The sequence below is a fragment of the Vanellus vanellus genome, assembly GCF_965231255.1.
Source record: "Vanellus vanellus genome assembly, chromosome: 15".
Classification (NCBI taxonomy): Eukaryota; Metazoa; Chordata; class Aves; order Charadriiformes; family Charadriidae; genus Vanellus; species Vanellus vanellus.
The window spans coordinates 396,500-518,395 of NC_138920.1; the positions used below are offsets into that span (position 1 = coordinate 396,500).

The 121,896-nt window shown below is 48.6% G+C and overlaps 2 protein-coding genes across 2 annotated transcripts in view; both read right to left on the reverse strand.

The window, feature by feature from the left end:
- Window positions 1-25,031, reverse strand: part of CHD6 (chromodomain helicase DNA binding protein 6) — a gene marked incomplete at its 5' end in the record, with an annotated part of 92,211 nt that extends 67,180 nt beyond the window's left edge. The window contains 2 exon segments of the mRNA XM_082490873.1: window positions 24,917-24,968; window positions 24,972-25,031. Coding sequence (XP_082346999.1) covers window positions 24,917-24,968; window positions 24,972-25,031 — 112 coding nt within the window.
- A 21,374-nt stretch (window positions 25,032-46,405) lies between these two features.
- Window positions 46,406-107,387, reverse strand: RALGAPB (Ral GTPase activating protein non-catalytic subunit beta; the record flags this gene model as incomplete). The annotated part of the gene is made up of 28 exons (XM_082491356.1): window positions 46,406-50,592; window positions 52,067-52,215; window positions 52,789-52,867; window positions 54,947-55,055; window positions 55,847-55,983; window positions 56,643-56,765; window positions 59,947-60,112; window positions 62,871-63,029; window positions 63,981-64,190; window positions 64,816-64,968; window positions 66,599-66,705; window positions 68,870-69,057; window positions 70,710-70,861; window positions 72,937-73,119; window positions 78,351-78,472; window positions 80,494-80,626; window positions 80,822-80,886; window positions 83,537-83,684; window positions 83,922-84,036; window positions 85,193-85,360; window positions 86,884-87,085; window positions 93,202-93,418; window positions 93,529-93,677; window positions 96,938-97,116; window positions 98,228-98,359; window positions 101,898-102,084; window positions 102,753-102,916; window positions 107,197-107,387. 28 exons carry the CDS (start codon window positions 107,385-107,387, stop codon window positions 50,399-50,401), a joined length of 4,281 nt encoding a protein of 1,426 aa, XP_082347482.1. The 3' UTR covers window positions 46,406-50,398.
- Between the last annotated feature and the right edge of the window lie 14,509 nt (window positions 107,388-121,896).

The window sequence follows — 121,896 nt, forward strand, 5'->3', positions numbered from 1 at the left end:
GCAGAGAGCCACCGAGGGGAATGGAGAAGCACCTGGGGAAAGCAGAGCCAGGAGATATTCTGGAGCAGCAGGTACACCCTTCTGTACACGGTGGGAGCAGGTACCAAGTCTCCAGCACCCAAGGAGTCCTAGATTCATCCCTGAGCACAGAAGAAAATGCAAACCCCAAGCTAATGCAAACCCCAAGTGCAGGATCCTGGCAAGCAAGACTCACAGCTGGTAGGACCAGCTTGCTCAAGAGAGCCAGCCACAGCAGATCCTCCAGGTCCCACTCTGCCCAGCTGCCTGCAGTACCTTCCTATTACTGTTCTGGGTACCCCACAGGTCCCCCCCAGCACCCCAGGGCAGAGTGCACTTCTGCAAACACAATGGCGAGCTGAGGGTGTCCAGGGCACCCTCTGCAGTCTCCCACATGCCAGGCAAGGATTTTACAGCTACGCAGGCAACACATCTTCCTGGCTCGTAAAAAGCTCTGAAGCATGGAAATGAAGTGGTAGGTGGTCAGACAATACCTTGACAGGATCAAACCACCTCAGGGAGGCAAATTCACATGGGCTGCAGTTCTCCCCACATCTTCCTCTGCTGTTTTAAACCACCACATTCCCTTGAAACTCACTGCCCAGCTGCCGTTCCAGCCTGGGTGCGCATTCCCTCTCCCCAGACATCTTCCGACAGCCAAGCCATGGCATCGTTTAACATCAAAACTCCTGTTGGGGCCATCCATATGTCACACAGCATGTCCCTGCTTCTCTGTGCTTTGGAGAGCCTCCTATTGCAGCCCTCTCCTGAGCTCCCATGAGGGCCTGTGCTGGAACTGGAAGCTTGGCTTTCTCCATCTATCTTGCTTCTCTCTTCATATTATATTATATTTATATCCTGTGTAGGGGGCTAAAAAGAGCAGGCAGGCTCTGGAAAACCAGGAGGAATGCCGCATGCAGCTGGACCCCAGCTCTCTGCCGCTGCCCTGCATGCCTAGGGCTGTGCTTTGAGGAAGCCCGGCCTGAAGTCAGAGGACTGAAGCTGAAAATAATACGGCACTCATCCTTTCCGTACTCAACCCCCAGCAAAATCCAAGACAAAACTCTGCTTGGGGTGATCAGCAATTTCACGGCACATCCGATGCTTGCAAGAGTTGGCAGGACTGAGAGCAAATGGGGCAAATTCAGGAGGCTGGGGAAGGCTCAGGGAATTCTGTACCAGTTCAGCAAGGAAGAGCTCCTCTCCAGATCTGTCTGTCCAGCACACGGGACACTGGGACCCTGACCAGCACGTCACTGCAGCTTGCTTCAGAGCACATTGCCCAGAGCAGGTCATCAGCCAGTCCCCAGCAGCCATCCCCACCAGGAATAGCTTCCAGCCTTTTTTCTCCAACCGTGCTGAGCCATCCCCCAGTGAGAAACTGTCCCTGGCTCTTTTACTAAGCCTCCGGAACCGCATCGCTGGCCACGCTGTCCGCCCAGAGCAGGGGCCAGCCCCAGAGAACATTTCACAGCCCCTCTGCGAGTCTGACCCACCTGGAGGAGCTACTGCAAGGTCAGGCTGACCCACAGACTTTGTTCTCAGGCCGACATCCACCTCAAGAACTCAACATGTCCTAAATATCACTTGAAGTGATATTTATGACGGGATACCAGTGATGTTGAAGTCCCCAAGCCAACAGCAGGGCTGGGTGACAAGCATCTGTGGCAGAACCCTCCGAGCGTATCCCAGTGTCCCCACGGGCACCCACCCACAGCATCTCCTGTGCAGCCATTGCGACGGCGTGTGAGGCCCATAGAGAAACCCTGCAACGCCGCTGCGACCACAAGGCTATAAGAAATGTTGCAAGTCACAGTGCTGGAAGCAGGAAATCTAGAAGACAAACTGCCACAGGACACCAAAGAATTCTTAGCATGTGGTTTTCAAAAATACTTACAATACTAACTCGCCTGCAACTGGTAAACAGTGTTAAAACAAGCAGCCCTTCAGGGTCCCCCTTTACCCACCAAATAGATCTCAGATAACCTCAGACATATCCCAGAGCAGTCTCAAAGTCACGACCCAAAGAAGTCCCCCAATTTAATGGGATAAGCATATTTTTGGCTGGGTTTTGAAACTCTGAAGACAACAAAGTCTCAATGTTCTCTAACATTAATTTCATTTACATACTGCATAGCTAGTGGTCTGTAACCGCAGCAAGCAGCATTGTTCTGCTGCTTCAGTCTGTCTGGGAAGATGTTTACTGCAACACACACCTCCCAGCCTGCAGGCTACAAGCAACCAGGAGGGAAATCCTGATGCAGCGGCTAGGGGTGCACGAAGCTCCCAGACAGATACTAGCCATGTGTCAGCACCTTGCTTCCAAAAGGGATGGTGTTTAATATTACCGCAGGAGAATAAATTATTTCTAATACTCATCACCTTGTGTGATGGCGACAGCGAGCTCTGCGTGAAGGTCGCTCATACATCCAGCTCATTTTGGGAACTGCAGGTCTTCGGGCAGCGTGGAGGAGCCTGCACATGTGGGAACATGCTCCGCAGGAGCAAGCCCCACCATGGGAAGCCCAGCACTGAGGGCTGTCAACGGGGCACCGCTGGAGCCGACTGCTCACCAGGCGACAGCTCACAGTCTGGGATATTGTGTGCTCCTTCCAGAATCCAGCCTGGGTTTCAGGGGCGCACAGCCCCCAACCCAGGTCCCTGCCCAGGCCAGCTGTTAGCTCCAAGAATAGCTCAGATCAGCTGCAGAGGATCAAATAATTGCCCCAGGGATGGGGAGCACCAACTATTTTCAGCTTTCTGGCAGCATTGCTGGGCAAGGGGAGAGCAATCCCGGGGGGACGCAGAGTGCTAGCCCCCAGCCCAGCAGGATGAAGAGCCTGCTGTTTGTTACGCTCTTCCACGGTCTTGTTGTTTCCAAGAAAAAGAAAGGGTTTCAAAGAGGGTTAAACCTCAGACTTGCTTTTTTGAAACAATTTTCCAGACTCAGAGGCTGCAGTTTCACACCAGGAAAATATAAAATATGCAGATTTTCCACCAGAGGCACAATCCTGACATCTACCTGCCCTCCCAGAGCGGCAGAGAGCGGCTTCTCCGCAGGCTGCTGCGCGCCAGCCCCGGCGCAAGGGACACGCAGCACTGCTGACCATGCTCCGAGGGGCAGCCTGGGCCAGAGCTGGTCAGTGTTCATACCCCTCATCACAGGCACTCTGCAATCTCTGCTTGGCTCCTTTTCTGTGAAATCTTTGCAGGTCACCTTTAAAAGCCACATGAGAGCCCTTTACAGGCTGCAAAATTAGTTGTGCCCATAAAGACGTTTATGGCAGCATGTGATGCCAGCTCTGGGGCACTACTGCCTCCAGGCCTGGGCAGCAGCAACAGCACCTACTCCCCACCCCACAGACCAGCACCTCTCCCCCCACCCAGGAGTCTGCGGTCTGGGGTGCACTTCCACCACACTACCTCATATCTGAAGAGGATATTTAAAGGACACTGAGAGAAGCACTCAAAAGCCTGAAAATCCTACAATGAAGGTTGCACAAGAACTATTAATTCAACTTCTGTAGGCGGCTGTTCCACGGGAAAAGCCTTGCCCACCAATGCTGCATGCTAGCAGCAGTGCCAGAATCCAAATCCAAAGCCTGAATCCAGAACTGGGAAGGAGCAGCCAGTCTGTGCTAGCATCCGCATCCTTCATCGGCCCCGCAGGCAGGAGAAGGCTCGGCTGCTGCCATCGCCCAAGAGCGAATGAGGAGGAAGGGGAGAAGGGAAGCGAGCTAATGTTGCACAATCTCTGTCCGACCACTCAACTTTGAAATAGCAGTTTTCTGACTAAATAAAAAAAAAAAAAAAATCCACAAATTTTCACATAAAACGTTAAGGTACCAGGAAAGGAACCCCAGTGAACATCAACTCTGCTCTGTGTTACCAGCAAGCCTGAGGAACAGGACCTCCAGGTGCACAGGCCAGCCACGGGGAGTGGGGCTGGAAAATCACTGCCAAAGCCAAGTGGGAACTGCCAAAACACCTGGCCTGGGAGAAGACTCATCTGGCAGCCCTTGTCTGGGGTTCAGATGTAAAATTGAGGTTAGGGTTGAGAGAAAGACAAAAGCTGCAGTTCAAGACGGGCTGGAAAGGGCCCACTAGAAGGAAGTGGGGGCTGCCAGAAGACCTGGGCTTACAGAAACCTTCCACAAGGATGACCTTGTCCAGTATTTAGCCATAAGATTAAGGTTGGGATAACGCTGAGACAAATTCAGAGCTGCAGCTAGAGTGGGGCTGCAAAGGGGCTGCAAAAGTACCCAGCAGCTGCCAAGAGACCTGGGCTGGGAGAAATCACTGGTCCAGGTAATCAGTAGGAGACTTCTCTACGGCTTCCCAGGAAAATCAGGGTTATGGCAAAGAAAAAGAAAACGCAGAGGTCCAGCAGCAGCAGGGCAAGGGAGGGCTCGCCCGAGCAAAGCAGGGGCTGCAAGAGGCCTCACCTGGGAGAAAACCTTCATCGAGGAAATAGCTGGGGGGCTTAGCTAAGGCTCAGCTGGAAAACTGGGGTTAGGGTTCAGAGAAAATCTAGAGCTCACATGGGGCTGGGAAGGGACTGCCAAAAGGAAGAGGGGCTGCCAAGAGGGCTGGGCTGGGAAATGGCTTGGAGGAATCCCCTACAGCTCAGCTGGAAAATAGCTCCTCGGGTAGGGGTCTGGGCGGAAAGGAAAGGTTACGCTCGCTGTTGGGGTGGGGCTGGAAAAGCGCTGCCGAGAGACCTGCAGTGGGAGACACCTTTGCTCGGGATATGGCTGGGGGGCCCCTTCCTGACGGCCCAGCAGGCAAACGAGGGCTCGGGCTGAGAAGCAGAAAGGCTGGTGTTACTGCTGGAGCAAAGCTGGAAAGGTGCTGTCAAAGGTAAGCGAGGGCTGTCCAGAGTCCCAGGCTGAGAGAAAGCTTTGGTATGAGCAGTGCGTTAGGGGTCTTCCCTACAGTTCTTCCCTAAGAGTTAGGGTTGATGGGAAGAGAGAGCTTACAGCTGAGTCTGGGCCGGGTCAAAGTTTTCACCCGGGCAATTGCTGTTGGGCCTTTTCTATTGCTCTGTGGGAAGATAAGAGCTCGAGCCAGGGTTAGGTTTAGGGCTGAGAGAAAGCCTAGAGCTGCAGCTGGACGGGGGCTGGAAAGGGGCTGCCAAGAGACCTGGGCTGGGAGAACACTTTCATCTGGGTTTCCACGTCTAAGGCTCAGATGGAAAGTGGGAAGTAGGGTTAAGGCTGACAGAAAGCAAAAGCCTAGGGTTTCAGTTGGAACAGGGTTAGAAATGGGCTGCCAGGGATTATTTTAGGTTGCCAAGAGACCTTGGCTGGGAATCATCTTTTGTACGGCAGGTCTTGTCAAAAGGTTCAGCTATAAAATTAGGGTTAGGGTAACACTGATGGAAAGAGAAAGCCTAGAGATGCAATTAGAGCACAGATGGAAACAGGCTGCCAAAGCAAAGCGGGGGCCTGCAAAGACAGTGGGGCTTAGAGAAACCGTTGGTCTGGAACATGGCTCAACAGCCTTCTCTACAGGTTCCCCCGAAAAGGGGGAGTCAGGGTTGAGAGAAAGCCTGGAGCTGCAGACAGAGCGGGGCTGAAAAGCGGCTGCCAAAAGGAAACGGCCAGGAGATCTGCACTAGAAGTCTCTGGTCTGCAACACGGCTTCAGGGCCACGTCTACCCATTCTCAAGCAAATGAAGGCTAGGGATAGGTCTGAAGCTGGTGCTGTTGGAGCGGGGCTAGAAGGTGGCTGCCAAGAGACTTGGAATGGGAGAAACTTTTACCCGTGCAATGCCTGTGGGTCCTTGTCTAAGGCTCAGCATGAGAATAAGGACTAGGTTTGAGAGAAAGACAACTTCTCCATTTAAGGTAACACAAAGACAGTTGCGGCAACAGGCTTCTGCCCTCCTCCATTCAGGTGCAAAGGGAATAGCACTCAGTGACAAACAGCATTTTTTTTTAAATCAAATGTTTGTTTTCAGAGGCTGGTGCTTCGCTGAGGCTGGCTGAATTTTTACAAGGACAGGTAAAAGATCAAATTTTGCCTTTTTCTGTAACCTCTTCCTCAAAAACAACATCCATTCTTGTTGAAACCTTACAAAAAAAGCCAGCCTGAGGCACTGCAAAGATTTGCACTGCAAAACAGGGAGAACTAGGCAAGGATTATTCCGACTGTGCAGAGGAGCTTCATCACAGAGAGCACCAACACCACCTAAGATTGAATTACATTAAAACATATCTTGCGGGAACGAGCTGTAATTAGACTGGCCCACAAGTCTGACGGTCTCCACAGCCAACGAGCTGCGAACGTAGCATGTGTTAACAAGCAGAAGAGGACTATGCCCACAGGTTACGTATTCCAAGAGCAGGCAACTGGATGAGCCTGCACCATCCAAGCTGCCCTCAGTTGACGTCCTACTTGCCTTGTAGGAGACTCTGCTGGTGGGCCCTCACATCTGAAACTCCAGATGATTTTGCAGTGCATCCCCCCAAAAAGGCTAGGCTAATATAAGCTCATTGATCACTGAGATACCGGGCAAAAAGGTGTCCTCCATGTAGTAAAATACACACACAGGTGAGGATCAGCCAAACAGGGCCACTGCTCGGGGTCCCAAGAGGACAAGCGCTTTGGTGGAAGGGTGCAGGGGATGAAGTTTTGGTTCAGTTCTGGGCCCCTCCCTACAAAAAGACATCAAGGTGCTTGGAGTGCACCCAAAGAAGAGCAATGAAGCTGGTGAGGGGTCTGGAGCACAAGTCCCATGAGGAACAGCTGAGGGAACAGGGGTTGTTTAGCCTGGAGAAAAGGAGGCTGAGGGGAGACCTTATCGCTCTCTACAGCTTCCTGAAAGGAGGGGGTAGCGGGGGGGGGTCATTCTCTTTTCCCAAGTAACAAGTAATAGGACAAGAGGAAACAGCCTCAAATTGTGCCAGGGGAGGTTTAGATTGGGTATTTGGAAAAAATTATTCACAGTGTTGTCAAGCATTGGAACAGGCTGCCCAGGGAAGGAGTTGAGCCACCATCCCCGGAAGTATTTAAAAGACATGTAGATGTGGGGTTTAGGGACATGGTTTAGTGGTGGACTTGGTAGTGTTAGGTTTACAATTGGAGTCAATGATCTTTTCCGACCTAAATGATTCTATGGTTCACAAAAACTGGGAACAGTCCCCAAAACCAGTAAGGCACATGGCACCGTCAGGGGCTGCCCCATCTTTCCCTTGGGGACACATCCAGCCTTGCCTCGGCCCTTCCCTCTCCCCAGCTCCTGCGCCTGCTCCCAAGATACCCACACAGCAAGGATGGGCCCCACAGATGACTTCAGACATACAAGGCAGAATCCCTGAGTGCAGGCTGGCATTCCCCTATTGCAGACTTCCACCAATATCCCTTCTGCGTCCCAACAGGAGCAGATGCTCCAACAGCCCCTCAGTCACGGACACACCAAGGCACTCCAGAAAGAAAGTTTTATTCAGAGCCTTTATCCAAAGAGCAACTTTCATTTCCTGCAGGGAAACCACATCTGCAGCACGGTGAGGATGGTGGGAGCCAGCGGCTCTGAACGCAGTCCTGCTTTTGCTTTGCCGTCACTTCCCAGCTCCATTCCCCTGAATACTATCTTCACTCCCTGCCCTCCCCTCTCCGCCTGACCACCCCCGTGCACCCAGGCCCCTCGCCCCATGGCACTGCTGTACCTGCCACAGCTGCAGCTCAGAAGGTCCCCCCGAGGCCAGCTCAGCCCCAGCCTGCCAGCAGCAGAGAGGCACCGGAGCTGCCTCGGGGCAGGCCTGAGCACAGCCCTGCCCGTTCCCGCAGGCTTGTCAGCAACAGTCAAAAGGGCTACAAACACAGGCAAAGCAGAGGCCTAAGCATCTGCAGAAACTAATGGCATTTGCCCAAGAAAGCTCCTTATTCAGCATGGCAGCACGGATGAGAATTTTTTTACTTTATTAGAGCACATCCCTGCAGTACAGTGCCATGTTCAGCTGCCTGAGAGAAGCAGGTGGATTCCTTCTTCAAAGGGGAAAAAGAACAGATTTTATCTGTAGAAATAAGCTGCAGCCAGAAAACAATGTGTGCTGTTAAAACAAAAATCAACACCCAACTGTTAGGTCCTTAGAGATTGTCGATCCTCTGCAGAAGGATGAACAAAAGGGGCATGTGGCTTTCTCCACGGGAAGAACGAAGCACAACAGGAGCTGGGATTCAAAGAGTAATCAGTGCTCACAAGCCACCTCTCCAAGGACAAGGGGCACCCACAGGTGCACGCAGACATCTCCACCTATATGCCAGAAACACTGCTGATAATACACTCGGAAAACCTGTGCTCTTTCTTTTCACTTTCTTAGTAGGAATTCTGCACCAAAGCACCTCCAAAGCTGCCGCAGCAAAGAGCAGAAACAGGCAGCAGCCTTGGGCTGCAGCCACAGGCACCATGAACGGTCACTTGTAAGTTGACATGTGCCACTACACGATACATTTCGATTCTGATTTTCAGACCACAGGTGTGGCAAACAGTCACTGACACAACCAAGCCACTCAGCACCCCGCGCATGCACACCACATCTCAATGAAGTGATAAAAATCCAGCAAAGAGTTTGCTTCTCAGCAGGTCTCTGGGACACTTGGGTCCCAGGCCAGGAGCGAGAGACCCTGACACCTGCGCTTGAAGCAAAGCAAGCTGGGTCCAGCGGGAGCATGGTCTGCCTCGCACCACAGCTGAGGTGAGGAACCACTCCAGCAACTACTTTTGGTCCAAGGTGACGGCACACTGCCAACCAGGAGCACAGAGTGACACTGAAGGCTCACAAAGCTCTTGAAACACTCTGAAAACACAACTTGGGGTCCATGCCTCAGCTGTCCACCCTCACCAGGAGCTAAAAGCCAGCATTTAGAGATTAGCAGTTTTCCCAGTCGCTTTACCTACATAGCGGACTGGAAGATGAACTCATTCTGTGGTTCAAAGACATTCAAGGGGAATAGGAGTGCCATACTTCAGGCTGGAGTCCCCTCTGCTTCTTACAAACCAGAGAAGTCCTCTAGAACAGTATACCTGGCTCCACACACTCTCACTCATCCCTCAAACCAGCTGGCACTGGCCCCACTAGAGATGCACACTCTCCGGGCTGACATGGTCTGCCAGCCGTGCTCCCCGCAGCCCCAGGGACCCCTTCCAGGCACAGGGGCAGCACCAGGCACAGCACAGCAGGCGCGGGCCCCGGGGAGGTGCCAAGGACAGGGTCTCACCGCAAGCACCTCCTTTGAGATAGAGGCATCAAGAAGTGTCAGACCTCCATCTGTCAGCAGACTTTTGGTGACGCTTCCTTCCAGATGAGGGGTGCAAGCCTCGCTCACATCCTCAACATCACGTGGCCTTTCTCTCTCCTCCCTCATACAGTTTTGATTACAGAAAGGATCCCTTGAAAATACAGATCCCAAACAGGCACAGCACTTAGCATGCAGCCCCAAAGGACAAGGAGGAAGGTGGGGAGATAAAGAAGAGAGGAGAACTGCACAGCCATGGCATGAAATTACTGATTTTCAGACAAGCAGGTCTGCTCTGCTGAAGCACCTCAGGAAGTGCTGCATTTCCACAGTGTTTGGGCACAGCTTGAAGGAAAAGAGATCAGTCAGGGGTGCTGGGCCCAAACCTGCTGCCCAGGCCTGCAGGCCAGCAGCGAGCCAGGCTCATGGACCACAGCTAGCCCAGGTGGAGCCAGTGAGGCTCAGCACACCCTTGCTGTTCTGGTACCAGAAGATGTGCTAACCTGCCCTGAGAAAGGCTGGCAGAGGTCAAAGTACAGCCTGATGAGAAGATTCAGATCTCTCTAGAGTGGGATCCAGCGCTCCCAGCAGCACAGAGCTGCAGGCAGCTCCCACAGCCGCAGCACGTGGACCCTGCTCAGCCCTTCCAAACACAAGGCAGCAACAAAGGGCAGCAGTCAGTGGGCAACCAAGAGCTTTCAGAAGGCTGTCTCACAAGTAAAGGGCCCTGGTCTTGCTTTTCGCCCCATACCACCAACCCCTATCCCAGTCCCAGCAGCTCTCCTTGCGTGCACACACCATTTCAGGGTGGCAGGGACATGCCCACTGCCTCACACAAGCTGCAGAAGCAGCTCTTTGCAGGGAAGTGGTGCTGCTCCAGCCCTGGCAGCTTGAGAGCTGCTCTGCTCCCCACCGCCTGCTGTCCTCGTGGCAACAGCCCTTGGCTCAAACATGGAGGAGCAGTGTCTCATGCCTGACAACAAACCTTGCGGCCTTGAGGAATAGGGAGACTAGTCAGTAGCCGTTCCCTACCATGCAGGGATGACATCGAGCCACATCATTTTGGTATCAGGGTCAGGCATCACGTGAAACCCTTCAGGCCTTTGCAGAGCTGAGGCATTAATACTGCTGCTCCAGCAGGAACTCACACAGCCCTGGTACTTCGCACTGGTCAGAGGCACAGGAATAGCATCAGCACCTCACGGTGTACCCCATCCCACAGCCTGGAGAGCCTCCTGCATCAGCACACTGACAGGAGCATGTCGGGCCAAGCTGGATCAGTGTGCTGGGGGTAAGGGACGAGCCTGGCAAGCAAACACAGACTGTTCCCAAAGGAGCAAGGGTGCCTGTGTCTGCTTGAAGACAGCTGGGGGAAATAAGTACTGGCGATTGCTTGCCAAGAGGTTTACTGCATTGCCCTGCTTCTCCTGCCCTGATCACTAACAGCACTATGGAATAGTAGACAATAGGCCAGGACTGATGGGCTCTGGCAGGCTCTCCCAGGCAAGCCGGAGCAGAGGGCCTGGCAGCACCTGCCCATCAGAGGGGCCTCGAGAGCACTCTCCACCCTCAGAAGCTTTGCTGCTGGCAAGGCAGACAGCAAGCCCATGGACAAACACGCATGGCCCAGGCATCAGCCACCCTCCCTACCTGATGCATCCACACCACAGGTGAGCAGCAGGAGAGGACCTACAGGTCCGGCTGGGACAGACTGAGAGCAGAACTTGGAGCCTGCACTGTCCCTCATCCACTTGGCTCAACCAACACCCTTTTCCAAGGCACCAAACAGCAGAAAGAGACATCTGCAGTCCCCTGGTGCTGTTTGGTTCTTGCTACCTTATCAATTCCTGTTTCCAGGCAGGGCTGCGCAGACACGTCTCAGCCAGCAGAGCTACCAGAGCTTGAAGCCTGAGTATCTGTGGTGCAATCCAGAGGGACTCAGGCAACTACATTCCTGTGGGCTGCACAGAGAAGGGGCTCTGCAGAGACATTGCTCTGCCACCGGGCTTAGAGAGGTACTCCTGCTCATTCGGGGAGATCCAGGCAGGGGAGACGAGCACTGACAAGACAACTGCCTGCAAAACACTGAAGGGACAGAGCTAGGGGAGGGAGAAAGAGAAATACAGTGCAAGAGTGACACTTCTCTCCCTGGCTCCTCCCAACCAGCTCTCAGCAAGCTGAATTAGGGAGGGCTGCGTGGCCCAGCAAAGCCAGGATCCTCCGCTGGGCAACCCAGCCGGCTGCTCCTCCACAACACGCTCAGTCACCCGAGAGCTTCTCTGTGGGATACTCGTTGAAAGAGGTCTCCAGCCCCCGTCAGAAGCCACCCGTCTGCAGGCTGTCACGCAAGCAGCCCGGCAGCTCAGAGCCCGGCTGTCTCCGCACAGCCTGCTGCAGCAGGATTTGTTTATGTGTCTGCAGCTGCTCCGTGCATTCGCCATGGGAATCCAAGCTGAAACTCCAGCCGCGTTGAGCGGAGAAGCAGCCTCCCCTCTGCGCAGCCTCACAGCTCGGCGAGCATGCAGAGCCCGGCAGGCAGAGTGCTGCAGGGGGCACGAGCCCCTGGAAACAGGCCTGCCGGAGCGGTGAGCCGCATTCCCAGCCCTCCGCAGTGCCTCCCCCACATCCTGCCTCCAGCCCTCCGCTGGGGGTAGAGAATGCAAATCTTGGGTTGTAATTTTTCCAAGTTAAAAATAACCCGGTAGTTTAGTAAGAGAAGCAGCAGCAGCAGCGAGGCAGGGGGCTGGGGAGCCTGTGAGCTTGCTGCGAGGCAGCTATGGCATACATTTTTCCTTCCCAAGCAGAGGCTATGGAGAGGCAGCCTCCCAGCTCTGCGCACACAGCTACGGACAGCAAGACCCCTTCAGCATCCCAACTGCAGTGGCTCCAGCATACGAAGAGGTCCGAATAATCCAAAGTCAGAGAGCAAAACACCCCTCAGGCAGGTGCACATGTCCCAGGCAGGCAAGGCAGAGCATCACAACGGCCAGCCCCAGGGGAGGCACAGCTGTGCTCCCAGCAATTTTCTGTTCTTAAAATATTTTAATCTTTACAAAAAGAAGGGGGGGAATTAACTGTGTTTTCCATGGGGCCAGGGAGCCAAGAGATCTGCTGATGAGGACATCCAAGTGTACATGCCAGCCAAGACATGCAGCGCCTTCCCAGGACACCCAACTCCACCACCCCACAGGGGAACAGGCAACAAGACTTTGATGGCCAGGCAAGAAATAGCCACAACCTCCTTGCCACTTGCTCCATGGGACAAAGAACATGGCAATACTGCACAGCATTCCCCCTCCAAAAAGCCCGCTCAGCACCAACACTTCTGCTCCCAAGCCCTCCCAGGCAGGCCCTCAGCCCTAAAGCAACAGCCACGTACGTCAGAGAGCCCAGGGAGATACTTGGGACAGTGCCACTGCCTGTGCACAGAGGATGCTCTGTTGGCACCCAACAAGCAAGAGGGCGCACACAGGCTGGATGCAGCCCCCAGTAATGCAGCTTCAGTCAGCTGCACTTCATGACTCTCATGACAAGCTCACGTGGCAAAAACAGCAATAGCTCCTTTTTGGAGAGTTTTCAAATGCAGCTCCTAACCCAAAACCATAACCACAATGACCTTCAGCAGTCATTTCAAAGCCGCCTGGTGCCACAGGGCTGAGAACTGAGGGCTTGCTCAGAGTCCAGCAAGCACAGCAGCAAGCAGCGACCAACAGCAGAAGGGGAGAGAAAGCCACAGAACGGCTGGAAACACCTTCTGTTTTGTTCAGCAACAGCACATCACGAAATGCAAAGGCATGCCTGGCCAGCCAGCATGCGCACAAAGACACAGCACTCCAGCTTGTTGCTAAAGAGAAGGAAACCAGCTCCAAGCTCACCCTAAAATGTATTTCTCTCATCATGTTCCTGGACAACTCAAAATGAGGGGACACACCGCTTCCAAGTGGCACTGGGGGTTGAGAGGTGGCTGTCTGCAGAGTGGGGATGCACCCAAGCATCAGCTGCACCCCCTTCCCCACCATGGGGATGCACCCAGTGTCAGCTACACCCCCTTCCCCACACCATCACCCCGCTGCCCTGACGGGTAGGAGCTGCCAGGAGCAAGATAGGTTTTTCAAGCTTATGTCTGTTGTCTTCTGATCAGCAGGGCAAGAGTCTCACTTGAAACAGTTGCTCACTAGCCTAAGGCAGTGGATTTTAATCCTCGTTATCAGCAAGGCAAAAACCAGCAGAAAAATGAACCAAATCTCTACAGCTCAGTACCTATGCAGACAAGGAAGAGAGAGGGGAGGCAGGCCAAGCCTGCCCGGCCTTGCAGCTGGCACCCAGCAGGCTGGGCTCCCACAGGCGGCCGGCCCACAACCACCCTCAGCAGTGCCGAGGGCCAGGATTTCATGGGTGAGGATGCACCAGTGTGCACAAACACGTGCGGCACTCCTGCTCACGCCGGGGGCCTGCAGCAGCTCCCTGCAGGGCAGCACCCCACCAGCACAATTTGTGTGCCCCGGCAAAAGCATCACTAGCTCAAGCTCCTGTCACATCAGCAAAGCCCGTCACACTGACCTGGCATTTTCCAGACCTCTGCTCCCCATTAAACACAAACGTGCTCTGGTGTGGCATTCAACCCAGGCCACCACCCAGGCCAAATTAACTGCCCTGTCTGCCAAATCTTAACAAGCCATTTCTCCATCACCAGTTTTCCTTCCAAGTTTTCCTTACACTTATTCACCAGCCCCAGCACGTTGACCAGTAAGCCAACAAGGAAGGACATGAATGGGTTGTCCAGGGAACAGACTGTGCCAGTCTGAAGGCCATAAAGCCTTCCTACTTCTCCCATCACACTCCCAGGACTTAACTTCCTACTTTAAATCAAGGGAAAACCCAGTATCTGTATCCATGTGCTGCAGGAGAGTTCCGAGTTGTGCAGGCCTACAGCAGACTGCCACTTCCACAGCTTCCTGCACAGCTCTCCGGCCCCGCTGGTACCCCACTGCGGGCAGGGGCAGACAGCTCGCAGCCTCTCTCCTTGCCTGCTGGCAGCCAGGAGCACACTCAATGGCAGTTCACAAGGACCAGCTTGCCAGCAACTGAAAAGATGCCTGATGGGCAACTCCTCTGCCTTAGCCCGGGACTGTACACCCAATCTGCTCCTCCACAAGGCAGGGAGCCTTGCGTACCAAAGGGAGCATGTGCGAGGGCTGCCAAGGAGACTGTGCAAAGCCTCAGGTCAGAGTGACAACACAACCCTAGCTACGTTTTAGAAGGAAATGGGCAAAGTAGCCTTGAGGACACACTCTCGGTGCTAGAAGCAGGTTCTCTTCTCTGAAGTGCCTGGCTGTTATCCCTGGGCAGAGATGGGATCATGGACTCAGCTGCTACTGGTTTCCTGGACCACTGGTTATGAGGAGCCAGACTTCCCAGTAGCATAAGAAAAGCTTCCTCTGAATTACTGGGCCCGTGGGAGCACAGGGGTTATTGCCAGCTGCTTCAGAGGCTTCTTGCAATAGGGCAAACCACCCAGCTGCTCTCCAGCTATCAGGAGGGATATAGAGGTTTCAGCAGAAACCAGTGCCCTGCGCACTCTGCACATTTCCTGCTGCCTTTTATTTCTCACACACAAGCACTCAGAACTTCACTTAGCTGCCCAAGTCCATTCTCAAGGTCACCGGCCCTGTAAAGATGCCACCAGGCACATAATTTAGCCCACAGCACCTTTATTAGTATGAAAGGTGTACAAAAGCCAGCTCAACCGGTAGACCTTGACAGTTGGCCAATTCAAAGAACCTTTTATAAGGTTACTGCTTGAGAGCTACACACTGAAGAGCACCGAACTCAAGCTATCCCAAGGCAGACAGCCAAAAAACGAGACGGCATTCCTGAAAGCACAGATCTTCCCCTCTTGCTGTTGTTAATATCCTGCACAGCAAACTCAAGCTGTCAGAAAACAGCTTTGCCACACTGCAGACAGATCCTCAAAGGCAATCAGAGCCCTTTGTGCCTCTATTTTCCAACTGTAGAATGGGGATAAAAATCAGCCTTCACAGCAGGGCTACCAAGAGGATGAACAAGCACTTGCAACACACCTCAAGACTTGGCTGTAGACACATACGAGAAGCACATCTGACATCCAGAGCAGATTTCCCGCTGGGATGGCACAGCAACACCAGCCACAGCTCCAAATGGTGAGCGAGACCCCACTGCAGAGTCCAGTCCTGCAAAAAATTATTCCTTCAGGTGTTTCTGTCAGTCTTCTTCAGTTGAAATTCCCTGCTGCAGACCTCCACGGTCGATCATATTTACCCCTGCCTGCCATCCAGCATCCCCACACCCCGTTTTGCTGCTGTTATCTGACGGCTTTAAGTTATTCCCTATTGCCCTCTTGCTAAAACCACAGTAAAGTAAAAAGGTGAACCAGGCTTTGCGCCCTCCTGCCAACCTGCCTCTGCTTCATCTAGTGAACAGCCCATGGGAACGTGCCCTAAGAAACATCCAAGCCAGGAGCCGAATGAAACGTAGCCAAGCCACCAGCAGCTGGGCCACAAGAGCACAGTCAGCGTTTCAAGCATTTCCAGGGCCTCGCAAGCAGGATGGACACCACTGCTTTGGCAAATGCCTTGTCTGTGTACAAGCGGTGGGGCGGGGAGGGGTGTATGGTGCAGGAAGTGAGCTCAGGGCAAGCCTTGCTTTGCCCACCATGGCCACATCTCACACCTCAGTTCCTGAGTGCAGGCACTGAAGGTTGATCCCAAACTACATCTTAATGTGTGATGAGTGAGCAGCTCTCCTTCGGGCTAGGCAACATTGCTATCCTGGTCCTAAGGGGTCTCAAAACCCAGGTGACAAAGGAAGCTCAGCTTGGTCTGTGCTGTCACACACAGTGAAGGTTGGAGAGGGAGTAGAAGGGACCTCCAGGGGCAAAAGGACATTTTGCTATACTGCTTCCACCCCAAGTACAGGACATCTCCACCACCATCTTAAAGAGGTCGCTTGCTTGATGCTGCCCTATTGGAGAGGAGCTCCTGCCCCTGCCCCGTCAGCACTGCAAGCCCAGGCCAACCCACGCTGGGAGAGGGCAGAAAGGTTGGCTGGCTGGACCCCCACCTGTGGCATCACCTCAAAGCTATTCCTCAGCACCCAGGAAGGCAATATCCAAACAACCAAAGCCCGAGAGTTTACTGCATGCTGGGGTGAGGTCCCAGGGCCCATGGCATCTGCCTGTATATCCTAAGAGAAACTAGCAAACCTTGGCCCAAAATAGCAACAGACAGAAATCTGCTGTTCTCCAGGCCTGAGAATTTGCATACTGAAGCATCAGACCTGTTTCCCAAGCGTCTAAAGAACAGGGAGAGAAAGTGAAACATAGGAAACTCTCCTGATGCAACACAGAGCAAGAGCACCCTTCACAAGCTGTGCCACTACCCCACAGTCCTCAGGTCCAAATCCTTACACCACCCCCCCACTTCAACTGCTCTGCCCTGCAAGGACTGTACCTCCCTGACGTTTACCTCCAAGGGCTTCCAGTTTATTTTCAATTTAAGTCTCTGGGAGACAAGTTCTCCACAATCCCAGCTGAAGCTACTTTGAAGAACAGTCTCCAGAGTTCCGATGCCATCTGTAAGGAGATGTTCCTCTCAAACATCTCAGTGCTTCCTTGCATTTGTGTCTCTTACAGCATCCCAAGAAACACAGAGAAGTGCCACAAAGAAATTCATCCATTCCTCATCTGCAAATGCTTGGAGCTCAGCAACGCCAGGTGTGGTTCCTTCCTCAGCTACAGGCAACTTTTTAGTGCATTTGGGTAGGCTTTTTAAACAGCAAGCACCCACAGTTCTGCCCAGGCATGCTGCCAGTAAAACGCTACCGAAAGCACATATGGAGAGGTAGCCCCTTCTTGTCCCAGCTCATAAAGCCCTCCAGTCAGAAGTCAGCTCAGGGTGCAGTGGGGAGAGCATCAGCCTTGCCAGGCTGGAGGTCTGCACTTGCACAGGGAGGGAGCACACCCCTCCTGTCAGAGCACGCCCATGCTGCCATCACTAACACTGACTGCAGAGCACCATCTTCATGGAGTCCCTTCTTCTCAGAAGAGCTGGGACTTCAGAGCACACCGAGCCCCTTCAAACAGTGCACAGGCAGAGCTGTTAATGGGTCTCCCCTGGAATCAAGCTGTGTTCATTCTGGGCACAGACACAAAAGACACGCACCATGTCCAGGACTCTCCTGGCCAACTAGCACCATCTTCATGGGGTCAGCTAGCCAGCGGGCAAGCACATGGCATCAGCTGCACCAAACCACCAAGATACTCTTGTCCCTACCTGCCTGGTACAGACACCAGTCTCCTTTGTCATATAGCAACACGAAGGCCAGGCAAGCAAACTCTGGACACAACAGCAGAGCATGGGTCCCACAGACCTGTGTCCTAGCCCACTCCTACTGCACTTACCCATCAGAAGTACATGCCAACATGGTTTCCACACCTCCTCTCCCTCCATACCCGGATGAGGCACTCATTTTCTGACCCCTTCCTCCAGCAGATGTCTCTGGAGGAACCACCATGCAACAAGGTCTAGAAATCCACTTCTGCCCTGTGTCAGACACCTCTCTCTCCCAGCTCAGGGTGGCAGAAAGAGCAGGAGGTAGAGCTGGATCCAGGAAAGGGTTTAGGAGCACTGTCCAGAACTTCTCAGCCCTAATGTCATGCTCTGCTCTGCAGAGCAGCCAGTGGAGAGTCTGTCTAGAAACTAGAGAGCAGCATCTGCAGAGAACCACGTCTCCGCACACAGTGGACTATGCCCTGTCAGCTGGGGGCGTAGCTGTATCTATTCAAACACACACAGTCTGCAAGCCTGGGGAGTCACACCACGCTACAGAGCTCCTGGAGACAGCACTCTCCTTGAAATTACGACTACTAAAGCTTCAAAGAGCCTGTGCCCATTGTGACCCACTCCTTCCTTTGCCTTCCAAATTCAGGACCCTGGTCCTCACTCTCAAAGCACAATGTGGGACTGGCCCAACTCCAAAACAGCAATGTTATTCTCAGACACGAATTCTCACCCTCCGGAGCAAGGAGGTGGAGCAGTCACTGCGACTGGCCCACAAATCTGTAACCACTTCTCTGAAGAAATCAGGGTAACCACAAACCTCAGCACCTTCACAGTAAACGCAAGCCTTGCTTCAGTCAGCTTCCCCAAAACATCACCGCACAGCGAACAAACAGAGCACAGTCTCTGCTGTCTGCAGTGGAGGAGAGAAACCTGCCTTTATGTATGCACAAAAGTGCATGCCGGGAAAAGCTCAGATACCCTGGTGAGGGGCACCCTACGGGGACTGCAAAAGATCACTGAGAAACAGGGCTTTGCTTGCCCTAAAGCAACAAGCAGAGAAGCATACAAATAAGAGCAATACGTTGTGCACTCCCACGCCCCACTGCTCTCCTTCCCGGGCTAAGCGAGCACAGGGCACAGCTAGGATGCACCATGCACATATATAGAAGTCACCAAGAGAGAATGGCTTTCTCTTCTCTGATACTCAATTAACAGACACCTAACACTTAAGCTTCATTTTATCTTAAGCATGTTTTCAGTTCAACCAAAGCAGATGAAACGTTTAGGGTTAAAGGTGCTCTGCACACAAGACCTAGAGAACTCAAGGCAGCAGCTCACACAAAAATAGCAGCTTTCACAGCATGTCTATAGCGAAGCCCTATGTTTATTCTTGTATCTAGGACTAACTTTAATTCTGCCTCGATGCACATATATAACAAGGCATTAATGTTTCTTAAAGAACCAATACTTCACCTACCTCTACATCAAAAAAGTGGAAGTCCCCCATAACTTTGCATCACCCTTGTTCCTGTGCATAGCGCACTAGCACATTGCTAATGCTGGAATTCGCCTCCAAAGGTAGCCATTGAGTGTAAGTTAAAGCACAAAATGAAAACCAGAAAGCACACAGAACAACTTAGTTATCCAATTACCTTCATGGCTTCTAAGAGGCTTAACTGGAAGTTTTTTGAAGGAAACTCTACTATGTCCACAACACAAATGTCTATTTCTAGTGCAATACAGAGGGACCAAAATTCTCAGCAGTGACTGCTGACTGGGAGGGCATGGTAACTGAAATCCTTCAATTAGCCGAAGTCCTTCGTCCGCCTTCAAAGAAATGCAAATGAGACACCTCCTGGGGGAAGGGGTGGGTGTCTTACACCCTGGGGCAGTTCCCATCCCCCGGCACACTGTCACAGGCCAGCCACAGGGACTGGCAGCACAGCCAGCTCTGCCTCCCCTGCCGCCTTGGGCCTGGGGTCTCTCGCAGCATGCTTGTGCCCTTCCCACCTACTTTCCTCTGCAAGAGCTCCCAGGCTGCAATTTAAACACATGCTTTAGGACCACATAAGATACTGAACAGAACAACCTTGCCCCTCCACTGCCTGCCTGTCCCTCCCTTGCAACAACATGCCCATTAGTAGGGACATGAAGCCAGTTCACAGGGCTGTGTTAACACCAGCTCGGCCCCAGGTACTGCCTCCTTATACGCCAATGCAAAGCAGGGCTCCATAGATCCCACACTTTTATGGAAACATTTAGGAAACACAAATACTCTGCAAATTAACACTGACAAGTGTAATTTTCCCCTGCTTTTGTCAGAGTCACCCCAAAAGGAAGCAATGAGTTACCTGCATTTCAACACAGACTTGCCATAACAACTGAGCCAAACGGCAGAAAGAGCCAGACAAGCCTCAGAAAGCTTCACCAGAAGAGATCTAAACTTAATCTCACCAGTTAAAACACAATTAAAAAAACCAACAAACAAAACCCCAAAACAACCAACCAGCACTACCTATACTACTGCAACATTAGGGATGCATAAAGTTAAGGCCAAGGCAGGACTGCAGAAGACATGCGGTACCACCTAGGATAGCTGTTCATAAAATCACCATCAGACCGCTACTGAGCGGCATCCCTCACAGGGAACCCAGGGCTGGAAAATATGTGCACGCCATGGCCAAGCCAACATCTCGTCACCATGATAACACCCACACTCCTTGATCCAGACCCAAGGCACCCTCTGCAAGCACATTTCCAGCGCCCACATGAAAAACAAAGAGGGACTGGGACTCGGTTCCCACACTGCTCACTGTCTTTTCTGGACTGAAAAGAGTGTTTTACTCCTGCAGGATTTATACTCACGACAGGCTGGGAATCCCCTCGAGGCAACAGCCTGCAGCGTGGAAACAGCATGCACCCCTTAACCTCAAGGCAGCATTTCCTCCGCAGGGGGAAGGTCCTTGCACAAGGGATGGGTCAAGAGCTCCACTGACCCCCTTGGAGCCAACACGACCAAGGCTCCCAACTCATCTCGGAGCACTGGGCCCAAGGGCAGCGTAGGGCAGGAGCCTACAGCCAGGCACCAAACTCCCCCAGCTTTTCACTGACTTCCCAAGGAGCCAAGTGCGCTCAGGCATTCCCCAGAGCACAGCTGCAACCTCTCCCCAGATATCTGTCAGGGACCTGCCTCAGACATTAAGACCCGGCCACACGTCCCAGGTATTTCCAACTTTTTAGGCTGACTGGACACATCCAACATAACAATGCTAAAAATTAATAGCCACATATTGGCAGATTGCTAGGCTGCATACCAGATTTTCCCATATAAGGGAAAGTTGAAGGCATTGTCCTATCACACGGAAAACATATTGCACCAGCCTGAGATATTAGAAAGCAAAATCAGTCTCCTCGTGTCACAAGCTGACACCCACGGCACCACGTTTTTCCCCTTTTGCTTTCCCCAGCTCAGTCATTTCCAAGCAGGGGCTCGTACCGGAGGCTCGCTGGAGGCTGGCTGGGACAGGCACTGCCCAGCGCAGTGTGTGCAGCACACCACTACGCAGGGCCCCGTGCTTTCTTAGAGGGTTTTGGTCCCCACCATACAGGCACTGACACTGACACCGTCCTCAGGGTGAAGTGTAACTCTCTTTCCCTGGGTTTTTTAGGGTGCAGAGAACCCACCATACACACCTCGCGCACTGTCACCAACACTCTGCCCGCAACATTGCTACTCAAGTACATAGAGACCATTCACCCTGACCATCTCCTCTCCCCATTCCACAGCTTGTTAGCCCCCAACAACAGCCCTGTCTCTGGTTCCAGAGAGCAGGGTGAAGTCACCACCACCAGAGGTTGGCTCCATTGTCCCAAGCAGGAATCTGGGGACGAGAAAGGAGAACTGCTTTCACTGCTACTTATAGGAGCAATGAAAACAAGCCCTCTCGGCTCCCCTGAAGCCCAGTAAGACATCCCACCACTGTGCTTGCCAGTGTCTCTTTAAGACGATTTCAGAGAAGCCTCCCTACGCATGCCTGCTTTCCAGACCCAACACACCACATCCACATTCCTGCACCAAAGGCTCGCTCGCAGTGCAAGGCTGATCAACCCTCTCCCCTCCTTCGCACGGGCAAGCTTCGCCTGCACGCTGATGTGCACGATACCAGCTCTTATCTCTGCAAACCTGAGACGGGCCAGGACACTGCAGCTTCATGCAAAAAACAAAGGCCTGCTCTGGCAGGCTCTCCACCTTGCCATTTCATATACATTTCATATGCAGTGAAATACTTTATATTATCCACCTGTAGAAGTTTACATCTTTGGAGAAGCTCTTGAGAAAAATATTAAAGATAGCTCATGGAATCTTAAAAATTATTGAGATTATGGGAGGGAGTGGGGGGGTGGGGAGAGGCAGAGATTTGCTTCCTGTTAAAGAAATATGGTAAAAACAGTCAGGAAAACAAGACATTCCTCTGAGACATTCCTCTTCCACCAAGCCACCAGAAAGCAACAGACCCTGAAAATACCCACTGCACTGACCATCAGGGCACATCCAGGGCCAGATGCTCAAAGACCAGCAGCTTAGACTGAGCCACTCTCCCCTAATGCCAACACGCAGGACAATGGTGAGGGGTAAACGCAAGCCATTAAAAAGGCACATGCTACCAAACCAGACAGCAGAGCTCAGAACAAGGTAACAAGGGACCCTGACAGCACCTTCTGCAAGAGATGTGCATTATTCATATGCTGCAAGCATTGAGAAACGGCACAAGAGCTGCCTTAGTTTCACAGATTTGCACTGGATAGTTTTTAACACAGCTGCACTAGCCTGCAGCAAGGGGCTGCAACTGCATTCTCAGCAACAGCGCAACCAATGTTTCTGCTTGGAGGAGTAAGACAACAAGCAGAAATAAACAGCCACAGCTGCGGGATGAGCTTCAAACTTCACGAAAGTGAAAACAAACCAAGATAAATCTTTCTTCACATCCTCTCATTGACTTTGGCTTTTATTTGAAGAATAATAATGCATATGTTCAATTCTGCTGCCCAAGGTACGCACAGACATTTTGACAGGATGCAACTCTACCAGCTACCATGCTTTACAGCTGGAAGCACTCGAGGGGCAACATTAAATCAGCTTCACCCCACTGCTGCTGCACACTTCCCATCTTTGCAGCGAAGGAAACTCAGCAGCACGTCCAACGCTCCTGGAGGACCTGCAAGTTTAGGCAACTGTACCGATTCAGAGACGACGGGCAGAATTAGCTTTCCAAAAGCAAACAGACAACAACAGTAAGCTTTGTAGTGGAAGAGGAATCAATTTTCCCCTAAACAAGTGGGAAAGGAACCCAGTGGCAGCCCTGAACAAAACCAACCCAGTTGGAGGCCAGAAGCCTTGAGAGAAACAACCTATTTACTCCAGGAAGAATTTACTCCCAGAGCAAAAATATGCTGTTATTGCCTCATACTTCAACAGCTGGACCAAACAACAATTTCTCTACAAAGCAGCGCAGCAGAGCTCCCACGTGAATGAGGTAAATAAAGCGTGCGGAGAGGTAAGGTGGCACCTATTCCTGTACCATCACCCCAACAGCAAAAGCAACAGCAACACTTCACGGCAGGAAAAATACTCGCAGAGCTCAGCGTTCTCTCTCCTCTGGCAACCCCCTAATCCAACTGACACCACACCAGTTAAAAAGATATAGGCAGCACGAGCTGCCAAATATCTGTAGACCTGCAAATGAAGGAATCAGGGATAAACACCCAACAACTGCAACCACATCTCTCTGCCCATGAGGAGCCCTCCGCCAGGGACTGCAGAGGGGTGCTGGAGACTTCTGCACCTACAGCACACTTTGCTCAACCACAGCAAACCATCTCCACCCCTCTCCCCTCATTCTCCAACCCCAAAAGCATTTGCTGCATTTCCCAAGCAGGAGGTAAACAACAAAAAAAACTGAGCTTTTGGCTAAAAGCATCCCAGCACACTGAAGAAATAAACCAAGCCCTCTTCATAGCAAAATTACTGAAAAGCTCTACCACATCAAAGGCCGGCAGCTGACCCAGCAGAAGCACCTCTCCAGGTGCCGAAGCAGCCCGCCTGGCCTCCGCGGTCCCCGACTTTACTGTGAGTTTAGCGTAGTTGTCAGGAAGACAAATCAATAAACAGAGAAAACGTTAGCTGCTCCAAGACGGGTGTGCACACCAGGCAACAACACCAGCAGATGGTTTCTCTTCATCTTTCCATATTCTGTTTGCGTGCATCTCGCTCACAGCGTTTACCCTACAAACCTCATTGATCACGACTAAAATCCACCTCAATCGCCAGTAAAAGTCACTGGTAAGAACAGGGAGAATCCCACAACGCAGCCACCGAAACGCAACGGACGCAAGGCTGCGCGGGGCGACGATGGCGAGATGACTGCAGCGCCAACCAGACGCGACTCCAACGTGACTGTGATGCCTCTCTGTTGTGACATGGCTGCAATGTCACAACAGATCCTCCGCTGCTCCGCGCACAGCGGGAAAAGCGGGACGGATCCACCGCCGCCAGGGTCGAGCCCGGAGCCCTTTAACCGATCCCACCCTCTCCCATCGCCCCGGGTGCCCTTGCTCGGCAGGGGCCGGGCAGCGGGAAACCCGTGCCCCGGGGGCTCCAGCCTGCACCGGCACCCGCTTTTCCCCCGCCCGCCAAGTTTAAAGACTCAATTATCGATTTTCTTGAGCACTGCGGCCGGAATGCTGCGCCCCGCGGGCAGGCTCCCGGCACCCCGCATCCCCCCCGCCGCGCCGGCCGCGCAGCTCGGTGCGGGCCCGGGGGGCCTCGCTCCCCCCTTCCTGGTCGGGAGGAGCCTCCGCGCAGCGCCGGGGGGACCCCGCCCCGCCTCCGCCCCCGGACCCCCACCCGCCCCGGGGCCGCCGCGCCTGCGGGGGGGCGCCGGGCCCCGAGCAGCCGGCCCGGCGCCGGCTAGGCCCGGCCTCCCCCGCGTCCAGCGGGCCGGGGGCGAGCGTCAGGCAGGGCCGGCGACAGCGGCCGCGGGCCCCCTCCGCGCTGCCGCCGGCCCCACGCCCCGGGGGGGGGGAGGGCCGCGGGGAGGAACCGGCGGAGGCGCTGCCGCTGCCGCTGCCGCTGCCGCACCCCCCCCCCGCCGCGGCCGGAGCCATGACAGGGCCGGCGGCTGCCCCGGCCCCGCCGCTCGCCCGCCCCGCGGCCCGCGCCGCTGCCGCCGCCGAGTTCATTCATAGCGCCGCCCCGGCGCGGCCCCGCCGCCGCCCCCCGCCCCGCCGCCGCCCCCGGCCGCGCCGAGCGGACAAACCCAAAAGTTCGGGGCAGAACTTACCTAAAATGGCTCCTCGGCCGCCCAAATACAAACAGCTATTATTTGGTGAAGTTTAGCCCAGCACCCTGCAAGGACACCCTAACCTCGCCCGGGCACGCCCCCGCCCCGCACCCATTGGCTGCCCGCTGCTGCGCGCCGGTGCCTATTGGCAGGCCGGCCCGTCAGCCGCGCGGCGCCCGCGCCAAGCTTGGCTGCAGCGCGCCCGCCGCTCGCTCCATTGTGCTCCTGTTTGCACCGATGAGAGCGCGGCGCCGATTGGCCGCGCCGCCGCCCCCGCGCACCGCCCCCCGCCCCCCGCCGCCCCGCCCGCGCCCTCCACGTCCGCGCCCGCCGCCCGTTCCCCGGATGTGGACCGGGCCCCCCGCCGCAGCGCTGAGCGGGGCCCGTTGCTGCCGCCGCCGCGCCTGAGGCCTCGAGAGGTGCGAAGGCCCCCGGGGGCGGCCCCGCGTAGACAGGGCCGGGAGAGCGCGGGGGCGGCGTGGGGAGGCCGTCGGCTTGAGGGGAGCGAGTGCCGCTGCCGGGGGTGCTCCCGGGGAACAAGCCCGACGACCGGCTGTGTACACCGCCTGCCTGGGGAGCACCTCGGCAGGGAGCCCACCGGGCCAGGCCCGGGTCCAGCGCCGGCTGAGGCTAAGACGGGCCTGCCGCGGTGGGTTTCCCTAAGGAGTTCCTCACGGCCAGGCCTCAGTGGGGCGCCGGTGCCAGCTCGCAGCGGGGGGGCTTTGTGCAGCACCCCGGCAGCCAGAGCAGCAGCACCCTTGCCTTGGTGACGGCCTTTTCTTCTGGAGGAGCGGGAGCTGCTTGCCTGCTTGGGGGGAGGACCAGGGCTGGCGGTGTGCGGTCACTGCACCCTCCCAGCTGATGCAAAGGTGCTCGGAGCAAGTTAGTGCCGGCAGCATGAGGAAACTGTGCTAGGGCTGATTAGCTCTGCTGAGACTCAGGAGTGCAGCGCAGTCCTCGTGCAGCCATCCCGCTTGCTGGGCCCCGGGGGGATGCTGGCACAGCACTGCACTGCACCTTCTGAAGTCCTGGGTTGTTCAGCACCCGCTGGCACCGATTCCTGTGCTGTCCGGCTGGCACGTTCCCGTTTACACCTCCCAGCTTTCCCCAGATGCTGTCCTCTTGGCTATAGAGCTCTTCTGGTCACGGAGGGCTTCTGGGCAGGGAGCAGGCAGTGCTGGTGTGCTCTGGAGTTACGTGTCACTGCATGTGTAGATCAAACACAGAGAACACAGCCAAGGGACACAGATCTACCATGGAGCTACACGCACCCCGTTCCATGCCTTGCTTAGGTGCCCTGCACAGACCAGTATACCACTGTGCTCTTCTCAGTGAGGCAGGACTTCCTTCTCTGCAGCATCCTCCTGATCCTTTCTCACTTGCTGCAACCCACACCTTCATGTTCCACCTTTCTCTTCCCTCAGCCCATGGATGGCACTGGTGGAAACTGCTGAGATCTCACATGTATGTTTTCTCTTTCCTGTCCCCCAGGTTGGGATTCTTTTTCTGCTTATAGAAGGTCAACACATGTGAAATATTCCTCTCCAGTGCCTTCCCCTTTCCTTAGTCCTGCTTACTCCTTCTCTGCCCACCAGGCATGCCTGTACCTGATCTTTTCGTTTTCATCCTGCACTGGCCGACCTTTGGCCAACCAACACCATCCTTTGCTATATCCTTCCTCTCTCTCCAGAGCAGCACCTTGGCCTCTATATGAAGAATGCCTGCAAAGGTGGAATTAATTGGTACTTTTTGACCAGAAAACCAAAGCAGCTTGTTTTCAGATTAAGCACTTTTTGGTCAGTTGGTCTCAATGCCAATGGGTGGTTAAGCAACTCATTGCTGTACATACAAAATAGGCAGGCCAGTTGATAGGAAATGGTAAAGCAAGACACAAACAAATCCCCACCCGGATGAGAATTCATCTGGCAGATAGCATTTGGGAAGACATTTTAACACCTTCATTATAGAATTGCAGAAGTGTTGGTGGGAAGGGACCACAGGAGGTAGTGTTAGGGATTTCCAGAGGTCCCTCTCCAGCACCACATTGGTAACCAACACAAGATGAGCTCAGCCGTGGCTCTGCCTACATGAGCCTTGACAACCTCCGCAGCCAGAGATTCCCTCACCTTTCTGGTGACCTGTGCCGTGGCTGCACCATCCTCCCAAAGAAAGGGATGTTTCCTAACTTCCCACCTGAACCTTTCAGGACTCACTTTGTGGTTATTGCTCCTTAATGTATCACCAGGCACTGCAAAGAAGGATTTAACTCCATCATCTTTGTAACTGCCCTTCCAGTACTTGTAGACTGCTGTTAGATCAGCTCCTGGGTACCTCGTCACCAGAAAAAACTGGCCCAGCTCCTCCATCTGTATTCATGGGCCCTGTCACTGATGCCTCTCTGGCTTATCAATTGTGTGAGCCCCAAAATCGGACACAGTAAACACATAATGTATGTTAATGTATGTATACTGAATGTATGTATAATGGAAACTCATCTAACAATCCAGTCTTAATCCAGACCACATCTGTTTTATTATTTATGGCGTGGGATTGCTGTGTTTTGGACAGGTGATTTAGAGAACTGTCCCAGTGTTGGTATTTCGCTGTGCTAGTGACTCCCAAACAGGACTGAATGGTGCACCCGGACTGGGACCATTCCCACCTGGTCCCCTCACAGACTAGCATGAGCTCTGTTGTTGGGTGGTCCCAGCACCCTTTGACGCCAGTACTGGAACCCCTCTCAGCCCCTCCGGAAAGCAGGATGAAGTCCTGAGCTCACCGATTCCCAAATCCTCCTGGGTTCAGGATGTAACCTCTGTGAGTGCAGGACGCTCAGCTGAACAGAGCTGGGGTCAAGCATCACCTGGAGCACAAGCAGCTATCGTTGGGCACAGTCTTTGGGATCACCACCTTCTGATCTGATTTGAAATAATAACAATAGTAATAATAATAATAGAAAGTTTTTGCCTCTATAGAGAGGGATTGTGACAGTCTCTCTGGGCAAACTCCTTTGGGCTCAGGACACCCCCATACCTCACTGCCCACTGCCGGGGAGCAGGGACAGCTCTGCATCGGGATGCATAGAGGGCTATCGTTACCTGCGATGTGCCGGGTTGAGGCTACTGTGCTGTCCACTGCACACATCAACATCCACCACGGCCGTCGTTTACAGATGTGCCCCACCCCGAAGGAGAAACGTGTTACTGTGACGTACTTACCTTGAAACCGATGTTAACTGGAATCAGGAAAAGCAAAATGCAAATGAAGGCTGCTTACTCACCGCATCTCACTAGGCAACAGCAAGAAATGCAAAAGAAAGCAATGGGAAAATTAAAGAAATAATACGTTTCGTTGTGTTTCACAGAACGTCAGTGGGAAAGGCAGAGGCTGATCTGCAGCCGACTCACCTGCCAGGACGTCAGCTCTTTGGGTGCCTTTCTCCTGGCCAGTGTCCTTGAAGTGGGAGAAGAAGCATCATTTGGGGCCTGGTGGTACCCAGGATGTGCTCCTTACGGAGAGGTCCTGAGGACTCCTGAGGTCCGCAGGGAGTTGGGCACAGGCTCCTGGGCTGTGTCCCAAAGTTGGTGGTTGTGACGTGAATCATGTCCCCTGTGCGACTGAGGCAGTGACTTTGCTCTAGCAGCTGCTGCACACCAGCACCCAACACCACGCGACCGCCTGCAGGCCACCGCGGGCAGCTCTGTGCCTGGGTGTGTGAAGAGCAGCGAGGTCTGAGCTCGCTACCAGGGATGGAGACCTCCCATGTCGCATGCCACTCTTGCAAATGTCACTGATTTATCCAAGATGCAGATTTTGCAGCAGAAGGTGCAGCCTCCCCACCCAGGAGCACCCGGGCTGAGCGGCGGCGCAGTGCTGTGCCATGCCTGCAGGCTAGTGCCGACTGTGCTGCTTCTCCTGGACGGGAGCCTCGGAGATTTCCAATACCTGCTTAATATTCAGTGGCAGTACCGATTACCCAGACACACCTCAGTGCCGCAGCGCGTTCGGCCGGGCGGGTGTGTGTGCCCGGGCCGGCACACCGCAGGTCTGTGCAACCCTCGGGCAGCCACGCATGCCACGCTGGCCGTTCTGTCACCGCAGGGACAGGCACTGGCTGCTGCGGGGACAGCTTCGGCAGCCGGAAGGAAGGAGTCCCCCAAGGCTGAAGAAATGCCAAGTGTTTCCAGGCTAAACTTGTCCTCTTGCAGAGAGGGATGCTCCGGTGCTGCCTGTGGGAAATGTGCCTGCCTGGGCGCTGCTGAGCTCAGGGCGCTGGGGCTTCTGCCCGTCTCGTGGGCAGGGGCAGGCAGAGTGAGCGTGGTGGTGGTTCCAGGGTGGCAGCCCTCACCCAGGAACAGGGCAGCCACTCCACAGGTTTGGGAAGCAGTCTGAAGAGATCATTAAAGGAGTAATTAACTGCTGTTAGCCATGGGGTTTTTTTGGGTACAGGGACGCAGGGGCTTAGTAAACTAGTCTCTGCTGCTGACATAGCAGCTGTGTGGTTGTTGTGGCACACAGTTGTGTTGTGCACACAGAGGGGTCCTTCACTTGCCCGGTCCTGGGGAGGCTGGTGTGTCTCCGATGGTTATCTGTGGCCTCCTTACAAGCAGGTGGCTTTGCTGTGGTCCTGGAGCTTTTACTCACAGAATAGTCTTCCCGGACTGTCGTGGACATTCATCCCAGCACAAGGTGACTGAAGGATCCTTCAGCTCCTTTCTACCATTCACCTTCCCGTGCCGGGGGCTTGCCACACAGCGCCAGGTCCAGGCTGGAGGGGAAGCTTCGCTCTCATCGCCACCAAGTTGCTCTGTCCGACCTCCATCTAGGCTCTCCAGATGGAGGTTGTCATGAACTGAGGAGCCTCAGTTCAGCCGTCCCTCTTTGATGATCCATTTGTAAAGCAAGGCAGAGGGGTACATTTGTCTAGAAGCTGTCCTGCATATTTTATAGTGGACACATGAGATTATTTCCAAATCTGGACCTTAGACTCTGGGATACAGAAAGCTCCTGCACGTCAGCAGACAGTTCTGGTGTTACTGCATCCTTTTTCTCTAGAAGCAAATTTCAAGACAGATTGCTCGTGCTGATACAAACCTGGACAAAACCACCAGGGTTATTGCACTCGAGCCCTTGGCATGAACGGACCGCGTTCTGGCCATAGCGAGGGGTTGCAGCCAGCCTGGGCATGCTGCACATGGCAGTCAGGACAGTTTGAGCATCATCTCCCCATACACACCACAAGCATGACCAGAGAGTGCCAATCTGTCACGTCAGACCAGAGTTTGAGTGTGATGGGGCTGTTGGGCTGCTCAGCCTCTGCTCTTCGTCTACCGCCAGTGGTTCAGACATTGACAGAAAGCTGAATGCGAGCTGTGGGGTTTGCACACATACTCCAGTACATAAGCCCTGTGTCCATGAACCGGACGCCATGCAGAACCATCTCAGGGGGCTGGAGACCCACTTGGCCTCTGGCCTGGGGTTTGGAGTGGGGTCTGAGGAGCAATTGCCAGAGGTCATATAAAATCACATCCTTTGGAGCAAAACTTAATGCGTCTGTCTCTCCCTCAGAATAAACTCCCTTAAGCTGATTCAGGAATGTCACAAAAGTGATTTTGATTTTGCAAAGATCTGCACTGCCTGAATCAAAGATCAATCACTTTGGGAAACGTTTTGGCTAAACCCATTTCTGCCTGCATCAACCATCTCATGCCCTAGAAGGAGATATTCTCTGATGCTGAGCATCCGAAGGCTGGAGCTGTGGGAAGGGTGCTCCAAAGTTTGCTCTGGCACAGGGGGTGACATCCATGGGACTGTGACCCAGTGCAAGGTGCAGAGAGAACTGCCGGGGACTCACCACCCGGCGAGGCTCGACCAGGGCTCTGCAGACAGGCCGCAGGAAGATCTGCCAGCCTTCGTTGCCAGTGCTGTTGCATCCCCAGAGCAAATGCGTGCTTCTCCCTTGTGCTGGTGGCCCTCCCTGTGCGCAGTCCATCAGCTGCAGCCCCGGGCCCTCTTCAGCAGCTGGGGAGCGGGGGCCACGTCAGAGACAGGAGCTGGGAAGGGGAGATGGGGACTGTAGAGTCACACCGGCAGTAAAAGCTCACAAAGTTATGCTCACAAAGGTCTTTTGGGAGGATTTTGCATGGGAGCACTTGATGGTGGGCAGCGACACCCAAGCGACCTGGGCAAGGGGGACATGCAGGTCCAGCCCCCAGGTCCGGCTGGGGACGGGGGTGGCAGCCTGGCCCCTGCTGCACTGCGGAGTGGGCGAGAAGCAGAGCTCAACAGCCAAGTGCCTCTGGCGAGGCAGCAAACCGCAACGGGGCTGGAGCTGCCCCGGGGAGCTGCCAGCGGTGCGTGGGGCCAGTGGGCAGGGAACCCCCTTTCCACCAGCTGCAGCCATGGTCAGGCCCCAGCCGGATCCGGCGCAGCAGGACGGAGAGGGAGTTACTCCACGCAGCAACACGCACCCTTCCCTTCCCCACTGTGGAAGCACATCTATGCCCTTGCGAAATACAAAGCCTGCAGGCAGGCGGAGGGGGAAGGAACAGACTTTTAAAGACCCTGTGCAGCCTGTAAACATGCGTGAGTTATTAACCAGCGTGAGCATCGAGGCAGAGGTCAGAATCTTAAAGACCGGTGTGGAGGTCAGGTCAAAGCAGGCTGACTTTCCAGGGCAAGGTCTGAAGAGTGGCTCTGAGCCCAGGTGAGGTACTTGGACCTGCTCAGGCCCATGGGCACCGCAGGACCCCCCAGCTCCAAGAGTCACCCGGGGCTGACCCTTGTTGAAACTCCCGTACGTCGGGCGCCCTTCGCTAGAGCCGACAGCAAGGAGGTGACGGGCTCGTCCATAGGTAGCTGAAGCAGGGGCCAGACCCTGCGTGGGATCGGAGACACCCCAGCCCAGACGCCTCTCGGCCCCAGCTTTGCTGTCACCTGCAGGGTTATCCTGCCTATGCTCCCCGCTGCCGAGCTGTGGCAGCAGCGGTCGACCTCCAGCCTATGCAGGTGACCCCAGGGATCCCACGGCCCGGTGTTTCCTTAGCCTTGGTTTTGGGATTCTGGAAGGCAGGCTTCATCTAGAAACTCCCTGTTCAAGGATGGAGGTTTCCTTGGATGTGGTTATTTGAGGGAATTTCCCTGCCCTCAGGAGCTTCTATCGGATAAATTACATGATTGCTGTTGTAAATTTTCCTGTGGGATTATTTGGGATTATTAAGCGGTTTCCTGGGCTTTGCTGCCACAGGTGATTGATGGCAGAGAAGATGGGGTGCTGCCAGGAACTGGGAATTTCCTGGCCAGTCCCCTGCACCACCGTGGTTCCCTGGCACTGAGCTGCTGTGCACAGGGCTGTTGCTCACCCTGGCCCTGCGGTGCGCCCTCTGCTTTGTCGTTGCTGTAAACCTGGGGACTGTCCTGCTTGTGAGGCAGGTGAGAGTTTGCGATGGATCACGCAGCGAGGACCTGGGAGCTTCCTTCCCCACAGGGCCCCACACGCCCTAAGGGATGCCATCCCACGAGTCACAAGGCTGTTCCTGGGACGCAGTATCACAGCCCACCTTATCCCACAGACATGTATGGGGCACAAATTACACGCAAAACTTCGTGTCTATGTAGAACTTAGCCCTAGTCTTCTACTGCTGCTCTACAGACAGCTGCAGCCCCAGGCTGGGAAGAAAAGGACTGAGCAGGCAGCCGCAATGTGCTGCACCCTTCTGCCCCACGCCTGCGTCAGCACCCGTGACCCTCGCCACGCGGACCCCACACGGCACTGCTGCGGCGAGCGATGGTGGCAGGAGCTGTCGTCTTCATCTGGTCAAACCTAACCCCAGGGCCACCCTGTGTGCAGCAGCTTCAGCTGGGATGGGAAAGATTTGCCACCAGCAGTTTCCCAGGGCTCTCAGTGAAACTCCTGGGACTTACTTTCTGCCCAAGTTTTGTGGCTCCTATTGCTTCAGAGCTGCCTACTCACAGGTGCTTCTAATCACACCCAATTAACAAGAGCAGAAGGTGCTTAACATGCTGCTCATCATTAGCCAGGCCCCTGAACATCCATCACCCGCCTCCTGCGTGAGTTCTGCTCATCCTGCGCATGCAACTAAAGCAGAGCCACCGGCCATGACCGCCCCAGGACAGTGACAACAGACAATTTCACAAATTCAGATTACACAGCCCTCAACTCTTTAAATACTGTTTCTCTCTCAGCACTTTTTCCTCTCGCTGACTCCCATTGATGTTGCTCCCAGGCAGGTGTCCTCACTAGGCTCCTCTTTTCCCAGGCTCCTGGTGAGCACCCAGTGTGACGTGGGGGCTGCTGCCCACATGAGCTTCACCTGCTTTGCTTTACCCCAAAAGTTCATTCCTGTGACTCCTCCAGCCCTGACTTCACTGTCAGCTCCCAGGGGAAGCTGGTTTGATATCCGAACCCCAGCACCTCCCTTTGTGGCTCTGTGGGACGATGCTGGTGGTGTCCCCAGCATCCCTGGGGGACCCTTTCATCCCTTCGGGTCTCTAGGGGTTATTCTCAGTGCTTGCCCAGTTGTTCTGCCTTTCCTTCTTTGCAGGCCATGAAGCCAGCCTGGCCTCTGCTTTAAGGGTTTTCCATATGCTTGTACCCAGGAAGGGTAAAATCCTAGAAATGAGAGAACCTTTGGGACAACCTAATGCCAGCTAATGCCACGCTGCCTGGAGCCCGGCTCTCCCAGAAACCCTGGCAATGGAGACTCCAGCCCCTCTCTGTTCATGACTGGGAAGATTTTTCCCAGTGCCCACCTTGAATTTCCCTGTGATAATTTAAGCCTGCTTCTCCTCACGTTATCTAGCACGGGCGGATTAATCCTTTCCTCATTGCAGGAATCATTTACATTCCTGCAGACTACTGCCGCTGCCCCCTCTGCTCTCTCCTACCAATTACGCAGTCCCACGACTTGCCGGTTTTTCTTGCTGGTCATGTTTTCCAGGTCTCTGACATCCTTCCCTGGATCATCTCCAAACGGCCCAAAGGGCAATGTCCAGACATAGCTGCTTGCTCCGGTCGCTGCTTCCCGGTGCCGTGGAGAAAGGCAGAGCTGTCTCCAGCATCTCCGAAGCCCTCCTGGTTATGCATCCCAGTGTCGTGTTTGCCCCTTTTTTGCTGTTAAACCCTGCTCTGCTGTGATTTATTAGAATGGCAGGTCTTTCTCCCCAAAATTGCTTCAAAACTTGCTTCTTGCTCCCCATTTCTTGTTTAGGCGATGGCCTGGTTGTGCTGGGATGCTGCCGGCGTTGGGCTGTGCTGCGTGGTGTCCTGCTCCCCAAGCCTGTTTATCTAATTTGTCAGTGAGGGTGGTGTGGACTGAGAGTTTGGGGTTAGGAATCTGCCTTCCAACATAATTCCCACTCTTTCTGTCTTCCTATTTTGTCTGCAAGTCCTGTATCCTGTTATCTCATCTGCTGGCAGCTGCAGCCCGGAGGCGGTTATCCAAGCTGGGACCAGCACTCATTTTATAGCAGGGTTAGGCTGAATATGATCTGCAGCTCACTTCTGAGCTTCTTTTATAAACCTCTGTCGAAAGCCTTACAAACATCAAGATACACACAATGCATTTCCCATTCTTCCGTCACAGGAGAAAATCAGGTTGGGTTTGCCACGGTTTGCGCATGAGAAGTTGGTGTCAGCGGCTGCTCCTCTGTGTGCTGTCCTGCGGGGTCCTGGGGCTGCTTGTCCTGGTGTTTCCCAGGGGACCAAAGCTGCGCTGACCGCTCTGTGGCTTCCTTTTCTTTTTAATGAGCCGCACAGCATTGCCCTTCTGCTGCCCGAGCCCTCCGATTTCGGCTACACCCCTCCTGCTTCGGGCTCTCCTGCTGCCGGTTCTGCGGGCATCCTCAGAGAGGGCTGCCAGGCCTGGCCAGCCCGCGCCGCTCGGTCTTCCCAGGCTCCCCAGCCCTGTTCCCAGCAGAGTCGTTACTGTTTCGCTGGTACTAACTGCACACCCCGGCCGATCCAGGCTGATGCGCTCAGGCAGTCAATGCCCCCAGCGCCGCAGTATCCCCGTTGAGAGCTCCCCTTTCCCACCCTGCAGCATCAGCCCCGGCTTTGCCTGTCCCCTTCCTCCCCGCGCGCCCTTGTTGCTGTGCTTGCTGAATCCCTTTTCTTTTCCCTTCGGCCTTCTCGATTTTGCATTCTGGGCTGATGCGTTTACATTCACACCTGCCCGCCTGCTTCCCAGCCGCTCCCCGGCCACCTGGGCCACGGCTCGTTGTTTGCAGAGAGCACGGGATGCTCTCCATCCCGCCATGGCCTTTGCCGTGGCCTCTGGCATGGTTTCCCGCAGCCCCTTGCAGCCAGGCTGGTGAGATGCAGATGGCAGAAATGGCCAATAACGGGGGGTGGGAGAGGGCTGGAGCATGGGACGCTTGGGGTGCACAGGGGCAGGACAAGACCCAGCGGGCTCGGGGACCTTGATATAAGGACAAGCCTTCCCCCATGAGGATGGTCAGCCCCTGGCGCAGGGCTCACAGAGGTTTGGTTTCTCTGTTTTTGAAGATATTTGGACCATACCTGAGCAAAGCCCCGAGCGCCCCGGTCTGACTGGCCCTGCTCGGACCGGTGTGTGGGACCAGGCATACCCTTTTCTCAGTCCCAAGCTCACACTCTCTCCGCAAGACAAGGAGCTCCTTCACATCTTGGCCACATTTATCCCACTTATTTCCCCCTGCCCTCTGCATCCACACCCTGGAGGTCAGAAGCAAAGCCAGAGCTTTTCTCTTCTATTTGCCTCTTCCTGGAAAAAAAATCATGTGTCACGCCTTGGGAGTGTTTGCTGGTCAGTCTGTCCCTGCTGTCCTGATTCCACACTGGCCACTTGGGGAGGGACATTCTCCATCACCACCATGTCCTGCGCTTTGAGGAAGTGTGGCAATTGCGCACCGAAAGCCCCTCGGCGTGCGGTGCAGCCGCCACGGCAGGACGGCAGCCAGGTTCTCCCTGGATTGCAAACCAAATGTATCCAGCCTTGATATACAAAGCAACGCATTCCTCCTTAATCCCCTGCCTGCCTTCCCAGAACAAGCTGCATCCTTCCTTATTAATATTCCAGTCATGTGGCTGAGCCCACCAAGCCTTTGTTATGCCAATTAAATCATAATCTTGATCACGCATTAAGACTTCCAGCTCCTTTTGTTTATCCCTCCCGAGCGCCCCGTCGGGGCAGACGTGCGGTGGGCTGACCCCCTGTCCTCCTCTGTGCCCAAGGGCTGTGCTGGAAGTGCCCCCTCCCCGGGTCACCTGCGGCTCCTTCGGGCTGCAGACATGGGGCTGTGAACCCATCCGTGCACCAGAGCCAGCATCGGGCTGATCCCGGGGGAGACGGGCAGCGCCGGGGCTGGTGGGGCCGGCACCCCTTCTCCTTCCACCGCTGGTGCCAGGGGGTGGCCTGAGGGTGGCCAGGGAGGAAAGCAGAAGGCGGGTGAGCATTGTCTGCCTCCGTGGAGCCGCCCCAGTGCTGCTGGAGGCAGCTGGCGGGCAGGGGGGATGCTGCACAGGACCACCCGTCCCCGCGCAGGCAGAGCGGCAAGGGGCCAGCGGGGGGAACGGGACCCTCTGGACCCCTTTGTGCTGGCTGCAGAGTCGGTAACGGTGCAAGAAAGGGCCTTGTGTGTGTGTGTGTGTGTGTACACGTGTGCGTGACAGCAGCATCCAGCTCGGTCTGCAACAGACTCCCAGCGCAGCATCGGAGCCGGGAAATCCAGGTCTGGGTTACTCCAGCTGCAAAGCAGTACTTGGGCATTTTAGTATCTGGTGTAAATCCAAGCTCTGTACACGCTTCCCCAGGGCTCGAGCCCTCTCCCGGAGCTTTGTGCTTGGCCATCAGCACCAGCGGGAAACACGAGCCCCCCCAGCCCTGCCCTGCCAGCCCCGAGCAGTGGGATGCTCCCTGCCTGCGCCGCCCCAGCGCGTCCGGGGGGTTTGAGGCAGGGCCCCGCTCAGAGCGGCCGCGTCTTCCTCACCGAGAGGCAAAGCATCTCGCAGCAGAGCCCAGGGAAATCAATAGTGTGAAGGAAAATTAGCTCATTAAACAGCCATCAACGCAAATGCGAGGAGCACTCATATCCGCCCGCTGCATCCGTATGATTATTTGCTGGATTCGACCAGCGACAAACCCAGGTGCGGGGCAGGCAGCAGCAGGGGACGCATTTGCTGGGCTCCCCGCTGTGCCCGGCACCTCTGCAGGTGATGGACATCCCCGGGCTGGCGGTGGGTGAGTGGAGATCCTTTTGGGAGCCGCTCGGCTGGAGGGGCATGTGCCAACCGGCCCTGCCAGCCCCCCGGCACGAGCAGGGCCTTCCCTCTGTGGGGACCCCCCCGCACTGCCCACACCTCCCTTTTGTCACAGCACCTTGCAGGGACGCAAAAAGCCGTTGGGACATGCTGGCACTTTGGGAGAAGAGCTTGGTCCCCCTAGCACAACCCCAAGCCAGGCTGTTTCCACGATTTTCCAGGGAGGATTTTTTCCCTGTGGTCCCAGGGGACGTGAGCCAGGTGTGGGCCAGTGGGGTGGCCTGGCCGCGGGGGAGTGACAGCACCCAGGGCTGCAGGAGCGGAGCCAGAGCCGGGCTCTTCGCTGTGAGGTGAGGGGACGGGGGACTATGGGCAGATACTGGGACAAGAGAGGCTCAGGCTGGTGCTGGAGACCTCCAGAGGTCCTGTGAGTCACCCTGCGATCCTCCGAGCACCGGTCTCTGCTGAAGGTGGACAGGGAAGAAAATTATAAGGGAATTTTTTAAGGTCTCGTATTTTAGGGCAGCGACGCTGTGCTGGAGCTAAATGCTGGGTGATGGGGATGGTTCCTCTCTGAAAGCAAAACTCATTTTCCTTTTTCTTGACACAATGAAATAATTTACTTCTTTTGGAGATGTCATAGCAATTCTTAGGGAATTAAAGCAATTTGATTCCTTATCATTTTTGTTATGAACCCTGGTGAACCAGCACAATTATTTAGTGGAAATAAATGGCACTGAATATTTCCAGGTCTCCACGTGGGCAGGGGATGAGCTGTAAATCCCCTGCCGCGTGCCCCTCGCCTGCCTAAACGCTGCCTTTCCCGCAGCTGCCTGTCCCCACCGCCTGGCGAGGGGCTGGTTTGGCGCCTGTGGTCACCGATGCCTGGCCCGGTGCGGGACCTGGTGTGTCCCGCTGCAGGCAGTGCCCTGGAATGGCACCCCAGGACCCCTCGGGCACCCCCCGCGCAGCCCCGGCGGGTGCGTGGCATGGCCCTGGGGCATCAGCTCAGCGCTACTGATGGGGAAACGGAGTCAGGGAGCAGCGGGGCCATCAGCCGCTGCCCAAGGCGCCTGTCAAGGGGCCGAGGCTGCCGGCAGCATCTCCTTCCCCTGCCAGAGAGGGCTCTGAGTGGGGGGCTTGGAAAAACGAGCCCCCCCCAGGCCCAGCCCTGTGCTCTGTGCCGGGAGAACACAGACACCGCCACGCTGAGGGCATGGCCATGCTGAGGGCTCGTTAAGCACCAGGCACTGAAGTGAACAAAACCCAGAGCCACGAGGGTGTCAATTAGCACCGGGTCATTACCAAGCCCCATGCGGGCACAAAGGAAGGGCCTCACTCACCCTGTTTCGCCCCTGTCAGGGGGACTTCTCACCAGGGGACAGTGATGCGGTGCCGTCACCGGCAGCACCGTCCCGGTGGAGGGAGAGCAGGAGGACAGGATTTATTGCGGCTTAAAGCAGATAAGTTGTGGGGGAGGAGGAAACCAGGGACAGGGCAAGGCAAAAGCAAACAAGAAAAACTTCAGACATATTTTTGGGGCAAAAGTGCGGGTTTCTAGCAGGACCGGTCAGGCAGGTGGGAAGGAATAGGGGCATGAGGAGAAGCCACCTCCAGCAAGTTTCCAGCAAGGGCAGACTCCAGGGGAGCGGGAGAGGGGACCTGGGGCTGCTTTGGGGAGCTGCTTTCAGGCTGAGGCACCCTGAAGGATGTCCAAACCTGTGCCCAAAGTCGCAGCACATGCAGGACCTCACCGTGCAGGGAGGTGGCCACACTCCCGTGCATCTCCAGCGTCCCCAGCCGTCACCCTGCCCCACCACTCACCAAAGGTGACCCCGTGTTCCCTGTCCCCCTGATCCTGGGTGACCCTGGCTCCTGCCACTGTGCAGGAAGGGGCTGGCGTGTGGCACCCAGTGAGCCAAAATTAGCTCGTCAACTGCTCCCCCCTCCCAAACACTGACGGCTTTTATAGCCAGCGTCTGGCTGCAGGCTGGGGCTCTGACTGCCATGAGAGCAGTCATGCTGGTGCGTCAGCAGCTTGCAGCCACTGCTCCCCCTGCATCCTCTCTGTCAGCACCATCCCCGTGAGCACCATCCCTGTGCGGTCATGGTCGATGGCAGCGCAGAGGTGGCGATGTGCTGTGGCAGTTTTATTGCCATCTGAGCCGCCACGAGGAGCCCGTGTGCAGGAGGAGGCGCATGGCTGGACTGGCAGCACCTTGCTGTCCCGCTCCGGGAAGCCCTGGGTTTGTAACACAAAGGGCCGTGCTGGGCCACCAGCATGATGGTCTCCTCACCACCCATGATCTCTGTCTGCCACCCTGGAGGGGAGACCTCTCCCATGAGGACAGGCTGAGAGAGCTGGGGTTGTTCAGCCTGGAGAAGGGAAGGCTCCAGGGAGATGTTAGAGCCCCTTCCTGTATTGAAGGGCGCCTACAAGAAGGCTGGGGAAAGATTTTTTCCCAAGGGCATGTAGTGACAGGACAAGGGGAAATGGCTTTAAACTGAAAGAGGGGAGATTTAGATGAGATATCAGGAAGAATTTTTTCTCTTTGAGGGCGGTGAGCCTCTGGCGCAGGTTGCCCAGAGAAGCTGTGGCTGCCCCATCCCTGGAGGTGTTCAAGGCCGGGTTGGACGGGGCTTGGAGCAGCCTGGGCTGGGGGAAGGTGTCCCTGCCCAGGGCAGGGGGGTGGGACTAGATGATCTTCAAGGTCCCTTCCAACTCGAACCATTCTATGTTTCCATGATTCTATGATATTCATCAAGAATTGGGAGCACAGATGTCTGCATCAAGTGGTGAGTCAATCTTTGCTAAGCCTGGGGTGACTTTCTGCACCTCTCATTGCGCCCTCTTCCCTGGGAAGACCTTCAGGCTGCCCAAGGTTCAGCCTAAACCAATCCCTCTGAGATGTCCTCTGCTCTGACACTGGGATGGTTGCCTTTATTCCTACTGGCACAAAACACTGCTCAGGTCAATGCTGCCTGCCCACGTTCGTAGAACTGCAGTTTGGGGTTCATAGCCAAAAATCTTGAAGCCCAACATCCTAAAAATGCTTCAGTGAAAGCGAATCTGTGTCCGGAGGTGCCTTCCAGCAGCAGCACGTCCCCCAGCGCGGGGCTTCATCCCGCACTGCGGCCATGCTGCGGTGCCCCAGAGGTGCGTGGCCCGGCTGACTGCACAGCCCTCGCAGAGTCGCTCACTCTCCTAATTAGAGGCGGTAATTAGGGTGCTCCTCTCGGCCCCGTGCTGTGGGAGACTGGAGCTGAGGCTGCTGCTTGCAGGCAACGCAGGCAGCACGGGCAGCTCATGGTCTCTGGTGTTGCCCCCCCCATTTCCCTCCTCCATCCCCAGGCGTGGTGCTGCCGGCGGTGCCCAGCGTGGTGCAGCTCCTGGGGCCCCCCAGTTGTCATCTCCAGGGTCCTGGGGCACCCCCAGTGTCCCCTCTGGTCCACCACTGCCGTCCCCACTGTGGGAGAGCCCCGAGCGAGGCAACGCTCCACTCCGTCCTCCCCTCTTGTGGCAATCGCCAGCCATAAATATTGCTTAGCATCTGAACGGCTAAGCAACTGCTTAGGAAGTGAATTATTACTTAATTACACAAAATTACAAATAAATTTATTTTCAGAGCAATAGCAGGTCTGGTCTGATGTGAATTCCTAACAACGTGACATTATTGTCCCTGGGAAAGGGAGCTGCTGCCATGCCGGGGTTTGTGCTGGCACTGGGACACAGTTCAGCAGAGTTTTGCTGCAACAGGTTTCTGTAGAATAAAGACGGGGCTGTGGGTTGCAAACAGCCACGCTGGGGTGTCCCCAGTGTCCTCAGGAACATGCAGGGGATGGACGTGCATGAGGGCTCTGGACCAAATAGCAAATCCCATCCCCAGCCTGTAATTATCGTTGGTGTTTCAGAAACAGCAGTACCAGCTATCGCTGCGGTGGATGTGAAATTTAAGGCAGAAAAGCTCTAGTATTCCCAAGGGAAAGGCTGCTGGCAGGCAATATGTGCACACAGCCCAGCGAGCCCCCGGCACCCCGGGCTGCACCCCAGCAGCACGGCCAGCAGGGCCAGGGGGGGTACTGTGCCCCTCTGCTGCGCTCTGCTCTGGGGAGACCCCCCCGCAGTGCTGCCTCTGGTTTGGGGGCCTCAGCACAGGAGAGACATGGACCTGGTGGAGCGGGGCCAGAGGGGGTCACCGAGATGCTGGGAGGGCTGGAGCCCCTCTGCTGGGAGGACAGGCTGGGAGAGGTGGGGGGGTTCAGCCTGGAGAAGAGAAGGCTCCGGGGAGACCTTCGAGCCCCTTCCAGTGCCTAAAGGGGCTCCAGGAGAGCTGGGGAGGGACTCTGGATGAGGGAGGGGAGCCATGGGACGAGGGGGAAGGGTTTTAAATTGAAAGAGGGGAGATTGAGATGAGATATCAGGAAGAAATTTTTCCCTGTGCGGGCGGTGAGCCCCTGGCGCAGGGTGCCCCGAGAAGCTGTGGCTGCCCCATCCCTGGAGGTGCTCAAGGCCGGGTTGGACGGGGCTTGGAGCAGCCTGGGCTGGGGGGAGGTGGCCCTGCCCAGGGCAGGGGGGTTGGACCAGATGACCTTTAAAGGTCCCTTCCAACCCAAACCATTCTGTGATTCTATAATCCCTATGACCAGTCCTCAAATCTTTATCCCTCTGGGTTGTTATAGGGCTGTGAAAAGCCACCTACCCAGAGACCTGTTTCCCCCACCCCAAATTCCCCACTGGTATAAATTATAGTTGTTATTTATGAGCAAAAGGCTGGGGGGAGCAAAATGCATCCCCTGCCCCATCCTGCCTGTGCTGAGGAAGGGACTGGGGTGCCAAAGTCGAGGCCGGGGACGGAGAACCCAGCAGATGCCCCACAGGGGTGCTGGGGAGCAACAGGGGGGTCTCAACATCCTGCGCTGGATCCTGCCAACCAGCTTGGCGCTTGGAGCAGGAAACCTCTGATGCAAGCAGGGGGACACGAGGCTCCTCACTGCACTGCTGCTGCTGCCCCGAAGCGCCCACAGCCGTGGGGACGGTGTCCGATCGGAAGGGTTTCTTCCCAGCACTGTGCACGGCACCCACCCTGTGCGCCCCCCACTGCTCCCAGACTCCTGTGAGGTGCCAGGAGCTGCTCCGGGATGGCCGGACTGGAGCTTGGGATCACGGGGCATATCCTGGGCAAGGAGGACCCCTGGGGAAGAGGCGTCTGTGGCCAGCACCCCTGCCTGCCCCCTCCCCCTGCCCGGGAGCCCCCGACCTTCAGCAGGAGCACTCGGTGCTCCCGGCTCTCCTGCCATCTCCGACACCCTCCCGCCTGCCGGCCGTCGCCGCCGTTAAAATAAATTGACAAAATAAACTTAATTTGGACCATAACTATATTTTCTTAATCTGAAAGGAAGAGTCCTGCAGTCAATAAGCAGCAGAGTCCCCAAGGGCTCCTGCTGCTGAGGAAGAATCGAGCCATCGCTATGCTAACAAGTATATTAGCTAATGAAAACAGTATTTAAAATAATCACAATATTTCTTTATTTGCATGTAAAGATGACATAATAAAAGATAATTAGCAGCATGTGAAGCAGTTCTACTACTCAATTTTCTCAGTTTAGCTAATTAATTATCTTAGTAAAATGCATCATTATGGCTAATTTTAGAAAATCTAGCAGCTGCAAGGTCATAGTGGGAACAATTTCAATTTGTAATTGGAAGAAACATGAAAGTGAGTCAGATAATCTTTTATTAGATAATAATAATAATGAATCACACAGGCACGTATATTAAGTACTTTAAGAGGCAGAAAATGCACTGAATCATTTAATAATGTCATCCAATGTGCTTCCATCGTGGGCTGTGGAGGGAGCATGGGGGTCCTTGGCCCCCAGCCCTGCCTGGAAGGACACGACACATGTCCCAGCGCTGGCTCGGGGAAGCCTCTGTCGGGATGTGGGGCTGGAGCGCTGCTGAGGGGCTGCTCTGGGCACCCCCAGCCCCCACCCGTGCCTGCAGCGCTCCGGGGTCTGGGCAGGAGGATGGCCACAGCCCCTCGGAGACACCCCGCTGCTGCCGGGGCTCTGCCCTGCTGTGGGGAGCGGTTTCACCACCTGAAAGCGGCCTGTTCCCCCGGAGCTGGTGAAGGTGGTGGTGCCAATGCACCGCGGCTCCTCTCGTCCCACCGGCACTGGCTCCAGGGGCAGCCCAGCGAGCCTTTCCCTCTGCCTCCGGGATTAATCGGCCCATCTCCGCCTTTCCCAGGAAAACCTTTGTAAGAGAAGCTGGCGCGAGACCCAGAGCTGTGGTGCATCGCCTCTTCCCATCGCCCCCCATCGGGGCCAAAGGCAGAGCCGGCGCCTGTGCGCGGGGCGGGTGGTTTTGACACAGCGCGTGTAATAAAGCAGAAAATATCACTGCTCTCACAGGAAGCAGAAAGCAGGTTTAAACCCCACGCGCACCCAGGTGAGCCTCCCCTGGGCCGCTGGCATGCCCCGGGTGCTGCCCACGGCTCCTGCAGCAGCGATGGGAGTGGGGGGTTTCCCCCACAGCAGCACGCAAAGCCACGCCGTCGCCCCAGCCCAAAACCAGGGCCGAGCCCCCAGGGATGCTCCTGGTTGCCACGGCAACATGCTGCCCTCCTCCATGATGCTGTGATGGGCCTGTTGTCACGGCAATGACCCAACCCACAGCCCCGCCATGTCCCAGTGGCCCCCACAGCCCTGGGATGCCCTGCCAGTGTGGCCTGTGGACACCCCAGTGTCACTGGCACAGCCCAGGGACATCCCAGCGGCATTGATGTGGCCCAGGGACACGCTGGTGGCACCAGCATGGTCCAGGGATGCTCTCACAGCACCAGCACAGCCCAGGGACACCCCAGCAGCATCTGCCTGGCCTGGGGACACCCCATTGGTACCCACAGCCCAGGGACACCCACAGCACCTGCTCTCCCTGCGGGACATCCCCTCGGCACCCACCACCCAAGCCGGTGCGCTGCAGGATGCCCACAGCCACGGCTCAGCCCAGCTCCACCTTCAGCCTCTTACCCCCCCTCCTGACAGATGCACGTTCACCGCCAGCAGCCAAATAATATTTTCTCGGCTTAAAGCAGTAACTAAATTACATTTCACCCTGGAAAATTATTTGTAATGCAATTTGGCTCCATTTGTGGTCAGAATTAGCCATGCTGCTGCGAGAAAATCAGGTGCATTGGGCGTCAGTGTGCGGTGTTTCTCCTGCTTTCTCCAGCAAGTTTATAGGAATTGAGCTGACGAAGAGGATGGTGGAGGGCACTGGGGGCGAGATGTCTCTTCTGCATCCCCCATGGCAAAGCGTCCAGGCCCCTCGGCTGGGCTGGGCTGCGCAGGACACAGGGTGCTGCCAGCTGCTGCGCGCCCCGCAGAGCAACTCCCCTCAGTTAACAGTGAATTAGAAATTCATTCTAATCTCTGACGGTGGCAGAGGGTGAGACTGACTGTCCCTGGGCTGCTCCGCACCGCGGCCACTCCTGCCTCCATCCCTGGATTTGTTACTTCTGTGTTTACAGCGACGGCCTGTGTGGTGCCTCCAAAATGATGCCCTGGCGCACGACAGCAGTTCCGCGACTCTGTCTGATGCTTCGGCATCAAACACCATTGCTACATGGGAGGAGCATTAATAAAAGAACAGCCACCCAAAGAGCTGCTTGGTGCCTCTCCTGCCCCGAGGAAGCCGGGTGGCGGAGGAGCCGCTTGAGTTGCCTTTGAGCTTCTGCACTCAAAGTGGGATTTGGGCCACCGGGTGACCTGCCACCAGACTACCTACGCTTCAGCACAGCCCAGTGCAAGCTCATCTTCAGGGACAAAGAGGTTCTCCACTCTGGGCTGAAAACCTGTTATAACCACAGCAAAGGAAAGGGGTTTTGGGGAGGAGCAGACGTCGGCTGAAGAGCAGCTCCCTGCATGGCAGAAGCATGGCCAGAAACTGCGCTCTGCAAAATGAAAACTGGGGAAAAGCCACTAGGAAGGAGATGGGAAGATCCCTGTAACGAGCGAGAAGCCCACAGCAGCAGGCAAGACATGTGGCAAAGACAGCTGAGGTTTCCCGTCCCCCCAGGAGAGGGACAGGCCACCCTGCCCAGTGCCTTTTGCCTCCTGCGTAGGGAAGGAGAAAGCGTCAGGCCTCCAAACCCAACACCAGAAAGCCCTCTCTGCTTCTGGCCCCGTGCTTTGGGAGTGCAGATAAAGGATATTTAACTATTCATCACTCCTTTCTGTCATTCTTCAGAGATCAGTGTGGGACCTGCCCTGCCCTTCCCTGGAAGCAACGTGGTGAGGAGCTTGGGCAGGCGGCCCCTGCTGAAGTTATGGAAGATGGAGCTGCAGAACACCAACGTTCACGTTGGCCTGTTTGAGGTTTTGGGAATGGTCAGCTCAGCGTTTTCGTTCCAGCCCTCAGGTAAGTTGACCTGTGGAGAGCTCACGAAAGGTCGACGTCCCGAAGGCAGCATCTCACGTTAAGAGCTGTGGGGAAGGTGCAGCGCCAGGGACAGCGCAGGGGAACGACTGCGTAACCCCCCCGTGCCTCCGCAGTAAAGCACCGAGACGCACAGACAGTCCGGAGGGACCAAACACTGCAGCCCCGACCCAGGGAACCCACAGCGAGAGTTTGTCACCTCCCTGGCGAGCTTCGAGATGGTCAGGGGGTGGTTTGACTGACTGGTGTGAGGCTGGAGGGGCACTGCCAGACCCCACCTCTGCTGGGGGTTCCTGAAGCTCTCCTCACTCCCCGGAGCTCGCTGGGTGCATCGCTTTTTGGGAGACGGGACCCTCCTGCCCAGCAATTCCCCACTCCAAACGACTGAGAAGTCGGATTATCCTCCATCAGCACAGCACGGAGCCACCCGTAACACTCGCAGGATGCTGCGCTGCATTTAGCCGCAGGGCTCGCGGCAGCGGCTGCCCGGCACCGCCAGGGCACCCACGCCTGAGCGCACTGAGCCACAGAGAACATTTGTATTGCAGAAGCATCGGGTCTCCTTTTAACAGCTGTGTTTCCATGTTTTATTCCCCACACCATCAAGATGCGACGTGATTTCCTTAAATATAAAGCCGGCACGCCGTTACCATAGCTGCTGCGTAGCAGAGGGTGCGCAATTTTACTACATCCCTCTGCTATTTCCCTGGGAAGCATTTCTATTGGCTGATAATTTCAACCAAAGGCATGGGAAAAATATTAAAAATGGACAACTGCAAAGTTACTAGATAAGAATCTTTAAAATTTATTGGACTAATTGTGTTACATTCAATATTTGATGTGTTTCTCCTGGACAAAGAATTGGCATAAATACAAACAAGCCTTTGTGTGCCTTCCCTAAACAAATAAGAGATAAAGTACTAGAGACAAGGGAACATAGTTCACATCTTCATATTTACATTTTGCCTTTACTTTACAACTTAGCGCCAGGAATATTTACAGAAAAATACAGTAAGAACAAAAAGATCATGTCTTGGCAACATACAGAAATTCATACAAATTGTATATGATTTGAAGCACGTGGTACCTGGCATTCTCATTCCTAATTGCTCCTGCTAAAATCCATGTGGAAAAGGTCTGTGTTTGCCTTCAAAGACATCACTCACTCACACAATCATTAAAACCACATCAAATTTGTCTGTTAGATTGAAATTTAGTTCTCTTGTCTTTCCGGGCATGCAGAACCTCTCAGGGAAGGGACGCGGTCACCTATGGGGCAGGCAGCGCGTGCGGCCAGCCCAGCAGCGAGGGGCTGCTCCCCCGCGGCCTCCCGCACCCGTTGCTACCCACACAGACACCTTCACTTCCACAGGCAACGTCCTCCCCAGCTCTCGTTTGCTGCGAGGTTGTAATGCCTTTTTTAAAAGTACCTTTACGAAAAATGCTTTTCTTTAAAAGACAGTCTTTATTAAGGTACTGGAATTTCTGTAGTTTCACCACCGCGTTTAACAAGGTGACAACGGTCCCCCCTTTTTCTGCGCTGTTAGAAGGATGCCATCATCTAAAGCAGAATTATGAACCCAAACAGAAAGGTCTTGAGAAAAGAGAAAGTCTCGGGTTAGTTATTATGCCACATTTGCAGCTCAGCTTTTGCAGCGCTATGTTACCTGCGGCGCCTAAGCCAGGGGCACGCCGCACACGAAGCAAGCGGTCAACGCTCGTCACCTCCGAGGAATGGGAATGCAAACCTGAGCCACGCACGTTGTCAAGCTGAAAACTCAATACAGCAGTTTGTGATGAAAAAAAAAAGAGTCTGGATTCTTGACTAACATTTACTTCAGTTGTGACTACAAGAACATCTCATTTGCTGTCCCCGTTTTGGGGAAACAAGCTCAAGGCTGTCCACTGAACTAGCTGAAGCCACTGGCGTTTGGCCACTGACTTCGACAGGACAAGGATTTCTTTCCCAAAAGGGTGTTTTATATTTTATTATGAAGTCGGAGACCTCTCTGGGCACAGGGGAAGGAGGGACAGTCCTTGCAGACACCTTCCACTGGCACAGGTCTGCCGGCGGCACTCGCTGCCGCCACCAGTGGCCAAACCCAGCGGGATGGCAACGCATTTCTGTAATTGCAACGTTTTTATACTGAACGGCGACTTTCTTGAAGATTCACCTTTTCAGACAGCAAAACCCAACACTTACGGCCAGGTCACACCACCAGTGTGTAAGGTTAACCAGGTGGCTTTACAAATCAAACTAAGCGCGTTATAAACGCCCACTCCCCGGGGGTGGGACCGGCAGCACCGACGTGCGCAAAAGTTATCTTCTTTCAAGACTTCTGAAAAGTTGCATCGCTTTCATGGTTGTTGCTGCTCAAGCAGGTGCCATACCTGCGCTTTAGGTGAACACGGACATAGACCCAAGACTATCCTTCAGCCCAGCACACTCCTGAAAAAGTAAATTTTCCAGCAGTCCATTTGGCTGTCTTGGACTTTGCGGAAAATAGCCCGGGTCCCCCCCAAATGCCCCCGTCTTTATGTTACTGCCTGTACCCAAATTCCTGAAAGCAGTATCTTTTGCAGCTCACTGCTACATAACCCAATGACTTTGCCTATAACACACACTTAGCTATGGTCGGTGGGTTTTGTTGTTACATTATTGAAGATGTGCAGACATTCGATTGCTCAGTACGTTTATTTGTTACACATGCACTGGTCATGCCTTTAAAATCGGTGGACTAAAGTGTATTTGGCCATTAATTAGATCCAATAGGTATGTACAAAATGTGGGTAAATTTAGTGTCCGTGCATTAAATTGATACTGGCAAGAGTCTGGCAGAGGGATGAAGCGCCTGTGTTTCCCTTCCCAGCTTTGCCCACACTCCCAAACGCTGCCTTGCAGCTCCTGCCATTTGCAACCAGGGCATCACGCACGCTTACTTCTACAGTAGTTTTCTTTACGTGGCTTTGTTTTTCCACTTACTCATCCGGATCAAAATTCAGAGCTCCCGAGTTGCGAGGCTGCTGTGCTTGTCCCCTGCTACAAGCACATGTCACCTAAAACCCCTTTGGGTGACATCCTGAAAGTCCTTTCGCATGTATTTTAGGGGCTTGTGTCTCCATTAACTCTTTGTGAAAAAACATGTGAAGAGACAGGAGTAAGCCAGTAAGTCGTAATGAGACAATTAAGACTGTTTCAGGTCAGAACCGTTGCAAAAAGTAACTCTGAAATCTCAAAACCCGAGGGACTGGCAGGTGTTACTGCAACGCACGCGACACAGCTAATAAACCCACTTTTGGAATAATGTGAGGTGAGGGGCTCCCCAAATTCCTGCTCCCACTCTTACTCTCCCGTTACCTGCTCATGGAAGGAAAGGGACCCACGCTGCTGCCGGCGATCACACACTGCACCCACCCGGCAGCGCTGGCGGTGAGTCATTACTGCAACACCAGTTAAGACTGCGCGGGGAGGCTGAACGCACTCCCGAGGCTGCCAGCGCCCGCTGCAGCTTTTATATTCCCAATATTAAATTTGTGGTTGTAAACATCTTCTCCCAGCACATCCTTCAAGGCCTGAACATGTGAAATCCACAGTCTGAAAATGAAAGCTTCTGACCTAGGTGAAAGGGAACCGCCGCTGCCGAGCAGGAGAAAGCACAGTAGATTCAAAACAATTTGAAGTTATAATGCCAAAGGGGCTCTCATGGAATGGCAAGTGAATGGGGAAAAAGAAGAATTCTTGAATTTTCTTTTTGAGTTGTTTTAGTCTGTTTAACAGGAGCTTGTGAAAAGTGTTGTAGAAGCTGCGAAAACTGCTTATGCTATAAATATCAGGCAGGACGCAGCCCCAGAATCTCAGATTTCAATCCAATGGAAGGAAAGCAAGTGATGTTTACGCTTTTTATGGAAACAGTGAGTAGGTGATACAGACACTTCAAAATAAATTAAGTAGTTGCACAAAAAAAAAAATTAAAAAACTACCAAGCTACTAAAATTAAATATGACATTTTGCAACAGACCTGAAAGTCATAACCTTGTTTTTATATAACCAAGAGCTCTCATCTAGTAACAACTTATATTGGAAAGTCAGGTAGTTTCAGGTGGTGTGTGGTCAGCGCGACAGAAAGCCCGAACATGGATGGACTCACTCCCCACCACAAGGGAACTGTAGAATATGGCATCGTGGCTATGAATGTCATGACCCGATGTTTCCAAGCCATACTCCTCTTCTTGCTTTTGGTACACAAAGTGGTTACAAGCAGTGAAGTATCTTTTGTTGAGCTCTGAGGGGGGGCTGAAAGCATCTTTTTAAGTTCTTGCAGGGACAGTTAATGCTCTGAAACAGACTCTCCTCAAAGGAGAGCTCCTGCTCCCTTCTCCTGTAACACGGGGGCGTAGCGAGATGTCTGAAGGCAGGTTTGTTTGTATTTTTTTTTCCCCATCCTTATAGGCAGAGATGGCTTTGTTTTGATTGTTTTCCTCTCACAGCATGAGACACAGTTCCTAATTAGCCTGGAATAGATGATTGGGTGAGGAGATTATGTTGCAAGCATCCAGGAAGACTGGAATTAGGTAACCTTGTGAGGGTAGGTGAACTAAGTCACTATCCCAACTGCGATGTTTTGGATTCATGTCTCATTCCTCCCACGTGGTATCTGCTGACTTGTGCTAGAATACGATTTCCTGAATTCCGGAGGGCTGAGGAAATTTGGTGTTGTTGTTTAATTGTTTTCATTACTGTAGCCACCAAGCTCTGATCTAATTGTCCTGGAAGGATAATGACCTAGGGGTTGCAGTTCTTGAGCCCAACCTCCTGGAAAAGCGAGGTATAAAATTCTGGCTCCAGCTGCCTGTTCCGGTATTTATTGACAATGTCTGCTATTTTCTGTTTTCGGCGGACATGTGGGGGGTTGTACGAATCACTTTCCAGCCTCTTTCTCCGACAAATATTTATGACAGTCTGCCTCACCAAAAAACCTGAAAAAGAAACGACATTTGAATCAGGCTGAACCAAATTCAAGTCTGCAGTCCTTTGCGGGCTTCGCAGCTAACGACAATTTGGGGTTCTGTCCCATCTAGAAACCCAGGGGAGACGCTCAGCACCACCAAGCAAGAACTTTTCTCAACGAGCAGTTGGTAACAGATAACCACAGTCCCCAGGTAAGGACGTTTTACTGTGAAAAATGAATAAGGAACTAAGTCAGTGGTACCCTAAACTGGCTGGAAGAGGAGGAAGACTTCTCTGCTTTGCTTTTGCAGCTGGAAACAGGCTCCTCTTCCCCTTGCTGCTTCGCCACTGTTGTTACCTCTCTGTAACTCAACACTGCTGTGTATGGCAGGGAGGAGAAGGTTGGGAACCAAAGCAGTAACATTTGGTCAAAGCTGCCGGTGGACTTTATCCTGTTTCATTCTAAAATGAAATTCATATGCCTCTAACAAAGTAAGTGTCCAGTAACGCCTTTGCCGTTTCACAAGCACTTTCTCACAGGCAGAAACAGTGTCTTCCTTAAAGGACTCGATTCCTGACTATACACAAACCACATCTGCTGAACTTAGCAGGAGACAAATGTCATTATATTAATAGTCCTGATGCAGCAGAAAAAACAGCCCAACTGTAGGAAAACACACCTGATTCTTTTTCAGTACGAGCCATTGTCATCAGCTGAATTCACAAGCGTTATTTAAAGGCCCAGTCTGGCTTCAACTTCCCCATCACCGAATTACACATGCAAAAACCAGAACCTGAAAGTCACCAACAGAACTCTACAACATTGGTTTTATGTTTCTGTACAAGTATCCTAATGTTCGTTTATTCATTTCGCTCCGTCTTGTGAGTTGCTCTCACTGGAGTGAGATTTCCAGTTACTGAAGCTGTAGCAGCACAGATACCACAGATCCACTAATCCATCTAGGAACGCAGGAAGAGGCAGACAGCACACGCAGACCCCCGTTAACACATGCCCGCACAGTACGTTAAGTACTTTTGTCGAACACATTAGAAAAATCCTCAATTGCTGTGACTTTTAATTGTTATCTGGCTTCTGAAACAGAAGGGACAAGCACAGCATGCCAGCACAGTCCAAAAATTCAGCAGTACCCTCGGGCAGTCAGCTAGCACCAGCACCTTGGCTCTCAACGCCAAACATTAGGGTCACATTTCTCATCTCTTATCTAAATAAGAGGGATTTACCTTTTCCCTCCACCATTATTAGTTCCAACCCTTCACTCCTCCCGCAGCTGCGGTGGAGCCCTGCGCTGCTCCGGGCTCAGCGCTGACCACCTGCTCCCTCTGCTGTTCCTGCTACCGCTGTCGCTGCAAAAGGCAGGGTTTTATTTTGTTCTGCCGTGCCCAATACTTTTTCCAATTAAAGATTCCTGACCATGTATGCTGCAGAGATGACGTTGTTATTTTTAAAAAACTAAGAACAATCAAAACGTGAGTTTAGCTTACCAAGAGCTCTCCTACTGACTATCATTCCATCCACCAGCGGGATAACCATATTGAATTTCCCAGTTGCTCCTTGTAGTTTTATCCTGAATAAGCCAGTGTTTAAAGGATGGATGAAGATCACAGGAACTTCCTTCTCAGGAACGGTAGATCTTAAGGGAAAAACCACAACTGTTAAATCAGTTTTATAGCACTGCTTCAATTAATCCAGAGATGAAAACTGACCAGTTTAAGCGTTAAAAGTATGTTAAAAACTGTCTTGTGGCTAAACCAGCGGGACTCCCGTGTGCGTCCTCTGGACTTTAGAAGAGTTATATCAACCGTACCATTTCTATGATCTTCTGTCACCACAGAATTTGAGTCCTGCTGACAGGGCTTTAAGCCTCACAACACGTATGCAGCATTAACCGCCTCACAAGGGAGTAAATCGGGAGGGAGGCTAATCACAGACTCAAGATTAAAACTACACATTTTCTGTTCCTTAATTTATGTTTAAACTGCAGCAATATGAAAAGCTCTTTCATTTTTTCAACAACAACAAAAAAAAAAAACACTGAGGAAACTCATCTGTCTTTTCTAACATGACTGCCTGGAGTTTTGAGGGTTGCCTGTGAAAACTGAAGAATGCAAATAATCTCAGTCATGACTTCTTGTGAAGTGCAGCCTAAACTGTTTTCCACAAGAATCAAGACAAAAAAAAAAAATGAAAATAAGAGCAGTCTTACCTTAGGGAAGTGCTACTATTGGCTGTAGTTTCCACACCAGTGCTAGTCTCAGACACCAGATCAGGGAGGGGGAAGTTTTCTGTAAGAAGATGCACCAAATAAAGTTTATCTACCCCACAGTTTTGGGGTTTTGTTTTGGTTTTATACAAAGAAAGATTGTTTATCATCAGTCAAAACCACGCAGTCCTCAAGCATTTATATTACGGATGTTCTTGCACTGCTAGCGATGCAAAGTCTTGGTTTGTTTTTAAGCTTAAGCGTTCATGGAGTGTATAGACATGCCTCAGCCACCCTGTGCTCAACACATAGGTAGCACGTCCCAGACTCTCAATTAAGCTTTCAAATTGTTATTCAACAGCATCTTCACCTATCCGCAAGTAGTCAGCCTCAAGAACAGTGCCGGGAATTTCAAACCATACCACCGCTCACATCTACAGTTCCCTTGAGCCCTGCTCCAACAAACATGGTATTGTTCCTCAGATCCATGCTCTGCAGATCCTCACCGTAACCTACAACTCGGCTGCCACGCGCTTGGCAACAAGGGACTGGATAACGAAGCTGCAGGAGGAGGAAGCAAGAACTTGATCCCTGGAAGGAATCTCTTCCAGCAGAAAGAGTATAAGGCCTGAAAACACCTTTTGCCATCAGAGCTGGGATGCTAAGAGTACACAACAGCTGGAGCTAGCAGAGGGAGAGCATGGAGGGCCATGGAAGTACTTTGAGATGGAGCAAGGGGGAGGGCAGGCAGTTGGCACAGGGGCAATAGTCTAGACTACGAAGTGACAGCTTTACCACTGTCCACATTCAAAGATGTACCAGAATCATAAGGCAAAAGTCAAAAACATAAGGAGCATAAGGCAAAGCCTCTGGGCTAGGAGCCACTTTCAGGAGCACCCACCCCCTCCCAGTCCAACTGCCACTCTTACTGAGGCTCACAAACTCATTTCTTCAGCTTCAAGCCCAGAGCTTTGGGAGATTCCTACGGCTGCTGAAAGAAGCAGCCAAGCAGAAACATGCCTGTGTAGCACAGTTGCTGCGTCTGCAGTGAGCTGGCTTTAGCTGCCACCCAAGAAAGAAGTGGGTTGGGAACACCAGTTTGGGAACCAAAGCGGCTGGGTGACTTGTGGAGCTAGAGGAACACCTTCTGGGCCAAAGTCTGGATCAGGAAATGATGCTGCAGAACTTCACGTCCACCTCCTGACTGCAGTAAAGCTCTGAGGGATGCGCTGTGGACAAGGTGGTCGTCTTGAGACTTTACACCTACACTTTACAGGAAGCTTCCTCTTGATGGCTCCCATTCTTGTGGTTGCTCTCCTCTGGGAGGAGCTAGGGGCTTAACTGAGGTCCACCCTTACTGCCAGACTAGGAACCAGGATTAGAAATCAAAGACAGAATAAAGTATCGGTTACTGGCCAGTATTAGAGACTCTGCTGGGCTAGGCCAGTACAGAGGGGCTCTGACACAGCACTAAGGCCAGGTCATGGCTTAGAACCAGCACACAAGAAGCTCTTGGGGACAAAGGACTCCTCAAGCCTAGTACTCAATCACCCACGGCATAGCTGTAACAGGATGGTCTCTCCCAGGTGAGCCAGTCAGAGAGAAAACGTCAAACTAAAAAACATTAATTTGCACGAGGAGCAGGACGCTGCCTGAACAAAGGTGCAGAAAGGAAGCTGGACTGAATAGCATGAAACAGGCACCCTGAGCACAGAATAAATGAGCCTTCCCCCAAGACAGAACACAACAAAAGGTTTCAAAGGCACCAAGAAGGATGATGACCTCTTCAGCACACAAGCAGCAGCTGTCAGAAGTAATTTTTTCAGAGGAAGAACAACAGATCCACTCTGAGGAGACAGCAGCTGAGAGGAACTTAAAAAAAGGGGTGCACACTTACTACTTGTGTGTTAAGCTTAAGAAGGTGCATGACGGCATTTCACATGTACTGTCAGAGCTAAAATAATCTCCAGACTTATACATCACTGATTCACATACACCCCATGGACCACCACTCAAATATGAAAGAAATGGTTTAGAATCTTAAAAGCATTGGTTACAGACATTAATAAGGATTTAGCATTTTAGAGGAATGCAACAGTTTTTCCTCTGGTTCCTGCCCTGCCCTGCTGTTACTTTAGTGAACAATAAAACTTCTACGCACCTATATCATCATAACGTTCTACCCAGACCACATACACTTTGGTTTCAGGTCCCATCGGTGGAATGGTCCGGCCCTGAGGCACCCGCTTGGATCTGGAAGTAGGACTGAGCTGTTTTGAACACAAGGGAAGAGTAGCATTTGCAAACAACACGAGTTCAGTCATGCATCCAAAAAGCATTTCCACAGTTGCTCCTTAGTCTTTTAGATCTCAGACAGGTACAACCTCTGCCAAATATCGAGATGGGGCAGCTGCAGTGGAACTACCCACTAAGAAACAGTAATCTGGGTCTTCACTATACTTATATTCAACAAAAATTAATTCATTAAATCTTAAAAAAAATGGTTCAAGTTTTTCTTAATATCTCAAAGATCTTAATCAGTACCTAAATATACATTTGGAAGTGAATTCTATACAAGAAATAAGCAGTTGTAAATCCTTTGCTAACTTACAGCAGTTCACACTTTTCTGCTTTGCTACCATACAAAAGCAACTTCACATCTGATACTTCAGACACAACTGACACATACCATTTTAAACTGGGTACATACAAAAAGTGTTCATGTCTATCCATCCTAAATTTCCAAGCACGGGTTGGAGTCTGAATTACTTTGTAAATACTGCAAATACTTTTTCCTGCCTGCATGTCAAGATTTCAGTATGCAGAGTATTACTATTTAGCATGTTTAAGTTTTATATTTAATGTAATTTTGCAATCTCCTACTGCAGAGGCAAATTCTGACAGAACCAAAGCAGATATTAAAGATTAACAGCTAGGAACAAGTAGCTCCAAATGCTATGAAACCAAATCATATACCATTAAAAAACACTGTAGCATTGCCAGTGTGCTTCTTGGGGGGTGGGAAGAATAATGCCATTTTTCAATGCAAGTTTTGCCTTACCCGCTGGGAGGGATTAAGATTGTCTGTATGATTGGGGAAGAGTTCAAGTGTCAGAGACTGCTGCTTCAATATTCCTGGCAGCAGATCCATGTTGGAGTCGCTTTCTTGGTCAGAGGCATTGCTTTCCAGTGAATCAGCTGTAAGCCAGAAGAAGAAAGGTGGGTTTTGTCTTTTCTTCTGCCAAAAATCTTAAGCTGTCATCATATGTAAGGTTTTGAAACTAAAAAAGGTTGTAAGGTTTTTGAAACTTTGCAGTCAATATAGCATTCAAAAGCAGGAAGAGGATTCACAACAGTGAACAACTGCCAGTTATTCCAGAAACAGACTGCAATTAAAGCACTCCCTACGGATTTAGAAGTGTCCCAACCATTTCCTATGGAATACAGTCTCCTCCTTCCTATGGCTATCAGTTCCTCACAGCCCTTTTATTCCCAGGAACTTTTGCACACTGGTTTTAGTGTGCAAAAAAAAAAAAAAAAAAACAACAAAACCACCATCACCAGTTGACGGTGAACCATATGGTCGAACCTACGGCACCCAGGGTAACGGCGATACTGCTGTGCAAACCTTGACGTATATTGAGGTTTACGCTGAGAAAAAAGGGTGACAGAACAGATACCACCTTAGGAAGGAGTCGAAGCATTAAGCTGTTGTCATTTAAACATCAGTAGCTTTCTGACAAGGATCTTGCTAGACACACTACCATTTAGCTTATTTAGGTTCTGCTTTTGAAAAACCTCTCCAATAAAAAGTGTTGTTTTGGTTTTTGTAAACAGCGCGTACAAAGCGATCTTACTCAGGGACTCCACTGGGGACGGGACAACAAAAGCTATTTCTGTCAGGGCATCCGCATAATACAGCACCTTCTTCTGCCCATTGAAGATACTCGCCCCAATATCTTCCGAAATAATTAGCTCATCTGCAATGGACATAAAAGGAAAGTTTAGTCAAAAGGAAGCTCGACCTCTTTATACACTGCCTCAGGAGAAGACCTTCAAACACAATCACACAAATCTCATTTTAAAACAAGAAGAATTCACAGTCAAATCTCATGGCCAACAACCATTCTCAGAAACTTTTTTATTGTCTTGAAGGAAGTGGTGTTTTGGGTTGGGAAAGGATTTACTTTGAACGTATTTCCATTGTCCTGCATACCCTACTTCCCTTGGACTGAGTAGTCTAGTAGGCACGTCAGCCACAAGAATTCATCTTAGCAGCTATTTCTAACCATTCCCTCTCACAGACATCATTCAGTTAGTCATTAAATTTCCAAAGGATTCTAACATTTATCACTTTGGTGAGATACTATTCTAGAATTCAAGCCACCTTTTACAGACTCTCCTCTATGTCTTTTCTTCTGCCAAGGAGAGTTAGAAAAAGGCTCTCCTGAATCAAACCCAAGGCAAGAAAGCTCCTCGTTCTCAGCTCCCATTTATTCCCCCATCACAGCTGCCCAGTTCATCAGGCCCTCACACGAGAGAGAAAACTCTTTGGTGGAGCCGTGCTGTAAGTAAATTAACAACACACCCCTCCCCCCCTTTCCTTCCCCATACTGCCTTCAGAAAGGCTATAAAGGACTTTAAGCTGAATTATTTCTCTGATCCAGTTTACAGCACGGTTCCTGGGATAGCTGCCTCAGCAAAACCAATGGAGCCGTGAAATTCAGCACGCTGCCAGGGAGGTGGCCAGAAGCACGCAGGAATCATAGAATCATAGAATGTTTTGGGTTGGAAGGGACCTTGAAAGATCATCTAGTCCAACAACCCTCCCATGGAGCCTCTGAGTGATGCTTCACCATCAGGGCAATGTTCCTACACCTCCAGTCCACAGCTCTTGGGGAGCAACACCACAACCCAAACCCAACTGGTTATAAACTTCTTTCCCTGCACACCCCCAAAAGCAAAGAAAATCAAAGCACGTGCCTGTGAATTTATTTTAATCACATCTCACTGGGAGCTATTCTAGAACCATAGAATCACGTAGGTTGGAAAAGACCTTTAAGATCACAGAGTCCAGTCACAGAGTTAATCTAATACTACCAAGTCCACCACTAAACCACGTCCCTTAGCACTGGATCTACCCGTCTTTTAAACACCTCCAGGGATGGTCGCTCAACCCCTTCCCTAGATAGCCTGTTCCAATGCTTGACAACCCTTCCAGCAAAGAAATTTTTCCTAATATCCAATCTAAACCTCCCCTGGTAGAACTTGAGGCCATTTCCTCTTGTCCTAACACTTGTTACTTGGGAAAATAGAACACCCCCCACCTCTCTGCAACCTCCTTTCACATAGTTGTAGAGAGTGAGAAGGTCTCCCCTCAGCCTCCTTTTCTCCAGGCTACACACCCCCAGTTCCCTCAGCTGCTCCTCAGAAGACATGTGCTCCAGACCCCTCACCAGCTTCATTGCCCTTCTGTGGACACGCTCCAGCACCTCAATGTCCTCCTTGTGGTGAGGGGCCCAAACCAGAACACGGTACTCAAGACATGGCCTCACCAGTGCCGAGTACAGGGGGACGATGACTGTCCCAGTGCATCACTATGGCTGACACAGGCCAGGATGCTAGACTCCTGAATGGGCTTTTGATCAGAGCCATTCACAAAGAGAAAATACATTTAACAAAAGAAATAGTTTTAGTCACAGCAAAGACTGAAGGAGCAAACAAAGCAAGCAATCTTCACAAGTTGATCCAAGTCTACTTTAAATATACCATTTCAGTTCTTTAGACACTGCTTGCTAAAGGTACCACTCCACCCATGGATTTTTTCCAACAGCAGAACCAGGTTAGAAGTAGCCCTCCCTCCCATCCCGGAATGCTTTTTCTGTTCCTTCCTCCCCCAATTCGTTGAATTAATCCAACTATTTGGTGGTCTGTGATCCAATCCAAATGGTTGAAAAAAATCAAGTTAGAGAGCCCACATCAAAACAGGCTGCCTCACTAACTCAGGGCAGAGCCCGACTGACAAAGCCAACTGCAAAGGAAAGGGAGCGGGCTCTGCCTCCGAGTAAAGCCCAGTCTGACCCTGTCCTCAAAGGAAAATTAAACCAAGACCTGGACATTTTGTAACCTCTCCTGACTTGTTCAGAAAAAGCCATGAATCTGTTCTCTCAGCCTCTCCCCAGCATTTCAAGCTTTCCATCATTTGTAGTTCTATTCTACAACTGAATAGAGAAGCCTTCAGTTGGCCGCAGTTACAGGTGAAGAGCACTCCCAAGGCACAGTGAAAGGAAAGCAGAGCAAGAGCGATGCTTAAGCAACTGCGGCAGTAATGGTGTCGCACCTGAAGCAAATGCCAGGTCAAAGGCTTTGAACAAGCTGGACCAGCCCGTTCAATGCCTTCGTGTGGTCCACAGCAGAAGGCTGAGGCTCTGAAGATCACCGAGACGAGGTCTGGCCCTTGGAGCAGTGACCATGAACCACACTGACACCAACCACGACACTATCAGAATTCCAGGTAAGCCGATTAAGTTGCTCAAGGCAGAAACTAACCCGACCTCTAGTTCGCTAGCCCGGGATAGCAATTCACTACCCTGAGGATCATTTTGGTTGACAGAATGGGGAGAGGGTGGTATATGACAAGCCCAGAGGAGGAGTTGCTCGAGTGGAAAAAAGCAGAGTAAATTAAGCAGGACAGAAGAGCTGTGTGTGGGCTCCAGCCACCGTGACCTACAAACAGCAGCTTGTTTTCATTACTTCCTACCAAGCACACTTACAAGGCTAACTTGTTAGTGAACATCTCACTTTAATCTTCTTACAGAACACTAAAAATCGCACTGTTTGCCAACATGCAGCACAATCTGTATCCAATTTCACCCGAACACTGGTTTTGGATAATATATTAAAGACTTAATGAGTCTGCTAAAAATATAGCAGAGAGATATTTCTTGCTGAGGCTACTTCCTTCCAACAGCACACAGACATTAGTTTTGCTCACTTTGGCTTGAAGCTTAATCTAATATTTACAAATTCCTTCCTAGTAAACATCAGCATTTATCCGAAAAAATATGCAAGTGCTCAGATAGGTATCCAGGAGCAAGAATTTTAAAAGAATTGTCTCCTAAAGCAGACTGATTTAACATTACACCATTTGCTATGTCTTACCTTGTTCAGGTCCCTCGTCATCACTGCAGCTATTGATTGACCAGCTTGTAGAGACATGGCCCGTCCACCCCGGGTGCTTCCCCACATCAACGGACCAGCCAAGAGACAGCAAGAACTCCAGAAAGTGTGGCTGAACAATTCTGGAAGACTCCACGTTCTTCAGGATCTGAAACAACCAGCAGCACCATGTAGGTACAGCAGACCCCAGGAAGCAGCTCCATTCCTCCCCATTGCTTTAATTAAACCCAACAGGGTTCGGCAAGCCCGGAACCCCAGACTTTCTACATGGACACTACTCCCTGCTGCCCAGCATCCTCCCATCCTGCTTGGCGATGGCCTATTCCATCAACTTGTCTTTCTGCCATCGTTGCCAAAGCCTGTAAAATAGTTAATCAAACTGCTGGAAATGGCAATTTTGAGATTTATCCACTCATCAGGGATAAACCCCGGAACTGTTCAGCACAGAATCTGCATTAGCATCAAATGCAACATGGGAATTTTCTAGATAATTTTCACTACTGAACTCAGATGAGATTTTAGGAGAAAGGTATTTTATCACTACTCACCTGTACATGACACACGATTTCAAGGGCAGGGCGCACCATGCATTAAATTATGAAACAGATTTTGCAAAGCAATTTTCAGCAGGATTGAGCATGCTCTTTAATCAAATATCACACTGTACTGTTCACTTTAAACTTTAATCCTCCTTTTATAAAGGCCTGGGATGTTTCCACATCCACAGGGAATTTTTATCCCATTGTGACCAAGTGAAAGTTGAGACCTTCACCAAACGGCACACAGGGAGACAGGGATGATTTGTGATTTGGTCTACCAGAGCCCTTGGGATTTGTGGAACAGACAACACTGTGCAATGTGTCCATCTGTCCTTTCTGGGCCACGTGAGAATTTGTTTTGTGGCAGGAGCATCTTTGATTTTGGTTTGTACGGGGGCAGCACAAAGGAAGGGACAGTGCTGGAAGGAAAGCTTCCAGACAGGAGGCTCCTCGTAGCCACACTGGCCCGGCACCCCATCTTCATGCCTCGTACAATACTCAGCAGTGACTCACACATTGCATTGAAATATCACTATTATTCTCACTACTGAGCACACTGAAGTCATAGCTGTGCTTCAGACTGAATTGAGATAAGTACAGTTTAGAAGACAATTTCAGAAAATAGGCAAGCTCAGGCTTTATACATCTATATGGTTTTATGTCTAAGCCCATTCAAAAAAAGAATTTGCAGTAAAGCAAGGAGAAGGGGGTATCTTCAAAGGACACTTAACGATGTGAAGTACAATGATGTAAATAAAAAGTGTGTGGGCGGTTTCATTACGCTGTAGAAATAAATGCCATGCAACTCTTCACTGTAAAAGCCTACCACCCCAGGAAAATATTTGGGCCTAATGCAATAACCAGCAGGCTAGATGCCACTGTTCCAGGCTCTGCAGCATCGGACAAAACAGAGCTGACGCCCCTCCTTGTGAAAGGACAGCGGGTCACCTCTCGGAACAGAATGAGGTCCTGAGCTGAAGTGGCATGAACTCACGCACACAGAGATGGCTGCGTAGGACCAGGCAGCCAGCCCTGCTCCAAGCCCAAGCAGAAACTGTGTTACAACTTGGCTCTGATCTCCTCCTCGATTGTTAATATTGAAAAAGAAACAGGGCAGAAATAAGTCACAGGTCTTCTCAAAGACGGCAGCAGTATCTCACTCAGCTCAGGCCCACAGAGGCAGGTATGTTACTAACTGGACTGCCGCTGCCGCTTTGCACAACCTGAAAGGCTTCGGAATCACTGCAAGATGTGTGGGAATTGTGAAACGGGAGTTATGCTGTGTCTAAATATGTCCAGAATCTCCCAAATACCAGATTTTCTTAAACCTACATGGCAAACCCCATACTAACTGGGTTTCCAAAGGCTGGCAAGTTCTGCAGGACTAAGTAATCTCATATGTCTAGATCTATAAGAGCATATAAGCGTCAGATGGGAAAAAAGCTTTCTGCTAGCTCAGCAGGAGCACATTTCAGCTGGAAGGCAAACCTCACATATCTTGTTTCATAGCTGACTTTGGAGATGGAAGGACTGGGTACTGTCTACTCTGAACCTCAGCTTAAAAACTCACAGAATCCTGGTTTCAAGGATTCCACGCTGTAGTAGGAGGTGCTACAGTGTTTTGTCAACTGTGCATCCACAGTAACACGAGGCAATGGCACAATAATTTATGACAGAAGCTACGCTTCTATTCTTTTCAATGACAATTATGAATGGAACGAGGAGAAGGTACTATAGAAATAGCCTTTCCTAATGAGCCCATAAGCCATCTTAGCGAGTTTCTAGGTCACAGTCTAAAGAAGTCACGATTTAGATTTGCATGAATTAACCTGATTAACCTAATCGCATTTGAACGTAAATAGTGTAATGTAAAGACTTACAAGGCAATAATACTTTCTTACTTGCAGAAAGTTTTTCATTCCTTTAACATGTGTTTAACATTAGAATCGAACCAAACTACCTGGACATTGGACATTGCACATTGCTGGAACAAACTGCAACCTTCCCTGCCAGCTGAGCCAAGAAATATGAAATGCATTTCTGGTATGAATCTTTGAACTCTACAAATGAGGACAATAAGGACAGAACAGATAACAAAACTACTATTAATGATTTAATAGATATTTTATATATATAAAAATATATTTAAGTTGTTACAACAATCCTAAATGTGGGTAAAGAACTTCAACCTACAGATGAAAAGAGTACGGAGGGACTTGTTACAGTTCACACTGTAAATAAACGCAGAGCCCAGAAGCCCCGAGTCTGATGCTCCACTTTAGTCATTTGCAGTGATGCTTTCTTCGCTTGAGGACTACCCAAAACCAAGACAATATAGACTAGTTGGCACTCTACACTTTCACTTACCTCCTGGCTTGTTTTCTGGCCTGCCTTCATGTAGAAAATGAAAACAGTATCAAAAGGACGACACGGTAGTAAATCCAAGTAGCCAAGGTCATCAAAAAACCCAGGAAGAGCAGAGTCAAGTGCAATCAGGTGAGGAGGTAGACGACTGTTAGCAGGTTCCTGTCCAATAGAGAAAGTTCAACAGCTTTAAAAAAGCATCTTTCCTAACTCAAAAGGTCTTTATGGCTTCAATAATAATCCATTAAAATATAAAGAGACAATTTCCCTTTTCTCCTAAGAGCAAAATCATACACAAACTACTATGCAATATAATCATGTTACTGTAAGTGAGTAACAGCAAGCATAACAGTTTGACAGTTTGTTGCATTCTACTCTCCTAATAAATAAAAATGGTATTTTGCCAGCAATACGGACATAGCATTTTGGTCAAAAAGAGTGCTAGCTACCACAATAAAGGCAGCAGATACTTTCAAAACACCACAACTGTAGACACGTGTATTTTCATGTTTATTAACTTACACATCAATAATATGTAAAATACTAAGCACTTTTAGACATAATTCTTGCAAAAGCTCCGTTGTCTACTTTTGTTGATGGTTTTCTAGAAGGAAATGCAACAAATAAAAGGAAGGATCCACAGGTAAGAGGCAGAACTCCAAATTAAGAATATGGCTCATCTCTATAAGCTGTTGTTATTTTAACTTTAAGAAGAGCCCTACAACCTATAGGTACTGCCAAGTCTTTATATATTATTAAACCACTTCAGCACAATCATCTCTGGAGAACTTTCAAGGCAATCATATTTCAGACACTCTTAAAGTACCACCCCCAAAACCTAATTCACGCTGAGGGCACTCAACCGTGATAGTTTATGTACCCACTGCAAAAATAAAGCTCCAGCCACCTATTCCGAGCATGGTCAACTTGAGGCACGGCCTTTCACAACCCTGCTCTCAATCACAGAGGACTGGAATCCATTACTTTGATTCTAACAGTAGTTAGAATTACAAAGAAGATTTTCCACTAACAAAACTTAGTTTTCTTCTTTTGCCAAGCCAGGCCGTACAGGCACTGAGGGCATGTGCACAACACTAAGAAGTGTCAGGTCACCTTCAATGCCTCTAGTGAGAGAAACCCAAAGTGAGAGAGGAAGAGGCGTGCTGTCTGGAACTCCTGTGCCGGTGGTGGAGGCTTACACTCCGTGATCGGATCGGGAAAGCTCTTCTTCCGCCACTCCTCTTCGCTTTTCTGATCTATGGAAGTCTCAAAAATTATCTGCTGGGCCATGCCATTCCTCAGCTTCTCGTGTCGCTCTTCAAGCTGAAAAACATTGTGCGAAATGCTGATTCCACCAAGATCCACTAGGAGAACAGCTCCATCATTTAGGAAAGCTGTAAGGCACAGGTACAGCAGCAGCTGCAGCTCTACTCCCAGGATGTTTACTAAAGCACTATCAACAACAGCTTGAATGTTACACAGTGAACATCTAAACACCCTGTTTGCATGGGAGAGCTCCTGCAGATTTACGTATCCAGTATCAGCTACAGCTTCTCCCTTTTAAGTGAGCAGAAACTAAACCGCATTTGGGACTGTGAAATTTTAAAATATCGTTGAGACACGCAACCCCCTCCCCCAGACAGTCTCAAAAAAGCCCCTTCCATTTCCCGAGAGGCAACAAAACGCAAGTCATTGCTTCCTAGCAATACCAGGGTATTAGAAGCTGTAATAAAACATGTTGAGCAGTGCCTCCCAAAAACCACATCCGAGGCATTGTTATCTTCCTGGACAAGTGCAAAGATTTCATTAGTTTGCAGAGGTTATTATTGCATTAATATGAAATTACTCAAGCTAAAGACTAACTATTTACAGTAAGACATCAGTGTATGATTCATGAACAGACATAAAAACAAGAACAAAATTAAGTCAGAGACTAAGAGTTACTCACTTCCTCATTCACAATTTCATGTAAATCAGGAATGCTCAAGTCAGCTTTCACAAATGGGATCTTGTCCACTTCTTCAGGAAAAGGGCGGTGCTTCACACTGTATTTCAATCCAACATCATTTTTAGGAACCGGTCGAGGTTCTGGTACAAAAGTCTGACAAAAAAGGGGGATAGTTTATACATTCAAGGCATTGTACCACTAAGCAATACTTCATTATAATAGATGGAAAACGTTGCCTCCCCCTCACCGCCAGAAGTACACTAATCCATTAGTGAGAGGTATCATTAAGAAACATTCAGTAAGTACTTTAAACTAATAGAATTGTATTAAAAACGTGGCTGTAAATTTTAAAAGAGACACAGTTCTGCCCATTTTGGTGGCTGCACTCCTGGAACCTATGAACCCCTCTTACCATCTGACCTCTAAGCAGTTGCAAATCCCAATAAAAATGGCAAGCTTCCACAGCAACATCTTATTTTCAGCCCATTCTAACTGCATTAAGCAAAAGCTACCGACAGTTTGAGAAGCCCGCATTTTAACCCTGCCGACTACAGCGATCATAAGCCAAGCTGAGAAGTCCTGGAAGAGAAGAGCAGCAACGCTGTGGGTCAGGAGTGAGCTGCGCTGCCAGAACAGCGGAAGGGCTTGCATAGTGTATCATAGTGCAACTTTGACATTATTACTACATTACGTTCTAAACTGTATGTAATTCAAAACTTGAAGTTACCAATGAAAGAAACAAAAGATCTAGGTACAGGTTTGCAGGTGCATAAGGTCCAAGCAAGCAAGACCTTTAAGTACATCTCGAGTGCTGCTTTAGCAATTTCTTCACTACCAATTATGCTTCAAAAGGGCAAAACCGTTAACATTAAAGTTATAGAATGCCTTTAAGTCATAAAAGCTCTCTTAAAACTGGTAAGGAGGTCAGCAGCCAGGACACGACTTCTCCTTCAGTGTGGGAGGCAGCACGCTCGGACTGATGCTGTTGAGCGACACGGCTCGGCTTCAGCGCCAGCCCAGCTCCCACGGCGCCACGCCAGGGCCCTCTCGAAGGCTGCTTGGCAGAGACCAGATCCATCCCAACTGAACACAACAGCTGAGACTGACAGGCCCTCATTTCAGCTACATTATTATTCCCTTGATTTTACTGAGGGGCATGTGAAGGGGTCGAAGATTTGGAGAAGTTCAGACAGAAATTTTGGTAACAGGAGGACATGCTCCACTAGACAGCTGCAATAAGAGATTTTACTGTAAAATAAGACCGGGGTGTTTCTCCCACACTATTTCTTTCCAGAGCCATTCCAGAGTTCATCTAGGTAATTTTATTTTCAGTGCAGGTTTACAGCCATCTTTGCAACACTGGGTTTTGTAGCCTGAATAGCTGCTCTCTCTGCAGCATCTCTTTCTACACCTCCAGACTTTGCTCCCTCTGCTGCAGGGGCTTTGCCTGATATCCACCGCTCACGCCTACACACTAAATACACTGTCCATCACCCCATCACCTCAGAAGATGCTTTCAGAAAAAACCAAAACAAAACCAAAACCGGAGAATGCCCCCTCCCCTTAAACAAGTCTAGAAGGCAACATCACTTTCACAGCCTGTATTTAATATTAATCACAAATCGTAAAGAGTCACCAGAGATGTGTCACATTACCTACAGCTAAAGGCCCCGTGGCTCAGCCTTAATGCATAATCACCAGCTCTGTGGGGCTGTCTCACATTAGTGGAATTTCTGCTGAACATCTCTAAGTTAAAGATTTCTTTATGGGCTTTGATAGAGACCTTTTGATTTGCTTTAGCTCCTCTTGGTAAAAGACAGAGTTGCTGGGCCCATGCAAATCTTCCAGATGTCCCACGGATCAAAACCGTGACAGAGGGGAAAGAGTCATCTGCAAAGCACATGGGTTAAGAGAACAACACATCATCATAAATTGCAAACAGTTCACTGTGCAATAATTTAACCAGAGAGAAATGCAGGCATCATGACAAAGGTTTTGTTTTCAAGGTTAACTCCTCCTGGACCCTGAAGAAAATTCCTGGTGAGGAGCAAGCAATCCTCCTCCTCTCTGCAGCAGGGAGGTACTACTCTACTTTGTGGTCTGTTCAGGAGTTACCAGCTCAGTTTCATCATTAAAAGTAACTTTCATCCAAATTCATGCAGATTGTTTCTCTCCAAATTATCTCCAGGAAATGAATAAAGATTGTCCAACCACTGCCTGTTCAGGTAAGACAAATGACCATATGGTGAGAAAGCTTCCATGATACTCCCATGACCTTCTGTAACGGTCCCACACAAATACACCGATAAGAACAGTGGAAGGACAAGAGATAACGGTCAAACTAAGACAGAGGAAGATTCTCACTTCACATCGTGGAAACTTTCACCACAAGGAATAGGGACACACAGAAGCTGTCCTCACAGGTTTTCAAGACCTACTTGGGCAATGTCAGGTTGCACTGTCCTGGTCTGAATTCAGTCCTGACCTTGTCTAGAGCAGGAGGTTAGACTGCAGATTCCTGAGGTGCCTTTCAACTTGCACAATGATGGTTTTAACATTGCAGGGATTTCGGTCTTCCTTTGAGACTTAAAAGGCCACTGGTATTACCCACCTTAGAAGAAGGATCATCATATCTCTACAGCTTTTCTTTTAAAAGTTATTTGCGTTTGTCTTCTGTGCACATAAACCACAAATTGACACCTTCAGTTAACTAGCAGATATCTATGCCTTCCTCAGTGTTCCATGGGAAGCACAGGGTGCAGTACAGCTACATAAACAATAAACACACATATAGACAAACCAAATCACCTCTCCACAATCATCCACTTCAGTGATCTCCCTCAAAAGCGATCTGACATACTTGTGCATTACTGCAATTAATCTTGTAATTCAAAAGGGATTCGCAAGCAAGTTATGCACAGCAAGAAAATATAATCTAATCTGAGATTCTAAAAGCTTTACAGGATTCCTCAGTAATGCATTTAGCAGCAGCAGAGCAAGGATGAGAATTGCTCAGCCGTTCCAGCAAGCTCCAGTATATTCTAGCCAGGAACACACTCGCTCCAACGCAGACTGTGGGTGGACCTGCAGCAACGGCTCCCGCATCAGCACTTTCTACAACATCTATTTAGCAACTCTCAGTGAGGTTGGAGCGCTCTGGACCACAACTCAAAATAACAACTTCTTAGCCAGTTCATGAAGTTCTGTGCAATCTCTGTTTTCAAAACTTGTATCTAGACTCCATCCTGTCCATAGACAAGGAAAAGGTACCTGTGGCAGAGCAGCAGTTCTAATAGACATTAGCCTTATATGCTACCTCAGTTTAAGAGTTTTAATCTATTCTGTTAGGTCATGCCATGATTAATGAAGACTTACAGGGGGAAATCAGTTATTCGGTTCAAAGCATCATGTAATTTAATACCAGATTATTTTTTTTAAAATATAAATTCTTGTTGGTCAAAGCATAATGGTTGAAACGTTAGATTCAGCTGTGAAAGTCAATACCCTGTGAAAGATCTCCTTCACAGCAGGTGTCACTGACAGAACACGGTACATGGGAAAGTTATAACAGCTCCTAAGCAACTAAAACCATTAGAGCTGAAAGCACCCACAGAAACACTTAGTAACACAAGACCTAAAGCAAGCAAAAGCCACTGTGCAAGCATAAAGATGTCACATCAACCACTTGCTGAGCACTTATCCCTATCAAGATGTTTTCATTCTTTTATGAACAAGGATGTTTTCAAAATGTAACACTATTGCTTTTGTCCAGCAGCAACAATTTAGACAGCAGTCAGTTGCAAGCATCTGATCTAACTGGGTGGAAAACACAGACAACCGCATGAACAACTTGGATGGGCTTGTACATATTTAACAATCAGTGGCACTAAAGTTATTCCCACCACTTCATCCCAGAACAGGCTGCTCAACCGCACACCCACAGAAGAGGTAAGCCCCTGAAAGGAGAGAGACACTTGACAAAGCACCTTTGTTTTGCAGCACGATACAGAGAGTTTTAACCAGAGAAAGAAGGAAATGGGAAGTATGAACTTACTCTGTTCATTCCCTAGAGGCTGCTCCAACATCGCCAGGATGACACTGTTATCCAAAACAAAGTAACGAAAGCTATGCTTGTTTATGGTAGGTAGACGAGAATATTTAATTAATGTGGTTTCATTCACCAGGCTGCAAGGAGAAGCAGGGCCACTGGGAGAAGGAAATGCTCCAAGTAACTGCATAATACTGTAAGAAAGAAAGAAGTTAAGAGTTATGACAGGTTATGAAGATGAACTGTTCCACCCAAGCACAGACCTTCACTTATATTCTTCATTTGTGTCTTGACACAGCAGTTACCCTATCAAGGCAATTCCACCCTCTCCCATCAGCTTGTTTTAAAAAAGAAACAGTAACTTCTGAAAAACATATAGAAAAAAAACTACAAAGAAGGGTACTCTGCCTACAGAATGAGTTTCCTTATAACCTAGGATATTAAGATATGCTTCAAAGCACAAAAATCTGTACCCTTCCACAGCTCTTTTAATGTCCATTCTTATAAGAAGATTATGGATGACTGGAGATAATCATACTTTATCCCACTCTTAGATCAACAAGCAAGGCAGACATGCTAGATCCCTAGTTACAATTGTCTTTGCTTTCTTCAAGTACAGATTACATTAAGTTAAAACCGTTTAAGAACAACCAGGATCCCACAAGCATGACCACCATAGAAGGTAACCTTCCCTGGAAGAAAGCCTCCAGGTGTGGTCCAACAGTGCCTACCTCCTTGGAAGGCTCCTAGAAGTACCGATTTAAATCATCTGAAGTTGTACAGGATCTACCTAATACTATTAGAAATTGAAAATTTCTACAGCAGTGAGAGTTGTCCAGTGTCAGACTGAAGATCATATGATCTAACTCGGGACTTCACTCTTACCACCACCACCCAGACCAAAAGTAAGTTTACTGAAGTCCTCCCTGCACGCTTTTCCACTTTGAGAACAGACAATTTCATCTAGCTAAATAAAAGGAGGCCCCTTCAGGCAACAATAAAGGTCTGTTCACAAGTTCCAGTGAGTAGTTGTTTTTACCCTGGAAATTAGAATTAGTTTTATTAACAGTAAAGTTTATAACAACTTTATTGCAAAGCAGAGCAAAAATGAAAGCAGCAATTGCCTTCTGCAAAACATATTTTTCCTACCCATCCTCAGTCTGTCCTGTCTACCATCACGCTGTTCATCCAGTAAAACAGTGCTTTTCAACTTTGCAGCAAATCTCAATTTTCCTCTCTGTGCTCCCCCTCCCCAACCCACACATTATCTGTTACTGCATTTCCAGCAGAACCCCCCAAATGTATTCAGCAAGCCCAACGCTGTGGGCAGAACGACATCCCGTCCTGCACCAGCTTACGTCTGCCACATGGGCCATTCCCTGCTGCGTTACTCATGAGACGGTGCCTATCAGCTTCCCAAGCAGTGTGGGGTGGGGACGGCATGTCTTGCCAGGCTGAGGGTAAGGAGAAGGGGGAACAGAAAGACAGGATCAGTAGATCAAGGGGGAGATAGAGGAAACTGCTGTCTGCAGAGAGGACTGTCTCAGAACAGAACACCAGGGGCTGCAGGAGGGCTTGGGTTTCGCTCTCCAAGGAAGAGAGCAAGCAGGAAAGGAAGACAGCAATCACAGGGATCTTTTCTGTTGAACACCTGTAATGGGAGGGGGAAGACAGCTAAGGCACAGCACGGGACAACCCTGCCCAGAGAGCAGAACAGAGGGAGCTTCTGGATGACTTTTCAAATGCTCTTGCTGCATCACAGATCTCACCAGCTGAGAACGCCTAATTAAAATACTCTCAGATAACGCAATGCTAAACAGTAAACATGCTCTGCCAAATTACATACCACGTTAGCGTAGCTTCAGCAGCATCCTTCACTCTCATGGATGCAGGGTTAGGCTCCTTATCTCCTTTGTACTTGACCTCTTGTTCACTGCTTTTGGATTTACTTCCTGAAATGCCCAGCTCCACAATCTCCAGTACCTCTTTTAAACAATCCTAAAACACAAGAGGAACCACTTTAAAGCAGAAGCACTCTGATAAATGCCTCCAAGACCTCAGTGAAACGGTGACATACCATTGATCGTAATAAAGTACTGCTGGTAATATGAGCTCAGAAATAAAGGCAGAAGATTGTTCTAACAGACAGTGTTGGAATAAGGCCACATTTGCTATAGCAGGGACGTTTTCTTCATCTATAGATGTCTATTTATGTTTGTACTCTAATGGTAGAAAGTGCTCTGAAGGAATATACACACACAATATATTCCACTACATATGTACAAAATTGCCAAGAGGACTACTAAGAGTGCAATCGAAAAGTGTAAACATATTGAAAGAGACAATAAATGCATTTCTGAGACTCTGCTGAACTTAATTAAAAATTCTAAGTACATTAAGAATGAACTCATCTGGAAAACTACAAGAAATCCTTTTCCAAATCTTTCAACTACCAACAGCTTTTGTAAGTAAATTAGATATCGTGATATCTAATTCATCAAGAGAACAATAACAATATTCTAAGGTACATAAGCAAAGCTTCAACGAATCTATTACAGGAGAGGCCAACACTCAGTAGAACCGCAGGTATGACTCACAAGTGTTGCTCGTTACAAAATAATTTGCTGAAAATATTTTGAATGCTACAATAAAAGTTCAAATCTACAGAACAACAAGGAAAGTGTTCTCATGAATAAATAACTGGCTAAAATCTGAACACAAGTAAGCGGTCGGTTCTTACCGCCAGAGACCAAGCAGGGTTCTATGCCTTGGCCTGTGTCCTTCCTTACATCATAATTGATGTGGAAAAAGATGTGAGGAGGAAGATTAAAGTCTTCTGACAGAGCAAGCTTAACCAGCATTGAGATGCAAAGACTGGCCATGAAGAATTACAGAAGGAGTTTAGAGTGTCGGCTAGTAAAATAGCAGGTGAAATGCAAAGCAAATATAAGACGAGACACCTGGAAAATTGCAATTCTAATACCGGCCAAAGCAAGGAAAGGTTCCCCTCGGGCTCTCATAACTGAGGAATGAGCCACTAAGCATCCAGTATGTACTACACACAGTATGTAACACTACCTCGACATGCAGTGATAATTAAAATAAAAAAGGAACCTAATGAAAGGAAATAAAGCATTCTGCAACTGTATAAACCCAAGCTGTGCCTTATCCAGGGAAACCATCATGTCCTAGTCACCTACTGCCATGCCAGTATCCCAAAGTACACGCCGAAAGCATCTTTAAAGTTCTGCTTGTGGGTTTTCAATTTTCATTTTTTAAGAAATATACATATTTTATATATGCTATAGAATATATAAACAAAATATAAGATTTATTATAGTTTTATATAGGACAGACATGAAATATAATATTAATAAATACATATTAATATACATTCTATATAAAAATATAAAATATCAGCAAGCTGTCTCTGCAAGGAGACCAACAATGAAAATAGGCACTCAAATTTATTTATTTATTTTAACAGCAGGACAGAAGGCTGTTGGAAACACGCATCTTTCATTTCCTGCTCTTTTCAAGCTTCCCAAGCACATTCCATCTCGGATTGAGCTGTGCCTTGCTCAGTTTCTAGAAAACTGGTTTCTTGCTGAAACAAACTGATTATCAAAATATTAGCCTCAAAGGAATTCCATTAAGTCTAGAAAAAGCTTTAGTCAGGTAAGAGCTGAGAAACGAGAAGAGACATGGCTTTTAGTGAAGTTTATCTGCAGCAGGTAGCTATGCTGTATATACACCTTTAATTCCCTTATTTCCCTTTTCAGTTTCTGTTTTATCAGGTTTTCTTTTATCTTTTTACAGTTTCACAACGCAAGGAGAAAGATCAAGACATTCTTAGAAATATGAAAGGTAATTTTAAAGCCAAAAACATTCTTGGTGAATAAAGAGCAGAAATCAAAACTATTTTGCACGGAACCGAGTTCTGAAATTCCTAGTATAATTTTGAAAACTAAGAAAACCACATTGTTTTAAAGTATCAAGAACAGACGACAGGTCAGGCACGAAAGCCATTACAATTTAGAGTTCTCAAAATACAGAGACCCTTAGACCCTCACCTTCTCATCCAGCATGTCAGGGTGCTCCGTGAGCCAGACGCAGAGGCACTGGAAAGCTGCCACGATCATGGAGTGAAGGTCGCGGGAGTGGAGCGGGGCTGGGCGGCTGCACTGGTACACTATGTAGCTGCACACTGAACTAATAGCTCTCTTCCGATCAGAGGAATCCACCACCACTTTCACCTGTGTCAAGCAAGCAGGAGAGGATAAGAATTCCTCCACAAAAATCTTTCAGAGAAGAAACAGTTTTTAAAAGCATTTTTAAATGCTGTTTTAAAAAATAGGAATAAACGGTTGAGCTCTTTTGTGATTACAGCTTAAAAGCTATGGGTAAAAATATTTAACAGTGATGGATATTGAAACTTAAAAGTGCTGCATTGAGGCGCCACCACATTGCATGGCTTGGTTTCCAAGAGCAAGAGTGGTACCAATATGATTTGATAAGAAACTAATTACAAGCTGAATAAATTCATATTTGAAACTTATTTTCAGCAAATACCTTTCTCCTTCGGCTACAGCAACCCCTTCTGCATCTCTGAGAACTCACTCCCTTCCTCGGGGCTTCACTCTGCTCACGTAACTTTCCACCAGGCATATTTTGTCAGCACAGAAACTTTCACCAGTGAAAAAGGGATGGAAAACCCATTCTCAGACTATCAGACTGGCAAAAGCCACCATAACCTCTCCCCCAAAACCCCTCAGCTTCTCTCCCAACTTGGTTTCAGGGAGCAAGGCTCCAGACCAGAGGGTCAGTGAAGAGCCTTGGACACTTAGGCATGAGGACCTACATTATAAAACTAACTAAAGAACTGAATTTCTCTTCTCTTTTCTTCCCAACCTGTGACTTGGCACAGGAACAGCCAGTTAAAGATGGATTTAGTGTTGGAATGGCATGTTGGAATGGAAGGATACAGGCTCTTTAGGAAGGACGGGCAGGGGAGACAAGGAAGGCATCATCCTCTATGTCAATGACCAATTGGAGTGCATGGAGCTCCACCCGGGGATGGATGAGGAGCCCATCAAGAGCTTATGGGTCAGGATTAAAGGGAGGGCACAGACAGCTGATGTTACAGTGGGGGTCTGCTACAGGCAACCGGACCAGGAAGACTGAGCGGATGAGGCCCTCTCAGATAGGAGCAGCCTCACATTCACAAGCCCTGGTCCTCATGGGGGACTTCAACCACCCCAATATCTGTTGGAGGGACAACGCAGCAGGGCATAAGCAATCCAGGCGGTTCCTGGAATGCATTGATGATAACTTCCTTCTCCAAGTGACTGATGATCCTACGAGGAGAGGTGCCATGCTGGACCTTGTTCTCACCCACAGGGATGGGCTGGTGTGGAATGCCAAGCTCAAAGGCAGCCTTGGCTGCAGTGACTGTGAGATGGTGGAATTTGAGATCCTTAGGGCAGCAAGGAGGGCGCACAGTAAGCTTGCAACCCTGGACTTCAGGAGAGCAGACTTTGGTCTCTTCAGGGATCTGCTTAGCAGAGTGCCATGGGATAAAGCCCTGGAGGGAAGAGGGGTCCAGGAAAGCTGGCTAATATTCAAGGACCACCTCCTCCAAGCTCAGGAACGATGCATCCCAACAAAGAGGAAGTCAAGAAAAACATGCCAGGAGGCCCGCATGGTTGAACAAGGAGCTCGTGGACAATTTCAAACAGAAAAAGGAAGTCTACAGAGGGTGGCAGCAAGGACAGGTAGTCTGGGATGTACACAGAGAAATTGTCCGAACAGCCAGGGATCAGGTTAGGAAAGCTAAAGCCCAGACAGCTAAATCTGGCCAGGGACGCCAAGGGCAACAAGAAAAGCTTCTATAGGTATGTCAGTGACAAGAGGAAGACTAGGGAAAATGTGGGCCCTCTCCAGAAAGAAACAAGAAACCTGCTCACCCAAGATAGGGAGAAGGCTGAGGTACTCCACGACTTTTTTGCCTCAGTCTTCACTGGGAAGCGCTCTGGCCATACCGCCCAAGTCACAGAAGGCAAAGGCAGGGAGCGGGAGAATGAGGAACTGCCCACTGTAGGAGAAGACCAGGGTCAAGACCACCTGAGGAACCCGAAGGTGCACAAGTCCATGGGACCTGATGAGATTCCTCCATGGGTCCTGAAGGAACTGCCAGATGAAGCTGCCAGCCAATATCCATCATATTTGAGAACTTCTGGCTGTTCAGTCAAGTTCCCGCTGACTGGGAAAGGGGAAACATAACCCCCATTTTTAAAAAGGGGAAAAAAGGAGGACCTGGGGAACTGGTCAGTCTCACCTCTGTGCCCTGCAAGATCATGGAGCAGATCCTCCTGGAAAGTCTGCTAAGGCACATGGAAAATAAGGAGGTGATTGGTGACAACCAACATGGCTTCTCTAAGGGCAAATTATGCCTGACAAATTTGGTGGCCTTCTACGATGGGTTTACAGCATTGGTGGATAAGGGAAGAGCAACTGATGTCATCTATCTGGACTTGTGCAAGGCATTTGATGCTGTCCCACACAACATCCTGGTCTGTAAATTGGAGACACATGGATTTGACCAGTGGACTGCTCAGTGGATAAGTAATTGGCTGGATGGCTGCACTCAAAGAGTTGTGGCTCAATGTCTAAGCAGTGAGTCTAAGCTCAATTGTGGCTCAATGTCTAAGCAGTGTTCCTCAGGGAGCAGTATTGGGACGGGTACTATGTAACATCTGTGTTGGTGACATGGACAGTGGGATGGAGCGCACCCGCAGCAAGTCTGCCAACAACACTAAGCTGTGTGGAGCAGTCAACATGCTGGAGGGAAGGGATGCCATCCAGAGGGACCTGGACAGGCTCAAGAAGTGGGCCTGTGTGAACCTTGAACTTAAACAAGGTCAAGTGCAAGGCTGGGGCAACCTCAAGCACAAATCCAGGCTGGGCAGAGAATGGATTGAAAGCAGCCCTGAGGAGAAGGACTTGTGTGTGTTAGTTGATGAGGAGCTCAGTGTGACCCGGCAATGTGCGCTCACAGCCCAGAAAACCAACCCCATCCTGGGCTGCATCCCCAGCAGCGCGGCCAGCAGGGCGAGGGAGGGGATTCTGCTCCTCTGCTCCACTCTGGGGAGACCCCCCTGGCAGTGCTGCCTCCAGCTCTGTGGGTTCCAACATCAGAAGGACATGGACCTGTTGGGGCGGGACCAGAGGAGGCCACGAAGATGCTCTGAGGGCTGGAGCCCCTCTGCTGGGAGGACAGGCTGAGAGAGGTTGTTCAGCCTGGAGAAGAGAAGGCTCCAGGGAGACCTCAGGGACTGGAAGGGGCTCTAAAGGGGCTACAGGAGAGCTGGGGAGGGACTCTTCATCAGGGAGGGGAGCAACAGGACAAGGGGGAATGGTTTTAAACTGAAAGAGGGGAGATTTAGATGAAATATTAGGAAGAAATTCTTTACTGTGAGGGTGGTGAGGCACTGGCACAGGGTGCCCCGAGAAGCTGTGGCTGCCCCATCCCTGGAGGCGTTCAAGGCCAGGTTGGACGGGGCTTGGAGCAACCTGGTCTAGTGGAAGGTGTCCCTGCCCAGGTCAGGGGAGTTGGAACTAGATGATCTTTAATGTCCCTTCCAACTTGAACCACTCTGTGATTCTCTGATTTTTCTACTCTATAGCATTTGACCATGCCGTATAAAGCTTTACTCATTAAGCTGCACCCTTATCCAAGCAGGAAGGTGGATGGTCTTGCTGGTGACAACACCAGAGCCAGGCAGCTGTACCCCACAAAGTGGGGGGTGGCAATTCAGAGCCCTAGGATGAAGGCTGCATTTCCTTCAGAAGCATAATATCTACAGCAAATAGGGTACCCTCAAGATGAGCTTATGAAAAGCAGCATTGGTGAACCAATGCTCTTGCAGGAAATGGGATTTTTTAATTTACCAAGTCCCGCTAATAACCTGATGCTGAACAGACACAAGACAGGGCAGCCCCTAACCTGAGAAGGCCTTCTGGAATTGTCACCTCCAAAGGCAGAAGCAGAACCAGCTCTCTGCTCTGCAGTTATGCAGTAAGAGGTGACTTCTTTCTACCCTCTCTGTTACGAAGGGCAAAGATATCCAAGATGCCCCAGAGGAAGAATTACTTCAATTGCATGAGAATTATACAAAGATTACAATACTTAATGTTAACCTGGGTACATATTTGTAAAGATGGTATATTTTCACATCCCCATCTCATTGCAAGCCAAGAAAAAAAAAAAAAACAAACCAAAAAAACCACAACCACACACAGACACAAGTGCCCTGGCTTAACCACACAAGCTGCGGGAACCCCTGGTTCTGCATGACGCTCTACAAGACCCAATAACCATACATTAATTCATCGCAGAACACTTTCAAACGTATCCTTCAGCTCATGCTGCTATAGTAATGAAAAAAGCACCCAGCCCAACATGGCTCAGTGCTGACTCCACGCTCTAAAAAAATGCCTGAGACATGCGTATTTCAAAAGAGATCTGTCAAGTTCCCACAGGAATATGACAGGAAATGCTGAATTGTCACACCAGGTCATCGTGGCCGCTGTAAATACACTGGACTTTTGCTTAACAAACATCATGAAGTCCAGCCTGGGGACAAGTGCCCTCAAGCAGAAAAGGGCATTTTACTTCTCAACCAAAAAAGCCTCCCCCGCACCTAGTAGCTTTAGTTCAGTTTTTTGCTGTTGAATCAAGGACCGGTGTGCAGATAAAGCTCTGAAGAAGGTGACGCCTTCATATTAGAAAATCTCCACCATTTTCTAATCTCAGAAAACTACTTCCAAGATAAGATGGAAGGGGAAAAGCAGGTACACCACTTACAAAAAGGGCACTGAAATTGTTTAATACCCTGGCATATTTGCAATCTGCCAACTAACAGCAACAAATCCTCTTGTTTCTAAGTCTGGGTACGCAGTGAACACACAGACTGGCCACCCAGCCAAGCAAAGCTATGACACGGTGGGGTTCAATGGTGGGGTTGAAAACTAATGGCCCGAGCCCCTACACTGCCACTGGAAGCTTTTGAGTTTTTCCTCAACTGTGCAACCTTGTATGGCAGATGCCTCCTCCGTTGTGTAAAAAAACAAAACAAAACCCAAAACCAGACACACATGGGAATCCATGAGAAAGGCTAGGAGCCGTCCAGCAAGCTCAACAAAACCAGCCAGAGTCATACAATAGAGCTACATGTATCTGAAGAAGCCACCCTGAGCTTCACCTTCAGCCAACAGGCGTTTACAGGGCCCACATCGTTTGGGCGACAGAGCATTTACATTAGGAGAAGATGAAGTATGAAAGGAGTACTGGATTTTCTCATTGTCAGCAAATTTTCTGTTTGAACAACTCAGACACTGACATCTGTTTGGTGGCATGCCTTTCACCTAAACAGGACTATAACACCCTTTGAGAAGACGACAGAGCCCACCAAACTTCACCTCTCACCTTTGCCAGTCCAGACAGAAGCTCCAGTGCAGCCAGAGAGATACTCATGTCCTGTCTCCACTGGGAGTTGAGTCTTTGGGTTACCAGGTGAATGCTGCGTATCAGTAGTCCAGCTGCTGTATCTGTATTAAGAGCTAGGATATAACCCCAAAACCACATACCACAGGGAGGGAAAATAACTAAGCATTAGTGACAATAAGCAAAGCACAGGCACAAGCCAAAGCAGCCACAATACACACATAAAATAAAATCATACACAACCCATAATCTAGAAATTTGGTTGGTCGCTTTTGCACAGGCTGACTCCCTTACACACACCACCAGACATTAAGCTAGTCTGAATGTATCTGTATATCTCATTTTTTAATTTATTTCTTTAAAAAGACATTTTAGGTAATCCCAGCGCTGCTGCATTTCAGCAGCAAAACAGCCAACTTCAGGTTTTGCTGTTGTACTTAAATTGCTGAGTCTTGCAGACTCAGAAAAAATTAGGCATTGGTAATGTATATTAGACGCTAGCACTTGTACATTTAGGAGTCAGTAATGAACTAATAGAGCACGTATAACTTCAGGTATCTGGGCCAGAAGCTACCCATTCCTTCTATACCTAGTGTTTATCAAAAGTTGTACTAGTTAGATAAATATAGATAATGAAAGAATCGGTCCTGGAGAAAAAAAAAGATGCAATCGTTTCTAGACCTTTAATTTCCCTGAACCTCTAGCTTGAAATTAAAAATAGAAAAAGTTCTTAGTATCACTTGTTCTCATTTCAAAATATTAGGAACACAAATACTGTACATACTTGTTAAAAACAAAGTAGGCAAATTAATTGCAGAAACAAAAACTGCTAAATGACCAGTTAAAGAGACAGGAGGACTATGACAGCTAAGATGTATCCTTCCCAAAACTTAAATATCATATCTAACACTCAAGAGCTACGCACAATGTTACACCAGTAGCAGGTTCAAGTGTCTGCTACAGTTAAACAGTAAAAATAGACCACCTTGCTTTCAATTTTCTCATTTGAACCATCCAGTAGAAACATAGAAATTCTTTTCATAAATTTCTTACAACCTTACCTTCTGCATGTAGGAAATTTTAAAAAATCCAATAAAATGAATACATTAAAAATATCTTTGAAGTTATGTCATGGTTTAAAGACTTAATAAGTCAAATATTTAGAAGGCTTTTTTTTACCTTACAAATACGTTGTTTTTTTTTTTTTTTTTTTTTTTTACAAGCACTTTTCAATGAAAACCCATACGAATTAAACACACAATTCAAATAGCATGCTCAAAACTAGCACTTCAACAATTTCAAAGAAACAAACCCTTTAGGGAAAGCACCAGCATGTTTATATGAATCCCTAGAATATAGTAAAGTCTTTCCTGCTACTCTCCTTCCTCTCCTTAAAAAGCCCAGACGTTTTTGGTTGGCAAGAATGGTGTTGTCAATGTAAGCTACAATACAATGAAGGTCATCTGTTCTCACATTTACTTGGCCAACATCAGTTAAACCGATGAAGACAAAAGGACCTCGACATTCGGCCAGCTCACCACACACAGCTTTAGAAGAACATAGATTTTATTACCAAGGTTAAAAAATACACGGTACAAGACATAGCAAACTGAAGTTAATCACTAAATTCTCTTGTTATAACAAATGACACATCACAAGCATTCTGCTTACTTGCTCTATAAAAACCATGAGTCCCTCAAATGCTCTTTAAATACAGTTTAGGAAAAGGTGCTGCAAAACTCAGGTGAGCATTTGGAATGCTACAAAAATGAATGAAGCAGTCAATTTACATTTGGCTTACATTTATCCCATCACTGATCATGAAAACTAAGTGTCTTGAAAGCATAAGCTAAAGTAAAGCAGTTTGCAGACACCTTTTTCATGAGCTTTTTTAAAATTAAGAATAATTTTCAACTGTTAACAGAGTCCTTTAGTAGGATTAAAAGCCAACCACCGAAAGGGCACATATGAGCACAAACTGGCAATAAACAAAGGGGCTATCATCCATCCTGGGTTCAAAACACCCATGCGCATTAATGTATTAGCCAGAGCTAGGAACAGAAACAACCCAAACACAGCACCCTGGCAGATAGTGACAGGTTTTCTCCAGAAGAGCTATCCTTACCATAATCCCTCAGAAGGGCTTGTGCTGGCCTCTCACTATCTGGTGTCGTGGGCTCCGTACTGCCTCCGCTTGCAGTGCTAATGCCACTGTTAGTACGACTGTGGCTTTTGAAGAGGTTATTTTCTCCACCGTTCTGCAAATTGAAAGTCAGTTTTAAGCCATGAGAAGACTTTCCTGAGGAGATTTCCCTATACCAGAGGATGCTCTCAGATACAATGAAGAAAAGATGATCAAACCCCAAGATGCTAACTGAGCACCTTACAACAGCAGATAAAAGGGGTGACACATTCCTTCTGAAGTGGTAACTTCATAAACAAAAAACACTTACCGTTTCCATCTGACAGCCAATGGCTTCTAACAGTGCTGAATCTTGAACAATATTTAACATTGCACCTGAAGAATCAGACATAAGAAGGTAACTAAAGACCGCAGTAGAACATTCACTGCTAAAGTTTACAAAAAAGCACTGAAGGTCTAACATACAGGATCGCCATCCTGATTTATAAAACTCTTTATAAAGTTTTACAAGACACAGGATTTGCTTCAGGCTTAGCCATTTGAAGCAGATGAGAACTGAGAGCGAGAGTGCTTTCAGCTATTTTAAAAATGCTTTGAACATACGTTTTTCAAATTCCTCAGTTCAGAAGGATTTTGGTTTCACGGAAGGGCTGGAACCGTTCCTTGTCTCCCATCAGATTGTGCTCATTTAAAAATTCCGGTTACATTTAAGGCTATCTACTGATTCTGTGAATAAAATAACTGTATTTATTAGATAGCAGAGAGCTAAAAGGAGCTGTGGAGTCCAAAGCCACCTCAAGGGTTATACAGTGCTGGCCTTGGCTGGGGTCTTGCCTGGCACAGAGAGGTTCCCTTCCCCAGTTTGGCCATTAGGAGGCAAAAGGCAGTTGGTGACAGGCAAATAAAAACGTGTTCTCAAGTCTTCATGAACTACTAGTACTTCGTACTGGAAGACAGAGTGAATAACATCTAGTCCATTCAGCAACCCTTAAGATATCAGCACAAGGGACCATGTTTGTTCTCATACCGATCAGTGAAATGAACCTCCAAACCACTGTAACGCAGTTTTACTTTTATGAGGACATTTCTGCCCCTGCCCCTTTCAAAAAAAAAATAATTAAAAATCAAGGCTAATATTTGCATCACTGAGAATCTGTGGGTTTGCAGAGCAAATTAAAAATTGCCTTCTTTCAATTTGGCTAAAACATAAAACCAATTCCCTAAATCAGGAGGCCAGTTCACAACCAGAGGTGGGATACACCATAATACTCGCTACCTGGAAATCATCCCCAGACTCTCACTTTCTGTGCTTTGGTTTCCATCAGTGCCCAAAATACTGTATTGGAAAAGCTGAAGCTCTAAGTGCTCTAAGCCACCCCTACTGCACCCCAACTAGCCAGCAGGTAGTTGTCTCTTCTGGTTCAGGACGGGTAACTACGCACAAGCATAAGACATTGTTAAATTTAAATTGCGGATGCATTCCGGGTGCCTTAACGTGAACAGCCTGTTCCTGCTTGGCAGCATCACCCCCAGGCAACGAGGAAAGCAGCAGTAAGGACACGGACCTGTAACAGGCTGACACTGACACACTCACTGGTGTCAATTTTAATTTTTTGTCCTCTCCCCCACCCCCAGCAATGAATGTTTAGGAAAATTTAGGAAAACACCACTCTCTGTCACACACTTAGTGAGCAGCTGGAAACAAACACTGATTTTGTTGAGAATCTGGTGTGAGAAACTCTGGCTAAACTAGAGATTCATGAACCCTCTCCAACCAAAACCAGCAGGAAATAACTTCACATACGGAAACAGGATGTAACAACAAGAATACAGAGGAGATGGACTGGCATGGACTATCATGGAAATAGTCATGGTAAAAAACCACTCAAGGCGGAGCATCTACCCGGCCAGATGCAAACAGCAACTGGCAGTGGAGGGGTACAGAAGCACAAGGGTGGGACTTAACAGAGCATCACCCTGTGGTTCTGGAGGTGGCACAACTCTGCGGTGCCGACACTCTGTGGGTCTCACTTAGAGGATCACTTTGAAACCATAAATACCCTCATCCCTTCACCAGCATTGGTTGCAAATCATTCTTTCGAATTATTCTCCTCTTGTCTTCCACTAGTAAAGAACCACTGTGAGGAAACATCCCAAAAGCCTCTGCAGACTGGATTTCTTTCCCTTCACTTCATTGCTCGGGCCATTTTCCTGCCCTCCCCGATTAATCAGGTAGGTTCCTGTCGCCCAGAACAAGGTAGACACCTCCCACCACAGTGCGAGTCAGACAAAAGGAAAGCGGTATCGTAATCACTGAAGGATGAGAACACTAATGTGGAAAAAGGCACTTCTAAACAGAGAAAATAAGGAGAGAGGGAGAATAAGAGGCAAGTACATTTTTTACTTGTCTGAAAATATATTTGACAGCTTATGCGCTATTCAAGTTTTCAGCTTCTACTTACTTCCTGAGTATTCAGAGTAATGTTAATACCCTCATTACCTCAAAGAACAGCTTGTTGCCAAACCGCAGTGCATCTCCAGACTCTATTCCAAAGCTTTTGTCTGAGGATTTACACAGCGCTAAACAAATGTCATCTGTATTTCGCCAGTGCTGGATCACCAGTCACCCCGTATTTCAATTTGTTTCTAGGCTTAATCATGCAAAAAAAAAAAAGTGCTCCCTGTAACCCATTAGTCAAGAATCCTTCCCAATATTAAAACAATGTTTTTTCTTATTTCCATTCCTAGTTATGACTGCCTTTTCCTGCTAGAATGTGCTTTACTTCCACCTCTACTTTTCAAGTGTCTTTCCACATTTGTAAAAAGATAGAGATTATTCTAACAAAAATGTGAGGCTTTTCAAAATGTTTTCATAGTATGATGGAGACTGTATGGATGACAAACTGCCAGGAGTTTCATCATTTTTCTTGCAAAGCAACACACTACCAATAACCCTTATTATTCCAGGACAGATTAAGACAGACACTTCTATAACACAGTTAATAAATTAAAAAGTTGAAATAACCTAGTATCATTTGAGTGTTGTTGGGATCTGTTTCCGTTTGCAAAGCTCCTATAAGTATATTCACAAGCCTCAGCTTCAAGGAAAGGAAGGTTACTGGCTTGTCATACGTTGAGCTGTCATCATTGCTGAATTTCCCTTCCAGGACAACCTGAAGAAAAGATACATTTATTTCAGTATCAATTAGTGATCACACCAACATGGCACCAGTTTCAAAAGTCGATATCCACAGCACACATTGCTACTGACAACTCGTAATACAGTCCTGCCGTCACAGACTCACTACCGGAGTTTGAGCTAAACACAACACCAAATACAACCCACAAGTCACCCAAATCCCACTCCAAAACCACCAGGAAAACAAGAACGGAAATGCAAAACAAAGTACCTCAGACTTTATGGTTCCAAAATGATGAGGGAGAGGCAACAGAGACAGTAAGATGTTAATCGAAGCTCTTCTTAGCTCTGTGGGGTTTACATAGATTTTAAACTTTGAGAGTTCTCTGCAAATCAAAGCATCATACAGTTAATCAACTTTTCACAGGAATTTGGAGCCAAATTTAATTAAGTCAAAATTAAATATACAGCCACCCAGTGGTCTTAAATAATTTGCAGTATACAACATAGCTGTTTCTTTCTAGGCTTTTTTTTTTTTCTTAAAAAAAAAAAACAAAACAAACAAAAAAAAAAAAAAAAACAAAAAAACCCACACCAAACAAAAAACCCCACAGCAGCAATAACACAATGAATTCATGCAGGAATCACTGGCCAAGGATTCTGCACCCCGCATAAAAGCAATGAGCTGATGAAAGTATTCTTCATACACTGTATTTTCAAAGCAGGAAGATTCGGTCATGAGCCTCTGGTGGCTTATTACAACTCAAACCCACCCAGGGTTGTCAGAGCCCCGCAGGATATGCTCCTGCGCACAGTGCATAAAACACAAGCTGCTTAGCGAATAGATCAACTTTTCTCAGTAGCCACCAGCAAATTATTCTACTTATAAGACCTATTCAAAAGCAGCAGTGGCTCAGATTTAAGCCCAGAAGATAAATAATATTTTACGCATAAATTCAAAATGCAATGCAGTACCAAGACATAACACACACATTGAAGAAGGCGTGCACATTAAATGCCTTATATTACTTAGCAAAACATCCAGAAATCTATAAAGCTCTGACAAGTGAGGCTCTATCTTCTGGCTTAAGAACCTACTCCAATTTCACCAGCCTAAATTATCAATTTTCCTATTTAATGATGTGTAAGATTACTCTCTTAATGAATCCACGGCAGCAACAGCCACTAATGAATACCCTGTGAAATTTTACTTAAAAATCAGTACGCTTTCAATATATTTGAGCTAAATCACTCCTTTTCCATTTTCTTACAGATGCTGCTTTCCATCAATGAATATGTAGATACACAACTCGCATATTTTATTTAAAACAAGCACTATTATTGCTTTAAAGAAAATTGCATTAAATAAAATTGAAAATTAGAACTTATGAAGTGCCGCTAGTATGACCGTCAAATACATACACACTATGGGGCCCACATTACAGAATTCCTTCAGTGAAAACTACTCAGGAATGACAAAAACCTCAGAAGATAAACACCTCCCCACATTTCTGATTATTTAATAGGGAAATAGCAGTTTACCTGTCAGGTAAAATAGTTTCAAGAGCCGAAATGAAATAAGGAACCACGACGTCAATCCCTTTCAGGTCACAGCAGAACAAAGGAGGGGAGTTTAGAATAACACTGGCAAGAACGGGGTGGCAAACGAAATCTGCTATCTGCAAACCCTGAATTAAAAGCATGTAAAATCTGACAAAGAAAGATAAGATTAAATTATTTGCACATAAAAAGCATCAGCATCCCACACGAACATGAATGTGCAGCCACTATTTGATCTTTTCTAAGATCAAAATCAGTTTCAAAATCAGAGCTAGGAAACGTTTATATGAGCGTGTTCCCCCCAAGTTACTTTAGCCCAGGCGAACACACCTAACCAGCTTCAGAAAAACAACCCTCACCAGTCACAGGTATTTCACGTGAAAAGCCAGTGCAGCACAGTTTTATTGAACCCTCTGCCTTGTAGGAACCCCGGGACGGGGAGCTGTGCAGAGACAGCCGCAGTGGTTACCAACAGCACTGGGATCGCGTGCCCTCCCACCGCTCCCTTCCCCACGCAAGGATGGCAGCGAGACCTTGATTTTAACTCCCCAGCGCAAGAAAAATAGTGTGAAAATTTTTTTTTTGGGGGGGAGGGGGCGAGGGGCGGCCGTGGAGGGTGGGCAGGGGACGACAGGAACAGAACAGGCCACGTTGATCAGCATTTTGGAAAATGAGACCAAATATGACCATTCTAACCAGTTCAAATGAAAAAGCAGCAGGGCAGGAACCTAGCTGGCCATCATCCTAAAGCAGTTAGTTTCCTTTGCAGTTTCTTGTTAGAGAATACTTATGCCCCCTTGATTTTTTTTTTTTTTTTTTTTTTTTTTTTTTATAAGGTTTGCAAACACAGAGGAATCAGAGGAATCTCATTGACTGGGTTAAGAGACACAAAAACTCTCTACACACAAAACGTGACAACATGCAAGAAAAAATAGTTCAGTCTTCCAGGAAGTTTTGATGCCACCTGGGACAAAAGTTACTCAAGATTTAAAGTTGATTCTCTGCCTCCAGCCTTTGTTATTGCACTTTTTAACAAAAATTTTGGAAAAAAGGTACACTAGGATAAGGCAAGATTGACTGATTGTATTAGAAACACATCTGAAGACAGAGGTAGTTCTGAACACAACTATTTTAAGTTATGGAATATTAGTTCATTTCTGTATTTAAAGGAAAAAAAAAAAAAAAAAAAACAACACCACAAAACACAAAACCAACCACGACCACAAACACATTCCATCCCAATGTTGTGGTGTTTGACAACATAAGACCCTTCATGGTCTAATAAAGTGTACAAACGCTTACTTCTGCACACTTTATTTTTTCCATCTGAACAATATTCAGTGATAAAATAAAAAAAAAAAAGCAACACCCAAAAATACAAGAGGAAAGAAAGTATCCAAAAGACAATGTTCCTTCCAGCTGGGAGGCATTTTAAGGGACTTCCCTTCAACTGGAACTTGATGAAAACCCAATGAAAACCAGCATGACGAGAAGACAAACAGAAATCACTACTCGGTTTAGCCGTGGATCCCCACCTACAGCACCTGACCAGGCTAACTGGGTTTTTTTGAACTGGCAACACAGGCTTCAGACAGCAACTGCATGGTATTCCCTGTGAGTTAATTTCCACCATAAAGTTATACCAATAAAGCAACTGGAAGAGAGGTTAGTACCGGGATAGGTAAGCTGGTAATATTTCCTCCCCAGTCTTCTTGCTACAAAATATCCTACACAGTGTCCCGCACGCCTCTGCCCTTCCCGCTTCGTAGTTGTCCGGGAATTCACTGGCATCAAACATGGGGTTGGAAGCCATTGTGTCTGTGGACATTTGTGATCCTTTCCGGCGAAACTCCACGCTAGCTTGAGTTGCTATAGCTGGGAAGAGAAAAAACAGCGTTTCACTGTGTGTGTTAACATATATAATAGGCTCATGGGATCCTGGACACAAAGATCAAGTCAAATTTAGTAGTTATGAAGCTGTCAGTTCACTATATTTGAGTCAGTGCCTCTGTTTAGGAAGTACTTGGGGGTGTAACTAGCTTTTTTCTTTATAAGGATGACAACAACTGACCTTCATATTCTAGAGCCTGTCCCAACTTTCTGCTGGGAAGCGCACGCTTATACCCAGTCTCAGCTTCCTACCCTCTCTGGAGGACAAGGGTCTTCCCTCACCTAGTTCTCATCTCCAGAAAAGTGAAGTTCCGCCTTGCCTCGCTGCCTTATAATACCAAAAAACATTTAAACGTTGCCATTACTGTGACCTACAAGCAAGTGCTTACTTTTCAGCTGGCCAACTAACCTCTTACGCTGCCCTGAACACCAAGCAGCTTTGCTCCAAATTTGTTGTATAAACATATGTACTAAAATAAATAATCAAAAAATTCTAAGTACCCATATCAGAAAGAGCAGTTTGCTGAAACCCACTCTCCCGATCTAGTCCCTCTCTACTCCCATAACGACTGAAATTGCCAAATACGTTTGAGGTTAGACAGCCTCCAGACAGCAGCTACCAGGGAGGCTGGCCTCTCCTCCTCCCCGTCCCACAATACGCTCCACAAAAGCCTCTCGGGAGCCCGCTGTTACCAAAGTGGGACAAGGTTCTGCCGAGCTTTGTGCTCCCACCCTGCAGGACAGTTCTGCCAGTCCAAGCCAGTTCAATTCGTGCCTTTCTAGGGAGATTTCTGGTCCCCCTTCCACACATCAGTATCACCCCCATGCGATGCGGGAGGATACCCGCTTTGCTGGCTTCATCCTTTCTTGCAGGATGGCAAGCAAGAAAAGCTACGCTGCTCTCAGCGTTTTCTGTTTTTCTTTTTTTTTTTTCTTGGACAACTTCACTCTTGCATTGCTAATGGCAGAAAGAGCACCTTCCTTCTTATTTTTACCTAAGGCTATATTGATTTTCAGAACTTTTATAAGCTACAAAACCAAACAACAGATCATGTGTGCTCCTAACAGGATCACACTGATAAAGTTCTACCAGTACCAGAGAACTTCCACTACCTCAAGCCTGGGACACCGAGTACATCAGGTTCACAATCAGTCCTGCAAACAAAGGCCCATTAACACTTCGACAGTTGGAATACTTGTTAATTTATGGATAGTTATTTTGTTTTGGGTTTGTTTTTTTTTTTTAAAGGAAACACCCTTAATGTCAAGTGCCTGCTCTTAATTTTTTTTGTCTTTAAATTCGTTGTTTAAAGTACCTTACAAATTTTCATTACATAAGTAGTAAATAAGCACAAATCTTTATGCATCTTCCCATGAGCCGTTTTTTGTCCTAAATAAGCTACCCAGCAATATATTGTAGTAGGAAAAAAACACTACATGCACAATGCATACAAATCAAACACTAGGTCTGTAAAATAAGCTTTAAGTAAAAAAAACATGGTTAGTGCAAAGTCCTGAAACTCATGACATGATCACAGACTAAAGTACAGAAAAGATGGGACTGATTCAGGCAGATTAATTTGCTTTTGCCAACAATCCTCCCCATTCAAAACCACACACAAAAAAATTACTTGTCTTTTTCAAGTAAAAGTGCAAAAGCTACAAGAGACAATGAGAATGAATTTACAAATAAAATATGGGATTATGGAAAAAGAAAAGCATGACCGCAATTAAGGAAAAGCTACTGGTTCCTACTTACAAGATTTATAAGAAAGAAGAATTTGGATAAAAGATGCTGCAAGATAATAGAAATAAAATGGAAACAAATCAAAGGACAGCAGTAGTTATAAAATACTTTTAAGATGGTGAAATCGTAATATAAGTTAAGAAGCTTTTAGCTTTTTAAAAAAGTAGATTAAAAGCTTTATGATATAGCAAGCTCGTTAAACACATAGGAAATTGCCATTCAGGTCCAAAATTATGGTTTTGAAAGTACCATGCAAAACAATGAACAAAAAGTTACAAGATACTAATAAGATTTAGAGCTGTTCATATCGGTGTACATCTGTTCTTTAAGTGGGTGCATTAACCCTTCCCAGCTCAAGTACGTTTCCCTGTGTTGCGCCGTAGCTGGAGTACACACGAGGCTGCCCCAAGGCTTCTGTCACTTGGGGTAGGTCTTGTAGGGCAAAGGTTACTTACCTGCACAGTCTCCTCACAGCACCACTCCCGCTTCCAACCACGAGTTCCTGACGGTATTACAGCTCCATCTTCCCTAAGCCAAGGTGCTAACAACCAGTATACCCAGGCATGCCTCCCCCACCGCCTCAATCAACAATCTTTCAAAGCAGAAATAAGAGGCAGAACGCTACCAGAAATATCAACATCTCAAAAACCTTCTCCACAGAAAGAAGAGAAGAAACACTCCAGTAGCCAGGCACCAGGAGAGAACGCCACCACCTCGTTAGAGCTGCTTCTTTGAATGCACAGGGTCAGAGCAAGACCTGTGACCAAGCCCCTCAAACACTCAAGATGTCCCTAAACAGAGCTTCTTACAGTTTGCTCCTAGATGCCCAGAAACATTCTTTGTGACATTAATATTAATGACAGTAGGGCCAGAAGAGATGAGGGTAAAACTATACCCCGAGACCAGGGCCAGGCCAGATGGGGCTTTGAGCAACCTGGTCTAGTGGGAGGTGTCCTTGCCCATGGCGGGGGGGTGGAACGAGATGATCTTTAAGGTCCCTTCCAACCCAAACCATTCTAGGACTGCTCCACTGCCAACAGCACCTGCGCGATACCACCAACCTGCCTAGGTAAGACTTCTTCAGCTGCTATAAAACACAGCTGGCAGGCTTGTGACTGTCTTCTTTAGGGACAAGGATTAAGAATGAGCCCATCAGATTGGAAGATTCAGTTATTGAAATGCTGGCACAAGGTATTCATGAGTTTCTACTGGCTCTCAAGTTGTTGAGGATAGCAACTCGCAGAGGCATGCACCACACAGCCAAGCTTGTCTAACTGAAACATGTCCTGCCAATGAAACGACTTCCCTTCTGGAGGCTAAAGAGTTAAAGAAATAAGATACGCGAGGCTCCGGGACAAGGAGAAAAGACTTGTGCTGTGAGATGGGAGAAGGACTATTCAATAGCCCAAGTGAATCAGGTTTGTTTGTAAGAACTGAACTAAATTCTTGAACTAGAATTTGAGAACTGTAGCTCACCCACAGGGTTACTCATTAGGCACTCACATTTAGCTCATGAATACACTTTAGTCATGTCATGTGGATTCTCACTGAGAATTTGTCACATGGCAGAAGAGGAATAAGAAACATGCACTAGAAAATGCAGCGTTCCAGAAAGGTGTCCCAGGGCAGGGGATGTCTCTGCAGAACCAAGGAGCAGTCTGTACCAAGATATTTCACCTCTTTCAGAGTGGTCCTCAGTCCTCCAGTCAGCAACCAAACAGAGAAATCCTATCAGGGAGCTATGACAGAAGAAATTCTTAACTGCATGGCATTGAAACAGACTGAACATTAGAAGGGTTTAAAGCTGCTGAGATATTACACAGTTGCTGTCCTAGACCTAAAAGAAAAACAGTGCGTGTGGGCCTGCGGAAGACACCACTACACAGCAAAGCTGATTTTAAGTGCAGACACCTCCCAATCATAAACTATTTAAAGCATCCATAAAAATAATAGTGCTTTGTGAAGCTAGTGCAAGAGATTATCAACAGCAGCAGCAAACATGGGAAGAGTGTTCAAGCTAGTGACAAAAGCATTACCGTACTCGGTTACGGAGGACAGCAGATGGACCATGACATACAGGTATAGCCAACCTGCAGCCAAAAAGCAGATTTATTTTCGTCCTTTTTCTTAAGGGTAGGGGTTGTGGCAGCTAACTGTCCTTTCTGTGCTGCCCTCTTTCTTCAAGCCACACCTGTATTGGGCAGCATGAGCAGAGGCGGGTGGGTGGGCACAGCCTGCAGAACTGACTATTACTGTGTGATGGAGAGGGACCACAGTACAACCCTCCTGGCCCACCTCACCTGTCCAGCACAGCACCTCCTGCCTTACGCTGTTCCAGGAGGAAAAGACTTCACCTGGAGGCATCCAGACTCACAGATTAGACTCCCGGAACAGACACTTTTCAATTTGGACTTAAACCTGATTTAAAAGACACTGATGCCTCAAATCAACAGAAACTGCAGGACCCTCGCCCTTCACAAGTCTTGCTGCATTTCCCCACCTAAAGCAGAGGCTGAGCGAGATGATATATCCAAAAGGCTAAATCAGGCAATCAGACTTTGGTGCCCCTCTACAGAGTTTCAGCAGTATGGGTCCATTTTCAGGTCATCGCCACAGCATTGCCGTGACCAGTACTTTATACAGCAGTAACAACACACCCGGCACCCTGGAAAGGCAGCAAACGCTTGACTAAATTCTGTTAGTTAGTTCTGCCTTCCAAATCTCGAGAAAAGCAGGACAGCTTTTCTGTCAAAAAAAAAAAAAACAGCCGGTTTTCTGGGTCTCCACCAACATAATTCTCTCCGATCCACTGCTGCTAATGAACGGCAGAACACGTGACATGCTAAGACTGGTCTCACTAGGGACAGGTCTGAAGAGCGCGGAGCAGGAACAGAATCCAGTGATTTCCAAATAGTTGTTTCTAGTTTTCACGAAGCCAGTAAGTCCACCCACAAGGCTAGCAATATGAAGATTTCCTTAGTGCTGTTAGGCAACTTAAGACATTGCATGTATGAATAGAAGGCCCTGGAACCCCTTCAAGGAAGTCAATCATTGTGATTTTGGATGACTGTGTACTTCTGCTAGAATCACAACACCTCTGTTTACAGCTGACACTGTTGCATAAGCAGCATCTCAGCTGACATCCTTTTCAGGTTAAGCACTTCATCAAAATTGCTCAAGATACAGGTGAGGTCAAAATTAAAGTGATCCCATCAATCTGAAAAGCATTAAATACAGAAATACGCTAGCTGCATATGCAACTGAACACACCCTCAAATTATGCCTCACTCCTTCCTCAGCTCAGCAATTTCTCCAGTAATGTGTCACGGGCCTTTTGCAGAGGGACTTGAACCTCCTACGACAGGAATCCATGACTGAACGCTTCCAAAAACCATGTGCTGCATACCTGAAAATATCTTTAACAGATCCCAAATCCTAAAGCCACCACCCGCGCACAGGGATTTGTGACACAACAAACAAGGAAGATAATCAGTTTAACCACTGCCATCAAGTCCCACTATAAACCCAACTTGCTACAACAAACCTCTTCCTCCTATTTTTCTTACTTAGGCCAGTGAGCTCCTGATAGATGAAACTCTTGGAAGAGTTTAGCAGACATTCAGAATACCACACAAAGAACAGGAAAAATGCAAGGAGTGAGAAAGTTTATTCTTTTCTGAATATTATCACCAAAAGGAAAATTAGTGCTAAAAAGCCTCTCTGAGCAGCGCACTAATTCTGCTATCGTGTCTCAAAACATCTAACCTCTAAAGCTGAGCAAAGCCTAGGAGACAAAACACATGGAGCAGTTAAGGACTGAAGACAACCGAGGTATCAAGCCATACATGGAAACACGTAGCAACCGTCTCTGAAAGGCAGCAACTTCACTTGCTATTTTAAGGACTTCTGTTTTCATAACACTCTCCAAAAACAAGGAGAAGTACCACTTTGTGCAGCATCTGGAGTGATGTTTGACAATTTTTCAAACATGAAAGAGTCACTATAAAAAGTTGCTGTTACTCAGAGATACTCAAGCAGATTTCAAATTAGGAAGGGGACTCTTTTATCACATTATTTCCTTCACTTAATGAAATTTTCCCCACTAGCATAATTGGGACTGCCATGCTTGTTAGAGCAAGGGAATGTTTAATAGCAAAAAGTGATTTTGTTTTAAATTTCAAAGCCTCCAAACACCCGCTCAGCTAATAACAGGTGCTGGCTCAGCTGGGAGGGGTTAACCACAATACAGCACTTCAGATTTTGGTTTTTTGATTATGCATATGTTAATCTTGCAGGTAGGAAATGTCAATAAAACAAGGAAAAAAGTGTACGCATATTTTTCAGTAATATTTACCAGTCATGCTGCTGTCTCTGTTTATTCCATTATGAAGTTTACAGTGAACAAATGCTGCGTCAAATAACCACGATCCAAAGAGGTTCAAGATGCTGTTAACCTTTGGCCTGCGAGGAGCTGGTAGTGGCCGTGGCTCAGAATTTGTCTGGTTTGGGCTAGAGAGTGGAGAAGTAGAGGAGGGTTGGTGCTGCACTTTTGACGTATGTGCAGTCGTTACCTATTTGAACAGAAGAACAGATCAGTGCCCAGAATCAAGGAAATTACTTTCCTTGGTTAGAGGAAGTATCAAAAGGGTCAGCTACTTTAGTACAGAAGATGAAATCTTACAGTGCTGGTTTTCATTGTTGCTTTATTCACAGTCACTGCCCGATGCCTTCGGTTATGGGGTGGAGTGGTGTTGATAGCAGTGTTCTGGGGCATGCTCAGCCTGTTTACTGGCGTGGGTGGTGCGCTGTCTGACCGGGGTCGTGAAATGCCTGTAGATCAAGAAATAAAGCAAGTTTTCAGCAAGAATTCCATAGGATCATACTCAGCAGCCCAGTTAGTGAGCATCTGGGCCTCCTGTAAATAGACTTGCTTCCCCCTCTCCCCCCAAACCAGCAGTAGGAAGAAAAACATCTTTCCCCTTTTACTATTAGCAGAAATAAGTGCACAAGCCAAAGAAAACCCTGCTTAACACTAGATAAACGAATCATTAAAAAACCACCAGAGAGCTCCACACCTTAAGAACATGGGAAACAGCACACGGGAGGACCAAGCCTAGAAGCAGGCGAGGGAAGGGGACACGGTTCACTCGCCAAAGCCCATGTAACAGCTCGCTCCTACCAAAACTCAGATGCCTCTCGCCGTTGCCTGCCCTTCTCAACTGTGCCTCCCCCGGCCCATTCCGAGACACCTCTAAGACGCCTGACCCCTCAAAGCCAACTTCGCTCACTAAAGTAAGACGAAGCCCACCCCCCCATGCAGTTTTCTGCTGTTCTCGTGAGCTGAATCAGCTTGCTGATCAGTCAAGAGATGGGATAAGAAAGCGGAGCAAGCTATAGCTTTTCTGGCCGCCGCAGGACATCAGATCAGTCTTTACTCAGCTTCAGGGAAATACTCGTGGTATATAAAGCTGCTCTTCCCAGTCAGAACCATAAGCAAATACCCCTCTGCAAAACTTGAGGTGACAAACACCACTTCTTTCCCATTTTAATGAATACCACCACCCTCACACCCTATTTGAAAAATTAAGTGTGGAATTGCAGTGTGCTTGAAGATTTGACACAGATTTTTTTGACCATGTTAAAGCACCCAAGTACTTTTTGTAACACATTACCCAACAACTAACTCCTGCTAAACCAGTAGTGTTACATCCCACGCAGAGGGCAGAGTATGCACAACGAAATGTATTGTGTTGGTACACTTTTTTTGGAAAATAGGATGCAGCATTTTGCCAAACACGCATATCATGTAGGTACAGATCCGGGAGGGCAAGATAGAAACCATGTCCTTTGGCACTTGGGGTAGAAGGCCATGAGGTCTCCCATTAGCCTTGGCTGAGGGGTCCGTACCGCAGCTCTGCAGTCCGCCGGAGCACATTCGCTTCAACTGAATTTCACCAAGAGCTCTCCTGGGCCCCAATGCATCAGCCTGAGTCTCTGTCTCTGGACTCCAGGGGGGCTGTCATCACCCTTGGTGTTTCGTCTTGCTACACCAGATCTTCAGAAGCCTGAAGTCTCCAATTCAACATCCTATCAAAAGCTCACGTAAACAGCAAAGCTGCCGGCATGCTTACAGGAGAGGCTGGGCTGCCAGGGCCCTCAGAAGTGCTCTGCAGCTGGCCAGCGTGGAAGACCTCGACCCCAGGTACCACCACACCCCCTCCCACCACTGCATCCACCATGGAGCTGTGCAGGCCACCGCTGTCGCCCCTCTGGGAACGGAGTCTCGGGCAGCCAGACGCAGAACACACAAAAGACTACCACACCATTGACCATGGGTTAAGTCTCAGGTAAGAACCCCAGACTATTTTTAAGGTCCAGGAGGAATTCACTGCAAGAGCAATCACAGCAGAGGCACAGGCACCGTGCAAAGCTAACAGCTGCTCAGCTTCTTCCCCTGCCTCCACTGCAAGGTGCCCCCCTCACAAATCTTACATTACAAACTACTTTCTGAAAGGGTGGTTACTAATTAATTTTCAGTGAAGAAAAACCTTGGCTACAGTATGTATTGAGGAAAAACATACTATATTTAACAGCTTTTTTTAAAAAAATTAATTCAGCTTACAGTCAGTAAAAGACACTTCAGAGGAATACCTTCTACCAATGCTCAGTTGGACTTTTTTTTTTTTTAAGTTATTGTTTCCATGCAGACTGCCAAATCCTATTATCATAGGTGGGAAGATAGAGTTTAACAGGGTAACCCAAGGAGGTTGTTTTCATAAGATTAGGCCACATATTGCCTATATATAGTCCTCCTTTAACAAATTATGATATTGTTTGACAGGCTACCAAATATTTTAAATCTCACATCTGGTATTAGTAAAAAGCAATGATTAAAATTCCTTAAAATTAGTGGCAAAACATCTGGAAGAACACAACAGGTTTCAAGATTCAATATCACAGCTCAAGCAAAACAATCATTTGCTTTTTTACATCACTTCACTTTTTAAACAAGGCTATTTCTACAAAAGCGAAAACCATAGTGACAAACGCTTGATTGCGGTGGGAAATATAGTACCGATAAACTTTTTCCCTGCAACATTTTTACAGAAACACAGAATGTATTTCTGGTAAAAGAGATCTTATAATTCAGTGAGACATGAGGATCTTAAGGTGCTTTGCTTAAAAGGACTAAACCATTCAGGTTTTTCCGAAAGACACATGTAAAAGCTGACAGTCTAATTCCACAGCCAATTTTTTTCTGAACGCAGTTTACGTATCTGCTCAAGTCTTCTGAAGTCTCACATCAGCTCACACTTCTGGCAGATGACAACATTTGTTTGCATACATTTAAGCAAAAAAGCAGTAGGAGACAGGCAGCTCTTCAGAGTTTACAATAGCACATTTTCTCCGAAGAATTTTTAGTAAGCCTGACGCATACCAAGAATAATGCTTCAGATTTCAGGTGCTATGTAGTGTTACTTAAAACTTAACAGCCAATGCTTACATCTACTTTACCCTTCAGTCAAATTTGAGCTAGTCAGTCACCAGCAGACACAAAGAAACACAGAATTTCTTCTCAGCAGTACTAGTTACCCATTAATCATAAACCAAGGGAAACTGGCACTTTAAGTATTAAGATCTGAAGATCGACAGTCAAAACTCAGTACCTTATAAAAACAGGCACCGCACACAGCTGTTGCACAAAGTTTATAAACAAATATAAACTTTCATAGAAAGCGGTCATTGCTCACAACAGGCTGAAAGCATAACACTTGCATTGCTGATTAGAAAAAGAGAAAGCAGCCTTCTTTGGGGAAGAGATGGCTGGTTTTATTTTAGACTTCAGATTTATTTGTTTGTTTTGCATTTGAAGCTAAGGCCATCTACAACTTCCTGCATTCAAATCTTATTACTGTGTACAGATGGTCATCTAAAAAAGTGACCTGAGGTGCCATCCCTATCAATTCCAGGGTACACTTGCAAATGATAAACTGTTATGGCTGTATTTATGGAGAAGAAAATTTTAAAGAGAATAAAATAATGATTAAGTTACTATTCCTAGCTATCCACAGGTAAGACAAAAGCATTACCTAGGAATGCATCCACTAAACAGCTGATCCCACGCATGGCACGAAAGAATATTTGAGGCAGATGTTTAAGGCAGGGGTACTGATTCAGTTCTTGAGTCATCCCACTCACATTCAGAAACTGCTCCTGAAATTTGGGGGTAGAGCTAATAATGGCTGGGTTACTCAAATCCACAGGATTACTGCACATGAAAAGAGCAAAATATATTTTAGTCAGTTAAAGAACAGCTGTTAGGATTTTAGTAATACTTAAAGATGCAATAGTTTAAGGCATTTAGATAACAACAACATAAACCAGCACCCGATATAAACTGTTGGTGTTACTCCACCACAGGAAGTCAATTTTCACTGCATGGGTTGGCAGTACTTAATTGTCTTTATTTCAAACATTACCCAAATATACTGAATAGTTTTATTAAGATCCAATGAACCAGAGCATACACTTGATAGAATAACCCCACCATTGCAGTAATACTCATTACTCATGAGGTCTTTTGACCTCAGTTTAAGAGGTCCTTACATCGTTAAAATTATCACAAAAGGTAAGCAATGTATTAAATATTGCCAGCAAACAGTGACAAGAAAGAGAGTGGGCTGTGAAAGTTTGAGCAATTTTTCCTCACTGATACAAGTCCTGTAACAGCAATTCCAGATTTGAAGAGTATGGTACTTGTGATACTACTGCCACAAATGAAGAAAAAGAACAGATAACTTTGTTTTTAGTTGGTTAAGAAGAAGGTTTTAAACAGTCTAACATTTATCTAGCTTTTATCAGTAAATAATGTTTTATATGGCCACTTGGTTCTGTTGTATATTTAAGGAAGAGTAACATGGATGTTAAAATTAACTGTATAACTTTCTTCATGAAAACAAGGAGATACACCCATTTTAAAAATAACCTTTTGTAGGTTAAATTTAATGCCTTGGAGAATAAATGGAAGCAGTATACATCTCTGAGTTATTGTTCTGCTTTTCCTGTTTGCTATCTCAGAGAAACAAAATTGTATTGAAGTCTTGTTTTTCAGACCCTCCAAAATGCCAAATAGCTAAAAACTTTTTGAATTAAATGAACCAGTTTACATTCCGAAAGAGTTAAAGAGTTCAAAGTTGAAGAACCCACTCACAACCTAGCCCTGAACTGCTGCAGGGCAGCAAGGAGGCAACAAGTCTCTCGCACTATATTCTATTTAGGTGCTTAATCTTAGCAATCTCCAAAGAATTTTTTTCATTTGTCATGTAAATTTATAAAAATGATGCAAGAATACGAACAATAGATGGCTGTAATTACAGTACCTCAGCATATGTAAAAAGCGAAACCAAGTTTGTGCAACGCACTCATTATCCATCTCAGGAGGAATCAGACCAGCATCTTCATCGGGAATTTTAAATGGAGGAAATGAAGGTCCATAGGTAAAACGCAGCAATCTAGAAAGCAAGCCAGACAATCTGTCATTCAGTTAATACTCCTCACAGATTTAACAGTGCGTTTGAACCTCAAAGGAATCAGCACTCCACAGGTGAGCCCACAAGCAACAAGACAACATCAAGTTTTCCTAGAGGTCCCCATTTTATACAGTAATTTAGCCTCTTAAAGCTTTGAAGGGCACATGCCTTGGAGCCACCCAAAAGGTGCAGCCAAATCAGAGAGCTGTGAAGGCCTAACACCCCACAGCAGCTCTCCCATCTCTTCAGCCAGTGGGTTACCGATTAACACAGGCACGTACATAACCAGCAAGAGGTTACATAGGAAGTTGAGGGGGGAATTTAAGCCCGTATCCTCAAGGCTCTTTAGCTAAAAAGCATCCAGTGACACCAGCAAGTCACATTAGGTTACAGGTCTAAATTCCACGTTACTGATGACTTACAGTTCCCACCAGCGCACTGAGCAACCAATGCTCGATGCCATCCCACAGGCAGCCCGGCCTTTGCAAGGCACAGAGTAGCAAACTCTTCAAAACCAACACCCTGTGTTTTGCAGAAGCTGGGAGTTGCAGAACAGCAAAGAGCAAACCCGCAGAGGGCTTCACAGCAATGCAATATCATAAGGACAATGCCTTAGATAAACAGAGATCTTTCCCTAGAAGTGCTATGACTGCCCAACCGGTCACCAGTAAGCTTCACTGAGCTGCTGCTGTCTGCTTTGACCCCTGCTTCATCCCTAGCTTTGCAAACTTATAGATCATTTTCCCTGATGAACGAAATCTTGGTGTTCTCTAAGAGGACGGAATAGATCAGAGTTGCAGCTTCTCAGTATCCTAGCATTCCCAGAAACCAGCTCTTGTCTTTCCTAAACTCACTGTTCGCACCCTTTCTTGCTTCAGTTATCACACCCTTATTTCTGAGCTTAGAAATGCTTGTAACGCACAAGAAATGTCCCATTCATCGTTGCCCACTTACAAAGCCATATCATTTTGTAGACATAAAGTCATTAAAAATAGGAGAAAGGGGAAGAGAGCAGAAGGCTACGGCTGACTCCCAAACCTCTTAAATAGGCTGAATTACATTCTTCCATTTCCCCCAGCATGGGGCCCTACAGTAACTTGCAAATAATGGAAAATACATTCAAAGTGTGTTTGGGGTCACAGTCAATGAACTAGCTCGGATAGAAAAGCAAATGAGCTGCAGGACACGAGGACTTCAGGTCCAACCCAGGAATACGCACACCTGCGCCAGGCAGTCACCGCGTGCCAGTATGCCACACTGGTGCCACAGCACCCACCTACACTTAGTGCCCCAGAGGCGTCAGCCCGGAGCAGGTTTTGCTGAGGAATTACCTCACTGCGAGACACACGTCGTGCCCCGCGCCTCCGTTCTGCGGCAGGCTGCACTACTTCTCAACTCTCCCCTTTAGGAGCTGCAAGAAATCCATTTTTTCCAAGGAACACGACTGAGTCTCAACTGGAATTTGGGACGTTTTCAAGAACGACTGAAAACACAAGTAAATTGCTATCCATACATCCAAGACAGTTAAAGTAGACTTAAAGCACGCTAGATGCACAAAAATAGTATGTATTGGTACAGCAACACAAGACCCCAGTTTTGCCCTGCCATGAAGTCATATCCATGGATATAAATTAACACTGCATACGTGGACAGATTTCCAAATATCATTTTCCAGTTTTAAGTTGAGACATCTACTCTCAGCTTATTGCTAACAACCCAACTCAGAAAACAGTGAAAATGTTGTTTTAGTAAAGTCTGAAGCTTCATTGAAGTATTAAAAGCGCAGCTTAAAACACCACTGAACTTAAAGTTAGCCTCAGAGGAGTTCAGCTTTCTACGTATTAGGCGTAAACCAACATCACTGAACAGCAGACTAAAACACTCCAGAAAATCTGCAGATTACGCTGCATCAACAGAATTAAGACTGATAGTCAATAGTGGAAGATAAAGTGTGGGCATAGTGCATGGAGCAGAACACCAACGCATGTTTAGAGACAGAGCTGTTCTTTTCAGATCAGTGAATCATAAAATATTTTCTGTTATGCAATGCTACATCTAATGAGCTAAAAATAGCTATAGAAATAGCGTGGGAAATACACAGAACTCGCATTGCAGCTTTATTTCCCACAGGTTTAACAAGTAGCTGCATAACCTGGAAAAATCTATCCACACTTGGAATTTTGACAGGTAATTGAAAAGAGAAGTTTTCCGAGTTAAAATAAACACTTGCAGAAAAGCATACTATTGAATTTTTCACTGTGCAGCAATTTTAATACATCTTTGAACTTTCATAGAAATGGTTATTGATGTTTCAGAAGAGCCAGGAGGAGGAGACCCAGACCTCTGCTCCTCATCAGTTAATTTAGTTCTTTCCTCCAAGAGACTGAGATTTGTCCCACGAAGACTTAGCAGACAAATCCTATGAAGAGCGGTTGAAGGAGCTGGGACTGTTTAGTTTGAGGAGAAGGAGGCTGAGGGGAGACCTCATCGCTCTCTACAACTATTTGAAAGGACACTGTAGAGAGGTTGGTGCTGGTCTCGCAGGTAATTAATGACAGAACAGGAGGGAATGGCTTCAAGCTCCAACAGGGTAGGTTTAGACTGAACATTAGGAAAGAATTTTTCACAGAAAGGGTGGTCGGGCATTGGAATAGACTGCCCAGGGAGGTGGTTGAGTCACCATCCCTGGATGTGTTTAAGAGACGGTTAGATGTGGTGTTGGGGGATATGGTGTAGAGGAGAACTTTGTAGAGTAGGGTAGATGGTTGGACTCGATGATCCCAAGGGTCTCTTCCAACCTAGACGATTCTATGATTCTATGACTTCATACCACAGAGACCCCGGTATTAAGGGTACTGAGACTCCCCTCGCTGTTCAGGGCTTTCTACTACAGCCCAACCTCTCCCACAGCCCACCGATCCTCGCTGTCCCCCTGCCCAGCAAGGCTTGGTACAGCTCTTCTCCAACACTCTCTGGAGGAGAGTGCCGTGCTCTGCGGAGAGCCCGCAGCCTGCCTACGGCCTGTCGCATCCCCACGGCCAGGGCACAAGTGCCAGGCAGCCACTGCACAGCTTCAGCTCCGTTGGGCAGGAGGGGCAGAGTCCAAGAGTCACCTCAAACACAGAAACATGCAGGAATAACAAGAACCTATTTTTTTGGTGGTGATTTCCATTAAACTCACAGACTATAATGCTACAGTAATATTCATGACTCGTTCTTCATGAGACACGATGAAGAGTCACAGTCATGGAGACCAATATACACACACTGTAAAGTGCTAAATATCAGAGACACTGAGGTTACACAATGACAGAGATGATCCAATTCAGATCTTCACTTGCAGAAGGAAGACACACACAAAAACAGCAAAAGCCAAGGATACAAGCAAGATCTCTCACTTTGTTTTGTTTGTTCACTTTTGAATTGTTGTGCATTCCACAAATAAACAACTCCAGAGAAAACACACGTATAACCATGATCATCCCCGTACACACGTTTATTGCCACAGTATTTCTCCTACCTGGAAGTAAGGGCACAGATGACCTTGCTCCACTGCTCAACTACTGCAGGGTGATGTCGCCAGTTGGCCACCATCTCTTTGGCAGTTTTCCAGTAAGGTGGTGTTGGAAAGCACCGTGTACAAGCCAGTAACCACACCTCAAACAGCACACCAATTAGTTTTTCAGCCAGATTCTCAGCAATGCCACCTTATAACAGAAACAAACCATGCCTTTGGCGAGTATTCAATCTAAATAACTTCAAATATCTCCCAAAGGAGATTTCAGCTTGAGTGCATAAAGAGTCTTAAAGTTCTTTTTTTTTTTTTCCCATCATTTTAGTTTAAGAGTGATTCCTGACTGCTTCCTACAGCCAATTAACCTTTCTACAAGACGTAATATAGTATATAAAGCCCAGCCACATGTGTGTCACTAAGGGACACTAGGAATTCACTGATCTTAGGCTCTTCTATTGCCTTCTGTCTATACTGATGTCTTTTTTTATTTAAAAAAAAAAAAAAAAAAAAAAAGGTATAAACTGACAATATTCTTTTCCAGTAGGCAGGCCAAACAACAAGACACACAGGGGTTTCAGCATAACAAATAGGGAACAACACTGCCTGAAACCATTCACCATGAACTGCTCCTCTACAGTCACTGTTCTGCAGAAAACACACTCAGGAAAACTCAGCTTCAAACCACTCAGTCTTTACTGACAATGCTTTATTTCAGAGTAGCGTAGCAGAATTAGGAGCAAGCTATTGTGATTTGGTGGCTACTAAGAGCTTTTAGCAGGTTTCCTCCCATCTCCCTGCTCAACATCAAGCAGAGCCAAAGATTTTCCCAGTAATTGAACCAAATGGAAGTTGAACACAAACCTTGCACAGTTGGAGCCGCCAGAAGAGTGTCATTGATCTGAAGAAGAAATAATAACAAAACCTCCCAGGTTTCTCTTGCCATAATTGTCGATTCGCGAGCCAGTTTCTGGACAGCTTTCAAAACCTGCAAGCACAATCTAATCTGACTAGATCCTGGGTCTGGCCTGCAAGAGAAGAAAACAATAATTGAGTCTCTACACAAGAACTATAAAGTGTTACATACAATAATCTGAATTTTGAGCAATTACAAGAGGAAACATCAATATTATTGAACAAGAACACGAGCCAATATGCTTCTACACACCCTAACTCTGTCTCTAAGCATCCTAACTCTGCCTTAATAAGCACAAGATGTACTGTAACACTCTTCTCTACCCGACACAGAAATCCCTGCCATAGAGTGAACACAGAGTGAACTACAGCAAGCACAGCCCGTTATCCCAAAGGAATTTATCTGAGGCCAAACAATGAGAATGTAGTTGAAACATCACTAATTGTTACACACGTAATTTAGAAGGAAATTGGCAAAAATAAGGGAAAATACTGTTAGCAAATCAATTTAAATTCTTCCTAGTTCTCCTCTTGCTTCCAAATGTAGATCCAACTCCTACCCCCAACTTCTTGGATTTCAGAAAAAAAAAAAAAAATCTAGAAGAGGGTTATTAAATAGGAAAACTAGACTAAAGGAAGATGGGATAAGGAGGGAAGAAAGAACAAGTTCATATTATCAACATTTTCCCTATAGTAACAATCAGTTTCACACTGTCACTGCCAAGTCACTCAACATGAAGTGCTGCAGGAGCAGCACAAAGCAGCATGCTCTCTTCCCATCAGTTAGTCTGGACAAGGCAGAACGGGTACAAAATAGTAACGTGAAACATTCTGGACAGTATCTGAGGACACTGGTAAACAAAGTTGAAGCAGCCTAAAAGTTTAAAGGGTGAGAGAAGAGATTACAAATTAGAGAGTGCAATACCTACAAGCCATACTTCAACTTGCACGCTGCTTCCTCACCCCTCCTACCACTTACTGAAGGGATGACAAAAAAAATCATAAAAATATTACCTTCCACTGGACTAAGTAGCATTACCAGATTCCTACCAAACACTTCCCATGTGGCAAAACCCACAAATCACGTTGCATGGTAAGCAACTCAAGAACATGCTGATCCACTGCTTTTCTTAGAAAAAGAGTAGCTTGCATTGAGATCACTTATTGATAGACATGCTTTAAAAATACAATCAACTCTTATCTTGATAGAATAAATGTTGTATTACATTACCGGAAACAAGATTACAAAGAGACAAGATAATAGTCTGCAATTTTGCATTAGATACTAGTCACAGTTCAGTACTTCAGTGGGCTGCTCGACACTAGTGCTAGATCCTAACAGATAGTCTCTGGAGAACGACAAAGCTTGGGACGAGTAAGCCCTGCCTTGGTTATAGCACTACGTTTTCCCTGAACCACAACAGAGCATATACTTTAATCAAAAGATATTGTTAATCTTGATAGGCTTGACATGTCAAAGCCTGTTTCAAGAATTGTTTCCCTAATAATTTAGGGAACCCATGAAAAGGGGGCTTACATGTAGGAGCTCCATATGCAAGATAATTGGGTATTTCTGAGCTAACCTAGTAAAGGCAACTCTTAAAGTCCTCGTCCATCTACCAGCTCCTCTTGTCCAGTGTCAACTGAACAGCAAACAGTTGCAGGATTTGGCAGACTCATGTCTCTATTTCTACAGAACCTGGCCTTTTGGTTCCCACGCTCTTTTGCAACAAGAGTTGTTCTCATGTTTTCATATGAGAAGCAGAAGTTATTACAAAAAAGTGTCAATTACATTTGGAGAATCATATGTTCCGTGGTCTCTCAAGCAATTCCAGAAATTTGAGTTGCACAGAAGACCCTGGTATCTACACCTCAATCTCCTGGGGAAGGAAGGCAGAGGGAGAGAGTTCTCATATTTTCTTTCTGTGCTTCCAACAAGAGTTCGCGCGCTGAAACTTCATCTGACTAACCACCACTACTGCTTAAGAAACCTGCAAGGCTTCCTGAATATCGTAGGGTTGCTAGAGACAGAAAGCTTGGGGACTGCTCAAATACGCCAAGAAAAGAAGTGTTCATTTCATCGGGCTGGACAGAAGGTCAGTGCTGGAGGGAAGGATGCAAGTACCCTCTCTCTAGTCAATCTGGCAGACAAGAAAGGCAACTTGACTCATCCATCTTTCACGGGTCTGATTTTTCAGCACTATTTCAAGGACTGTGCATGTAAACATTTGGTTCAGCTAAGCACTCAAATTAGAATGATTTATACACACCTGCTTTGTATTTGGTGTATACATGTTCCTAAGATGCTATTTAAGTTGAACTGCTCGCTTAAGGCTGCTGCATTTCACACCTCAACTATACATCCTCCTCAGGGTCTGAAACCCTCACCACAACTCGGGCCACCACTTTTAAGGCAGCCAAACCAACAGCTACACTGTTTCCAGGGAACCAGGATGAGGAAGGAAGCTATTTTAATCACAACCCTCCATAGGACATTGGCTTATAATAAAGGCTTAGTAGTTTCAATACAAGAACAGGAGATTTTTCAGGAGATATTTCAATGCAGGTTGCTACAAGAACTCCTAGGTAAGTATTCTGCAGAAGCCCATGAGCACCAGCAACCTGCGTCAATTGGGTAAAACCAGAAATTCTTCTTCTCTTCCCCTCCACACGCACATAAGAATACGAGCCTTTGCTTTCATTCAAGCAAGGTGTGCAGAACTCGGTTCTGCATTTAATTTCCATTATAGAATGCCTTCCTGTTGCTGGAGTGAATTCTGAACACAGCTCCCTGGAGGACACCACCTGAACTTTAAATTCTTTTTCTTGAAAACAGTATGGACTTGAACATCAAGTGTTGACAGCCGCTGCCATGAAAAAACAGTGTTTCAGATACATCTCAGAGGCTTTTGAAACAAAACCAATAGAATAGTTATACCGGGGATGGGGGGGGGGGGGTAACCATTTAAAATAATGATCTTCTATCCCTCCCCGCCTCTGGATGTTAATTATTTCGTCCAACAGCCATCACGTGCAGTCTACCACCCTGCACCAAGCTCAATCAATGAAGTTGGGAGAGAAGGGTGAAATGGCGGCTTGTGCCAACAGCACGTGAGAAACAAGACTACTGAACTGCCTGCTACCAGGGCCCCTGCTGTGAATGCAGTCAAGGGATCATAGCAAGAACTATTTAATGGACTAGAATGACGAATTCATTCTCTACTGTGCCAAGGGAATAAAGGTTCCCTGACAACAGACACTATTCTGCACGTATTAAAGCTTAGAGACAACCTTCTGCAGAAGTCTAACCCAGAAGCATGCTTTCCTCAGATTTGTGCCGTTGCCCTGACCATCTTTAAATGGGAATTAAAAGGCCTCTTTCACTAGAGGTTAAGAGCTGTAACAACTAAGGTTAGGTGGTAGACTTTGAAGCAATCAATAAATAGCAATGAACTCCTTGTCTGGATTTGTACAAGTTACTATTCAAAGCCCTTTATTAACAAAATCTAAAGGTAAAGTTAAGTGATCCAAGCACGGCAGAGCATTTTGAAGGCCACTTGTAGTGATACGTTACTAATACTGATAATATCAGATGATCAGGTACTTACTGAACATTGATCTGAAGTAATTTCAGGTAGCCAACATTTAAGTACTGTTTCACAGGGTGCCATTAATTAACCTCCTCTCACTTATCCAACACATAAGTGCAACAGCAGCAAGTAAACTTGTAATAAACTATAAACTAAGTATGATGTTTGAGCACTCTGACAATATAACATTGTCCAAGACCTAGAAGCATGTGTATCTCAACATTACCATCCAAGGATGCCCCATGTAACACCAGGTTGTCAGACAGCAAGCACTCCTCCACAGGATTCTTTTGAAACTACCAGCGAAAGACGGTCAGCATAATTATGTCCATTTAATAGGCAGCAAGATGCAGGCACAAAGCAGGCACTTACTGCAAGATCCTCCAGCACTTCAGAAACGGGGTCAAGTCTTGAGTAAATAAAGCATGGGATTGCCATGCTCTGCTCTTCGTTATCACGTTTTTACACAATACCAAGCACGTGGTCACACAGTGACGCTATTTAACTGTTCCCCCCACACCTCCAGACATCTAATAGAAATGGTTCTTGAGGCTCTTTGAACAGTAAACATTCAAGTCTCCAAACGATCTGTAATTCTAATTACCTAAACACAGCAACAACTCAGTTTGCTACTGAAAATTACAAAACAGGTTTGGAGAGACACGTTCCTCCTAACTTTGCAATGACAGCAGTCTTATCGTAATCAGGAGCCTTCATGGCTCATCAGGCCTCTTTGACAGGTTACCTGCTGACTACAGCTTTGAATTCCCGAGCCTCCGGAGTGTCCCAAGCCTAACACTCACCTTGGTACAAAGAGATTTTGGAGATGTTTGAGAATGCTTTGAACGTAAAGGTTTGGTTCCTTAATAACTGGCAAAGGAATGGAGTCCTTAGGTAATACAAGAGCCATAATCCAATCTGTATATACGTCGACACAGTATTTCACAGTATCGCCATCCAGAGGGAGGGTGAGTCCATAACAAACCACCTCCATAGTCCATTTTACCTAACCAAACACAAAGCAAGAGTTATTAAAAATAAATATTAGCAAGTAAACAATATTCAGAGCACATTGGTTCTCACTCAAAATAACAGTAGTTATGTGGTACGACCAATTCTATTTAACATATACTGCAAGAAAACACCGAGTCATAGAATCACAGAATGGTTAGAGCTGGAAGGGACCTTAAAGACCATATAGTTCCCATGCAGCCGCCCTGGGTGGGGAGACCTCTCACCAGCCCAGGTTGCTCCAAGCCCCGTCCAACCTGGCCTTGGACACCTCCAGGGATGGGGCAGCCACAGCTTCTCTGGGCAACCTGCGCCAGGGGCTCATCACCCTCACAGCAAAGAATTTCTTCCTCATATCTAATCTAAATCTTCCCTCTTCCAGTTTAAAACTGTTTCCCCTCATCCCGTCGCTCCCCTCCCTGATGACGAGTCCCTCCCCAGGTCTCCTGTAGCCCCTTTAGGGACTGAAGGGGGCTCTAAGGTTTCCCCAGAGCCTTCTCTTCTCCAGGCTGAACACCCCCAAAAGACATTAATTTGCATACCATGACATGATGAAGATTATGATTTGCCATCATGATTTGATGGCAAATCACAAATCACTCTAAACCTTGAATGTGTCTTTAGTCTAACCTGTAGAGAGAGCTCTTCAGAACATACAAGAGCTGATGTAATGGAAGATTTTCAAATGCTAGTAAATACTTGTACTGTACAAAGACTTCTTTTAAAAGTCACATACTGTTGCTTCACAGTGAAGGTAATTAGAAAGGCTTTATGCGTTAAATGCTCAATTCCTTGGTTGGGTCTTTTTTTTTTTTGGTTTTGTGGTCTGGCTGCTTGTTGGTTTTTTGCTTTAGCCTGAACTTCCCGGTACAGTACCTCAGATAAACACTCACTACTAGGTCACGAAGTACACTGTTGCTATGAACTAGGTGCTAATAGAACCCTTATGCAGATTACTAACCTAAAAATATAGCACATTTCATAAAACTTAGATTATTAAGGAGAGAAAATACAAGATGCTACAGAAAACCATTCAGTTGCCACTCTAGCATGAAGGAGACTATGATCTCTAAGGAAATGCACTTACTTCTTTGTCCGTTTTTAGTAAACTCTCACTTCCAACGGATGATGTAATTAAAGCTTGTCCAAGGGGACGTACCACTGCATTTGCCACTTCTCTCCCCACGTTTTCTGGATAGCTGTGAAGGACACTGGTATTACCCTGATCATTTTGAATGACAAGATGCAAGGATCTCCACTCTGAGTACATAGTGCCTCTATGCTACAATCCAAATAACACCTGCGGGGCAAGGAGGAAAAAAGAGACATAATTAGTAGAAATGTCTATGACACGAGTTACCAAACCTTGTAAATTCAAGATGCATATGTCCATGTTGTATATTTGAAGGCCTGGAAGAGATTCCAACAGCCATTTTTCAACATTAATGTTTGGGTGTTTTAATATAGCTGTGAACTATTTTTTTTTTTAAAAAAAAAAAACAACCAACAACGTTTCAGTGAGGGACAAGCAGCCCATTTGAGACACTTAAACTTGAGAAGCAGCTTCACCTCACACAACTTCTGCTTGTGCCATCCTTGCAGGAAAGATGCTCTTACTTACATGACATTTTTGGTTAAATTGAGAATAGTTCTACAAGTATTTTGTTTAATATAAGCAATGGCTCCAATTCATACCTTGTCCCCTTTTTGAGCTCAATAGTAGTTAAAAATACATACCATGGAACTTTCAGGAAAATCTTAGTCATGTCAGAAGACAAAAATCCAGCCTCTTTTTACATTCATAAAGTATTTTTCCTGCAGCACTCGCTACTCAATACTGGTAGTTGAAAAATTTGATTGACTGATGAAGAGCGCACTTTATCTGAAGTGATTTCAGGACTGACTGAGCCTTGGTGGATCACTAACTTCAACCCAGTACCACTTTATAGCTTCATTATAACATCGCATACTGGTACCAAACCCGGAGCGTTAGGGTATGCCCTGGTGCATTCCCAATCCTTGTAGAGTCAATACACACAGTCACTTCCTAATCTGGATTTGTCACAAAGGTTCAGGATAGAAAAGCCACTAGAAAATTTTCCAGGCAGCTCTCTCAAAACCAGACAGGAGAAATAGAGTTCTCCTTTCAACAATGCTTTCCAGCACAACTGCAGTTGTGCCTTTTCCCTTTTTGCAGACTGACCCAGCTCAGGGAGCCAAGCTGACAGGTTTTTGCAGTGGTGGGTTTGGGGTTGTTGGGTTTTTTTTTTTTTTTTGGCATTGTTGTGAAACCACAGCCAAGAGAGGAGGATTCAAAGCAGCAGAAGTTAAGCTTCCACAGGCACTCTCAGCCAGCATCTGCCCCGAAGCACAGCAGCGTATGCCCTTCTGCCCTGCGAGCAGGGATGGTGCTGCACCATCAGCACACACACAACACCCACCTGCCGTACAGAGACGAGCTTGGGAGCCTGGCCAGAGCAAGCAGCCCCGGGCAGCAGGGAGGCACGGTGTGTGACGAGGCCAGCAGCTAGTCACGGGACTGTCGCCCAGTCTCACCGGGCGGCTCAAGGAGATCTGCCACGCGCTGCCAGTTTTAACCTACACATCAAAACATTTGGAAAACTCAGCCAGCACAAAGGGCTGTCTGCTGAGACAGTTTTTAGCTGGATCATGATCTGATCTAACTCAGGTGAGGTGAACATCTGCGCCAGCACAAAGGAGCAGTGAGGACACATGGCCGGGAGCGGTGGCAGGAGCATCCCTTCTGGCAGTAACAGGCTTTTGTACCCATTCACAGCAACGTCAGAACTACTGCTTAAGCAGGTGGTACCAGGGCAGCCTAAGCCATCAGAATCAGGACTGTGCTATCTCCTGCTTTCCTCCTCTCCCACCACCACCAGCAGTCTTCTATCAGTTATCTGAGCCAGCTGACCACATGAACAATAACCCAAGGAAAACAGGGTTGGCACGGGAGAAATCAAGAAGTGTTCGATAGCCACAGCTTAGATCAGCTCCAAGCTGTCACGAATGGCACCCCAAGGACCGTTTGCCAACTACACTTAGCTGGCACATTTTGGAAGCCAGTTAGTTATACAGAGATGCTTTGAATACCTCCCTTAGACATTCCTTGGCCCAAAATCAAACAAGAAGCCAGGCCTGGAAATACACCTTTCTAGTGACAAGCCACCATTTAAACAGGCAGACCCGTTTAGCTGACTCCCTGAGTGTTCATTTACACCCCAAATCTACATAAAAAGCCTAATGATTACCTCCAAGTGAGTGGGGAAGGCGAGGCAGCAAGATCCTGGTTTTCCAAACTACATTCTTCCTACTTTGAGGCAGTGATCACGTGTGCTCATCTGAGAGCAAATTAATCAGAGCAGGCACAGCCTGCAGGAAGCATATCCTCTCCATCCTTTAGGCATGTTCTCTCCTCTGGGGGCCATGGCAGGGGGAATGCGCGTGCCGCTGTGGTCAAAACACTTTGGCTTAGAGGAAAACAACAGTTCCAAGACACTAGCTCTTGGGACACTGAGAAGTCACAGGAAAAACCAAACAAAAAACACAAAACAAAAACCCCCAAATGAACACGACCCACAATCCTTAGTGATGGCTTCAGTCACTGCTTAACATCATTACATAGGTTTCCCTACCACTATCTTTCCTTTCATATCCTGTACCCACAGGGCCTCTTCATCTTCCCCTTTCTGTCCCACCTGAGCACTGCCTCCGTCTCCAGCTTGTGTCTGGAGTGGAAGAAAGAGGGACAGAAGTGAAATATCATCCACTTGCAAGATTTCCCCATCCTCTCTCAGGCCCACAGCACTGCCTCTGCCCCAGAGCAGCACAACCCTTTCCCGGCCCCCAGCTGTGCCGCTCACCACACAGGGTAAGCAAAGGCACTCTCCGTCCCTCCCATTTGACACTCAAGTTCATTACAGAAGCACGTAGTCCCATTTGAGGAGCACAGGTTTAAATAAACTGATTCTGACTGATAAAGCAGCACATACTTTCTGTCGCCGCAGCCCAGCTGAAGGACTGGCAGCTCATGGCAGGACCTTATCAGCATGCTGATAACCACAAGCACGCTTGCTGCGGCTGCCCTTATACCAGAACAGGGTTCCCAGAAGCATGGAAGTGTTACACAGCACAAGCAAGTTGTAGGCAGTACCTATTCAGGGGCTTTCTCATTGAGAAGACAAAAGTCATCAGAAAGGACAAGAATTCCCAAATCCTGCTATGTTTCGGAAACCCCTCATGGCAGCAGGGCCAGGCAATGGGAGGACACAACCACCTGCCTTCATGCAGCTCCCTGCCACATGGGCACAGATGCAAAGCTCTTTTGGGTGCCCCTTCCACACTTCTGAGAGGAGCAGCATTTGGAAGAGCGATGGGACAGATATAGTATGCCATGTTTAAGAGAGGTTCAGCAGCAGGACGGGGTAACCAAAACCTCTGGTGCCACACACACCCAGCCTGCTGCCTGACCTTCATACAGACTTGGTCATTAAATTTATGTATCTTATTAATATTCAAGACTTCCTTTGGTCTTACCATAAAAGAAATTTTCTGTCAGTCTTATCCATATACGAGGAATACTGAAACAAGTAATTGGTTCAGATGTAAAATCCTTTTGAGGCAGGATTTCCTAGGGTATTGATTTATTCACCTTCTACATGTAGCAGTAAGAAGTTTTTGTTTGCAAGGACTAGACATAACTTTTCATTTAAGACTCCACTTCAACTGCCATTTGAATTGGAAATTGCGACCATCTGTTAGGACTGGGGTATAGCTAAACCCATCTACTATGCTACCTATCTTATAACTGGACTTAAGTTAAAAAAGGCTGGGCAGTCTCCGCACGCGATTGTATCTGTTCGAACATTCTCTTTTGACAGATTCAACATGCTGACAGTTTTATAACTTGCTTTAGACAAAAGGCACCTAATGCTTAACAGAAGCAGGACTCGCTCCCTCAGAAGAGGCTGTATTTATCACAAATTACTTAAACAGCAACAGCAAATTGGAGAAAAAAAAAAAAAAAAAAAAAAAAAAAAAGAGATGTGACTGTCACCACGCAAAGAGCATACCCTGTTTGTGCAACGCTTCTGCATTTCAGCTTCAAAAAAAGCTCTCTCACTGGCCCAAATAACATCTTTTAAGTTTCACGCAGCTGAATATTCATATTTGTCATAAATATATGTCTTATTGAGGTTCAGATCCCTAAGGACTCTCAGAATGACAGGCAGCTTAAGAGAAGAGAAGGGGTAGGAAGAAGAATAAATAAAACCTGAAGTTTACCAAGCAGTTTCATACACTCTCAAGTTTGGAAAGGGGTCACGTTTACGTTCCCAGAGGCTGCACCCAATGAAACATCCCCAGATGCTCACAGACAGATATGGAAAGAAATTGTCAGCATTAACACTGGCAGAACAACTGAGAGATGGTAAGTTAAAATATTTACCATCTACTATGAAATTGAGCATAATTGCAATATTCCTGAGTGTGGTAAATAATGTGGGTTTTAATATATTCCCTCGAGATGCATTTCAGCCTAGGCATTTTAGTAGCTATCACCATATAAACCGCCGAAAACAGATGCTTCAGCATTTAAGACCAAAGACCCAAAGTTCATAAACACTGAAGAAGTTGGTGAGCATGAAAAAAACTACTAATGAGCCCATCAAACTCTAAAACCAAAGATATTTAAGTTCTATTTTCAGTCCCCAAACACTTAATATGAACAGCTACAGCCAAAATATTTAAACTCCTGGATCAGTAAAGTTTGACAGCGAGGATTACCCAACTGAATAACAGACCCACATTCCGCAATTACTTTGAAGATATATGTGGGAGGTGGGGGTTTTTGGAGCACGTGCAGGGGAGAGGTCAGGGAAGCAATATTGGTATATGAAGCAGTTCCTCAGAAAGTGTGTGCTGAGTGACGGGATGGTTGGGGGTAAACGTGAACATTCACTCCCTCGTGCTCAGCAGCTTCATATGCAAAATGAAACATTTGCCCACAATGCAAAAGGATTTCAAGCACAAAGACAAGCTGTCCCAATAATGGGTGCTTCTTCAGTTTTATTAGAACCCAAAAAAGCAGAGTTGTTAATAGAGCAGATGCAAAGACCATCAGCAGAGAGATGCCCAAGGAAGACCGAAGACCTAACAGAGCCTAAACCAGAGAAGCATCAACATAAAGGGTCAACACCATAAAGTTCTGTGATATTAGCTTCACTTTATAACTATTACACAGAGAACAAGTAATCCCTCTCTCTAACACGACTCCTACTACACCAATATCAACATCTGCTCTCTAGAGGTGACAGAAAGCTGTCTTGCCACCACCCGTCTTCCCTGGATCACATACCAAAGAGGTTTATGAGCAATTTTTCAAGCCAGCTGAGGTCTATGACATCCTGAGCATGGACAACCGCCACGTGCCCACTTGCCCCACCTTGATGCTGCTGCCCCTCTGCCATCCAAGTTTAAGCTGGAGAGAGCGACTTAGATCTTGCCCAGACTAATGCAGCACCTTTCATATTAAGCCCACCAGGACGGAAGCAGCGCAGACCCCTCCAGGCAGCTCACCTTTGGAGCCCATCCAATGGGTAGGCTCTGCCCTAGGCATGCACATTGTGTAAAGGACGACAGGCAGAGCAGAGAGCCGGCAAAAATCAGAAGAGGCAAGAGCCAGACAGGAAACCCATCTGAGAGAAACACTAGCAGAAAGTTGGTATTTTGTTGAGTCAGTGCTTTGTTAAAGAATAAACAGAGACACATATCAGGATTACTATTAAATAGGGGGGAAGAAAAAAAAGTCTAGATTCAAAGCAGGAAGAGATCAGGCACAGAAAAAACAGAAACTCATGTCATCCTTTTCCAGGCCAGTCAGCCACAGCACTACTGAGTAGAAGAGAGGAGAATCACAGCTCCCCTTGCCCCGGAAGATGAATTTGTAGCATAACTGTAGCAGAAGTTAATACTCAAATCTGACACAGGGAAAGCTGGGTCTGAAATATAAGCCCCATTTAAGCCACAGCACTCGGTCTCACTCTCCCCAGCACTCCCTCCTCACTGGCTCAACACCCCATTGCCATTCTGGTTCCCGAGAGCACCACAGGACACCAGCCTTCCTAACGTGGGAAGCAGGGCACCTGCCACAGAGAGGGCGGCTGCCTAAAAAATGTACGCTGTAGTATCTAAATATTAACAGAGCCATAAGAAAGCAAAAACATCAGTCAATTGTGTATGTTTTGGCTATTACTCTGCTTTCAAGCGTCATTACTCAGACATCATACTACTTTGCTTCTCACTATCACTCTCATCTTTAAAAGCAGGGTTGAGAAAATTGTCTTCCAGGCAGGTCATATGAGAATTTAAGTATTTTTCATATCCCTCACTTGTGCCAAAAAAAACCCACATAATGAACTCCACCACAAAACAGTGCATTTCCCTCACCCAGACTGAAAACAATTTTTACTCAATAGTTTATTTTACATTTGCCCATCTTCCTCAATCCAGTTCCTTGTGCAACTCTACAAACTGCACAACCAGGAAGGGATCTCCTGAAGCCGATGGTCCCTTAGCCTGTGGAGCGAGCCTTGCTATGCTTTTGCTGTTCTTCACCGTTTTCCCAAAGAAATCTGATCCATTACTCGCAGACCCTGAAGATCAAACGCGATGAAAAATAAGCAAAGGAAAGCAGAATCACGGCAAAGCCCAGGCAGCACGCAGCCAGGGGCACAAGGCACCACCAGATTACCTATAAGAAAGGGAAACAGCCGCAAAAACTTCTCTCCCCCTCGGGACCGCGCTCCTGCCCGCGGGAGGCGGCAGGCAGGGGGAGGGAGCTCACCGACCGCCGGTGACACCGCACGCTCGTTTCGGCGACCCGAAACGCGGCTCCAAACCGGTCCCCGGGGCCGGGGCGAAGGCACAGGCCAAGGAGGACGCCGGGGCCGCGGGCCGTGGCGAGGAGCTCCCCCAAGGCCCGCTCCCACCCGCCCTGCGGCGGCTCCGCAACTGCGGCCGGGCCACCGGCAGCTGCCCGAGGGGGCCAGCGCGCCCCCCACCCGCTCCGCTCCGGCCCGGCCCCGCCGCGCCCGCAGGCCCAGCCCTACGGCGGGCAACGCAGAGGGCAGCGCGGCGGAGGCTGCCGGGCGGCGCCCCGCCACCACAGGCCCCGCCGGCGGCGACAGGAGCGGGCCGGGCACGGGCGGCGCCGTCACGGGAGGGCCTGGGCCGCCTTACCTGCGCCGAAGGGCCCGGCGGGCATGTCGGGGCAGGGCCGGCCACTCCGCCCTCAGGCCGCCGGCTCCATGGTGCCCGCGTCGGCCGAGGCGACCCAGGGGAGACGCCGCTCCGCGCTGCCCCGCTCTGCTCGGCCCCGCGCCCCACCGCTGCTTCCGGCAGCGCCACAAAGCGCACGGCGGGCGGCCGGGCCCCGCGGCGCTCTGCGCATGCGCGCAGCCGCTCCCCAGCACAACTCCCCACCCGGCTGCGCGGCCCCCGCCAGCGGCAGCGCCGAATAAGTCGCAGGGGAAGGCTGTGCGCATGCGCAGGTAGGGCCGGCGCCGCCGCCGCGCGCTTCCTCTTAAAGGGGCCGCGCGGCGCTCGCTTGTCTCGTCCAGCCCTACTCCGCCGGCCTTCAGCCCCGGGGAGGCCCTCACCCACGCTGCCTTGCACTCGGGGCAGGGTTCTGGGAGGACACAGCCCGGCCCCATGCGGGGCTGGGGCACGGCGGAAGGGCTGTCCGCCCCCCCTGGGGCGCCGGGAGCTACTGCCGCCCCCACGGGACAACGCCGGGCCTCGTCCAGCCTGACCCCTCGGGGCGGGGAGCCCCTCCGCCGTCCCGGGGGTCTCACCGCAGGCCAGGCGCGGCCTCGCCCGAGGTGGCAGCCCGGGGGTGCCGGGAGGGCCCGGGGTGCCGCCGCCGCGGGCCGAGAGCAGCAGCGCGGCCGGTTCAGCGCCCGTAGCTGAGTACCCCCCGCGGGGAATGTCGCGGTCACCTCGTCCCCGGTACCCTCTGAGCTCCGCAAACGGCTGGGGTGGGCGCGGTGCTGGTGGGGTCGGCCCGGGCTCCCCGGTCCCGTAGCGGCGGCTCCGGGGCTCCAGGCCCCTTCTGTAGCGTTCACCTGCGGTGCTCCTTCTTGGGTGCCGCGGGACAATGTCAGCCCAAACAAACAGCAGCCTCCACTGAGGTGTTTAACCCCTTCTGTGGCCGTCTCACTGAGGGAACACCATGTAACCCAGCGCAAATTGTCCCCTTGTCCTGCAGCCAGACCTCTGTCCTGCGTGCCCTGCGCACGGGAGGCTGCCGACGGTGAGGGGTTTACAGTGAAGATTTGCTCAGTGCTTTTACTGTAAATCTGCTCCACCCCCGAGGGGAGAGGAGGGCCCTTGCAAGACATGAGCTTTCATGGTACCATGGATCTCTGGTGCCTAATAAAAATAGCAGTGCTCTGGAGAGGTGGGTGAGGCTGCTCTACGCACAGCAGGGACAGACGGCTGAGTGGAAGGGGCCTTCGGTGCACGAGCAGAGGCTCAGAGAGCCAACATGTGCAGAGACATGGTGCAACTAAAGCCATGCAGAGCTGCCTCACAGGTTCCCCCATCCCCCAACCAAGGTCTGCTTGCTGAGCCCACCGTCCTCTCGGCCCCTGGCCTGCTAGACCAAAGGTGCAACACTCCTGCCAGTCTCCTACGTGAAGCTTGACAGCAGCAGAGAGGGAAACTTGGAATTTATCTGCAGCAGCGGGTAGCGAGCCGCCTTCTGCTCCTTTCCTTTGCGCTCACTACCTGCGGTTTTCAAAACCACTGAGAATGGCCTCAGGGCCACCTGCTGCTACCTGTGCGCTGCCTCCCCGGCTTGGTGCGGTTTGCCCTGCTTGGATTCTCCTGTCTTATCACAGGGTTTGTGCACCTTACCATTGTCATGTTACCTGTGTTTATGTATAAAAAAAGTTAAGATCTCTGTCTCTTCCTTCCCTGCTCACACAGGGTTCCCTCTCCAAAGCCGAGCCACAGCAGGACTGCTCCTGGAGCACGCTGGAATATCCCCATCCCCAGCGCCCGCATTGATCCTGATGGGAGACTGCTGCGCATCGAGGGTCGGTGACCCAGGCAAGCACTGACCCGAGGGGCACAGCCTGGCCGGGCTGTGTGTGCTGCAGGGGGAGCTCCGTCTTCAGGCTGCACGTACCCCCTGGCCGCAGGATGGGCTTCGACAGCTAATTGCCCCACAGAAGTCTGTGGGCAGCTGCCACTCAGCAACTAGCGGTGACACCACCAGCCTGTCCTTGTCTTTATCTTGAAGTGAAGCAGCGTGGTGTCATTAAACAGCCTTTTCTTAACTGCAGAAATGAACAGAGTTATTCACTTCAAGGACAACCCTATAAAAACCCTAAAGACTACAATGCTGGTGAACCTGCTCCTTGTGCCATGCCCTGGCTGGAGGTCCATGTGTTGCTGTACCACTCAGGGTTCCCAGCATCCAAAGGGACGTAAGATTGTACTATTTTTTTCTTTCTCCTGTTATCTCCAGGTCTTTTAATTTAAAGGTATTTTAATCAATACCTTACAGAGTCCAAGTGCCTTTCTCACTGGGTTCCCTAACGAGCAGCAGCCCCTGCGCTTTATATTTGGTGTTGGTGGCAGGATCCTGGCCAGGAATGCCTTTCTGGAAAAAGGGCAGTGGGGAAAAGAGTGCTGGTGTGCCCGGCTGGACCCATGCGCAACTGTGGGTGGGCATCACATGGTTTTTGGCCCAGCTGACCCCCCCGGGGAGCTGCAAGAAGTTATCAATGTGTCCTACCCCTACTGAAATATTCCCTTGTCTCCAAAAGGAAGGGGCAGGGAAAGGACAGGCTCAGCCGGAGTCACGTTGTGTGCGGTGATTACGGGCATGCTTGCAGCAGACGTGGGAGCGTTTCCATCTCGTGCGAAGGCAAGCGCATGTGCAGCAGTGCAGGGGTCCTCATGGCAGTGGGTGGTGGGGGTGAGTGTGCACAGAGCCCCCCGTGAGTGGAGCTGCTGAGGCCTGAGCCACTCGCCACGGGAGTGAGTGGTGAGATGAGTGCCGCTGGGACTTGGGTGCTGAGAAGGGCAGAGGGCTTGGAGGATGAGTACAGCAGCAGCATCGCTACCAGCCACCATTGATTAACGATGCACAGGGGTCCCGGGGGGCAGCCCAGCACACCTCCATTTTCAGACAAATGAAGTTGCAAAATTTGGGAGAGATACCAGGAGGAAGGCGGCTGGCACATGGCTGCTGTGCGCAGGGACCTCGGGGCAGGCACCTCGCCAAACCTGCTGCTTGCCCGGTGGCTGTGGGGACTCTGTCCGTCACCCTGGGATTGGGGTGACAAAGTAATGCTTTGGAAAAATATAGGTGAGGGTTTCCAGGACGTAGGGGAACTTGCCGCACGGCAAGGCAGGTATCCACACGGCTCGGTGAGTTCCCTCGGAGAGCCTTTCCCCCTCAGGGAGAAAAAAGGGGTATTGGCGGCTGCCCCGTTTGCTTTGAGTGTGCTGCTAGCCCCCACGCTGGGGAAGGCGGTGGGGGACGTTCTCTTCTCGCTGCGGCAGCATGGCGGCTGCCCGGCCGAGGGGAAGGGAAGGAGCCATAGGGCATTACAGGTGCAAAAGCAGCCGGGGCCAGTGACTCGGGAGGAGATACTCACAGCAAACTGGTGCGTTACCTGGGGGCTTGTTTAGAGACGCACAGGGGAAGGGGCAAAGGAGGGGTGCTGGGATACGGGTCCTGCCTTCTCTGACTGGTGTGTTTGCCTCACTGGAAGCAAGAAAAGGGGATGGGCAGTCCCAAGGCTGGGGGCTGTCACCCCTCTGCTCTGCCTGTAACCCCCAGGGTTGGCAGAGTGAGCGCTGAGTATGGATCTTACAGGTGCCAGGGCACCGGTAACCCTAATTCACAGAAATGCGTGTTGTTACCCCAAGAATCAACTGATGAATATTAACACACTGGGGAGTCAGGAGAGGGGAGGTGGTGTGGTTTAACCCCAGCCGGCAACTAGAACCACACAGCCACTTGCTCACCCCCTCCCTTCTCCCCCCTCCAAGAAGGGGTGAGGGGGAAAGAGGGGAAAAAAAGGAGGGGAAAGGGAGAAAAAAAACAACTCGTGGGTCGAGATAGACAGTCTAATAGAACAATAACAGGAAAGGAAAAATAATAACGATGACAATGACACAAGTCACTCTCGCCACCGGGTGAATTGGCACCTTCCCCAGCAGTGATCGCAGATTCCCACCCCCTGGCTAACCCTCATTTATATACTGAGCATGATGTCTACGGTATGGAATATTTTATTGGCCATTCCATCCTTCTGTCTATTCTTCTATGGGAAGCTGAAAAAAGTCCTTGAATAGTGTAGATATCACTTGGCAACAACTAAAACCAATAGGTATTATTGTCATATTTATTAGGTATTATAGTTATTATTGACATTGACATTATTGCTGTCACAGCAATCACTAGAAAGTAAATTAACTGTTTCCCAGCTGAAACCAGGACAGGAGGGAACTGTCTCAAGAAAGTTTTCTAACCTTTGCAACTAGAAAACTTTACTGTTTACTGCTCAAGTGTGGATTACCCGATTCCTGAATATACTGCAGGTGATTTCTTACTAGCAGAGACTTTTAGTACCACCGGGGGAAGATGTCCCTTTGAGATCTGATCAGTCTGGGCCTGGGTGCTCCTAGCATGGAAATTCACCCCCCACACAGCCTGCGGCCTCGGAGCAGCACACTTGGCTCCTCATAGCCCCCTCCGGGTCCTGGTGTGGGGGTGTGTGCTGTGTATCAGCAAACGCAAAGTGCTGGATGCCCCTGCCCTCCGGCCACTCCAGAGCTCCTCTGGCTGCTGGACCACAGAGGACTGTTTGGTGGAATTTGCACCATCACTGCGTTGTGGGGCACGTGGCTAGGAGTGGAGCTCCATGGCTCGCAAGGGCATAGGACAATAATCTCAGGCTGCACCAAGCAGGAAAGGGGGGCAATCAGTGATTGGACTGTGGATGGAAAAAAACTTTGAAGTAGGATGATAATCAAGCACAAGCGTATATTAGGCACAGCTGAACCTCCAGAATGATAGCTCTAAATTTCTTTTGTCTGGACCACACGTTTTACGACACAACCACCAGGTACATTGTAATTGAGTTCATGGTAACTTTCCTTTCCCAGGTAAAGGCACAAATATACTGAGATTCCAGATGCACTGGAATATGAAAAAAGCTGCACACAAATCAGTTGTAAAACAGTTTGCATTAGCCGGCATCATGGTTATATTTGTTGAAGGATCAGGAACTACTGGATGCAGTACAGTTACCCATTTATTTATTGCTTGGTCAAATCTATAAACTTTTTTTTCATCCAGGCCTAGTTTAGGGGTTTTTAACTTTCAAGATAGGAGTATTACAGGGATACGCACAAGGAATTAAAATCCCTTTTTGCAGAAAATCTTCAATTATTGGTCTTACACCCTCCCTTGCTTCCTGAGATAATGGGTATTGTTTTAAGGAGGAAGGCTTGTCTCCCTTCATTTCTATCTGTACTGGATTAGGTGACTTTAATAACCCAACAGCCGAAGAATCATAGAATTGTCCAGGTTGGAAGGGATCTTTAAGATCATTGAGTCCAACCATTAACATAGCATTGCCAAAACCACCACTAAACCATGTCCCTCAGCACCACATCTACCCATCTTTTAAATACCTCCAGGGATGGTGATTCCACCGCTTCCCTGGGCAGCCTGAACTTTGGGTCCATCTTCTCCTTAGAGGTCCCTGCTCATGTCCCTTCTCATGATTGTTATCTGGCAGTCTAGGCTCAGCAGTTAACTCTTCCATCTCATGTACCTCAACAGTTTTATAAGATAAGGTCACAATTATCACCAGCTGGGATGGTGATAAGAAGAAAAGGCAAGCTCAGGGACCACAGTTTGCAGGTCTGCTGGGCAGTCCTGACCCCGTGGGGTGCAAAAACCCCCTACATGGCCGGGGCTCAGGGCCAGGCCTGTGGGCTGAGCAAGAGGTGCCCACCCTCCCCAGCCATGCAAAGGAGAGACCAAGCCTGTGTCTGGCGAGGAGGCTCCCACGCATGGCTCCAAGGCAGCTGGGTCAGCAGCCGCTGTTACTGGGGCAGCCTGTGGTGTTTGTGCTGTGCAAAACACAGGCACGCCGCCCACAGGAACAGAAAGCCAGAACTAAACACCAATTCCCAGGAGCATGTGTGTGGGGACAAAGGGATTGCAGGAAAAGACCATGTGTGCTGGGAGAAAAGAGGGCTGGGCCAGGGGATTAGAAACAGAAAACCAGGGTAGTTATCAGGTGGGGGTTCCCTTTGCCCACAGCTGTCAGTTGAGCTTAGAACCGCTCGTAATCATCACTTTTCAGTACCAGCTTGTGCTAGCTGTGCTTTCTTAGCCTTTGGCCAACGAGGATTTATGGTGTGCTTTCAAAACACAAGCCTGG